This window comes from Pezoporus wallicus, unplaced genomic scaffold (assembly GCF_028554395.1).
Source record: "Pezoporus wallicus isolate ANWC-B61680 ecotype Strahan unplaced genomic scaffold, APGP_CSIRO_Pwel_v1 scaffold_6885, whole genome shotgun sequence".
NCBI classification, from domain to species: domain Eukaryota; kingdom Metazoa; phylum Chordata; class Aves; order Psittaciformes; family Psittacidae; genus Pezoporus; species Pezoporus wallicus.
Window position 1 is genome coordinate 2,884,598 of NW_026638858.1, and position 108,986 is coordinate 2,993,583.

General features: G+C 39.7%; 1 protein-coding gene across 1 annotated transcript; it reads left to right on the top strand.

Annotated features, from left to right (window-relative positions):
* The first annotated feature begins 36,126 nt into the window (after window positions 1-36,126).
* On the top strand, window positions 36,127-106,357 carry LOC130601029 (mucin-6-like). Its single transcript, XM_057412821.1, is given in 43 exon segments — window positions 36,127-36,169; window positions 39,605-39,753; window positions 41,340-41,424; window positions 60,337-60,399; window positions 63,467-63,707; window positions 65,306-65,432; window positions 66,602-66,689; window positions 67,803-67,912; window positions 69,684-69,891; window positions 71,052-71,174; window positions 73,511-73,631; window positions 74,505-74,643; window positions 74,807-74,911; window positions 75,260-75,332; window positions 75,600-75,737; window positions 76,525-76,686; window positions 77,603-77,697; window positions 78,319-78,451; window positions 79,344-79,593; window positions 80,706-80,758; window positions 80,864-80,973; window positions 81,734-81,885; window positions 82,618-82,759; window positions 83,212-83,322; window positions 84,426-84,611; window positions 85,069-85,308; window positions 86,191-86,347; window positions 87,068-87,211; window positions 87,721-87,783; window positions 88,781-88,828; window positions 90,937-91,119; window positions 93,262-93,287; window positions 93,289-93,310; window positions 93,704-93,946; window positions 94,673-94,720; window positions 95,170-95,604; window positions 96,553-96,993; window positions 97,663-98,100; window positions 98,665-99,105; window positions 101,002-101,442; window positions 102,888-103,490; window positions 104,687-104,789; window positions 106,140-106,357. Coding segments are annotated over 43 exon segments (7,461 nt in total). The 3' UTR covers window positions 106,318-106,357.
* Window positions 106,358-108,986: the final 2,629 nt, after the last annotated feature.

Sequence of the window (108,986 nt, forward strand, 5' to 3'; positions counted from 1 at the left end):
AAGTTTCTTAGTGCAGTGTCCAGAAATCTCCAATACTCTTACCTGTTCAGAGTGTTCCTCACTTCAATTGCTCAAATTAAAAGTAGACCATTAATATTTTGTAAAACACCAGGAAAACTCTTCACTTGGCCCCTTTGGCTGCTGTAGTCAATTAGAAACACCCTTTTATCATAAAGGCATGGTCTTCAGCAGTGGTTTTCTTTTATTTGCTATTTTTTCTCCAGTACAGCCTTGTCTTAACCTGAACATCTTCCTCTTTTCCCTGAATACATCTCAAAAGGTTTTAGACCTTCTGCTTTTCCTGTTAGGGATACAGGAAAGAAGATGTGCACTTGTCTCACCCTTACATAGGGTATCATTCACTTAACACTCATGATAGAAATGAAGTAGTCACCCTTTATTCCTTTGGGATTTTATCACTAGAAGAATATACAATTTATATTCCTTCTTGGAAAATAAATTCAGTAATGACCACTAAGAACAAACCATTTAGAGGAAGAAAAAAGAAGAAACTGTCTACAGAGACCTTTCCCTGATGGTTACTTTAGCAGATCTACCTTCTTATGAAACCTCAGAGACATCTCCCATCTTTGAAATTTCTTTTAGGCCACAGAATTTTTAGTTCAGAAATGCTTACTAGAAATATTTAGAAGACTCCTGAATGACTTTATTTTGAGCTTTTCTTTTCCTCTATGTGTTTTCCAGGCAGTCTCCTGTTTGGAACTACTATTGCTCCAGAAAAAGAGCCCCCATGACTTAATTCATATACATTCTTTGCAAACTGCAACAGCAACTCCATGTACACAACAGATCTGATCCCTTTTTAGTTTAAATTGGATTTGTATGCTCACAGGTGTAAGTCGGAAACTTGCATGTTTTCCATTCACTTTTTTTTGACATGAAACTTCTAGATCTGGAACCAGCTTCATACATTTTCAGGGACTGAGAAAGGTAATCATCCTTCATATAAAGATGTATCATCCCTCAATTCAATACAGAATCATAGAATAGTTAGGTTTGGAAAGGACCTTAAGATCATCTAGTTCCAACTCCCCCACCATGGGTAGCAACGCCTCACACTAGACTATGTTTATCAAGGCTCTGTCCAACCCGGCCTTGAACACCGCCAGAGACGATGAAGCATTTACCCCTTCTTTGGGCAACCTGTTCCAGTGCCTCACCACCCTTACAGTAAAGAACTTCTTCCTTATATCTAACCTCAACTTCCCCTGTTTAAGTTTAAACCCATTACCTCTTGTCCTATCACTACAGTCTCTGATGAAGAGTCACTCTCTGGCATCTTTGTAGGCCCCCTTCAGATATTGGAAGGCTGCTATGAGGTCTACACGCAGCCTTCTCTTCTCGAGGCTGAACAGCCCAAATTTTCTCACCTGTTTTCATATGCTGGTGGTTTTCTCCTATGCAGGTGAGCAATGCACCTTTCTTTAGGCAATATGCATCAGTCTAACCCTTTGAAAAGGTACTTTGAAAAGTACCACTAAATTTTACTGACTGATTTTCTCTGCTCCAGCTCTGGCCTGCCTGTACATGAAGCACAATTCCTTTTCAGGCTATAAGGTTAAAACAGGACTATTTTCATCTCCAGTCTTCTCTTCCCAGAGTGATCAGAAACTTCTTATTGTCCCTTCATCTGAAACATAGGAAACTGTGACTAACTGTGACATCCTGTTGTGGTTTAAGCTCAGCTGGCAATTAAATATCATGCAGCTTTTGCTCACTCATCCTTCACCAGGTAGGATGGGGAGGAAAATGGGAGAAAAGGTAAAGAGCCATGAGATAAGAACAGTTTAATAACTGAAATAGAAGTAAAATATAACAGAGCAACAATCCACCCCACCCCCTGCCCAAGAACATAAACAGTCAAAACCAAAACCAAGTGATAGACAATAAAATTGCTCACCACCATCTGACCATCCCTGAGCAGTGATCAGCCCATTTCAGCCTGCTCCCCCCAGTTTATATTTATTTATGACGTTCTGTGGTATGGAACATCCCTTTGGCTACTTTGGGTCAGCTGTCCTGGCTGTGCTCCCCCCTGGCTTATGTCCCTCCTCAGTGGCAGAGCATGAGACTGAAAAGTCCTTGATTTAGAGTAAGTAGTGCCCTGCAACAACTAAAACATCAGTGTGTTATCAGCATTATTCTTACACTAAAGCCAAAATGCAGCACTGCATCAGCTACTAGAAAAAATCTTAAATCTAGCCCGGCTGAAACCAGGATGCATCCCAATAAGGAAAAGCAACTTGCCTTTGAACACTGAGACTGCTCTTACAGAATTTGCACTCAAGCTTACATGGCTGTGTTGATCTGAAGAGAAGTGAGTACAGATCCTTATCTTCATAATTCATAAGTATTTCTACTTTTGCTAGCATTAGAAACTGTCCTAAGCTATACCACCTCTGTTTCCTTATTGCCAGAAGGCTAACGATCCTGCCTACCAGCTGCTTTATATTCCTTTCTGAAATAATCAGTCTTTTAGGTAGACTTCATAGCCTGTTTTACTTCATGCTCAGCTACCTTACAGTTTATTGGATTACACATTTTAATCCAGAAGAATCTTAACTGCTAATGCACAGATAGCTCTGCATACATTTGTATGCATTAATTTATTTACCATAAATTGTTTGACAATCTGAAGCAATCAATCCATTTTGGATTCTTTATCATTAGCATCTTTGCTTTAAGCTTACATCGATTCTCAACACATTAGTTGACCTGTCTGTGGAACTTCATGCCATTCATTGCTTCTGGTCATCTTAATCGGAAGTCATCCTCCTCTTTCCAATACCAGGTGTTAACTTGCCATTAATACAAATGATACTTATAATTTTGCATGCACTTCAGTCCTTTCCCAGCAGGGACACTACAACTGAAAATGTGAATTCTAACTGGGTAAAATCTATCACTGTGCAAGTGGCATCACCAGAGCAAGTGGCAACACCAGAACAAGTGATGAGAAGGACTGTTTTCAAATTTAGGTCCCACTGCTGAGTCTAACAGTGGTAGTTTCTTAAAAGTTCCAGAAGTCCATGAGTAGAAATATAATTCCCATAATCTTTCACTGTATGTCTGACCTAGGAACCCAGACACTATTGCTATGACAGCCTATGCTAAAACTCAAAGTCTAAAAAAAAAGTTGATTGCATGGCAAGTCTGTTTGTTACAGCAGCAGATGTAGAAGGAGAGATAAAAAATGTGGTTTGAGTCATAGCTGTGTCAATGCCTTGAATGTTTCCCTACCCTTAAACTTTTATGAGACTATTAAATCTTTCCATCAGCATAGCTAACTTTTAATGTTCATATTAATTGCAGTGTAAGTTTATCTTACAGTATATTTTCTGCTAAAAAGATAACCTACACAGAAGGTTATATTCATTCTGACTCCTATTGCAGAAGAAAATTACCTATATAGAAAATTTGTATTACTTTAAGATAAAATGAAGCAGAGACCTGGCTAGGGTTATTCTTTTAGGAAAAATAAATAATTTTAAAAATAATTTGCATCTGTTTCTATCTGTAATGTATTCAGCAGTCAAGCTTTTATTTAAGGAAATGTTACAAAAACTCACATAGTTTTGATTGATCCTAGGACGCTTCTGAAAATGGGCTAATATATAATTAATTATACTATCATTTTAACCTAAGGTATTCAATTTCTGCTTGAACTACTAATTTCATTGATTGAGCAACTCTTTGGGTAATTGGCATTCTTTTTTATTCAAACAAATACAATGGTATAAGGTATCTGATGATGCTACCTCGCTATAACATTCTCACATGCCCTTCCTTAAATGTTTTGGCATAGAAATTTTACAATCAGCATCCATTTTCCACTCATAATACTTCCTTCTCTTTGTCAGTAGCTCATACTCTGAGACTAAGGTTGCAAAACGTTTCTTCCAGTTAAGTACAAATGCAGATAAACACGTGACACAATTACTGGAAATTAGGAATGGATGTAGTAAGCAATAACTTCAACTAGTAAGCTTTCCTACTAACACTTACCTTCCAGAAAAGGTATGTCTGTGAAAAGCCTCAGCATGACACCTTTTATATCAATACGTATGGAAAAACATTTGAGAATTTAAAAAAAGATTAGAACAGTTGTCCTTTGCTCAAGCATCTGTGGGATTTACTACAGGGAAATGGACAGAGCCAAGAAGAGAAGGCATAGAAAAGACATCAAGGGAGTTAACACTCCACATTCCTTTCTGGCAGTTTTACCTCAGTGGAGTGGTATTTTCCAAATCTTTTATTTTCTTTCTGGGAAACACTGAGAAAAAAAATATGGTAAACAAGGTGAGCATACTTGCTTTAATTGCAATTTTTCTCTACTACTTATATTCTCTACCATCTCCTTGTCTCAAAATTCCTATTGCCACTGACAGTGGAACAATTTTCAGGTTCCAGATGGGAAATCAGACTCACCGTCACAAACAAAACTAGAGAGCAAACCACCCTTTGCTCTTCCCTTCCTTTTTCTGCAGCAATGTATGGATATTTGCTATGAGTTATTTTTTAGCTTTCCAAATCGGGATTTTTAAACAACCCTCCAAATATTACACTGAAACCCTGCTTTACACAGCATATTCTCCTATCTTACAAAATATTTTAACAAAAAAACTGTCTAGTCATTTGGCTGATAGATTAAACTTTTTCCATTTTGCCAAACTCTTGATGGAATGGCTTAATTAATGACATGTAGTCAACACTTCTACTGACCTGACAATTTCATACATTTAAGATTTCATATCAAATAGCTGAGCTAAACAATTTTCTGAGCCATGGCATAACTATGGTGATAGTTCCACAGAACATTACAGAAATTTGAGCTCACTTATATGAACATTTAGCTAAGAGTCTTTAGTCTTCCTCCTCCTACCATCAAATATTACGGTCCTACTGGTACAATTGTCTACTTGCCATAGTTATGGTAAACTTCAGGTTTTCTTCTGTTATGTAAATAAGCAGTTACAGAATTAATAGTGCCTTATGTTGTGTGTGAGAGGGAAAAACTACGTCAAATGCTAGAATATAGCTGATTCATATCCATGTCTTCCAGCTGCCACGAACATTTTCAAACACTACTTTGTAATTAACTTCTGAATCACCAAAAAGACAACATTGTCAATACAAAGTGCTGTATCACAGCAACAGTATGAACTTGGAGAGCTGCTACCTCTGACACAGGAAAGAGAGAGAAGGATGAATTAGATAATCTGAGAAATATTTTCCTTCACACACTTTCATGTTTTGCACAGTTTGTGTTTATTTTCCATGCATTTTCAAAATTTGAATCTGATCAGTCATTAAGGGGCCTTTTGAAAGGAAAAAATATTGAACAAAACAAGGACACAAACTAGAAAATACTTTTGAGCACTCTTTAATGCATTTTCTTTTCAGTTACTGCTTTTTAAAATGACAATTCTCAGAAGCAGATCATCTGCACTATAAAACACCAGCAGTAAGATTTACAGTCCATGCCATGCGGTGATGTATTGCACCTACTAGGACTACCTATATTCAAATTTTGGAAGGGCTCATAAAAAAAATTTGGGAAAAAAAAATCTGACTGTAACTTCAAATTACAGGTACTTGATGTCCAGAAAAACTGTTTTCCAGACTATCAATCAGGATATCTCATAGTTTTGATGTATGTGCCTCCACAAAACTTCTGTCCCAGTATTTAAAACTACAGAATTAAACACACAGCCAGAGATACAGAACCACTAAAGTACTTAGGCAATATATGGACTCAAAAGGACTCCAAATGAGATATACATATCATGAACAAGGAGCGGCCTGGACCAGGAAAGAGAAAAATCTTAAAAAAAAAAAAAAAAAAAGTATTTCTGAATTTTAACTTTTCTGTGCATAATGAATATGGGTGCTTCACAGCTTTCAAAAATAGATCCTTTTCTCAAAATGATGCCAGAGGAGGCTTCATTCTACAGTTCACTGAACAGAGTGAGGGCTGACATACCTTAATCTGTCTTGGGGACTCACATCCATATCTCCTGCGAGAATGTGAGAACACAGCTGGATGACTGCTATAGGTCCCTTCCAACTGAACAATTCAGTTCTAATACCTGAATCCCTGGGCTCTAACGCACTCGCCTCCTTTTGAAACTCTGCAACTTTGCAGAGAATACTTAAGAGTTTTGTTGTTCCAAAGACAAGAAAAGCAGGACCGAGCAAGACTTTACCAAGCAAAAATTAGAGAGACTTGCTGATGAGAAGAGGGAGGAGGGGCGTGGTCTCAAAAGAACCTGCGGATGAAGCACTCTAGAGATAGGTAGGAAAAGCCTCACACTCACAGGCCCTTGCTCTCATGGGGGACTTCAACACCCTGACATCTGTTGTAGAGGCAGTATGGCCCGGCCCAAGCAATCCAGGAGGTTCCTTGATTCTGTGGGAGACAACTTCTTCTGCAAGCAATTGAAGAGCCAACAAGGAGAGGTGCTATGCTTGACCTCGTGCTCACCAACAGGGAAGGACTCGTTGGAAATGGGATGCTCCAGGGCAGCCTTGGTTGCAGCGATCACGATATGGTCAAATTCGAGACCCTCAGGACAGTGAGAAGAACGTGTAGCAAGCTCACTGCCCTGGACTTCAAAAGAGCAGACTTTGGCCTCTTCAGGAACCTGCTTAGTAAGGTTCCATGGGATATAGACCTAGAGGGCAGGGGGGCCCAAGACTGTTGGTTGTTATTCAAGGATCACTTGCTACAAGCACAGGAGTGTTGCATCCCAACTAGAAGGAAGTGCAGCAACAGGGCCAGGAGACTTCCTTGGATGGACAAGGAGATGCTGAGGAAAATTCAAATGAAAAAAGAGGCTTATAAAAGGTGGAAGCAAAGACACGTGGCCTCGGAAGAGTACAGGGATGATGTCTGGGAAGCTAGGGACCAGGTTAGGAAAGCTAAGGCCCAGTTAGAATTAAACTTGGCTAGGAATGTTAAGGATAACAGGAAGGGATTCTAAAGATACGTAGCAAATAAAAAACAGACTAGGGACAATGCAGGCCCCCTCTGGAAGCTCTCGGGAGAACTAACTACACAGGATTTGGAGAAGGCTGAGGTTCTGAATGACTTCTTTGGCTTGGTCTTCACTGGCAAAGGCTCTGACTGCACCACCCAAGTCTTGGAAGGCAGATGCTAGGACTGTGAGAATGAAGACCTAGGGCCCACTGTAGGAAAGGATCTGGTTCAAGACCATCTTAAGAACCTGAACATGACCAGTCCATGGGACCTGATGAGATCCATCCACGGGTCCTGAAGGAGCTGGCAAATGAAGTTGCTAAGCCACTGTCCATCATATTTGGAAAATCATGGCACTCAGGTGAAATTCATGATGACTGGAAAAAGGGAAATATAACCCCCATTTTCAAGAAGGGGAAAATGGATGACACGGAGAACTACAGACCAGTCAGTCTCACCTCTGTGCCTGGCAAAATCTTGGAGCAGATTCTCCTGGAAGGCATGCCAAGGCACATGAAAAACAACAAGGTGCTTGGTGACAGCCAGCATGGCTTCACTGAGGGGAAATCCTGCCTGACCAATCTGGTGGCCTTCTATGATGGGGCTACAGAACTGATGGATGGGGGTAGAGCAGTTGATGTCATCCACCTGGACTTGTGCAAAGCATTCAACACTATCCCACATGACATCCTTGTCTTTAAATTGGAGAGACATCAGTTTGCTAGATGCACCACTCGGTGGACAAAGACCTGGCTGGATGGCCGCACGCAAAGAGCTCTGGACAATGGCTCGATGTCCAGCTGGAGACCAGTAACGAGTGGTGTCACTCAGGGATCTGTGTTGGGACCAGTCGTGTTCAACATCTTTGTTGCTGACATGGACAGTGGGACTGAGTGCACCCTCAACAAGTTTGCCGATGACACCAAGATGTGTGGAGGGAAGGAATGCCATCAAGAGGGACCTCGACATGCTTGTGACGTGGGCCAATGCCAACCTTATGAATTTTAACCATGCCAAGTGCAAGGTCCTACACCTGGATCGGAGCAATCGCAGTCACAGCTACAGGCTGGGCAAAGAAGAGATTTGGAGCAGCCCTGCGGAGGAGAACCTGGGGGTGCTGGTTGATGAGAAAATGAACATGAGCTGGCTGCAGTGTGCGCTTGCAGCCAGGAAAGCCAACCGTATCCTGGGCTGCATCAAAAGGATCATGACCAGCAGGTCAAAGGAGGTGATCCTGCCCCTCTGTTCTGCTCTTGCAACACCTCACTTGGAGTATTGTGTTCAGTTCCGGTGTCCTCAACATAAAATGAACATGGAACTGTTGGAACAATTCCAGAGGAGGGCCACGAGGATGATCAGGGGACTGGAGCACCTCCCATATGAAGATAGGCTGAGAAAATTGGGGCTGTTCAGCCCCAGAAGAGAAGGCTGTGTGGAGACCTCATAGCAGCCTTTCAGTATCTGAAGGGGGCCTATAAGGATGCTGGGGAGGGACTCTTCATTAGGGACCGTAGTGATAGGACAAGGGGTAACAGGTTCAGACTTAAACAGGGGAAGTTTAGATTGGATATAAGGAGGAAGTTCTTTCCTGTGAGGGCGGTGAGGTACTGGAATGGATTGCCCAGGGAGGCTGTGAATGCTGCATCCCTGGCAGTGTTCAAGGCCAGGCTGGTTGAAGCCTTAGGTTGTATGGTTTAGTGTGAGGTGTCCCTGTCCCTGACAGGGGGGTTAGAACTAGATGATCTTAAGGTCCTTTCCAACCCTAACTATTCTATGATCCTATGATTCTAATTCATACATTCATAAAATATAGGTCACTTCTTGGGAATAGAAACGTTGGTATGGATACAAGCCCAATTTTTTTAAGGTAATTTAGAAAGATGTTTCTCACTTTCTGCAAAGAGACCTCCACAGAAAATCTTAGTTGAACATACTACAGCAGAATGTTGCTGATGTGTAAAAGCATGAAATACAGATAACAGTATAATAATCCTCTGCCCGGTCTGAAGAATAGTTACTTTTCCAGCAATATTTCCATATGTTATAAACATTATAGAGAAAAAGTATTTCATAGCAACTCTGTAAGATATGTTTGCTGTAAACAAATAGCTTAAAAAACAGGTCCAAGAGATAAGTGATAGTATCTTTTCTAGTGTCCCAAGACAGACCAGAGTAAAGTCTCCAGCTTAGAATTGTGCTCAAGGTAACTTAGGTTATATGTAAATGGAAAGACCGAGATAGGTATGTAAGCTCTTGAAGAATTACAATATGCCAAAATGTAAATCTTACTTTTGGCCATCACCTGAAAAATTGTTTTCTTTTAATGTTAAATGCATTTGGGAGTAAAGTTTTGCCTTTCTTTGGAAGAAATTTATGGGAAAACAGATATGTCAAAGAACAAAATATTTGCAACTCTTTCATCTCTTGTCCTACTGTCCTACAAAAACTGTGCTTTCACTTTGTCATCACAGGAATCTTTTCATATTGGCTCATTCAAACCCAAGCAAAACCTCCGTCTGAACTGACTGAGGATACAGGAGATTTTTATTTGCTACCAACTATGTAAAGGATGGTATTTCAAAAATAGGAAATGCCCATGAAGAAGTGAAACAGTCAAAATAAGGAATGACCTGGTCATTGAAGACAGCATCCGAGAAGTCCAGAACAAATGAATACCATCAGTTAAAACAGACCTAAAAGGAATAGAAATGAGAACAAAAGTCACTTTTGCACTTGCAAGTCAAGGTCAGTAAGAGAAGCACAATTGTGCACATCCTTCATATTTTTTATTCATTCCCTGAAACTAAACTACACCTTCAGTTTTGAGTTTCTCGTGCTTACTGTGTTTTTCTCATGTTTGGAATATGTTTCCTAAAACACACATTTTAACTCCTGACTTGTGGTGCTAAGGAAGAAGACAAATAAGACACCACTGAGGATGATATGACTGCAGTTCCCTTGGGCCCGATGTAAAATCTGAAAAAAAAAATCAATCACTACTTTCACTTCAGATTAAGAGATTAAAAATAATGCTGCAATTTACCTTACTTGCTGGCAGCTCTGATTTACTGGAGAAACAAACATACTGTTAATGATAACTATCACAAGGAGGAGGAAATCAAGCAGTTTCTTGCCTGGCAAATCTAAGTGACCATATGCTACTGATCATCCACTGAAAGTGCAGCCAGCAATTTATCCATGGTAAAATTATTTTCAATTACAAAGGATTTATACATTCTTGTAATCACGGTTCTGTAATCCCTACCGTGTGCCCTGGCCATGGTCCTGACAATAAAACACAGCTCAGGCAAACGGTTTTATTACTTGCTTTTACTGCAAGAGGGGAGTATAACTTTCTCACCTGTGGAGGTGTAGGGCCAAAATACCCACTTAAGTGAAATGGTAAAGTTTATTTGACTTAAACAATTCCACAACATGCTACAATCAAAGGTTTTAAGAACCTACATTAAGCACATGCTGCTAGTGTTTTGTCAGTACTCTCCTGAAAGAAGACTCCAGAATGAGGTATAGTCACTGGCACATAAAGAATAATACATTGCAAGAATGGAGGTAATTCATCACACTCTAAGTACCCTATCCTGTCCATTTCTATTTATGCAACCTCCACAGCCTCTCAATAAAGGTAGTGATGAATACAGACACCTAACAGGGTAACAAAATACTCAGGACAGTCCTATCTCATGTAGCAATGGGATGTTTGATCATTATTCCTTTCACCAAGTCTTTTCCTCAGCAAGACAGAATACAGCATTGCAGTGTTTGTACTACACTCCCACAGTCTGACTGGCTTGAGAAATAACAGAGTAGATGAACACCCTCCAGAAAGCATTTTCAGTCAGTAATTAATTTTATTTCACACTAATTTAAAAGGGCTTTGATTTTCTTTGGGCACTGGTGAGGTTTTTTCCCCAGGTGTATATTTTAAGAGTCCATTTCACCATCTTATTAAAAAAAAAAAAAAAGTGCAAGAAAAACAGTGCCAGTTCTTTTAAATATAAAACTGCAGTGCATTACTAAGCAGAAAACACTCTGCTCTGTCAGTCTTACTTGCTTTATTTCCCTATTCTGATTCCTTCCTACACTTCTGCCTCTTCCTATGTTGCATATATAATCAATAGTGCATTAACATAGTCCTAACATGTAACATGCCTAACATTAACATGCCTAACAAGCATCTTCCCTGAAGTAGGATAGGATTCTGTGTCTGGATCTAGTATTGTGATTTCTGCTCAGTTTTAGATGCCATTTAGTGCAGGAAAGTTCTGAATTCTTCTTTGGGATTATCAAAAAATAAATGTAATATGTAGGAAGGGAAAAATACAGCAATATTCAGCACTTTCTGCCAAAATTGGACTTGTGAAATAAAAGCCCCATTTGGCCTACAATTAGAACCACTAACTAACCCTCTCACTCTGAGGGCTTTACTGCTTATTACTGTCTGTTCCTATTAGTTTTGCAGAAAGAAGTTATGTAATATGTGGGTACTTGGCAGTCTTCTTTTACAGGGCTCATTTCTTAGACAAGACTTTCCTTTTCACCTCTATTTACCTATTTTATTTAAATATATCCTTTTTACAACCCTAACCGCTTATGTACACAATAGTTTTATAGATGCTAGTGCTAGTTCCTTCTTGCGTCATAAAAGTTACTTCAAGCTATTGCAAAAAAAGGCTGACAAACAAATGCCACATTAAGAAAAAGTGAATATAAAACTATATTTGATCAACCATGCACGCATTGTTTTTTCCTGGCAAAGAATACAGGCAAATGCAATTGAAAAATATTGCCTAATTTATTTGAATGCAGAGACACAGACTTCTTTTTATTACCTCTGCTCTTTGCAGGCATGCTTGCTTTCTGGCATGTACTTCTTATTTTTTTAAATCCATCTTAAATTACTCAAATGATGACATTTCCAGGACCTTCCACAGTATAGTTTCCTTCTCTTATTTTTGAATTCCAGAAATAACTTATATGCCACTTCTTGGCATCTTTGGGCTTTGAGTAAGTCTGAGCAAGTGTTAAGCTTCCCTTGATAGCTATCTACACTGCTAATTTTTCTTTATTTGTGAGTTAATCATGGTAACTGGTAACTGGTGGTACACTGAAGTTATGCCCTTCTTAAATGTATGGCCACCTTTAGTGTGTAATAAACATACATACTTTGACAGCAGCAAAACTAATGTATGTTATTAATACCTGCATTGTAATAGATTGTCTGGGACCATCTAATATTCTTCATCAAAAAGAAAAGGAAAGTCTTTGAGGACTGAATTACAACAGGAAAAAAGCCCTGCAATGACTGCATATGCATTTATATGCATATATGACATGCAGATTGACCAGTCTCTTCATATTTGATACCATTAGTACCACACGCCTTCTAGCGCATTGTACTGACCTCAGTTTTTTAAGTGGTAAGCAGAGTTTAAGGCGTAATAAATAAGATCATGTCATTACAGCTCAGCCTTTTTATATGCCACCTTAAAATCACAGTAAAGTCACTGCATATCTAATCTGAAAAGAAATCTCCACAAGTCTGGCAACTTTTCTAGTGATCACATATACAAGAAAGCAGGTTGGAGATTGGAAAGAAGGTTAAAAGATAAATACTGTGAAAAATTGCATATAAAAAACAAAAGCATGAAGCCTGAAACAGGTATCATCATTGCATAGTACTGTACACTGTAGATTATTAATCTTTAGAGCTTTCTTATGTTTTGGCAAGAAATTGAAAACCAACTTAGATAATGGTAGTGAGGTTAAGTCACTATAGCTCTAGTAGTACACAAAGTGGTACCAACTGTGTTATATCAAGTCTGCAGTTATATTAAATGCTTTATGCCCTCTGGTATAGACATCTATTCTATTCCTTAAGTACTGAAGTATTTTTTCATTTAAAAATACACACCTCATAATATGTTTTAGTGCACACATTCATCTTCAGAACAGTGAAAATTAGAAAATAATTACCAGCTCTGTGCACTGCTTGTCCTTCCAACATACAAATACAGCCCACTGCTTGTACAAGTATCTTACTAAATGCCGTAACTTTATCCTCAACAGAGAATTTTTGCCTTCCAGCATTGTATTGTAAGAAGCTGCACTAATATGCAGCTCAACAGGTGAATGATATTTCATTTATCAGAATACAGACATGTACTTTTAATTTATTCGACATAACACACAGATTCTCAATAAAAAGATTAGGCCATTAGTAATCAGTGATTGCCTTTTGTGGAGGAAAGCATCTCTGAAACTGGATCACTTTGGTACAGAGAAAACTCAGACTGGCTCTGGGGAATAACTGAGGAGAAGCTGATGGTTATGAAGAAGTAGTTTTAAATTCTTGAAATACTGCAGTAATACTGAGATACTGAAAATGAAAACTCTTCTTACAACAGAGAAAGAACAGTACTCTCGTTAAAGCTGCCTGGCCAAGATAAACACTCAGTAAGGATAGTCATTATTTAATCTCTGTGCAGTTTCTGAAGAGAACAAATAATAAACGCTCTGGGAGGAGCTGAAGAATTAACAACAGCTGCTTGCCACAGCTGATAAAAAAGAATGATTATGAGATTGCATATATGTGGAATTTGCACCCATCTTCACGTTTGTGTCTTGGCTTGTGGCAAGTTCCTGGTGCAAGGAAAAGGAGTTCCTGTTTTGTAGACAAATGCCCTTCTTACAACGATATGAATATAGGACTCTACTAACCATTTCCTAAGAAAATTATCCTCTTCATGTAACATAAAAAGAGACCGTTCTCATACATGATAATATAGTGATATCATGTCACATGTTAGTTTTGACTGTGATCGTAGGCTAGAATGCCACATACTCTGTTGCACAGTGTATTTTGTTATGATTACCATTCTAAAATCCAGTGTCTGTTAAAGCACCTGGATTGAAAACAGGGTTATAAACAGAACTTCAAAATGTGAAAAAAAAACAACAAAACCAAACAATATTGTTTATGTTTCTACATTTAGGCTCAATAGTACAATATATTGTCCACTTAAATACAATTTACTTAATATACTTAAGTGCACAAGTATACTTTGTTTTCCAGCATTTTAATCTATGTGGCTTTTTTGCTATAAATTTAAAATAATTTATATTCTTAACTTTATGGGTGATTTGCACAACTTTTTGATGAATGTTTTGTTATTACATCTGTTGGAGGCAAACTTAGACCAAGACAAAGAGCTTTTAAAGATCTAGCTCTCCTATTTTGTAGCAGTAGCATAGATCTATATACCCAGACATGAACCTGTTGTGCTAAACACTACATAACCTCTCATTCATATAACATTCCTCAACTCAAAGATCTTTTAATGCAGTTAATGGCATTCACACAGAGGTAACATTTTAGATGTGAATTCATTAATCTTAGATCAACTGTCACCACTGAGTAAAAAGTGGCTTTTGTACACTCCAAATAATCCAGCAAAAATCTTATCTTTTCAGAACAAACTGTTTTTCTAAGTAGGAATGAGTGCTGTGTTTTGATTAGATCTATCTTAGGCAGTTTAGCTGTGGTCACCAAGACTGACAGCTAAGAAACTTCATAACAGATACAGGATGCATACAGCAAAAGAAAACTAGAAATCTAAGGCCATGTAAGGAGCTGCGGTAGAAATCTCCCTAACAAAAATACAGCATAGAATCACAGAATGGTTTGGGTTGGATAGACCTTAAAATCATCTCCTTCTAACCCCTTTGTCATGGACTGGGATACCTCACACTAGACCTTGTCACCCCAGGCTCTGTTCAACCTGGCATATTTTGGACCTTTTCACATCTTACATAAAAAGAGCATTTGTCATTGAAGGAGTAACAATTTTGGCAGCAAAAAGTTCTCTTGACAAGCCATACAGTGATTCTACCTCTTTGTTTCACCACTTTATAAACAAAGCTGTTAGCACCAATTTCAAACCACTCTCCTATAGAATTTGGCTTGAGATATCATAATAGAGAATTAAAATTCTGAAGTTTTGCATGCAATATAATTAAATGCTCATGAAAAAGGGCCAGAGTAAAGTAAATCTTATTGTTTCAGCTATACTTCCACCGAAGTTCCACTCAGGTGGAAAACAACAGTTTTTAACCATCTAAGAACTGTAATGGTAAACACAGAGTTTTAATATGATCAAGAAATGCATTCCAGTTGATACAGAAACTAAGAAAGCTGTTTCAGATTATTTTTCATAAATCACAATGTTGACATGTTCACAGAATAACCTAGACACTTGCAGTTATTACACATTACATTACAATCACCAGAAGGCATTAGATCCACTGTGTTTGTGTTCAGTGTCTCTGCACTTCCCAGCTAACTGGGCTTCCTCTTTCCTGCCAGGGCTCCCTCTGATTTACTAGCTGATATTCTCACAGTTATCTTGCCTCAACAAGAGTGGAGGGATATCCACCAGTACATTCCCACAGTTTTGGTGAAGACACTCTCAAAATTCATGTTTAAATCTTCTCATGTTGCAGCAACATTTTTGGAGTCAGTGTTGGACTAAGTCTGACTCAGCACTATCAGATGGAATTAAGTATGCTTAGAAAATATCAAACATACCAGTTTCTTCAGGGAGTTTAAATGCAAGGTCACTTCATTCCTGAATTTCTAGTGCCAAGGAAGGAGACAGGACATGTAGACAGCTTAAAGCAAATTCGTTGATTATAAAGCATGTACATCAACATATCTTTAGGCACCTCAGGAATTTTCTGCTGGAAACCTCAGGCACACACAACACAGTATTTCAGTAGCACTTTTTGGACCGATCTCATTTAGAGGCCTTGGTGCTATTTTAGAGTTTGTCTTTCACTTTCTAATACCACTTTTTTATATCACAACAAGCCTCAATAGAGTGTAACTGGGTGCTGCTGCTCACAATGCAAGCTCTGAAGGCACTATACTCCAACTAGTACAGTAATTCCTGTGAAGAAAATAAGCCTATTTGCTAGCCTGCCAAGAAAGAAACATTTAAAATGTTTTACTTGAGTGATAACCAGTTTCCACACTGTTTTAGCAAAGTGGATAACATCTGCTGTTGTCAGTTATGAATTTTCTCTGAGTCAGTCTCTTCTCCCAAGTAACAAGTGATAGGATAAGACAAAATGGCCTCAAGTTGCACAAGGGGAAAAATTGGATATAAAGAAACATTTCTCCATTCAGTGAAGGGTTGTCAAGCACTGGAACAGGCTGCCCAGGGAAGTGGTTGAGTCACCATGTCTGGAAGTATTTAAAAGACATGCAGATGTGCTTAGGGATTTCGTTTAATGGTATATTTGGCAGTATTATGTTAACGTTAATAAACATCTTAATATAAGCATAGAATCATAGAATAGTTAGGGTTGCAAAGGACCTTAAAATCATCTAGTTTCAACCCCCCCTGGCATGGGCAGGGACACCTCACACTACACCACGTCACCCAAGGCTCTGTACAAGCTGGCTTTGAACACCACCAGGGACGGAGCATTCACAACTTTCTTGGGCAACGCATTCCAGTGCCTCACCGCCCTCACAGGAAAGAACTTCTTCCTTATATCTAACCTGAACTTCCCCTGAACCTGTTACCCCTTGTCCTATCACTACAGTCCCTAATGAAGAGTCCCTCCCCACCATCCTTATAGGCCCCCTTCAGATACTGAAAGGCTGCTATGAGGTCTCCACACAGCCTTCTCTACTCCAGGCTGAACAGCCCCAACTTTCCCAGCCTGTCTTCATACGGGAGGTGCTCCAGTCTCCTGATCATCCTCGTGGCCCTCCTCTGGAATTATTCCAACAGTTCCATGTCCTTTTATGTTGAGGACACCAGAACTGTCCACAATACTTCAAGTGGGGTCTCACAAGAGCAGAGTAGAGGGGCAGGATCAACTCCTTCGACCTGCTGGTCATGATCCTTTTGATGCAGCCCAGGATACAGTTGGCTTTCCTGGCTGCAAGCGCACACTGCAGCCAGCTCATGTTCATTTTCTCATCAACCAGCACCCCCAGGTTCTCCTCTGCAGGGCTGCTCCAAATCTCTTCTTTGCCCAGCCTGTAGTTGTGCCTGGGATTGCTCCGACCCAGCTGTAGGACCTTGCACTTGGCATGGTTAAAATTCGTAAGGTTGGCATTGGCCCACGTCACAAGCATGTCGAGGTCCCTCTTGATGGCATTCCTTCCCTCCAGCATGTCAACCGAACCACACATCTTGGTGTCATCGGCAAACTTGTTGAGGGTGCACTCAGTCCCACTGTCCAAGTCAGCGACAAAGATATTGAACAAGACTGGTCCCAACACAGATCCCTGAGGGACACCACTCGTTACTGGTCTCCAGCTGGACATCGAGCTATTGTCCAGAGCTCTTTGCGTGAGGCCATCCAGCCAGGTCTTTGTCCACCGAGTGGTGCATCGAGCAAACTGATGTCTCTCCAATTTAAAGACAAGGATGTCATGTGGGACAGTGTCGAACACTTTGCAAAAGTCCAGGTGGATGACATCAACTGCTCTACCCCTGTCCATCAGTTCCATAGCCCCATCATAGAAGGCCATCAGATTGGTCAGGCAGGATTTCCCCTGAGTGAAGCCATGCTGGCTGTCACCAAGCACCTTGTTGTTTTTCATGTGCCTTAGCATGCCTTCCAGGAGAATCTGCTCCAAGATTTTGATAGGCAGAGTTGAGACTGACTGGTCTGTAGTTCTTCGTGTCATCCATTTTCCCCTTCTTGAAAATGGGGGTTATATTTCCCTTTTTCCAGTCATCGGGAACTTCACCTGACTGCTATGATTTTTCAAATATGATGGACAGTGGCTTCGCAACTTCATTTGCCAGCTCCTTCAGGACCCGCGGATGGATTTCATCAGGTCCCATGGACTGGTCAGGGGCAACCAACCAGAGCTTAGGGACATGCTGGGCATTGGTCAGCAGGTAGTGAGCAATTGTATTGTGCATCACCTGCTTTTCCTGAATTTTATTCCACCTTCTTGTTTTTTGTTTGTTTGTTTGTTTGTTTTTCCCTATTAATATTATTGGTGGTGGTGGTTTTGTTGGGTTTGTTAATTTCAGTTATTAAACTGTTTTTATATCAACCCATGGGTTTTACCTTCTGCCTATCCTCCTGCTCATACCACTTGGTATTTAGTTGCTGTCTGGGGTTAAACCATGGCAGATAGATTCTATTCTCTGCAGCAACCTTAACCAGCTGGAGGAAAGCTTTCAATTCAAACAATGCTTCGAAGTCACATAAAGGCAGAGAACTCAAGATTATAGGCCAGACTAAAGAGGGTTCTTTGCAAATTCTTACCATGTTTCCTTCCTCCTCCTTCCTTGAACTTAAGTGGAGTTTACCACAACTTGACCTTTAATTGCCAAAATCCCAGGAAGTCAGAATTTTTTCTCGCTAGATACCTGTGCTAGTCTCATTCAGCATCCTGTAAGACAATCTTATCATACAAAAGAGATTATTTCTATTTTATGGAAAGCAACTTCTTCCTCTAGTCCACAGTATTTGATATCCAGCAACAAATGAAGCACTTCATAATAGGCTCAGTGTGAGACATAGCATTTGTTTACACAGAGAAGAAATTAATAACATTCTATTTCCAATCTAAATGCATCTTGATTCATCCTGCAGTTGGTGAATATTACAAACAACACAAATACTGTTCTTTTGCAGAGAGAATGGTATCACATTCAGAGCCCTTTGTGGTTACTCAAGAAAAAGCATTCCCACAGTCTTCAAAAGGCCTGGGCTTTCAACCACCAGCATCCTGTGACCGACATAAAATCTGTAAAATTAAGCACTGTCAAAACAAGAAACTTCCTCCATCTGTCTCCTCAGGATCAGCAGTTTTCTGAAAAGAGGAAGAACACTGTCATTTACTTTGTGTTTAGCAAGGAGAAAGCAAAGAAGCCAAATGGGAGTGTAGTAAAGCAAAATATATTTCAGAGAAGGAGAAATCTAGACAATTGCCACTGACAGTTATTTTGTTCTGGCATCCCCATCCTTGCAAAGCAGCAACATAGTCACACCTTCCTAGAGAGTATGTTATTACATCCAATTCATGAATTAGGCATCAAAAAAAAGAACACCCGGGTTGGAGGCACCTGTTGTCTTTTCCTGTTGACTCTACTGGTGAGACATCTGATTGAGTAACCTCTGTCTTCTAATGAAGTCTGGAAATTGAGTTTGCTGTCTAAACAGTAACAAAAAAAAGATATCCTAGTTTTACAGCAAATTTCTTCAGTTTTTCATAGGTAAAATTAAGACAAGGCCAACGAGTACTTGCTGAAAAAGTTTCTGTGTATATATAGTTTACTGATTCAACTCTTCACAACTCACGGACCTCACACAGAAATAATTGTCTCGGTGTGGTATATATGTAGTATATATAACTGATAAACATGAATTAAACATGGGGGGGGGGGGGGGGGGGGAGGGGAGGATTAGCATCTCATTGGAAGAAGACACAGTCTCGATTAAGAACTAGTTCCCAAAAGCAGACTGTCCTCTGCCAGTAGATGGCATCGTTTCTCTTTATGAAAAGGGATCAACGGAAAAAGTGCTAAAAGCGAAAGCTGTGGCCACTATGTAGATATTTTTGCTCTTCAATTTTAACATAAAACAATTCTTCGCCTTAGGTGCTGGTTTTGTATTCCAGTGGCCAGTTAACAGACAAAAGAAAGACCATACACAATCTGACCACACGAGGGGGCTGAGAAACAGAGACACAGAAAATACCGAATCTCACAGTAATGGTGCAGTAAAGATCTGGTTTCTGGTGCCTGTGAAAAAGAGGAGTGGAGAGAATTTACAGAAAGTCCTGCACCAATTCAAAACAAGTGAAAATTTCTGATACTGAATAATTAGGCATGACGTTTTCATATAAAAAAAAATTTTGTTCACTTTTTTCTTTTAATCATTCTGTGCAGATGGGTGCAGGCCCTGAATCACAATTATTTTTAAACCACTCTTCTATTATCTACAAATAGGTGGTGTGTGATGCAGTAATTCATGAATAATCTTATTAAACTGAACTACAGCCCCTACATAATACATAACAGCATGAAGCTGTGCCAGGGGAAGTTCAGATTGGACATTAGGAAAAGGTTCTTCACTGAGTGGGTAGTCAGTCACTGGAACAGGCATCTCCAGGGAAGTGGTCATGGCATCAAGCCTGTTTGAGTTCAAGGATCATCTGGATTACACCATAAAGCCATTTGGCTCTGTTTTAGGTAGTCCTGCAAGGAACACGGAATTGCTCTCAGTGATTCTTACTGGTCCTTTGCAACTCAAGGTATTCTATGATTCTATGATATGTATTAATAGCTATTTAATATGTAATACTACATATTAAATAATCACTGCTCTTTATAGCTAAAGAACATTGCAATGATCTTCTAGTATAGGTTTTTTAATTGGAAATGTCTAGGTTTGGCTCTGTATGAAAGAATATTTTTTAAAGAAATGCACACTAGAAAACTATTTTTGGAAACAGAAATAACATTTCAATAGGAATAGTTTATACATACATATCAATGAAATAAAATAGGACCTTAGAAGCAGCTGTATAAAAATAAGCTGTAGTGTATAAAGTACTTCATTGGCTCATTGGTTTGTAATTTTTGGCTTAAAATGTTTTTTCTGCTACTTTGCAGAAGATACAGTATCTTAGGATAAAGGCATTTTCCACTCTATCTGAAACTCTAAGGTTCCGTATACCTGATACTGATTCTTCAATATGTTGTAGGTCTTGTCCTGTACATTACAATATTATAATAGACTGTACATAAAACCATATTTTTTGCACTACTGCCAATTCAATGTGATGTTGGGTGGAGCTAACAAATTAAGCTAATACAAGAGGAATCATAGTCTTTTTTAGATTCTCTCCTTGATTACTTTTTTGCTTTACAAGCGTGGATGTACATGTGTATACATACACATGTTCCTGCGATATTCAACGAAATCCATTTATACACTTTTATCCAGAACCCTGGAAATCTTCCAGGAGTATTACGGCCACTACTTTTGCTTAGAAATCTTAGGATAACTATCAAGAAGGAAGACAGAAAACATTTTTAAAGTATTCTTCTTGCTAAGAGTAATTCCAATTCTAAAATGATTATTGGTATGATTGGTATGATGTGTACAAGCTATTTAAGCCTAAGGAGCAATAATACAAAACAGTTCTGGCAGTAATATGAAAACATAGTATCACCTAGTTAAACAGAAGAATATAATTTCCAGAAAACAGAACCCTATCAGGCCTATTTTTCACTACACTGGGACACTAATTCACTAGTCTGAGAGAAAACATGTTATTTGGGATGCTTAAGATCATTCCAGGCCAAAGGTGCTTGAGCAATCAGTTCCATCTGTCTCCGCATACCAGAAAGGGAGTATCTGCAGCTCCTTCACAGACTTCCTGGCTCCAGCACTGATCCACTTAAAGGAACTGTTCTCAAAACCCACACGGACTCCTGACTCGTAAATGGAACTCTCCTGCAACCACCCTGGTTTCTCTCTGCAGAGAGGACTCACTGCACAGGTGGAGGCAAGATCTGCAGCTTCCAGTTCTGCTAAGTAAGAATTAGAAGTCCCTCAACAATGGTGGCAGAGTTTAAGGGATCTTCATGTGTAGTTCATAAACACAGTCACACACTGTAATTAGCTGTGCTCACTGCACTGATGCACTGCAGCACTGTTTGCTGCAGCAGCTGCTTCCAGCTTCTCACTGAGACAGTATTCATAGGCAGTTTTTCAGTCACCACTTCTCCACTATGCTCTTTCATCTCTCCTCCACACAGCACCAGCAGAGTACAGACAGATGCTAGGTGACATGATAAATTAAATTAGTTAACCCACAGTAACTGGCTGATGGAAAGGGCAGGTAAACCACAGTAATTTATACAGTATTATAATTTATACAGTAAATTCTAGAATTTATGCAGTAGTTTAAGCTAATCTGGTTTACTTTGTATTGCCTCAAACTAGCAACATAATTTTCAAAGATCAGCTGATCTTTGAAATACACTGAAATGCTGAAATTATAACCTCATTTTTAAACTCTAAATTTAAGAAAGAAGTTCTTCCGAACTTGGCACCCTATCTCCAAGAACCCAGGTGAAGCAGCAGTGTCACATTATACACTCCAGCACTTACATCTAGCAACTACCTACTCTGCAGCGCACATGTCTCATCTTAATATATATGAAGAAAGTGAGCATGTGGAGCAAGTGAAGATGAATAAAAAGGTTGCCAGAAGAAGAAGAATACCAAAAGCATCACTGTAGCTAGAAGCTTCAGTTTCAGCAGAGGACTAGCTGTGTCAGCTCTTTGGGGGTGGAGCTGATCAGTGGGGAAAGAAGGAGCTTGAAAGGGTTATACGAAGTGACTCTGATCATAACACTGTTACTTTCCTAATAAAAAGGTAAATTTCTTTCATATGGGTACCATTTTCAGAGACAGTTTTGTACAGAGCTCTCTCTCTAGCAGTAACGCCGAAAAGCTTTGCACTCTTCGTATGAGTCACTTCATCATTGCTTACAGTAAAAATAACACTATGTGTCTCCCAGCCCTGTGAGAAAGTACAAGCAGCAGACAGCCTTTACACTCTGTTCCAAAGATGAAACTATTTGAATAAACATTAAGAAGTATTACCTTGTCAGAATTCACTGGCATCATATGGTGGGGCTGAAAAAACAGACACATTGCACAGGAAATGGAAAATAATAGGAAAGACCTACCCCTGGTGGGAATTCATGGACCAAAGAAAGGCGGAAAGGGCAGGAAGTCTGTAAACAGTAATACCAGTCTTTATTGTCATGTTTGCTCCCTTTATTCCCAGGCAAGCCCAAAGAATACAGACCCAAGCTTGTTCCCATAAGAGGGTGACAGTTGCCAGTCTCATGCCCTCTAACTTGACCTCTGATTAGCTCCTCTGTCAGCCAATTGTGCTGTCCAAATTCTAGAATACTGAAAAAAAAACAATAAAACAGTCTGTGACCTCTGAAAGTTTGCTATTTACTTTTCTGCAGTAATGTACACGAGCCGCTGGCTTCCTATTGACTTTTCACTGCATATATTCCAACATACTTCAAAGTGGGCCCTCAAAACAAGACACTGCAAACTACTGCATTGTAAAGCATGCACCATGATCCAGGTCATTCACAATAAACTAACCAGAGAACACTGTAACTTATTAACCAACTTTCTCTCCTAGCATTGTTCACAGTTCTACAGACACAGAACTGCTGGGAGCCTGTTGCAATCACTGACAACCAGTCTGTCTCAGGAAGTTACTCTAGGGCACTACCAGTAGGAAAAGCTGGTTTACACAGGTTTCATTAAAATAATAGTAACAGGATGGCTTAAATATTGCCTATTAAGGATCCAGAATTAAGCTTTGCAGACACTTTCCCTTTACATTCCATGCCATGAGACACCTAATGAATGTTCATTGAGAATCTGTGATCTAGTTTGGAGTGTTTTCTTTAAATAATAATATTTAGGTTAATCCAGATACATGGAAGAAGAATGATGACTGGAAGGCTTTAAATTTCTCTTTCTACCTGACATAGCAGGCAGAAATAAAGGGTAGCTGTTTCCCAGGAGAGGTGTCTCAGGGGAATAAAAGGAGCCATCAGACTGCAAAAGCAAATAATCCTAGTTGTGAAAATCACACAATGCTACTGTATGTGATGCTACTGTACTGGTTAAAGGGGAGATTGACTTTGTTCCAACAGGAAAGAACTGGTACTCCCAGAGGGAAGAGAGCATGGTGTTTACTTGCTAGAATTATGACATGCCTCTAGAAGCAACACAGTGACACTACCAAAAGGGCAGGAACTCTACTGCTATCCAATGAAGTTATAACTAAAATCCATGAGAAAATTAGAAGCAATGTGGACATGCAGAACTAGCTCAGAGAATGAACTATACAACGCAGCAACAGAGCTGACCTTGAATGAATACGGAACGAAAATTACACGAAGACAATTTTCTACCACACTTTTGCACGTACTGCTTGCCCTGGCATGTTACAGGTGGAAGTCACAGACATTACGGTGGGACTATTAAAGTAACACAGAACAAGATGATGCATTACACAAAACTATCAGGATAAGTTTCCCTTTCTTTTTGTTAGTCAATAAAATCTGCCATGACAGAAAAAAAACACCAAGATAATCACTCTGATTTAATGACACAAGTTGTCTCTTACAGCGTAGCCCTCAGAAATCTAAAGTTTCAATTTCCTGACATAAGGACTGGTAGAAAAGAGATATGCACATAGAAGTAAACACTGACTCCATTCAGAGTTTTCCACAATGAAAAAAATGTCTGTAAACACATCTTTCAAGTTACTGGTTTCAGGTTTTATGCATTGTGATCTGTAAGCATTTAGTACTTCTGATTTTGCAGAGGACTGCAAGAAACATGGGAGCATGGCCATGAACCTCCCATGAACCCTGATGATGAATCTCCCTAGTCTGCCGTTATGTGAAGTCCACTAGAACATACAACTTAATCAGTTTTAAAATGCATCCAAGCACGAAATTATAATGATGGTGGTGACAATGTAATACAGGTATAAATTCCAGAATTACTCGTGGGTTTAAATGACAGCTTATTACAAAGTTACTGAACTAGAATTTTGCAGGCTGAATATGTAGGTCTTTCCACCTCTCAGATGAGTGCCCTATCCCAGGAAGCTACAGGACTGTGCTGCTTTTTATTTGCTTTATTCCTGTTCCCTTGTATCTTGCTGCACAGTTGCACAGTATCAATAAGATAGGAAAAAGCAGTATTGCTGCACCCTGGTAAAATGTAAGATACGTGGATTTGTGTTCCCACAGACTGAGTGGAAAACAGAAATCTTCTTCTGAGCAAATTCTTAGAGAAGACATTAGTTACTCAGATTTGCTTTTGGCCACAAATCGTTCCGTAGGAAGAAAATATTCAAGATGCATACTGAGAATTTATCTAATGGCAACACACGTACAGCCTGGCAATTGCAAATGACAAATGTTCTCATCAGTAAAAAACAACAAAGAGTTATTCCAAGTCCCAGAACAGATTGCCTGGCATTGCTTGACACTACGAGCAGTCATTCTGCTCCTCTATTAGAGGCAATTATATAAATTCTATAAAATCATCTTTTCTGTCTTTTACTTCTTTCATTTCATTATTCCCAAATTGCCATCACATAGAAAATCAGATACTAGTGTACAATAGTAGTCCCCAAATGGGAATAGCAGAATATTGTTACTTTTTATTATCTAGAAATACTATGTACAATTGAGCTGAAGTGTCCTGGTTTGGGCTTGGCTAGAGTTAATTTTCTCCCTAGCAGCTGGTGCAGTGCTGCTTTAGTCTGAGAACAATGCTGATAAACACACTGATGTTTTAGTTGTTGCTGAGTACTGCATACTTTAAATCAAGGACTTTTCAGTCGCTCATGCTCTGCCAGTGAGATAGTGCACAAGCCAGGAAGCAGTAGAGACAAGACAGCTGGCCCAAACCAGCCAAAGAGATACTCCATACCACAGCACGTCATGCTCAGTACATAAACTGGCAGGAGTTAGCCAGAAGGGGCTGATCACTGCCCAGGGACCAGCTGGGCATCAGTCAGCAGGTGGTGAGCAATGGTACTGTGCATCACTTGTGTTGTTTTTTTTTCTTGAGGGTGGGGTTTATTCCTTTCCTAGTAGTAGGAGTAGTAGTGTTGTATTTTACTTTAATTTCTATTATTAAACTATTCTTACCTCAACCCATGGGTTTTTACATATGTCATATTTTCTGATTCTCCTCCCCATCCCGCTGCAGACTGTTGTGAGGGTGAGCAAGCAACTGCATGGTGCTTAGTTGCCTGCTGGGGTTAAGCCACAACATGAAGTTAACATGAAAATGGTTTCTAGTCAATAGGCAGTAGCACAGTTCTTACTAGTTAACAGAAATCTTCAGTCTACATTTTTCAGGTGTAAACTGCTAAGTAACAACACAGAGCATCTTCCTTGATTCAAACTAAGCTTTCCCCATTTATTCTGCGCACATGGTACTGAGAAAAGTGTTAGCACACATCTGTGACTATCTGTTCTAGGTGCTCATCGGCCTGTGTTTGGGAGTTTCTTGCTGTAAATTCCTTCACATGCATTTCCAGCTCTAATAAATGAGCATGGTATTTGTTGATCTGCTCTATTGCTTGGCATGGGACAGCCCATTCCCTTTTTCTGCAAAATTGGGCCACTTAAAGTGCGCTCACTCAAAATCTAGACACAGCAAGAGTTTATCCATAAAACTTTATCAGTACAAAACCAAGAACAGTTCTTATATTTTCCTTTTTCATTTTTTTCCATACATTAAACCAGACTTTTCAGGGAAGATGGCCAGGCTGGTAGGGGAAAATCATCATATTGGAGTCCAAGATTACAGAACGGTTGCTATCTGTTAAAGCAAAAGAAATAAACACATGGGGAAGAGCTTAAAACTCTCACCCAGTATCAGCTCCAGATACCTCGTGTTGTTTATAAACTCTTGAGATGACACAAAGAAATGAGTCACCCATGAAACTGTCAGCGTTTTTTTAAAAGCCAAGCCTTATTTCTAGATTACAGTCACAATGCTGTCTACATCTTGTAACAAAAGCCTTAATTTATGAAAAATTACAAAGATACCTAAGATCAGATATTAAAAAAAATCAAGAGCAGCTGTTTGGAATCTAGCTAGGTATCATGAAAGATGTGTTCAAACTGTGAAAAATCCCAACACAGAAACTTCTTATCTCCTGCACGATGGTAGGTGAGTCATATTATAAACATACAGGTCATCATTACACAGTACTATCCAACTGTCCAACATACTTCATTCTGTCTAGACAATATTACACTAATGTTCCCTTTGATTTTTTTAGCCAAGAAACTAACAAATTAATTGTGATAGCTCTATAGTCCAGTTTGTGAGAAGTAAGAAAGAAAGGTAAAAGTCCTTTGGGATTTCTTTTTAAAGTATGTGTGGGCTTCAACAACTACTATGGTGGTTCAAAAGCAGGTTTTAGTTGAGTTCAGTAAAAATCATTTTGGTGCCCCCTAACAGAAACTTTTCCGGCACTGAAAAAAAAGACATTAAACTCAGTTCGTCAATATGATTTTCTTACATAGCATCATTGCATCTGCAATTCAAGTAGTACTTTTTCTATCTAACAAAGAGAGTCTAGAAGTATGTATCAGCTTCTCAGCACACTTCCTGACCCCATACTAAATAGGGGGGTATATACATATGTGTTCTACAACTAGTCATACACACATCCTTCCTGAAATAGGGATGCTTCCTCTGAAACACAAATTGCAAAGGAATTTCCAGAATATAGCTGCCATTCTATTTGGATGACTGTGATTTCCCATCTCATCCCAAACAGGATTAACTGTCATCCTATAAACCCCATGCTATTTTAATTCACTAGTAGACGAAGTCAATAAATTGTATCTTGCCTCCCTTTCCTTTGGGCTGACTGACCATTATAGAGAAAAAAAGAATACCAAGATACTCTGCCAGTAAACAAGTAATTCCTTAAATATTTTTTTCACATTTTCACTGACCATGAAAAAAAGGATTTATATTCCTTCTGTTACTAGTTTCGCAAAAGCAAATTGTGAACTCAAATGTGCATTCAGGTATTTAAGCATACCATATTTCTAAGACTTGTTTTAGGTCTCATGGTTATAAATATGGGGGTTCTTTTTGAAGCAATACTTTAAATTAAATATTAATTTTATTTTTCATATGTATTTAGCTCAGGAAGGCAATGGAGAAGGTGCAATTTTTTAAGAAAGAAAAGCTAACACCTTGCCATCAATGCACATCAAAGAAAAAAACAAATCAGCAATTCATGATGATCCATTTAGAGCACCCAGTGACAAGGCAGTTCCATAATTAATACTACACTATTAAAGCACTACTATTGTTTATGATTGTTCACACCCTCAGCAAGTTTGCCAATGACACCAAGCTGTGTGGTTCAGTTGATACGCTGGAGGGAAGGAATGCCATCCAGAGGGACCTTGACATGCTTGTGAAGATGCAAGGAAGAAGTTCTTTACTGTGAGGCTGGTGAGGCACCAGAATGGGTTGCCCAAGAAAGTTGTGAATGCTCCACCCCTGACGGTGTTCAAGGCCAGGTTGGACAGAGCCTTGGGTGACGTAGTTTAGTGTGAGGTGTCCCTGCCCATGGCAGGGGGGCTGGAACTAGATGATTTTAAGGTCCTTTGCAACCCTAACTATTCTATGATTCTATACTTATATTTAGATGTTTCTTTAAATTCAATCAGATGCCAGTAAAGAAGTAAGCATCCCTCTCCTGTTTTTGTTAAGTAAGGTCATTCGCTTAATACTACCTTTGGCAAATTCTCATCCTTTATTTCTTAAATTTACCACTTACTCCTTTTTCATCACCATTTGTCTCATCTTTGCTATAACCTTATGTCGTGCTTTTACAGCAGTGGGAAATAACACTGGATGATATTCATTTTGATAAGGTATATATGAGAGCAAATTATGTGCATCAACAGCTGGATTTTGCCTTGATGGATTACTCCACCAATGCTTCCCAGCCATGTGAGCTACCTTAACCTGTCTTCATTATCCCAGTGATACGACAGCCCTGTAACTGCACTCAGATAAGGGCTGAGTTCAGAAGCTGCAACCTCCTTTGGAAGCTCTGTCTGGGTCTAAGAATCCAATAGTGAAGGGAAAATGACCCTAAAACTCGAATATGGATGTTAAACAGGACTTTATTAATTGCTCTTAAGTTTTTGTTTAAAAATGCCAAATAAAGAAGCATGTTTCTTTATTTGGAATATTAATATGGAATATTGAGAAACACTTCGGTAAAATAATTACAGATCATAATAAAATGCAAAATCTTAAGAAACAGGAAAAGATAACTCTCACTGAAATTGTGTATTTGTTTTTCTTAAAAATTATTAAAGCAATATGCATAAATATTCATCTACAAGTAGATAATGTTGTAGTGCTGCACCTGTGTAAATCCAGGGAATGACTCCTATGAAGCAGTAGATCTTGTCTATTTATGCCAGGTCCAATTTTTTCCTGTTAAATGTAAAGTCAAAAGTGAAAACTCATGAACCTTCTTTTTCTAAATAATTAATTTTAATGTAGATTGAAGAAGAAATTTTTGGCTTTCAAGTTCAGAAATGCTCAAATCACTTTGCACAATTGCATATAAAATATGGGTAGTGCTGTTACTGTGCTGTTAAATGTGACAGCCATTCTGTACTCTGCAATATTTCAAACACCATCGAAATGCAACCATACAAATGTCACTTCTGCCTGCAGAACTTTATAAATGAAGCAATATTAATCAATTAAGGGACATTGGAGTGCATGTAGAAGCAGCCAAGTCTACCTGACGTTTACAATTGGGATTTCTGGGTGAGCAGTCAAGTTTAAACTGCAGAACTGCCAAGGCACACGGATTCTCTGTCAGATAAAACGGATTTCCTGATCCACACTGAGGGAAAGCAAGAAACTGTTGCCTATAGCCAGACAACAGAAAATTTTGCTATTATACCACTTATCCATTATATGCTATCGTAACATTTACCAAACCTATTTACTTCTGCTCACGGAAATATGTGGTGAAAATTGGCTATGTGGGAGTCATCTACCTATTTCCACTCCAAATTTCTGAAGATGTGATTTTCATGTTAATTACCATGACACAGAGTGACACTCCTAGGCTACTCGGTAAGGGAAAGTCCTGTCCAATTATTTTGAGTAGAAATTAAGATCCCCAAACACATGAGCTAATGCGAATGTGAAGGGTCCCTAAGTACCATATTAATTACCTATTTATCCTGTACCAAATAGACCAGAAGAGTAAAAACATATCTTGCCCCTTTACATTGTATGCACTTGCTATGCTTAATGAAAGGATTTATTTTCCAAATTACCTACTTGTCTGGCTTATCAGACCTCCTACTCCTGCAGTATTAAGGGTTTCCTTTCACAGAGACAAAGCGGCTCTGCAGTATTATATACTCTTCAGAAGAGATACTTTTCAGAGGGGAAAGTGCCCATCAAATTAGTTTCTTTCCATCCTAGTCTTCACATACTGGGCAGGTTTATAAACTGTGCAGTGCTCTAATGCTGTTAACTAACCTAAAGAAACAGGGTAACAGGCCGCCATTTACGAATGTTGCTATTCAGAATGGCTGCCATCCTCCTACTCTTTAAAGGGGCCAAACCTGAAAATGATCAACATCTCAAAGTTGCTACCACAACAACATCAAGTTGTTCTTGGGAGAAATGGCTGCAGCTGTATGGTGCCTACTTGGTCTACACAAAGGCCTACACAGCAGAGAAAGTGCAAAGCTACATGGAGTAGGTGACAGAAGCAGAGCACTGACGAAGATGGGTGCTTGACCAGAGTTTGCTTTTGGCATTGATAAGGCAACCAGTCACTCAGAGTATCAGATCTTAAAGGGTGATGAAAACAACCATAGATCCATATCTAGTTTTCTACAGTACAGGCTGGTGCAGACGAAATAGTAACTTTGTGCTGGTCCATGGTTGTTGGGGTACCTTAAGAGACACAGGTCCTGCCATAAACTCTTGTCAGTTGAACAACTGGCAAAACCAGATCCAGTTCCAGAGTGCTATCTCTTCCTCTCCTTGTATCCTCATCTTTGGATAGACACAAATCAGTTTCTTCCTGCCTAGCAGAAGAGTGTTAAACCATGTGCTGCTTAGGACATACAAGGGAACGCTGTCAGTGGTAGTGGGAGTTAATAAAGAAAGTGGTAAATAGAAGAGATTGCGCTAGAGCTCCCTACATTAAATAGCTGCCTTGCTGTGTAACTTAGGGGAAGGCAGAGAAACAAGATCTTACAAATGAGTCATGGTATTTTAGGCCTTGCAGGAAAAGCTCACCTTAAACCAGAAACAGCATCTGCATGCCATGATTTCAGGGAATAGGGGCTAGGAATCCAATTTAAGCTCTGTAAGAGCCCTCTAAGTCAGAACCTTCTAAAGAATGCTGTTTACCAGCTCTGACTGCCCTGAAAGTTTCTCTGCCTTGGACTAGAGACATAAACTTTTCTGCTACTCAGTGATCCACTCCTGCCTAGCATTTTGAGTAAAGCACTTGCACAGTAGGTGGTAGCACTGAGCAGAGCGTGTAATATTTTTGCATGGTCCAGAACCAAGGGAGGCCCTGGCACATGAAAGGGATGAGAAAAGGAGAGTAGAGAGCTGAGGGAGGATTGCTGGGATCTTGGCCAGAAGTCATGGCCTCAAACAGGAGGAAGGAAAGATCACTATAATAAAATCAATTGGTTTTAGCTATTTGAATAACTAATGGTTACTAACAAATAGCAACGATTCTTTTTTAGGAAAGACTTTTGTTATACTTACTGAAGAATAGAGAGATCATTGATGTGAGGCATGCAAAGGAATCAGAGCAACTTCATATAATTGCTGAAGTTTTTTGAATGTTTGAGATGTCATTTATTTTAATGTTTGAGATACCAGTATTTTAAGCAATACTTAAGGAATCAAAATACTCTACACAGCCATTGTCGTGGTTTAAACCCAGTCAGGCAACTTGTTCACTCACTCCCAGTGAGTGGTGCCCGAGATGACAACAATCAAGGTCCGTGTATGTCTCCCCCCCCCCCCCCCCGCACCGGGGCTCTCCCCTTCCCCGCTCCCGGAGGAACGGGGAGGAGGATCGAGAGAGTGCAACTCCTACGGGTTGAGACAAGAACAGTCCAGCAACAAATCACCACCGCTACTATCAGCTAAAACAATGATAAGGGAAAATAACAAGGGAAGAGAATACGATACCACCGGCCAAGAAAGCGAGTTCCACCCGGAAGCCCATGTCCTTCCGGGTAACTCCCAGTTACCCCCCACCCCGGGCATGACGTGCTGTGGTATGGAATACCTCCCTGGCTAGCCTGGGTCAGGTGCCCCGTCTCTGCTTCCTCACAGCTTCCCCTCCTCCCTGGCAGAGCATGAGCCTCACAGAGTCCTTGGTCAGGGTAAACATCACTTAGCAACAACCGAAAACATCGGCTTCACCAACACTGTTCTCAAGCTAGAAGTCAAAACACAGCACTGCACCAGTTAACAGAAAGGAAAAACATGACTGCTACTGCTGAACCCAGGACAGCCATAGAAAGAGATTTTTAGCACTTAGGCTTTTCCAGTAGGAAACTGAAGGTTAGCAATATTTGTTTGAAAGTAACTGTTTCAAACTAATGGAAACACTTCATATACAACGTGAGATCTCAGTACTTCCTCTAAGGGAAGCTCCCAGGAAACTAGAGGTTGGCTAGCCTCACCTCAGTACCTGGGAAGGTGATGGAGTAACTAACCCTGGAACCCATTTCCAGGCACATGAAGGACAAGGAAGTCATTGGGAGTACTCAGCACAGATTCACCACCACTTGACCAACTCGATAGCTATCTATGTCCTGAGGTGAGAGCAGTGGATACTGCCTACCTAGACTTCACTATGGCTTTTGGTGCCATTGTTATAAATGTGGCTCAAATAAATTGATGAGAACCAGACCAATGAATCGAATTGTTTTATTAAGCAAGCAACAGAAAGCAAAACAGCGCTGGGCGGCCGGGGAGTCTCTGCTCCGCCAACGGCACGCAACCCACTTCCCCAAAGTCACTGGTTTTATACTCTTCTTCATCTGATATACGTGTCACTTCTTGGCGTACTCTGCGTCTGTGTGGCCTGTTGATAAGGGGTCTCATTCTGCCTTCCTGTGGGTGTGGGGAGGAAGGCTCCTTACCTCCTTCCCCATACATCGCGTACTTTAATAGATGCCTGGGGTCTATAAGCAAAATGTCAAAGTACCATAATTTTCTAGTAACTCTTAAGCAAGCAATTTACTCATCACAGTCATAATTTTCCAGTAACTCTTAAGCAAGCAAGATTTGATTAACAAACAGGAATTTACTCATCACAATCCCCCCTTTTTCTGTTTACCATTTTGTTCATCAAATCTTTGGAGTTCTGCGCGGCTTAAAATTAAGGCATCTTCTACTGCAAGTTCCTTATCTAGTGGCTCACTGTCGTGGTTTAAACCCAGTCAGGTAATTCGTTCGCTCACTTCCCCCCCTTTCTTGCCCTCCCCCTGCTCTCGGAGGGACGGAGAGGAGAATCGAAAAGAATGCAACTCCCACGGGTTGAGATAAGAACAGTTTAGTAACTAAGGTATAACACAAATCACTACTGCTACCACCAATGATAATAATGATAAAGGAAATAACAAGGGAACAGAATACAACACCTCACCACCCGCTGACCGATAACTCGCCCCCCAAGCCCGACCAAGCCCCGACCGATACCTCCTCCAACCCTGCAGTCTCCCAGCCCTTCCGGCTAACTCCCAGTTACATCCTGGGCATGACGTGCTGTGGTATGGAATAGCTCTTTGGTCAGTTTGGGTCAGGTGTCCTGTCTCTGCTTCCTCCTGGCTTCCCCTCCCCCCTGGCAGAGCATGAGCCTCACAAAGTCCTTGGCCAAACCAAAACATCGCTATCAGCTCTGTTCCCGAGCTGAAAGTCAAAACACTGCACTGCACCAGCTACCAAGGAGGAGAAAAATGACTGCTACTGCTGAACCCAGGACACTCACATTGAGCCCTAATGAGCATCAAGTGGGCGGCCTCTATCCTGTTTTTCACAATTGCAATCACTTTATTAAACACACAGGGGCCAAAAGTTAGTCCCAGAATTAACAATATTAAGGGCCCTGCAATGGTAGACAGTAATGTAGTCAACCATGGAGAGTAATTAAACCATGACTCATACCAACTTCGTTGGGCTTCTCGCTCCCTTTTTCTTTTTTCTAGTCCTTCTCGTAACTTGGTCATGGTATCCCTTACAACCCCAGTACGATCAGCATACACACAACATTCTTCCTTAAGTGCGGCGCAAAGCCCTCCTTGTTGTAGGAACATTAGGTCTAATCCTCTTCGATTTTGTAACGCTACTTCAGATAACGACTGTACAGATTTTTCTAGGGCACTTATGGATTGTTCAATTCTGACTAAGTCCTCATCTACAGCCATTCTTAAGGAGTGAAATTCTTTACTTTCTTTTACTAATGAGGCTACTCCTGTACCTACTCCTGCACCTCCCAAGATCATCAAAGTGGCTATCATTAATGCAGTGAAAGGTTCTCGTTTAAACAGGTGATGGTCTTGGGCAGTCTGGTGGTCATACATAAAATTTTCAGGATGGTAAAGAATTCTTGGTATTATCATTACTTGGATTCAAAAATCTGAGGAATCATTAAACAATTCTAGCAACAGGCAAGGTGTTACACCTATTTTTGAGCAAACCCACTTGGCGTTTTTGGCTGGTAATAACCACTTAGTTGTTTTTTTCTGTTTAGCAGCATTTGCATTAACATCACATAGATGTTTTTGACGTCTCGGAATTTTTACTACACATCTGCCCTTTCCAATGACCTGAGTCAATGTTATCCCTTGATTTTCCTTTCCCCATGTACATTCTGCTGGGTTAGAACCATTTACACGCCTAGCCTTTGTAGTAACTCCCACTGCTTCATAAAAAGGAGGCTTTATGCCATAACACAGCCAGCAATGTTCGGTTAGGTTGGGACTGGTGGCATTTAACAACTGGTAACTAGCTTCCATTAATTTCCAAAGAAAGTTGTCTCCATTACTGTCCTTAGGATTTTGAGTGTCATTTAATACTAGAATCATTGAGTTGTTGGAAATTATTGTGTCATTTTTACCCCCACTTCATCTATTTCAGGAATTTCCTCTGATGGTTTTTCTGCTAATACTTTGTTAGGTCCTACGGGTTTAGGATCTTGTGGGATTGGTTCCTTCTTTATTAAAATGAGGCCCCCACTATCGGCTCCTGGTTCCTTTTATCGAACCCCCCAAGTTTTCCCGGTTATCCACCCTTGGTTGAAAGGGTTCGTTACATTAATCATAAGATGCTGACAGTTTCCCAGTTTGATTCTCCCACGGGGAGCCAATACTATTCCTCCATTCCAATTTCGTTCCGGAGGGGTACATCCATAAGGCCCCCATTGTACCCTTAAAAACCTGTCTGGAGTTCCAGGGACCCAATCTGAGGCTATTGTTTCGCATCCCCAGTAGGCACAGTAATACTCCCTGGGGTAATTGCAATATCCTTTTCCTGGATTCGAGCTTGGGCAGAAGTAAAATCCCACACGATCTAAACACGGGCTTCTAGGCACTAGTTGACAGAGGCTAGCAGTAAAAGTGGGCCTTCCTGATGTGATTACACTTTGGACTATTCATTGATCTTCCCATCTGAACAAGGTCCACCTGAAAGATTGATGGACATATCCTTTTACCAGGATTAATGTCCATCCCCATATCCAATAGATGATCCAGAAAATTGGTGAGTTACCTCCTCTCATAAATCTGGATATCCAATCCTTCCCTTGAAATTTGGTAGGGGTCTTACTACCCACCTGGCCCATCCACTTAATTTGCACTTCCTTCCACCCTAAACTTTTGGTGGCTATGGTCCCTCTATATCCCCACCTTAGTACGCCTCTGCCTCCATCGTCTACTCCGTTGCCTGGAGCAGCGAGGTCATTTTTCTTCTCGGCAGCAGTTGCAGTCTTCAGGGGCTTGGCCATAGTTGAATCCTAATATTCTTGAGGGCAGAGTTTAGGGCTCTCGGGTATATATTCCCCTTGTTCCAGTCATCTCCCTTTTTGGATATAGGTAGCTGCCCTTAAAGGCACCTATGAGCCCACCAATTTTCTGATCCTCAATAATCAGTTTCTATTCCTGGTTTTCCTTTGTTTCCACCCAAATCAAATTTTGCAAATTTCAATTGTTCAATCCCAATCCAAAGTTACAACCCTTCCTGCAGAAGTTCTATGTATTCCTTCTAAGAGGACCCGTCTGTCAAATCTAAGTATATAATGTTTCTGGACTTTCCCGCAGCCACGTTTTAATTATACTTTATGTCCCTTTCTTCAATGTGATCTTAAGGTCCCCAGGTTGGCTGGTCACTTTCCACTGTATATCTTGAATCGGACCCTTGACGCGTGTCGCATGGGTCCATCCACGTTCGGCTGTACGAATCGCTGTTTCTGTGGTAAGTAAAACAAGAAATGGTCCCTCCCATCGAGGAGTTAAAGATGCCTCTTTCTATGTTTTAACTAATACTTTATCTCCTGATTTAATGGAGTGTATGAACATATTTAGAGGTGGTCTCTGGGCTATCATACCCCGTTTGCACAATTCTTCCCTTCTCTGCATTAAATGTACGATGTAAGTTTTAAGATATTCATCCTCTACCTTCGGGTGTTCGGCTGGGAATTCCATATCATATGACATTCCATACAACATTTCAAAGGGGGATATCCCTACATCAGTTCTTGGCTGAGTTCTCACGTTCAACAATGCTAGAGGTAAACACTTTACCCAGGAAGTTTTAGTTTCTAACATAATTTTTGTTAACTGTTTCTTAATTTCCCCATTCATTCTTTCCACTCATCCACAGCTTTGCAGATGCCACGGGGTATGATACTCCCACTTTGTCCAAATAGGAGCTAACGCTTCCCTAACTATTTTGGAAATGAAATGAGGACCCCTATCAGAGTCAATGACTTCTATAATCCCATACCTTGGGACTATATTCTCCAGTAATATTTTCACTACACTGTTGGCTGTGGCTCTAGCAGTAGGGAATGCTTCTACATAGTGTGTCAAATGGTCTACTATTACTAATAAATACCTATATCTCCCTACCTTAGGCAGTTCAGTAAAATCTACCTGTATTCTAGCGAAAGGACGGGTCGCCAATTCCCGCCCTCCAGGTATCTGCCTTCGGAGGTGTTGTTTATTCACACGTTGGCAAATCAAGCAATCTCCTATCACCTGTTTTGCAACGTTATGAACTCCAATACACATATATTTTAGGGCGAACTGATCTATTAAGGCTTGGGCTCCCCAGTGTGTGGACCTATGGAATTCTTTCATAACTTTCCAAGACAAAGTTTTCGGTAGTACTACTCTGCCATCCGGTAGTTTCCACTCTCCCTGACTTTCTTTTACGCCCATCTGTTTTAAGTTTTTCGCATCCTTGTGTGGTGAACGCTACCGCTTGAGGTTCCCTATTCTTGGGCTGCTGATCTTGTAGACCTTTTCTCTGATGGATTATAGATACTGTTAAGAGCGCTGCCCGTTTTGCTTCCGTGTCTGCTAAATTGTTTCCTCTTATTGTGGGAGATAAGCAATTTACTCATCACAGTCATAATTTTCCAGTAACTCTTAAGCAAGCAAGATTTGATTAACAAACAGGAATTTACTCATCACAATATCTCCACACAAGATCCTCATAGACAAGCTGTGAAGCTGGCACAAATGTAGTTGGAGACCAGAAACTAGCAGTGTACCCCATGGGTCAGTACTGGGGGCAGTCCTGTTTAGCATCTTCGTTAATAATCTGGATAGGGTAGATGACACAAAACTGCAAGGAATGGCTGGTGTGCCAGAGGGCTGTGTTGCCGTCCAGAGGGACCTGGACAGGCTGTAGAAGCAGGCTGACAGGCACATCATGCAGTTCAACAATGTAAAGTGCAAAGTCCTGCATCTAGGGAGGAACAACCCCAGGCATCAGTATGTGTTGGGGGCCACCCACCTGGAAAGAAGTTTTGTAAAAGATGTGGAAATCATCGTGGACACCAAGCTGAACATGAGCCAGCAATGCACTGTTACAGCAAAGAAGGCTAATTATATCCTGGGATGCATTAGGAGTATTGTTAACAGCTCAAGGAAGGTGACTGTTGTCCTCTATTCAGCACTGGTGAGGGCACACCTGGAATTTTGTGTTCAGTTTTGGGCTCCACAGTACAAAAGAGGCACTGACATGTCTCACAATGAGCCACAAAGATAATGAAGAGGCTGGAACATCTCACATTTGAAGAAAGGCTGAGAAAGCTGGGACTGTTCAGCCTAGAGAAAAGAAGGCTGAAGGAAGATCCTATCAACGTATATAAATAGCTGACTGCAGGGTGTTAAGATTTGAGACAGGCTTTCAGTGGTGCCCAGTGACAGGACAAGAGGCAATATGCACAAACTGAAGTACAGGAGGATCCATTTAAACATAAGGAAACACTTTTCTTGCTATGACAGTGAGGAAGCACTGGAACAGGTTGCCTAGAAAAGTGAAAGACTCCATCTTTAGACATATTCAGAAGTCATCTGGACATGGTCCTGGGCAACCAGCTCTAAAAGGCCTTGCCTGAGCATGGGATTTGGACCCCTTATAAACATAAGGATTAATAGGAAGGAAATAAAAGTGAAAAATATGAAAATGGGAAAGAATAAGAGACATGCTGAATTGAAATTCAGAAAAAAATCTGACACACTGGTTAAGACTATTCAGTTTAGGTAGCACTTTATAAAGAAAATAAAAGATCATTCTCACTGCAAAAATAAAGTGTTTGTTTGTTTTTTTTTTGGGGGGGGGTGTTCTTGTTTGTTTTCTTTTTTTTTAGCCCTACTCATAGAGAATGGGCTCAGAATATAAACTTTCTGTTGTGCTGCAGAAGTAAACAAAGTTTCCATCCTTACAAATCTCGTATCAATTACTACATAATGCCTGATAATTAATGAGATATAGTAATGCAATACCATTCTTTTTTTCCCCACTTATTCTTAAATGGAAGTAGAGGACTTGGTTAGATCCAAAGAGCTATATTAACTAGCAAGACCTGTTAAAAGTACCAAAACCACATTTCCTTTTAACTAATTCTGTATTGTATTTGCGTGGCAAGGTTTTGGTAGTAGTGGGGCTACAGAGGTGGTTTCTGTGAGAAGCTGCTAGAAGCTTCCCCTGTGTCAAATAGAGCCAATGCCAGCCAGCTCCAAGGCGGACCCGCTGATGGCCAAGGACGGGATAGAGAAAATCAGGAGTGAAGTTGTGCCTGGGAAGAAGGGAGGGGTGGGGGGGGGGGAAGGTGTTTTAAGGTTTGGGTTTATTTTTCATTGTCCTGCTTGGATTCGATTTTGCCCATGACAGTAACTGCTGAGTGATCTCCCTGTCCTTATCTCAGCCCATGAGCCTTGCACTGTATTTTTTCTCCCCTGTCCAGTTGAGGAGGAGGAGTGACAGACTGGCTTTGGTGGGCACCCAGCATCCAGCCAGGGTCAACCTATCACAAGTTCTTATTTCAGGCAGGCAACACTTTACTCTGAAAGCTATCCTGTAAGTTCAGCAATTGCCCCAAAGAAATACTGCCAAAAGATGTCAAGCAGCCATTTCTCCGCATTTGCTCTGCTTCAGAGGATTCCATTTGGTTCTTTGAACAAAATCTATACAAATATCCTGAAAATTTCTTTAGATATCATAGGTACAAGATGCGATAAACTTGGCTGTTTGATCAAGAGTGTAAAAAAACCTGTATGGAACTTGCAGAGATATCACAATCTGTTATTAACAACACCATCACTGAATGCAAATAGTAAATACCAACTCACTGATTGCCAGAAATATGTAAACATACTCTATCTATTGATTGCATAGTTAAAGCCCTGGAAACTCAGCTAAGAGTAAACACTTCAAATTTTATTGGATTCTTTGATATAAAAGTGATGCTGGAGATTATTAGACTACGCAGAATCCTGGATTCCAGAGATAGCAAAGTGCATATTGACCCTTTAAGATTTAAAACAGTAATACCTACAGCCAACAAAAATTGAAAACCAAACAACATCCACCCTCCGAGCACCACAAATTACTGATCTACAAAATGAAAAACATAAAAAAAAACTTCTTTATTTCCTGCTCTTGGCTTAGAATATATCTTCTTAGCATGCCAGATCTAAATTACATCCAAAAGATTATGCTCTTTGACACCTCACTGGTAACTGGACTTTAAAGCGGAGCATATATACTTTTGAATATATTACAGAAAAGAATTTAAGGAAAATGAAGGCTAAATGTTGAGTAATCAAAACAGACTACATCAATCCCACAGTTGAATTTAGTTCAATACACTGTATATACATAAATTACCTTTGTGTTTTATTATTTTTTTCAATTATTGTGAAGCACTTCAACAGAGCATCTCAAAAGTGTATGCTACAAATAAAGAAAATTTAGGTTCAAACTAAACTAGGGAAACAGGGCTGGGGGAGGTCTTCACTCACATGCAAGGATGCTACTTCCTTCGAAAAATGGGCAGTTGTAAAGATGATATAATCTTTGACAGCAGTATAATTTGTTTTCTACCAGCAGGTATGCAATGTTTACCTTTTTTTTTTTTTTTTGAGACATCTCAATATTCTCATTATTCACAATAGATTTTAAAACCACAGTAAAATTTGGTGTTAAAAAAAATCAGGTTCATAGAGGAGAACAAATGGAATTGCTGCAGGCTGTGGCAACATACATAACCCTGAGACAGAAAAGAAACTCAGGCTAGAAACAAACTCCATCGGGTTCACACAGGCCAGCATCAGTGACAGACATTATACCTTAGGATAAAAACATTCAGAAATACATCTTTCCCACTTTGCTACACATGAAACCCAGCCAGCCAGGGTACACCCAGTCCTACCACAAACTCCTTGAACCACTTACAGCAAGTTTCCCCTCCAAGTGATGGCTTCAGAGGGCTCTGACAGACTGACCACAGACATTTCAGACCACAAAGTGACCCCTGAACTCCAAAAGGCATCTGAGGAATACACCAGAAGGCTGTGGTTGCAGAAAGTTTCGAAGCATGGTTTCCTTAGCCCTGTTGATAGGGGAGAGCTCCATTTGCCCTTCGGCAGTCAGGAACTTCCTTCAGTGACTGGTAAAGGAAAATCGTATCAGGCAGTTCCCTATCTTCTAATAAAACATAAATACTCCTCATGTATAGGAACATGAGATAGATTTTAACACCAACAAAAATTCTGCTCATTCCCCCACTAAGCTCGCCATCCAAGCTCTGGCATTTGCACAAGTGACATAAACATACAGTTCAATACCTAACAAGCCATGTCAGGCTGCTCCCCACTAATTTCTTCAAATAGGATACAAAGGACAGTACACATTCTGCCCACTTGCCTCGAATTTAATGCGTACTGTATAGCATTTTGCTTTCAAAGAAGACAAGTGAGCCGCACAGGGGAACACTACCTCTCTTCTCGTGGCGACCTCCTCCTCGGTGAAGTACAGCTCCAAGGAGGGGGCGGGCTTTTCCGGAGGGCGCCTGTGCATGCGCGGGAAGGAAAGGGTCGAGAATGGGGGACGGAGGGAAGAAGGGCTGTAGCCGGCGAGAGAGGAAAGTGATGTGAGGAGGGGTCTGCAGCATGGTACTGTGGAGAAGGGTCAGGAGCAGGTGTGCCTTCTCAGAGGTGAGTCCTGAGAACGCGCAGGGGAGCGTGCACAGAGTGCCTGAGGCTCTGCAGGTTTGCTGAGGGGAAAACGTGCTACGTTAGAAGGCTGAGCTGTGAGGATGCTATAGGTGGGGAGTTGTGTTTACAGTCTTCTCCCGTTTTTTTCTTCCCCCCCCCCTTGAAGCCTCATCATTTAAATCGTTAACTGTTCTAGTCTGTTTTTAAGGAAAACTCAGTTTTATTGAGAAGACCACTGAAACGCTTCCACATAGTTTGACTACAGTTTACGATGGTGTACTGTTTGAGGCTCACATGCAGCTGGTTTTGGTCAAATTCTGAGTCCAAGAGGTGAAAGCACTGTAGTTACCAAATACACCACCCTGTGAGTCACAATTACTGAAGGATGCGGAATGTTACAGCAGATGTTTGCAGTGGCAATAAATTCATAAGTCATTTCAGGTAAGACAACACTAGCAGGTAGTTGGGGGTGTGTCTCCTCCCCCCCCCCCCACGCTCTGGAGCATATAAGTAGTATGCAATCTATGGAGATCTTGAATCACAGGGCTTGGATAATCTTCCAGAGAAACACTGAAAAATACAGCAACTCTATTTGTAGGAGTAATTTGGTTGGTTGTAATTTTCTCTGTGTTTGCAGTACTGAGTAGCTAGATGTAACTTTTGGCTAGTGGTTTCAATTTGCATGATAGTTTGATGTGCTGTTTTTAATGTAGCTGAAGTAATCAGTTAACCTCTTTAAGGATAACCTGCCATAAAGGCATTTCATTATGAGTTCGTGGGATAAAATGGTTTAAGCTCACCAGATGATTTTCTTGATCAGGCATCCTGTACACCTGTATGACCCTATATTGCTGTTAGAACGTCAAGAGTCCTTTTCAAGACTTGAGTCTGTCAGAATATGCCCTAGCAGCCAGCACAGCACATTCATGATTGATTTTCTTGGCTTGGAAATCAGTATTTGGTGTAATATTTGATAGCATGGGGGTTAGTACAAATGGAAGAGTTAACTAGTCTTTGGAGAGTGAGAGATACTCCTTAGCACTGCATTTCACTCCACAGAAACCACAAGCAAGCTACTATAGCTGTAATTACAGGGTTGGGTTTGTTGTTTTTTTTTTTTAAAGTTACTTTTTTTTATTCCATTGATTAATGTTTCCATGTCTGCTTCTGTATATTTTTGTTCAGTTAGCATCAGTGTTACTGGATAGTAGACTTTCAGTGCTTCAGGCCCATCTAAGTTCATCCAGACTAACAACAGCTGCAAAGTCACAAGTCAGAATGTCACAGATAATCACCAAAAGTCTTGGTTGTCATATTAGAAAGGATAGAATCATGTCTTAGCAACTTCTTCCTGTTTCTGAATGCTTATGCCTGTTTTTGCATTGATGTCCATGGAATTTCAGTGTCAGAGAACTGGGGAGAACTTAAGCATTTTTTTTTTATTTTGAAGTAGAAACCTGATAAATGAGGAGTCAAAAAATGTATAAGGTGAATGTTTGGATTTTGATTCCAGGACATTTGAGTTAAGCTTATCTGATCTACTCTCAGGTGAACGCTCCAAACTTTTTAAAGCTAGTCAGAAGTTTCCTTGGTCCCAAAGTAAGGATATCAACAAAGCATGGTACCATATGGAATTTTGGAAAACAAAATCCCAGCTAAAATGAGAATTTTGATTTGGAAGTGTCTGTCACAGATACATGTTTGCATGAGTATCTTCAGTGTCTTTACTGATGGCAAGTTGAAGGCACGTTTGTACAATTTATCCTGGCAAAAGCAACAGGCAGTTGATTTATTAGATCACAAGTCACAGATGCGTTGTAACAGCCTTGTTAATAGAGCATTTCCACAAATTCTTATGCTGTTCTGCTTTTGTATTGCTACATTGGGTACAGCAAGCACAGTACCATTTTGGATGGGCAATCAAACAAAAGTTCCCTGGTTCAAAGAGGTATTCCACTCAGTAGCAGTCTTTAGCCACCAGTCTCAAGATACGTTACTGGTCTTTTTGTGAATCGCATGTGATTGTATCATTATTGTCAGATCCAGCAAGGGTTACCTTGATGATCTTAATTCATAAAGTCTGGCAAGTCTGCAGAAGGCAGCTGGGGAAACCAGTATGTCTTTTTTTTAATCCTACTTCTTTAATAATGTGACATTTTAGATGTTAATACTTAACAGTACATACTTCAGTAAAGATGGACATTTCTCCTACTTTCCTCCTTGCCAGCTGTGAGTGAACATTTCCTTTGGCAGAACCAGTAGTGTGACTGCATTAAATCCAGATGCTCCAAAATGTGCTGAATATTTGGAAAGGCCATGTGAAAAGAACAGATAGGCTGCATCTTCAGTGACAATAAGAAATCAAAAACCCAGAGTCAACTTTTATCTGTATATTCTTGTACTTGTATCCATTAGAGAACACTGCAGTAAATATTTCAAAGCCTCAAATGCTTGAGAGTATCCTTACATGGTGAATCATGTTTATGTTACTGTTGAGATACCTGTTGAGTTTGATGCTTGATTATAAGATTTTTAAACGTGGTCATTTAACTACCTTCTGCTGGTCTCTTCAAGATTTGGTTCAGCAAACAGAGAGCATTAAAGTGCTGAATCTTGGACATGACACACAATATGATTTTTCCCACATTGCTAAGTAAATAATCTTCAGAATTACAATATCGGTGATGCAGTTCAGTGTAGCAGTACAGACAGCAGTGTCCTAAGCATTGTGCAGTTTTTATCTGTGAAATTGGGAAGAATTTTCATGCAGGGACAGGCTTTATAGGCAGTAAATGTGCCTTCAGCAATCCAGTGGTTTCTCTATCTGACTTAGCGTTACAAAAGCAATTGTGTATGAATGATCAGATAAATGGTGTATGTCCTCAGCACAGATTGTCAAAAGAATTGCCAAGACTGTTTATTTTGTTTGCTCCAAGAAAAAGTGCTTTCCAAGTAAGAATCCCATGATACAGGCTGCCTTACTGTATTCTGGCGTTGCCACATTAGGTTGTGGAAAACAGTAGAGTCTCCATCTCCTAGCAGCAGGTACTTCACTGTTCTTATTGCTTACTCTTGGTAAGTAGGATGCGAGGAGAAGGGTCTTTAGGGGGAAAACTGTAAAAACTGCTGGAAAATACCTTTTCCTCTCTCACCATCATCATCATCATTGCAAGCATAACAAAATACCAGAAGATGCAGTTAATACTAGCAAAACCAGCAGAAGTGTTTCAACAATTACTAATGTACTTTAGCTTACTGCCATTTTAATATAACAGTTTGTAGGTTGCAGCCCTTGTGATGTTTTCCTTTCTGCAGAAAAACTATCTTCATTTGTCAGTATTGGCTATAATATGTAAGTATTAGATAGCAACTACTGGCTACAGAGAACTCTTCCTATTGTTTCCTATTGGATATAAAGATAAAAGGTTACTAAACAGCTTTCCAAACAATGACATGGCCTTTTCATTGCTTGACTGGAAGAAACAGGGTATATCTGGACACAAAGGTTTCACTGTATGGGAAATGGCAGTCAGTGAAAAATTCTGCAGAGCACATTCTTAGCAGTCCATTGCAAGTGTATCATACATGTCCTTTGTTATCTATGCTGCCTTCCCATACAATTTCAAATCCAGCCACAGTGCTTATCTTCAGCAGGCTCCTTTGAATTCAGGATTCTTGAAAGTTTGATGAAAGGTCTGGAAAAAGGCTGTAGTCATCAGCAATGCTGTTCTAGCAAACTGCTGATTTTTTTCTAGCAAACAATAAGCTGACCTGTAAGAACAAGCTTACCTGAGAGCCAGGGAGGACTTCCATAATGCTCACTACTTGCCATGCATCATGTGCACAGCATTGACCTCAACATTTCTATTACATTTAATGATATTTAGTCTTGTTTCTCAATGCATTACTGGAAGAAACTCAAGCAAGATCATAACTGTGATAGATGTAGTCAACGTTGAAGATAGATACAGCAGTACTAATGAGTAGGAATGCAGTATGCTGCTTGAAAATGAATTTCACTGTGTTCTCAAAATCAAGCTTCATGAGATACCCACCTTTCTACGTGAAGCCTTGCAGAACAAATTAAGGATCCCTCACACTTGTACTTGCTGTTCTTGCAGGAGAAGAAAGGATAATACAAAGGTCCTCCTAAATACAAAGAAGGTCCTCCTATTTTTTTCTGACTCAGTATGAAACATCAGACATTACAGTGTCTGCTTCTTTCCTGTTAGGGTGGTGAGTCACTGGAATAGGTTGCCCAGGGAGGTTGTGAATGCTCCATCCCTGGCAGTGTTCAAGACCAGGTTGGATGAGGCCTTGGGTGATATGATTTAGTGTAAGGTGTCCCTGCCCACGGCAGGGGAGTCGGAACTAGATGATCTTAAGGTCCTTTCCAACCCTAACGATTCTATGATTCTATGATTCTTGTTGAAAATCCAGAGGCTGCCAAACCCGAGAGTAACAAGAAACATACACTTCCTCAGTGGCGGCAAGGGATACATGGCATTTCCTTGAATCTGTACATTTACATAGGCACCACTCCACCAAGTAAGAGGTTGTAACAATTGCTGAGAGTATGTGTAAACATCATAAGCTCTAGCTTTTTGGGTAAGATCAGTGAAAAAAATAAATTGAGTTCTGCCTGGTAATGTGTGGAAGATAGATAAAGATGATGAATCATAGAATCACAGAACAGTTAGGTTTGGAAAGGACCTTAAGGTCTTCCAGATCTTAAGATCATTAAGTTCCAGCCCCTGCCATGGGCAGGGACACCAAACCCTAGACCATGTCACCCAAGACTGTCCAAAAAGAAAAAGCTAAAGTTCCAATTTTTGTTGGTTTGTTTTTTTGTTTGTGGTTTTGTGTGGTTTTGGTTTTGTTTGGGTGTTGTTTGTTTGTTGTTTTTTTTTTTTAATTGTTTTACAGTCTGGTACTTATACCAATTTTTCTCTGGTTTTGAGACTTGTACTTTTAAGTACATGAGACTTCAGCAACTGCCAGCATTCATGGGTGTATTAGTTTAAAATACATAAACACAGGAGCAGTTCAGTTTGCCAGATTTCCCACAGGCAATTTCAAGATCTCATATACCTCATATTTTCAACAAGCAAGTACTTTGCTCATACTTTGCAGAGAAACTAAGTATACTGTAGAGAGCTTGGCACTCACAGGCCTTGGAACAACTGTGATGTTAACTCAAACAGAATTACCTACCTCATGCCAGAATTACATCAGTGAAACAAAAACCTGGCCTTGCATTTTTTTCACTGCTTTGGGACACATTAAGCACCTTGATTGGTCAGAGTATTTAGTTCTGTATAGAGCTGTCACCCTGACAGCAGCACAGTTCTCTCAACTCACAAGAACAGTATGAATATGCACACAGTATATATATTCGTACACATATATATACAAATGTGTATGTATATACATATTTATGTATACATATATATACAAATATGTATGTATGTGTATTTGTGTGCACATATTTATGTATATCGATACAGTATGTATATATATTTATATATACAGTAAGTGTTAGAAGATAGAACATATGTTGAGTCCTGTTATAATAGTTAAATCATCTAGCTTATTTGGATAAGATATTTTCTTAGGAAAATACATTTGGTGATTATCTTACATTTATATTGTATTATAGATACCTAACATAGATGCATATTTTTGTTACTCCTCCCACTGCTTGTTCTTAAATTGAGCACTGAGAATCTAGATATTTCAAGTCAATAATTAAACTAGTAGAATATGTACCTGAAAGGAAAGAAGGTCTAGAATAAAAAAGATTAACAGCTCATTGACAGTACCTGCTACTAATTTAGCAATTACTTTAGCGAAGAGGACAAGGAAGTAGTCATGCTCGCAAGTGTTAAGGACTAAAAAAGTCTGGATCCTACCTAAGCTCTGTGAAATAGTCTTTATATGTGTCCTGTACATTTGCATGTGAGATACTCACCGCCTGACCCAAGGGGAGAAAATCCGAGCTTGAGATGTTAAACTACATAGTACAGTGCAGCAATTCAGTGCTATATTGTACTCAGTTTAGAAACTGAAAAGTGAAGCTGCAAATAGAAATTGCCAAATAGAGGCAATTTAATGTTTGGTTCTCATTTTCAAACTTATTCTTCATACTTTGTTACATTTAATCTTTCTTAGGAATCTCAGAGTATTAAAAGTGCATGTGCACTTAATTAAACAGTATTTTCCTGTGAAAAAAAACTATTCTTACTGTGGCAGCATGACTGATAATAGCATATAGATTCAGTTATAGTCACACACAAAAGCAAAAAGCCTTCAGGTCTGAATCTGTAGCATGTATTGGAGTGAAAAATGAGGACAAAAATGTCAAATCTTTGTGAGAAAACAGCACTGACATCTTTATTCTACATGAAAAACAGAAAGTGGTCTGCAAACAGTGAAGTCTTAATATGTTAAATGGTGAGCTGACAGACACATGACAGAAATGTAGCTGTCTGGGCTAAGAAGTCAAGCAGCTGTAAATAAGAGTTGCAAGTTGCAGCTGCAGTTCCATCGTGTTATCTGTACTAGTCAAAAGAAGAGATACACAAAAGTGATGCGAGTTGTTCATTCTTGCTGCAGGAGGATGAATGACTTCTCTGACTGTATTCTTCTTTACGATTCTCCGTGCATAGTGCTCTCTGACGATGGGAAAAATAGCTATGCTTTCCTTTGTTCTTGAAACTTTATGCATGGAAACCACACTCATTAATCCCTTAATGTTTTTTACACCATTAACTTTGTTTAATTCTCCCAATAACTTCATTTCTTTAGAACTGGAAAGAGGATTCCAAATTCCAGAATAAGGTACAAGTCGTGTTTTACGAATCTGTTCTATCATGATTCAGAACTTGGAAATATCGGTTACCTTTTTTTTGGTGTGGTTTTTTTTGTTTGGTTTTTTTGTTTGTTTGTTTTTTTGTTTGTTTGTTTTTCTGTTTTTTTTAATCCAAGTCAACCAAAATTCATAAAGAAGAAAAAGAATCAGAATGTATCACGTAAAGGGGTAAACACAAGTATATGCTTGACCGTATTATCTTAGCCGATACATTGTATTAGCATCAATTGCAGACTATTTGTTCTAAAATGCACACACATTAAGTGGCAAGTTTTAAACATGTGATTGCCACTGACTTCCTGTTCCCAGCTCTTAATATTTGTGCAAATACAGGTTTTATTTTACTTCCTAACCAGCAGAGGTCAAAGCTTGTATTTAATGGATTCCTAGTTCACACAACATATTTGCTTTTCTTTCCATATCTGTTAATAAAATTATTTTTGCTAAGTCTGGTTTGAACATTAATTGCAAACTATAGGTTTAGGTCAGCTGCATGGCAGTTACGAGTATAGCAATTAGGAGAACTTAGGCTGTTTCCTGTTCAAGTGATTTAGCAAACTGGGTTCCAACTAAGCTAGAAACGTTTGAACCAAGTTGCTTTCATGTGTAATGCTTTCCATTCCTTTGCTCTATTATATGGAGTCAAAATGCATGCTGCACAGGAGAATTACTAACATATAATTCAGGTTAACTCCTGAATTTCCTTTTGAAAAGGAGTACCGCTGAATTGGTAAAGCCTAAAAGCTGTGAAAAAAAAAAAAAAGAAAAAATGGACCTGTGCTATCCCAGATTTTTGCTGGTAGGATAAAAGTTCTCCATGTTAATACAACTTGGAGAAAATAAAAAAAAAGTTAGAAAATTAAAAAGAAAAAAAAATAAAATTGTTATCAACATTTTCTGTTTGGGCAAAAAAGGAGGACACCAAGTTTGGAGTTAATTCATCATAAAGTCTAATCTGTCTCTGGACTTTGCTATGAGGTCATTCTGAATAGACGTGAAGTAGCAAAGAGGCATACCTTTAATCTCACTTCTAGAAGCAAGTGACAGTGTATCAATGTCTTCTACTTAAACACTAGAAGATAAATTTGGCCTTAAGAGATACTGCACAGATTTTGTTCACAATTACAGTGTTGGAGGGATATTTAAATTAAAAAGCCATACACAAGTATCAAGAGATAGAGGACAAACGGCCCTCTGTGGTTTCTCTCTCTGTATTGTTCTGTTCTCTCCTCTCAGCACTGTACCTAAAATGACCAGAATGTAGGAATAAGTGTTAGAGAACAAACCAGTGCAGCCCAGACTGCTCAAGAGGTCAGAATGCAAACCAGTTGAGTCCAGCATCAACAACACAGAATTCAGGAGCAGGAGAAGAGAGTGTGGGGGATGAGATCAAACAGCTTGCCTTCCCTGTGTCCCTATGCACAGGAAGGATTACGCGGTATCATGTAAGAGCACACTCTCACAGTAACACACACCACACACGCACACTCTCTCTGCTTTACTCCAGAAACCCTTCCGATATTTTGTCTAAGTTTGTCTTCAGGGCAGTGGATATGCTTCAGAGAATTGTGGGAGTGGCAGGCTTTCTCAGCCTCTAGTGCTGGCAGGGTACAAAGACTGAATGACATCAGCCGAGTTCCCCACGGCTTTAGTATCGGACATATTCATCAAAGCGAATGCCAGAGGCATAAAGCCAACACGGGGAGGTCTCAGGCCATTGTCCCAAACAAATTATAATTGAAAGATAAGTACCAGTTGATGAAGTCTTTGCCACTTTGAGAAGCCTGTGTTTTACATTATTTTCTAGAGTTTTTTCCTAACAAGTATATGGGAAAGACTTGACTTTACAGTCATGCAAGTACAAAAGTAATTTTGAAAAATGTAGAAGTGCTACTTTTGGAACAGTGAAAGAGTGCTGTTAGTTGTTTCTTAGTTTGTATCTACTTTTCGTCTTAAAATCCTCCATAACATCTGTACCTACTGTGTCTCTGTACATTGCAGCAAAAACATAATCTACAATGTTTAATGAAATTTTACATTTAAATATCTATAGTCAGATACCCAAGGACAGCAGAACTGACTCCAAGTGAGTGGCAGCCCTAACAGTCTATTAATAGCATTCTTTTTCCTGTTTGTGTGTGACCGTGTCTGATAAACTCCAGAATTATGGGCCATTTTCTAGGTGTCATGAAGGAGATTTGATGGTGAGCAAAAAGAAAACAAGAAGTATGGATTTCTACTAAAAGCGTAAGGTGGATTATTTAGTATGTGATAGCATGATCAAACTGGGCTTCTAGCCACCATTTGAGGAAGGAGTTTTAAGTGTACAAAAAAAATGAAGAGAGGCATGTAGAAAGGCACACACAAATGAATCTAAGTATAAGGGGGTCCTAAAAGTGAGACATAGGCTGCAGGTAAGTGCATAGCTGGTTATGATTTTTTTGTTTTGTTTTGTTTTTGTGAATAGTTCTCAGCCTAAAATCTCTTATTTATGACAATTGGAACATTCTCAGAATATGTATCTATTTTACTGCCAGGTTTTTTTTTGAAAGCATCTCGGCAGCAGAGGCAACCAGCTGGCTATGAGGTTCCTGCCTGCCTGACTGCCTGCCAGCTATTCAAACAACTAGACAGGAACCCCTGGTCTGTGCAGTAAGCTTATCCTAGAGAAACAGCCATGTATGCAATCCTTTTGCTTCCAAGCTAAATTACCTGAAAGAGAACAAAGAGAAACAGGCAGACAAAATGGGAGTTTGTTTTGTTATCTCTGGAATAGTAATATCAGTTATGCTGATCTTTTGATTTATTTTGAAATAGAGGAATACTCATGAAATTACCTTGTGTAAGGTGAAGCACTAATACTTCTACCTTTCATTCTGACTTGACTAGTCATTGCACCCCTCTTTTTCTTCCTTCCATATGTTCACAATACTGAATTTTCTCATGTTTTTTAAGAGTTTTATGTGAAATACCTAATATTGATACTTACCTTTCTTTCCTCAATTTTTCACTTAAGCTATTTTTTTTTTTATGAGAACAGAAGACCAAGACATAAAATATCCAGTATGTGTTACAGCATAGGACTGTTTACATTCCTAGGACAAATCTGCAGTGCTCTTTTGGACAGGATAAAATTGGCATGAAATCTCCTTCATGTAGCAATTTTATTTTCCAGTTTCATGTTCTTAGGATTTCAAACTTCTTTCCAAGTCTGTATTCATACCAGATATGTTCAAATATGCTAAAAAATGTACACTAATAGAAAATAAGTAATGTTACCTTGAGACAGTCTATAAAAAAAAAAAAACAAACCCAAACCATGTTTCCCTGAAATGGCAGACTTCCCTACTGAAAGTACTGCAGACATAGTAATTTATACTCCTGCAGCAAATGCTTTTTTCTTGGTCTGGAATCCTGACATAAAAGTAGTTGTAGATGGGTGCTTTTGATAAATTGTATTTATGGCATCATTGGATGTCCTCATAAAATAACAAGTTACTTGCCGAATCAAGTATTTAGGCTCATTCAGTGAAATTCCTTCCAGGAAAGCTGAAGGTAAATCTTTAGCCTGACTGCTCAGAACGAGTGTCAGCTATGAACATTGCTACAAGTATGGGGGGCTGAAAACAACATTTTGGATAAGTATTTGTAATAACTCTTGCCAGCATTTGCATTTCATGATTTCTTAAGGTTCATATAATAAAGGCATAGAAGGTTTTGGTAAACATAAATACTACAGAGAAAAGCTTGACTGCATGGTAATGGAAGAAGAAAATTAGCTGTTAGGTGGTATATAAAGGCTTTGGTACCTTCTCAGATGTTACCAGTGATCTCAGTTCTAAGTGGTGTTAATCTCATACCTTTAATAGAAAAAATTTGCCCAGCTCTGGAAGTGAGCAAATCACAGAATGCTCATTAAAATCAGCTGTTTTAATTTATTACTGCTTGACAGAACGATTATATAAATATGTAACAAATTGAAAGAAATATCTATTTGACAACAGTGATGAGGGTTTTTTTCATTTTTTTCTGTCAAAGGTAAATTTCTGTATGATACTCTCAGTGATGAAGTTTGAGTTGGTAGCAACACTACAGGTCCTGATAATCACAGAGTAGTTACTTCTTAAATGTATGAAAAATTAAATTCTGATTTGCATTTCATTAATAAAAACTTAGAGCAGATTTGCCAGAAATGAATGTGATAAGTACACTTGTGATATCATAATAATTATATATTGTAGTATCTGTCTAATTATTCAGACTGTTTTGAGGACTTAATATTTTTGAATTTTGATCAAGATTTTCAGAAGTGACAAGTGGTACAGGGTATTTATGCAATGCCTTTTGAAAACAGTCCTGTTCAGTCAGAAAGTCATGAGCAGTTATGCACTTCTAAAGTATATGAACTCCTGCATCCCAAAAGGCAGCTATGTAGAAGTCACATATGAGATGTAAATATTGGAGTCAAAAGACAGTTCTCACATTATTACATTTAATTTTAGAAGTTCAGTTATTTTAACTACATTGAGATTAATTCTGTGAAAAGGATCTGTAAACAAAACAAAGATGCATCAAGTGCTACAGAGTCAAAGGTAATGAGATTGTTCTTGTCTTATCTTGTGGAGGACTTTTAATAGTAAATGTTCACAATTCCACTGAAAGCATGGGGTGTGATAATGATCAGTTTGTAGATGTGGTCAAATACCTGGTGTAGAATTCTTTTTTAAGGGTCTATGGTTTAACTAAACAGATAAGGTTTTTTTTCTTGCTTTTGTTCATTTACTTTCTTTTGTTATTAAGAAGATGCAGAAAATTTTCAACAGAAATTTTGGAATTTAGGGTCACAATTCTGTTACCAATAACCATATACTTTGTCCTTCAATTGCTGGAGGGGAAAATAAAAATAAAAATTAAAAAATAAAAAAATAAAAAAGGCAGACCTTCATTTCAATTAAAATTTAATGTTTTTGTTTCAATTACAGCCAGGTTGAGCCTTGGCTTTAATTACATTAAAGAGTGGTCAGTCTGCTTTTTTCCACCACTCAGAAGCAATAACTCTGAAAACATGGTGAGGAGCCAGTTTTTAAGCAAAGAAATGATACCAGAAAGGCAAAACAATCAGAATCCAGGAAAGTAAAATAAGTAAAAAATTTTTTGCATAAAATAAGAATTACATAGGTGAAACAGGAAATGCTGAAGAGATTCATATGGAGATGTAATCCATACCTTGTATATTTTAAGGGAAAAGTTGTCTTCCACTTAGACTGTTTTTTCTGAAGCAAGTTCTTATATTATGTCTGTTGAGTGATGGCAGTGACACAGTGAACGTATCCAGTATATTCAGTGTTTCACTTGTGATGTGGAGAGACCTGAGTGTTGTAAAAGAATTGGAAATGGTCTTTTGAGATGTTGGTAGGAAGGTGGAAATTAACTTCTCAGAACTGCCAAAGTACCACAGTGCAATAGCCATTTCCATTTTGTAACACAGATTGCCTTCTGCCCTTGGTAGTGGTAAGTGGGCAAGAGCTACCTTTGCAAACTCAGGAAAGAATCTGTACCGTGGAAAGCCCTTTTTACTAAGACAAAATTTATCATTTTGCCAAAAATGTTACACAAGGGAGAGATGAACATGCTCAGGAGAGCAAATTAAAGTTATTGAGAGTTAACAAAAAAATCTGAGATCTGTATTTCTATTCTTAAGTGCCTTACCATCTTCTGTACACACATTCTTTACAGCAGTTCCAGAACTCCTGCACTTCTTGTGAACTGGTCCAATTTTATTCCTCTCCTTATCAGATAATGATCATAATTGGTGTATTGTCTCTTCGTATCTTGCTTTTGGGTATAATACTAAATTTGTTCAGTAAATGAAGTTTATAAGTGTTTGAGCTGGTACGAATAGAAACCAGTCTAAAAACCTTGTAAGAATGATAATGTGCTGGAGGAGGTTTGTGTTTTCTTTTTTCTTTTCTTTCTAAATGGCATTTAGGTGTGTTGAACTTGATAAAGAGGAGATCCTGTTTGGCGGGTACTCTGCTGTTGCAATTTCTGCAAGCCATGGGAATAAGGGAGGGCATTGCAATTCTATATATAAAGCATCCAAGCTTGAAGAGGTAAGCCTAGCAAGTGGTAGCAGTGGTACTGCTCATTTGGAACGCAAGGTAGTGCTGAGAAAACCTCTGCAGTTAGGGCATGCATCATGTTTCCGACAGTAGTACTGCTCATCTTCTGCAGTTTTCTGCAATCTGCTGGTAAGTTTAAGATGCTTGGCTTTGTCTTGGTATACAATTTGAAAGAAAATACCCATGTATTGATACAAAGTGGGTGACTCCATTGTAATATTATAAAACGTGAGGTTCAGGTCTTGCTCTCCTTTCCCACAATCATCAGAATTAAGTTTACACATTTTCCTCTCTCTTACTGCATCTTAGAACACAGCTGCACATTTAGTAGTACATGACTGAAATGGAACTATTTGTTCTTAACTTTTTTTATAAGTGTGGTTACTGATTTGTTGGATCATTCCCTAAAACTGGTTTCCTAGATACAAAAAATGTATTTTTAATGTATTTACATTGTGTTTCTTAGCTGCCAAGTGCCTTCATTTTTCAGATTTTCAAAGTGCTCTAGTAATGTCACTGTGGAAGCTGTGTATCTTCTATGTATAGTGATGGTCAAAACCTTTTTCCTTTGTTATGCAAACTGCAAGAAGTAGTAAGCATGAGCTATGTGATTGCACTACATTTTTGAAAAATGATGTGATAGAAAGAATCCTATGCTGGAAAACAGGCAAATTATTCCAGTCTAAAAATTTTACATGACTCTTAAGGTATTCCTGCATATATATTATTCAATTAATATATATTCAATTCATATATTTTATGCAATGAAATTCTTGAGTATTTTAAAGAGGTCTGTCTTTTTTTGGTCCAACCAAAATATCAGATGACTGAGTAATTTTTTGAAGAGACTTGACAGGTAAATTAACTGACTCTGTAGCTACTCTGCCTTCTTACTCATTCCTTTTGCAATAGTGTTTTCAGTGAATTCTTTGAGAGTGAACCTGATTTGCCATGGTTTGGCAATGATTTCATTTCATCTCTTCTATATAGTCTCCGTAACTATAAATCGTTACAGTTCTGATTTCAAGAACAGGTTGTGAGCTGCTAAATAGCATAATTCACTTGCTTTAGTTTGAACAAAGTTAAAATTATTTCTTATTCATTGCGTTTACTACGCTTAATGAACCATATAGTTCAAATTGCGTGAGGACATGTATTACTCTTAAATCATTGACTTACTTAAACTGTACCACTGAAAAAATTAAAACATAAATAACTCGGCCCTTTAGTAGACTCACAGAACAGGTGTAACTGCACTCACTGTATTAGCACCATTGCAACCAAGATCAAGTAAAGTACCTGACCGTGGGTCCTAATCCCAAATGCCGATGCCTGTAAATTCTTAATCTGCATGACTTCATATGATAGATAAGTAGATGCAATCAAACAGAAAATTACTGTCAACTCCTACTCGGCCATAGGCTTTCTCGGCAACTACAAATAGAGCCTCATCTATAAGGGACTCTGTTGTCTAGGATAGAGATTCAGCTGATTTTAAACACAAAAGCCTAAAAGATCTAGAAAATTCAGTGCAGTCTTCTTGCTTTGGTATGTATCAGCATTCTGGAGCCTTGAAATGCTGTTTGAGGTTGCAGACTATGAAAACGAATAGAAGTTTCATTCTGTCAAGATTTTGCAATCAGACAATTTTTGGAGGCATAACTGTAAGAGGTTGATGTGGATGCCAACATGCAAGATGCTAGTTGTTTCAAACTCTAGATCCAAATCTTGTCTCTTTAGAATGAATTAAATCAATGCAAGTACTCCAGTTCTCCTCTTCATGGATTTCAATCCAAATTCCATACATTGAGTCTGTCTCTAACTAGAAATGTATATGTTCTTTGTAAGGACATCTACCAGATTTCACATCGGATGTAAACTAGAAGACACACTCCCTATTTTCCTTAACTAAAGAAAAGCAGTAAACATGAATTAGCCTGATTTAAAAACCTGCAGAAATTTAAAACCATTTAAAAACTGTTAATTGTAGATTTTACTTAATAAGAGATGATGGTACATTGATTAGAGGCTTCAGCACTTTAGCTATTTCAATAATATTCAAAACTGCATGAATCCTTATGAAATATTTATGTAGTCATGATAGTTCTTCTTACTAAGTATGTAACTAGGAAGTTACCTTGATTTATGCTGTTCAGACATCTTTTTTTTTTTTTTTGCTAAAGACAAAGGAATTTAATAATTTCATACAGTAGAGAAATCATCATGAATATGTGCAATTGATTGAGTATTATGGTCATGACTCTAGCACTACCCTTGCTGTTAAATTTCCTTTTAGGCTTATGTAGTTTATTTTAAAGCTCTTGTCTTTTCCAGAACTTCTTATTTCAACGTTTCTTTTTGTCCCACATGAGAAGAAAAACTGAACCCTTTACAGAAAAGAAATCCTTAATTGTTTCTGTTTGGAAGTATAAAAGGTTTTAATTTCAATGTTTTACATCAAATGAAAATATTTTGTTTTCATTCATTTAGCTGATGTGAAATACATTGATTGAAGTCATTACAACATAAAATTGTATTTTCCCATTGGGATATCTCATAGTAAACGTGGCATAGAAAGGAAATTATTTCTTCACAGTAAATCAAGTTCCCTGTCTGGATTGTATTGCTGTCAGACTGACCATACAGAATCTGCACCTTGACAGGTATAATTCTCAAGGAAATGAGGCCAGCTGGAGCAGAGTAGGAATTGAAAGTTAAACTTCCTTTACCTAAGAAAAGTGAAAGTCTGTTTAAAATTCTATTGAGCAATTCAAAGTCAAATATTTCATGTCAGTTCAAAATCATCCCATTTCCCAAAGGAATACAGAATACTTGCAGTAATAGAAAAATGTCAGTCAGAAAGAATTCAGTAGTTTAAAAATCATTTACCACTAGGACAGCATTTTCAGTAGAGAATTCCTAAATGGTTGCTAGATACAATTTCTGCATGGGGCAATAGCACTTGCTGCATCTATGCAATCTGTCATTTCATGTGGTTGTGAATGGTTAATAACATTGCCATGAAAATTTAATCATCTCTGCAGAATTGTCAGAAAAAGAATGTAAATGCTGAGAATAATTACCATACTGTAATTAGTTTAATAGTTTGATCTGACAGGATACAGACTGATTGACAGATATTCAGCGAATGGCCCTGTATTTGTTTTACCAGCTATTGTTTGAGCAAAACTTTATAATGGATTTCATATCCTCAATTATTTTCAGTATAATTGTTGCCTGCCTCCAGTATAATTCAGGATGATTATTACATTCAATGTTTGAATCAGAGTAGCAAACCTGGAGTATTTGTAACATTTTGTAACTGTTTGGCAAGCTTAGACTTACAAATTTTGAATTTGAAAAGCTTTGTAAACCAAACTGTTCTGGTCTAAAATATTTGTTCATGAAGTATTAGACTTCTGTTTTACATGAAGTTCTCTGGATAGATCTCACTTGAAATAATGTTTTAGACATACCTTCAATTTCTGCAAGTCAGATACCCTCTGGAGGCAGCTGTTACATGCTCTCAAATTGCATTAATATTGTGTTTGTAGTTTGGGATTAAACTGTAGCAATTGCAAAACTGTTAAACCAACAGTAATAGATTATCGAAGAAATGGACGTACCAAAATAAAGGGGTTCAAACAAGGCAGCAGCAACTCTAGGTGTGAAGACTGTTAGCTCGATACCCACGCAAACTGTCACTTTTTGTGGTGTACTTCTTGTGATGCATGGTTCACTGGGAACTTGGAAGGACAGAGGAAGAAGCATTCTGTGTTCTGGAGATGCTTGCCGAGTGCAGGCTGATCGAAGAGGCTGTACTGAAACACTGGCAAAATTTCAAACGGTTATTTGCCATTGCTAACTCATTATAGAGGACAAGTCAGAGTGAGTAGGATCTACTATGATTTTGAGGAGCGTGACAGGCAATTGTGGAAGTAGAAGTGCTGGCCATGCAGTGAGTCTATATCGCAACTCAACAGCTAATGAGATTGTTTTGTGCTACATCTTTCTTGTAGAAATGTTCTTGTTTAATTTATCAAGAAGTTATTATGCTGGTACCTTATTCCAACTTAGAAAAAATATGTTATGTTGTACTCTTGAGTTTCACTTTTTGTTTATAGAGCACTGTCCCACTGAAATGGACACAGTATCTAGGAAGAAGGATCGAAGGAATACATCTCGCTGGACTTCTGCCTTGGCATTTACACTGCAGTTACCTAAGGTTTCCTTTACACCAATGGAGGGAAATAAAATTTTTGTGTCTAATCCATTTGTTCTCTGTTAAGATACATATTTTGCAAGTCGGATTGTACTCAGCAAATCTGTATTTACTTTCACAGCCTGTGAAGAGAATATAGAAAACTGGCTGAGATATATGTCATTTAAAGCTATTGGAACAATTGGGGTGGGAATACTTCTGAACTTACATCCTTGATTTATTTCCCTTCTGTCTAGATATTCATTGTATACAATTCCACCAGTGTAGTATTTTATTTCTTAAAAGCTTAGAGTAGTTTATGCAGATAACATCCTTTAAAATGTGTTCTTTCAGAGAAGAACAGAGGCAGAGACTGACAGAGAAGTTGGAGATGTCTGGATCTCAGATCCATAGCAAAGGCATGTGCTGGAACTCCAAATTGCCCTCTTGTTCCTTAACGTAGCATGCAAGACAGAACTTCATCTGTTTTCCTACAGTCCTTGAAATATTACATGATAAATACTACATCACATCAGCAGCACAGTGTAAAACTGGCTTGAGAGTCCCTTACAGTTAGTGAGCTCCCTAGAGGCTTTTAGTGTCTTCAGTATATAAGGAACCAACAGAAGCCCGCAGAGCTTGGCCTGCATATGTATGCAGACTTGGCCTGATTTATGTAATTAAAGAAACCTTCTGCCGTAACATTTTCTCTGTTGAAAAAGATCCTAAACATATAGCAGAGAATTAAATGGTTTCTACAGGATATTTGCTCCTGTTAAGTAAGAAATACTGGACCTGACAAACTTTAAAAAAGAGTAGCCCATTTCTGAAGCCTACTGGATACTTTTTCTTACAGCTTGCTTTGGTTGTTGCTATCCAGTTACTTACTCTATGGGAGCTCATTCCATGCATGCACTACCTCTGTTCCTGCACAGGGCTCACTGCTTGTAGACTGGCTGTGGCAGCCTGTTTTGCCACCTGTTTTACTCTCTTTGCACTTTGGACAGGAAGCAAGCTGCTAGGTGAAAGAATCTTCGGGTATGTATGAGGACACGGTGCAGTTACATGCATGCAGTAGGTCTGGGTTTGTGGTGGAAGAGGGATCATACTGTACTCCATATTTGCTAAACAGTCCTTGGCTTCTCATAACCAGAACAGGCTTTGTGAATAAGAGGTGTGTGGAAGGAAGCAGATAACAGTTTTCATCATACTGCCTTACCATGAGCAGCAAAAGTGAAAACTAAGGCCTGGGGATTTCCCACTGTTCAGCTACAGACCCCGCCATTCTTGTGAAGAACACATGGGATATTGCTTCTCCCACGTTTTCCCCGTTTTGGCTGTTCCCTCCACTACTTCTACCCATATGGTGGAATAAGAATTCCAAAACAGGAGGAAAGTTTTATTCCACAGATTTCTAATAAGGAACAGAGGATTCAAGGACAAAGTGCAGGAAACCCCATATTGTACGGGATTTCTGGCAGCTTTTGGTTGTAAAAGCTTTTGTTTGGTAGTTTTATCAGTTGTAGAGTCATTTTTTTATTGCAAGATGAATTCTGTGGTTTTCCACTATAATTTCTGCTCAGTTTTGTGTGGCAGGACACCATTTATATCTGCTGACACTGCTTTGACTTGTGCCATGTTTGAATATTTGTTTATTTATTTTTAACTTCCTTGTGCTCAGAGGATATATTCTTCCTGTTTTGTTTTCCCTTTCACAGCTTTTGAAGGAAATTATTGGCCTCACTTCTTTCTCCAAAACCAGAAAGAATCTCTGCAAAGAAGTAAGTGCCTGACCTGGTGTTTAACATTCATATTGCAATTCAGTTCAGCATCAGTTCTGTATTGCAGAAGATGCTGTAGAAAGCGCATAATAAAAATAAGTCCTTGCCTCAAGTAGCATATGTTTTAAAGCATTAGTTTTAGAAATCCCAAATGAAGAGTTTGCTTATAAAGCACAGTAAAATAAGTTGTCTCGCTCTGGTAAGTTTTAGGCTGAATGGAAAGTGCTTTAGTGTGCCATGCTGAGGTTTTGATGCCTCAGGATAGAAACTGTGAAGCAGTTTAGTAGCCTTCCACATTTAGAAATTTGCTACTGAGGTAATTGGTGTGATCTGCTTGGTTTTCATTCCTGCACTTAGGTTAACATTCTCTAAGAATTCAGGAAATGGATTCTTTTGATGCTGCAAAATCCAGGAAGAGAAATAAAGCTGATTAGAGGCTATGAGATTATTTTAAAGATTGCAGGTTAAAACAAATTTATGTGTAAGTGAAAGATCAAAATACAGGATAGTTCTTCCTCACCTTTATAGCCAGCAGCCAGTGTGGAGTCAGGGTTTGGACAGATCTTCAACATCCAGCTGTGCCAGCTGAAGCTAATTTGCTGCAGTTCTGGTAGTTTCCCAGTTTTCCTTTAGCTCATAAGAATGGCCTGTGTGCATGAACCCATATCTGTAAGGAAAATTAACTCCAGCCACCTACTTACTGCAGATTTGTGCTAGTCCTTCTGAATCTAAGAAATACAAAATATAGTAAGATACCACTATCAAATAAAAATGTGTACCATGCCAAGGCATAATTAATGTATTAGCTTTAAAGTAGTAAAAATTATAGCTATCAGAAATACTGTTAGGAAAGTAGGTATCACTAAAATGTCAACTCACAATTAAAGTGGTAACATTTGACAGTAGTGATTGTGGTATTTTCTGTTACAAAGAAATTTTGCTTTGATTCAAAAGGAGGCTGGACAAGTACTTGGAAGTCAGAGCACAAGGAGGTTAAGCAGACAAATCCCAGCCTCACAAAATACCCTGAACTGAAAATAATTGTAGATTGAAGAGTATCTGCAGAAGCATGCATGCCTGACCTGATAGTACTCTTCTCTTCGGCAGTCTCCTGATGATCACTGCTGGAAATAAAATAAGCAAGCTACATCAACACTTGGTCAGAACTAATACAACTTTTCACATGTTCTTTTCTGAAGAAACGTGAGGCACTGACTTTTCAATTTAAATTTAGTTCATTAAACATTTAGTTTCCCACATCCATGACAAGAATGAACAAATGTCATCATGATAACATACATACAGGGTGTGCTGTTCCCCTACTAGATCTTTTCTAAAATAAATGTGTATATCAGTCCTAGTATTCTGCGCATTATCATATTCTATTTACAGACATTCTTCCTAGGATTCCATAATCTTAATATTTTATATTAAAATACTGTGCTTTACTGTTGCCTACTGGTAAAAAGCAACTCTGTACTGCAAAAGTTGCTGCATTTCAGTGGTTGATAGTGAAACTGTTAATCTAGTTTAGGGAAAATGCAGAGATCTAGAACAAAAGAATTCTATAAAATGCAAATTTATTATAATGAGAAGCAGAGTGTGGCTTGAATTAAGTGAATTCTCATTCAGCATATGCATAGAAAAGCTACATGAAGTTCATCCTATAGGTAAAAATAGTTGAATTTGTGACCAGACAAAAAAATAATAAAATTCAGCAAGTCATCTCTGTCTTCTTTCTGTTTTTACAACAAGAGGAACAGTAGGGCATGGATATACACAAAGTAAAGGAAAATCTAGGTATCACTTAATAAAACTGAACTCAAAAGACAAGTATAGAATCTAGTGTTAAATATCTTGAGTTATTGACATTCCTGCCATATTTTTCTGTAATAATATTTAAATAAAAACAAATACACCTACATTTATCGGAAGGGGCTCCTATTGCACTCTGACCATTGTGCAGCCCCAGCTAATCATTTCTTGACACACTCTGAAAAAGCTGGGATTTGCTGGTTAGTACAGCACAGTATATTACACTAGCTAGAGTTGGGCATGAAGAATCAGTAACAATTAGCCAATTCCTATTTTCCAGTCAGACGTTCTGGACAGCACAGAAGTATGGAAGAGGAGTACTTTTTGCCAACAGGTAACAGCTCACTGGGAAACAGTATTTTCTACTTGATCTGAATAAAACCAATACCACTCTTTAAGAGAGCAGAGAATAAAAATTGCAGGTAAACTTTGCAAAATTTTCCTGATACTTTATGCTTCTAAGATATATTCGAAGATACCTGAGCTTCATATAACTCTAAAAGCAAAAATAATTAAAAAATGAAAAGTAACTGAGTCTGGGCATGATTTTACTGACTTCAGTAATTCTGTCATTTTCAGAGGGACAGTTCAAATGCTTTAAGTAGGTATAGAAATATCTAACATTAAGTGCTAGAGTTATTTTTTTTCCAATGATTTATTTCAACCTCCTAAAATCTGTCCATTTAGATGAAAAGTGATTACTTTTTAAAAATGAAAACTGATCGAAACATTCCATGTATTTACAAAGCTGGCTGGAACTTTTTCACAGAAACAGACCCAAAATAGTGGAGACTTACAAGCTGGGCTTTGAAGACTGTTTTCTGACATCTAGTGATCTGACTGTACAATGAATCATGATACAGTAATGCCATATATAGCTTTGCAACTGTGCCTGAAATGTTAAAGTTTTTTCCAGTAGCAAGCTTTCACCTCTGCAAACAGATTGTGCAGACTGAAGTAAGAAGATAAACATTTATATATTCCATGAAGGAGATGGAAGTGTGTTTCCCAAGCTAGAAGGTCTTCTCCAATTACAGTAAATAAGAATATTGCTCTGATTCCCACTTCCTGATTTAAAATTTTGAGGTTGTAAAAAAAAAAAAAATAGTCTAGGATTTTGCTTAGATAATTAATCTGAGTATAATCTTAGATAATTAATCTGAGTATAAATAGCTTTTCTTGCTATTTATAACTGAAACAGCAATCAAAATGTTAGGAGACCTAAATCCACTTTTCTCTTTCACTTTTATAGTTCTGAGCAAGGATTCCTGTTCTACCTGGGGCGGAGGGCATTTTTCCACCTTTGATAAATACCAGTATGACTTCACTGGCACTTGCAACTATATCTTTGCAACTGTGTGTGATGAAGCCAGCCCTGACTTCAATATACAGTTCCGCCGTGGGCTGGACAAAAAAATTGCAAGGATCATTATTGAGCTGGGACCTTCTGTTGTCATTGTTGAGAAAGGCAGCATTTCTGTCAGGAATGTTGGGTAAGATTCTGCAATTAATGAGAAAAAACATGTTTAAAGACAGCAGAGGGTCATATATATAGCAGTCACACTAAAGAAGACTACTTTGTATCAAAAATGAATCAACAAATTACAGAAGTTAGTACACCTGATGACTCTACTCCCATTTCTTCCTTTCAAGCATTCACACTCTATAGATGAGTATTTCATTTGCAGCTATTTGAATCAGGCTTATTTTCTGTAAAGGGATAAACTAATAACCTTCCCAAACCAAAACAGTTCTCACATTGAAACTAGTCTCCTATGTACTGCCAGTTTTCATATGCATATGCCTCTACTACAAGAACAGCTTATACCTTTTAGTAGATACTAGTTGAAATTCCTGTGTTTTGCTTAGAGCTCATTTTTTTTTTGAGACTTAGATAACTCTGAACCCTCTATGCTAAAGATGATATATAGGTTATAAGAGAAACTTTGAACTGTACAACCAATAGAGAAATATCAGAAGGGCTCACAAAAAGGCCCTTGTGGATGAGACCGCTGTCTGTATACATTATTCCAAGGATTACTATGTCCAGAAAACAGCTGTTTTACTGAGGAATTACACTGATGGGAAACTTTGGGTTCTGCATCATTCATTCTTCTAAACAAAATGCTCCCATAGAAGGAAATGTTTCATTGGAAGTTTTCAGCATTTTTATCAGATAGACAGGCTTGAATTTTTGTCTGTGAGTATATGTGGGTACAGGAAATAAACTTGAGTGTGGATTGTCTGTATCTTCTTACACTTACCTGGGTATAATAACCATCATGACAAAAAGAGATCTTGAAGCTATACCTTATTTTAGCAAATTGTATTTATTAAGAAAAACTTTCTTTACCAGTTAATGTCTCAGGAAAACTATATAAAACTGTGGACCTAACCAAATGATCTGCATTTTAAATTTTTATCCTACATTCACAAGAACCAAAGGCTTTGGCTGACCTGGTCTAGTGCTGCACATAGCCCTTCTTCAGGTAGAAGTCTGGCCTGGGCAACTTCAGAAGGTCCTTTCCAACCAGCTTTTCTCTGATTATATCACATGCTTACTGACTATTTAGCAAAATATATTTTGTCTTTAATGTTGTTAGTTTGTAGCACTAGAATTCAGCTGCAAGGATGAAAACCTAATTTTGCTACAACATTCCCATAACGGGTTTCTCTAACCTTGTCAGGTTTCAGTTATAGCAATAATTGCTATATTAACAGACTGTAAGCTTTTCAGGGTAATCAAAATAATACTACCACACAAACTGTATTGTTACAAGTTCTTGAAACATATACCTTACCTATACCCTAATAAACCCAAACCAAGTGAAGATGCCAAGTGCTGTGCAAACATTTTCACTAGTATACTGACTATGCAACTGTCTCCTTGAGATTCTTCTATGAAACTGTTGACACTGATTTTTCAGTCAAGAGAAATTTTAATGTATCTTGAAATGCTACAGTTACAAAGGAAAAAAATCTATGTTGCTGCAAGTACTCAGATTATATATGTGTTAGATCCAGAAAAGATAACTAGTACCTGCTTAATAATGGTATGAGATGGTCAGTTTCTCTTCTTGCCTTATTACAGTGTCATTAAGTTGCCTTACACCAGCAATGGAATTCAAATAGCACCTTATGGACGCAACATTCGTCTGGTGGCCAAACTGATGGAGATGGAGCTAATTGTCATGTGGAACAATGATGACTATCTCATGGTTAGTAAAATCTTCTCATAAAGCAGAAGAGAAAATGCTCACTGATTTACTGTAATGAGAAGATGTCTTTAAGCTTAATGGGTGCTTTTTGCATGTGTTTACTATTTGGATATTTATTCTTTTCCTGCTTCATCCATTTACCTTGAAAAAAACATCTTGGCTTTTTATATCTGCGTGTTCCTTTAACTTCCAGCTTTGGTATGTAACTAAAGCCACCAATGTTGAGATTTGTGGGTGCTTTCACAAATTTTAAACTTTCCTCAAGCTATTCCAGCAGCTAAAAAGTTTTGCTAAAGAGCTGTTGAAGTTATTTAAAGTTGTTCAGAATTTCTTTATGCATAGTATATGCCTTAGTCTTGTCATTTCTACTATGCTTCCCCCCACATCTTTTTTTTTCTTTTTCAAACATGTGGTGCTTTTACCAGCTCTTTTTTTTTCTTTTTCTGAATCTTGTCATGTTTTCCCTCCAAAATGACTGATATATTTTAGAGAAGAGGATACATTTCCTCAGTGTGAGAAATCACATAGTCTCCTTGCCACAAAAGACACTGAATTCTATGCTAAAACAGAGAGATTGTTATGTGAGAGGTTGTATTGGAGATTTATCAACATTGCTATCACACATATAACAGGAAATGCTACTGCAATTGGTATGCTCTGTATCCTACCTACAATCAAATTATTTCCTCTGATCTAAGGTTTTTATAAAAATGCATTGATTGTAGCCAGTAGTAGTAGTATAACCACTTTATTCTCCAGAGCAGTAAATAATTGAATAACCTTCTGAAACCAGTTATTCTTTCTGTAACTTTCAACTTCTTAAGACAATGAACCTGAAATTCATGCTCTATCAACAAAGATATGAGCAAGGCAACAGCATCATTTCCTTTTCTATTTTTCTGGTTCCTTAGAATATCATTCCCTTCAAATCTCTGCAAATGCCTTTTATTTTTTTCCTAAATTAAAAAAATCACAACAATCACTACTTGCCTATTTGGTAAAAGAAGTTACTGCTTCCAAAATGTTTCTTCTAGCCAAGTCACTGAAAGTAATGAGGAGGATCACCTTTAATTGGATCCTTGAACTGAATGTGTTTGAGAAAAGTAATGCTTTATAGATAATTTTACTTAGGGTGATCCTTTTAAATATATTGCTTTGCTTTGTTTTAGGTTTTGACTGAAAAAAAATATATGGGGAAAACCTGTGGAATGTGTGGAAATTATGATGGTTATGAATTGAATGAATTTGTGAGTGAAGGTAAGCTCTAAGGACATATTGCGTGGAAGGACAGCTAGTTAAACTGAGTCAAGGTGGAAACTGAATACTGTACTAACTTTGCTCTAACTGCTCACTCAAGTTTTTCAGAATTGAGTAAAGCACACCTATATGTCACCAACATACTTGTCATTTGATTATGCTACACAGTATAATTTGGTATGGGGTCCTCAGACAAGTGGTAAGGAATCTTATATTTCAGAAAACTGTGATAAGGTCTACTCTCTCACCTAACTTTCAGAGCAGTCTAGTTGTATAGCAAGGCACAGTAAGTGAAATAATTACATTAGGCAGAAGTAAGAATGAGGCTACAATAAAAAGAACATAGTGAACAAGAACATTAACAAGTAATGTTTCCAGTAAGGATGGATCTTTAGAACAAAATAGTTGGTGCAAGTACTTGACATCAGCACTCTATGTAGTTTGGGGGGTTCACTTCAGAGTCACTCTAATCTGTTGAACTAATGCCCATTATCACTGGGAGATCGTTACACATGCTCTTGGAGCACATCTTCTGCTTTATTTTTCACCTTAAAGGAGCTCCACAATGGAAATAAAATTACACGGAGTGGGGATGTTCAGAAGATTAGCTTTAAAAGCACACTGCTACTCTGAACTCCAGTGCCAGTGTGGGGGCATTAAATTTCACAGTAGACTAATCTCGGATCAACACTGCCAGATGCAGTTATCTAGACACATCACAGAAGAGAATTCTAAAAAGTATACAGTATTTTTGGGGTTGTGATGAGTTTAGCCCTACATGTAAGGGAAAATATTAGAATGGGGATGAGGAGAAGACACGTTACTAGCTGGTGAAAGATAACACAGCTGGCAGGAAAACAGTAGCATCTGGCATCATGTAAGATAGTAGGTATGATATATTAGGAAATGGCTCAGAGAAACCATCAAGGTGATAAAAGTATGCTTTACTGAATAGACTCCAGGTAAAGGGTGAAACAGGTAGTTATTTATCAGGTAGACTAATTAGTAGGATATTGCACAATCAAAGAGTAGAATCTGAGTTTTCTCCCTCACAGCAATAAACAATGTCCATGTGGGCTTTTGCCTGACAAAATACAAATGTTCAATTTACAGGTAAATTGCTGGATACATATAAATTTGCTGCATTACAAAAAATGGATGATCCATCGGAGATCTGCCTGTCTGAGGAGATATCAATTTCCCCCGTTCCTCACAAAAAATATGTAAGAAAGATCTTCTTTGCTTTTCTGCAGCATGATTCTTAACAGAGGTACAAAGATAGAAACCAATAATGGAGAGGCATAAAACTGACTTCCGTGAAAATGGGTAATGTCAAAATTTGTATGGAATGACATAAGAAAGAAAAGGAGTTCTTTGCATTAAAATACATTTTGAAAAAAAAGCCCTTGGGCATTTTTGAGGCTGCATTCATATCAGTCATCTAAACCTAAGAGCGCTTAGCCCACAGCTTTCTGAAATTTCATGCAAGTCATCCCAGGAAATTTTTGGAACCAGTCAAAGAACTTTTAATTAAATAAATAACAAGAGACCTGACATTATAAGCTGTACAGACTTGAGACGTTCAAGAATACCTATAACATATTGATAATCCTAATTAGGACGATCCTGTTGTTTTACCAGACATTCCCACACAGATTTTGCATTCCCACACAGATTTTACAGAATCATAGAGTGGTTTAGCATAGAAGGGATCTCTTCAGATCACCTAGTCAAACCCCTCTGCTCAAAGTAGGGTCAGCTAGAGCAGGTTGTCCAGGCCAGTGTCCTAGTTGGTTTGGAGTATCTCCTGCATAGATCTACCAGGCTGAGGAAATGGAAACTGCACAATTTCTCTCACTATTTTTTCTACCTAGGAGGTCATAAAGTCACCATATATCTAATGGCAAGTACTCATTGCTATCCTCTGTAATTTTACATAGAGTGATCATGTTCTTTGGTTCTGTTTGTGTTTCTTCACAAGAATATGATCTTACTTTGCAATTCTCATATACTTGTATATAGTATACAGGTTACTAGTAATTACAGAATTCTTAAAAATTTCTCTCTTAAAATAGGAGACTTTCTTCTTTTTGCCTTAACAGTTTCATCTTATTTTTCTAGCAACCCAAGAATCTCTTAGTTAGAACATAGAAACCATTCCTCTTGCTAAAAAGTTACGGTTTCTACTACAGAGGAAGAGCCAGCTGGAATTCAGAGATTCACAGAATGGTTTGTGTTGAAAGGGACCTTAAAGATCATTTAGTTTCAACCCCCTCCTGTGGGCAGGGACACCCTCCACTAGATGAGGTTGCTCAAAGCCCTATCCAGTCTGAGATTCTCCTTTTCCCAGAACAGGAAAACAGAAACATTAGTTTTGTGACATCCCTTCCGCATGAAGAGCAAGAAAAAAGGACAGGAATTTCTGTGGGTCGTGTGAGGAAGATTCTTTATTGAAGAAGCGGGTTGTAAATATTACTTGTGTTCACATTGAAAAATTACTTTGATCGGGTGAAGAGCTTCTATTGCCTGGGAGGTTTAATCTTTTTACATTTTTTCTCTTTGAGGCCTTATACTGCAGTGGGCAATGTGATAGGCAACACAAACATATCAAAAGTTTGCTCACAGAGGAATGAACGTTGTTGTTGTCACATCGGGGATCTTTGTCCTGAAGCTGAATCTCTATGAGATGACACCCTCCCTGCCTGTAGCGTTCTCAGCCACTTTTAGGGGGACTGATAGTACAGAAGGAATTAATTCCTTTTCAGCTTAATGAGATGTGGAACTAATTCAGCACATCAAGTCCTTCAATTATACAACGGATTTATATTCCCTTCTATTAATGAATTTCTCATGCATTTTAAGTCAGATACATATTACTAAACTGTAAGGGAAAACAGAAAAGAAACCAACAAGAAAATCATAACTAGCAATGATGTTATACTGTGGTTTTCACATGGTGAAAACACTACTAAGAACAATTTTCTTTTTATTTAGGCCATGATCTGCTCTCAGCTACTTAACTTGGTATCGCCAACATGCAGTGTGCCAAAGGATGGGTTTGTCGTTCGTTGCCAGCTTGATATGCAGGACTGCAGTGAACCAGGACAAAAGAATTGCACTTGCCCTACACTGTCAGAGTATTCAAGGCAGTGTGCTATGTCCCATCAAATGGTATTCAACTGGAGAACTGAAAACTTCTGCTGTAAGTTCAATCATTTTATTCATAGGAGAGTTTACTTAACCTTGCTATATCTTACACACTCTGTGTACGAATGAGGATTAAGTGATAATGAAATAAACTGTCTCTAATGTCTTGAATCATATTATTTTCTTAAGAGTAACACTGTCTTTTGGTAAAGTCTTAAGAAGAAGAGCATGGAAATTTCAAAGGAAAAAACTTTTAAAGGGCCTCTGAAGTCTTTGAACCTATTTTGCTAACAATTGCCATAGCCCCTTTTATTCACAGGAGATTTTCAGTAGTCCATTTTCAGATGCTTGGCCTTTTTACTTACAGCTAATGACTGGAAAAAAATAAGAAGCAAATCTTCTATTACTCTCCAAGCTGTACATGATTAGACACACTTTTCTTTCAAGTGCCTATTTACTATCAAAGTTCTGATTAATTTTCTTGCAGTCCTTCTAAATCAACATGAAACTTCAATCTATAGTCAGTGCTATGTAGCAGGATTCATTGTTTTATAAGAGAATATGCTTATCACAAAAAGAAAGTCAAAAGTGACTTAAGTTTAGGTTACTTCTAAACCAACTCACACATTAAATTACCAGAGATGCAGCTCATATCAAAATTTAAGAATTTAAGAGTTTGTAAATCAATGCAAAATAAGCAAAGGTAATTAATTTTTTAGTCCTTATTACTTCTTTGTCAGTCTCATCTCTAACTGGCTCTGTTTCCCTACCTCACTTATTTTTACTCTTTCAGATAAGATTGAATTTATCACATTTATATATGTTCTATGTTCCATATATTAAGATTTCTAGGTAGCTGCATTCTGAAAAGCAGATAATGTCTGAGAAGCAGGAGCTATACAGAAGACAAAGAGCTGTATTCTTTAAATTCTTCAAGCACTACGGAAAATCTGGTTTGTGGTAGTTTACTAGACTGCAATACAGCCTGTTTGCTGTTCTTGAAGCTTCTGAAAGGAGTTTCTAATAAATAGGGATGAAGAATGAATAAAAGCTAGAGTAAATATGGTGGTAATGATGAATATTCAAATATTGAACTGAGTATTAAAGCAGGATAAGAGAACATTAGTGCCAGAAATCACAAGATCTCCATCCTAGGTGGTAGATGAGATATGTGTTTACACTTTAAAATCTTAACACTTTCACTGTTTGTTGCAGCTGTGGGAAAATGTTCTGCCAACCAAATCTATGAGGAATGTGGCTCACCATGTATTAAAACCTGTTCCAACCCAGAGTACAGCTGTTCCAGTCACTGTACCTATGGTTGCTTTTGTCCAGAAGGTATTCTGTATTTATCGTATCTTAAATGGCACATACAAATGTTTCTGGCATATATCCAGTCAAGTGTACTAGACTTCTTAATAATGAACTAGCAGTGCATTTCAGGGCACTGTGTTGCTAGAACTGCCATTTTTCATGTAACATAATATAACTGAAGTCTTGAGTAGTCATGGTCCTTAAAGGTCCTTGATCACTATTTACAAGAACAGACTGGGAAAGCGTTTTCCTTACAAAACCTCAATATGTGATGGAATTATTATATGCTGCCTTTTTGAAATTCTGTGCTGTAATATACATTGAGTAAGCTTTAATTAATTTCTTCCCCTAAAGAGGTATCCAGCATTTCAGGGCACAAGCAAGAGGTAGCATACTTCAGAGAATTTTTGCAATAGTTTGGGCATTTAGTAAAATCCCTTTAAAGTAGTTTAAAATTAATTTCCTGCAAAAAAAAAGTACTGACTATTGTTTGCAATGTTTCTTGAAATTTCACAACTATCTTATAGGCCGGTCAGCCTCACCTCCATCCCTGGGAAAGTGATGGAACGCCTTATCCTTGGTGCCATCTTAAGGCATATCAAGGATAAGAGGGTTATGAGGGGCAGTCAACATGGCTTCACCAAGGGGAAATCATGTTTGACCAATCTCTTAGCCTTTTATGAGGAAATAACACAGTGGATGGATGATGGCAAAGCGGTGGATGTGGTCTACCTTGACTTCAGCAAAGCATTTGACACAGTCTCCCACAGCATCCTCACAGCTAAATTGAGGAAGTGTGGTCTGGATGATCAGGTAGTGAGGTGGACTGTGAACTGGCTGAAGGAGAGAAGCCAGAGTTGTAGTCTATGGGGCTGAGTCTAGTTGGAGGCCTGTAACTAGTGGAGTGCCTCAAGGGTCAGTACTGGGACCAGTATTATTTAATATATTCATCAATGATTTAGATGAGGGAATTGAGTGTACTATCAGCAAGTTTGCTGACGACACTAAACTGGGAGGAGTGGCTGACACAGCAGAAGGCTGTGCTGCCATCCAGCGAGACCTGGACAGGCTGGAGAGATGGGCAGGGAATAACTTGATGAAATATAACAAGGGAAAGTGTAGAGTCCTGCATCTGGGCAGGAACAACCCCAGGTTCCAGTATAGGTTGGGAAACGACCTGTTAGAGAGCAGTGTAGGGGAGAAGGACCTGGGGGTCCTAGTGGACGACAGGATGACTATGAGCCAACACTGTGCCCTTGTGGCCAAGAAGGCCAATGGCATCCTGGGGTGTATTAGAAGGGGGGCGGTTAGTAGGTCGAGAGAGGTTCTCCTTCCCCTCTACTCTGCCCTGGTGAGACCCCATCTGGAATATTGTGTCCAGTTCTGGGCCCCTCAGTTCAAGAAGGACAGGGAGCTGCTGGAGAGAGTCCAGTGCAGGGCAGCTAAGATGATTAAGGGAGTGGAGCATCTCCCTTATGAGGAAAGACTGAGGGAGCTGGGTCTCTATAGTTTAGAGAAGAGGAGACTGAGGGGTGACCTTATTAGTGTATATAAATATATAAAGGGGGAGTGTCACGAGGATGGAGCCAGGCTCTACTCAGTGGCAAGCAATGACAGGACAAGGGGTAATGGGTACAAACTGGAACACAAGAGGTTCCATTTAAACTTGAGAAGAAACCTCTTCTCAGTGAGGGTGACAGAACACTGGAACAGGCTGCCCAGGAAGGTTGTGGAGTCTCCTTCCCTGGAGACATTCAAAACCCGCCTGGACACATTCCTGTGTAACATTATCTAGGTGTTCCTGCTCCGGCAGGGGGATTGGACTAGATGATCTTTCGAGGTCCCTTCCAATCTCTAGCATACTCTGTGTTTGTGTGTGTGTGTGTGATCTTCCAAGGTTATTGTGCTGTGGGTATTTACATCAATATCATAACCATTTTAGAGTAGTCAAAAGTAATTTGTTCTGAGCTACATATTTAAAACTAGACTTAGTACTCTAGGAAAAAGAAGGTGTCCATTCTTCAAAATTTCCAATTTAATTAGTCTTATAGCAAAGTATAAAATTTGAAAAAATTACATTCAAGCTCACTCTTATTTCAAGTTAAATTAAAATTTCAAATAAAGACAATTGCCTGCACTTTCATATAACAAAGTAGCCAAATGCTGTTATCACTTGTAAAGAGTCAGTTTTATTTTAATTAAGAGAAAATGCCCTGTACATTACATCTCTAAGTATGGGCACTGACTGTGCAAGAATAGCATTCTCAAGCTGAGTTAGGAAGGCATTCAAGCTATATTATCTTTAGTGCTAAGTGAGGATATGGAAAAGTATTTATTATTTTGTTTACTGTCTTTGGCAGGAACAGTTCTTGATGACATCTCAAAGAATCGAACATGTGTTCACATTAAGCAGTGTCCATGTACACTGAATGGGAAAACATATGCTCCCGGTGAGACAATGATAGCAGCATGTAGGACCTGGTGAGTAGCAACAGGTACTTTCATGAGAGGATAAAGAGCATCCTCACGAAGCAATTGAAAGTTTTAGCTTAACTTTTCAGAGCTGCAAAGATTTCATACCATCTCCAAGGCCACCTTCTTGGAATGCCACAAATCGTATTATCTGTAATTGAAGATGTACATGTCTCATTCCAGATTAATCTGTACAAATATAAATGCTCCTTTAGGCCACACAAAACAGTAGCATTTTTATCTCCCTTATGAAAGTGGAAGTAAAATTAGTACAAAATGAATACCCAGTGTTTTCAGTTTCTTCCTTGCAATCTCAGCGTTTCTGATACCAAATCAAAAAACAAAATTTCTGTTTTGCAGTGGTAAATAATTATGACAATTTTTTTTTTATTTTGAATTATTTTTTAAATTGGAATAATTTTTTGTTTTACATCTCTTGCTACCATAATTCTAATAAGTAGAAGAATAAATAATGCAATTTGATCATCAGAATTGTAACAATGAACACTTCTCATGATTAGTCTATTCAGGAAAGTTTACTGACAATACATATGAGAGTTCAGCAACTTTCAATTAAGATGAATGACTTCAGCTGATAATCGTACAGAAAAAAAAGCACTGAAAGCATAAGGGGAAAAGTGAAACAAATGACATCTCCTATTACTAGGAAGTAGCTTGAGTTTTTGGAGGGTAAAAAAAAGAAATTTCAAAAAGGTGGAAATAAAATTTCAGAATGTACATGTATGTTACACTGTGTTCACTAACGCATTTTGCATATTGATCAGCTACAGCAAAAATTCCAGACATAAGGATCAAATCCTCTGATGGTAATAGTGCCTTAGTATGAGAATAAGCTCACACAGAATTTCTTGTTTTCCTTAGTAAATGTACAATGGGTCAATGGAACTGCAAAGACTTGCCCTGCCCTGGAAGGTGTTCACTGGAAGGAGGCTCCTTCGTTACCACATTTGATTCTAGATCATACAGGTTCCATGGGGTTTGCACTTATGTTCTTATGAAGGTAATTTCCTGCAGTCTAGAAATACACAATGTCAAATGGACATATTTGAATCTGTCTTTGGTTTCCTATTGGAACACAATCTGAGGTCATCCTATGACAGAGATTTATTCTACAAATCATTGTTATGCTGACACAGACTTCCCTTTTCACTATTTTCCTCCAGAGTCCCAGCCTGCCACACAATGGAACTCTAATGGCTGTATATGAAAAGTCCGGTTATTCTCATTCTGAGACATCACTTACTGCTGTAATTTACCTGTCTACAAAGGTTAGTATTCCCTCCACAGGTTCTATCCAGCATTTCAGTAACCAGATTAGCAAAATAATACTTAAAATCATTGCTGGTAGCCAGAACTGAAAAAATGTAGGGGACAGGTACTAAAGATACGTTCCAGTTCATACGTATGCAATAAAGATCTCAGCTGACACATCAGCTCAGGAAGTTAGAGTATTTTCAAAGTGAAAACTGAAAGCAATGTGGGATAGCATGAGAAAAAGCTTGAGTCAGTGTTTTCCTATTATATAAGTTACTGACAATACAGTTGCTTAAGTTAAAGAACATATGAATACCATCAGCACAGATAATTACTTCTTATTCCATGTCCTTTTCTTACAGGATAAAATTGTGATTTCTCAGAATGAACTCCTTACTGACGATGATGAACTTAAGCGGCTACCTTACAGATCAGGTAAAGAAATGGGAATATATGTAAAATCCAAATAATATTAAATGTCTGGTTTACACAGCCCAGCATCTCTTCTCTCACAATTGCCAGTAGCAGAGTTTTTAGAGGAAGCTTAAAATCTTTCCCATTGCATCTGTCCCTCTATGGAGAGTTGTGTGTGGAAGAAGGTGACTCATAGAATTCTAGAATACTTACATATGCATTGAAATAATTACTTTGCAATATTCTATGCATCAAAATTTCTGTTTCTAAATTTCCTTGTTCTTTTAGGAGACATCACTATTTTCAGACAGTCCTCAATGTACATTCAAATGTATACAACCTTCGGGCTCGAACTTGTAGTTCAGACATCACCTGTGTTCCAGGCCTATGTTAAAGTTGGACCACAATTCAAAGACAGAACCCTAGGTAAGAAATCTGGTCCCCATGTGAAGGAGAAAAATGTAGGGAGTGCGAATTTGAAAGTAATTTTAAGAAATTAATATATTTCTTTTGCTAGTAACTTTGAAATCAAAAAATTAGATAGTTGACATTTTTCATATAGTATAATACTTCACATGTTTTATGTGTGCCTTTTTCAATATGTGCTTTACTTCACAAGAACAGGTAACAAACTGGTCTGTGTGGTCTCTACGTCTTGGAGCATGCGGTTCTTTGAACAGAGTACATGATCACTGTAAAGATAATGAGCCTAAGAATTTAAAAGCTTCTCAGCACCTGATGGAGGTGTTTATTTTTATTCCATAGCAATATTAGCCACAAAGGCATATCCCGCATTATAATTGTCTGTAGGAAATTACAGAGAGGCTTTGGCATTAAAAAGAGTCTAAATGTATATTCTTTGTCTTTACAGATATTATATACATAAGAAAACGTATAACTGCAAAAGTATTTCATGGCCTTTCTCTTTCATATGATTTAAAAACACCAAAAAAGCCTTTTCTTCTAAAAACAAGACAAAAACTTCTCTATGAATTTGTCATTGAAGTGGGCAGTCTTAACTTGAAGAAGCAGAGGCTCAGTGACTGAATGTGTACATAATCAAGATTCTCTTTCTGGCTGCTTGACCGATAGTATTCATTGACAGTCCATATAGAACTTTTGAATCCATTTTCTCACTATTATAGAATGAAACATAGACCATTGTGTACATTATTTAATTTCCCCCCATCCCTTGCATTTCTAATGTTATTAGGTTTGTGTGGCAATTACAATGGAGACACTACAGATGATTTCATGACTAGCATGGATATCACTGAAGGGACAGCCTCCTTGTTTGTAGATTCCTGGAGGGCAGGAAATTGCCATCCTGCTTTAGAGAGAGATACTGACCCTTGTGCTTTGAGTCAACTGAACAGTAAGTAGATGACCCTGTTGTAACTGATCTCTCCAGCCATCCTTGTCTGACTCTTTCATAAGCCCATACCAAGTGAATGAGAGTTTGAGAGGAGCAAAGACTGAGACAATTGAACATCACAAATTCTGTCACTAACAAGATATTTCTGATGTCTAGGATACATAGAATCATAGAATAGTTAGGGTTGGAAAGGACTTTAAGATCATCTAGTTCCAACCCCCCTGCCATGGGCAGGAACACCTTACACTAAACCATGTCACCCAAGGCTCTGTCCAGCCTGGCCTTGAATACTGCTTTCTTGGGCAACCTATTGCAGTGCCTCACCACCCTCACAGTAAAGAACTTCTTCCCTATATCTAATCTGAACTTCCCCTGTTTAAGTTTTAACCCGTTACCCCTTGTCCTGTCACTACAGTCCCTATTGAAGAGTCCCTCTCCATCATCCTTATAGGCCCCCTTCAGATACTAGAAGGCTGCTATGAGGTCTCCACGCAGCCTTCTCTTCTCCAGGCTGAACAGCCCGAACTTTCTCAGCCTGTCTAGTATATATGCTTATATAGCATAGATCTAGAGATCTGGGATTGAGATTATAAATGAGAGGCATTTGGTGATATTCCAGTGAAATTGCAGTGTCCATGGATATCTTGCTCAGAAGTGCTGTGAATTAAATTTTTGCCTTCTCAAGTCTCTGTTGCTATTGGTTTAACAAAACAAAAAGCTCTACTGAGCTGTTTGAGCAAAAGTATAGTCTAAAGTATAGTCTGCAAGCTAACAAGCTAAGAAGCTGCCCTTTTGTTCATCATTGCCAAAAGCTCAACTACAGTGGTGTGTCCAGACTTTTTTTTTCCAAATTATTTTTATTTTTTTCCTTTTTTTTATTTTTTTCTGTTTAATGTCCACATTTTACTTTCATTAGAAATATCTGCTGAGACTCATTGCTCCATTCTTACCAAGAAGGGTACAGTGTTCGAGAAATGCCATGCTGTGGTGAACCCTATTCCTTTCTACAAGGTAGGAAATTATGATAGATGTTGTACAGAGGGAGTCCAAATATGGACCAAAACATCCTAATATAAAGTATGCCACTCATTTGGATCAGCAGTGCATAGAAGCTAAGGAACTGTGTTTTTGAAAGTCATGCCTCCACCACACTAAAATTCGGCAATAGGCACCAGTAACATCCATATGAATCAGAAGGTATTTTTGCTCATGCTTCACTTCTCCTTGTCGACAAGTTTAAATATGCAAAGTATTGATTTTCCCATGTGCGTAATTGAGCTCATTCTACTTGCGAATCTCCACACAACATTTTGAAAATTAAAAATGAAAAGCAGTGCATAAACAAAGGCATTTTTTAGGTGCTAAGTATGTTTTATTCATGTCAATATTTTTCATCAGTTATTATGCAATAATATGTATTTTGCCTGACTTTCCTTTGCAAGTCAGCGTAGAATCACTTACGTTGGAAAAGACCTTTAAGATCATAGAGTCCAACTGTAAACCTGACACTGCCTACTGCTAAACCATGTCGCTAAACAAGAGATCTACACAGCTTTTAAATACCTCCAGGGTTTAGCACTTCTAAATGTCTGCTCCCTAGTAACTGAGTTTTCTCCATGTATTTGGTTTCAGAGATGTGTCTACCAAGCCTGTAATTATGAAGAGACCTTTCCTTACATTTGTTCTGCTCTGGGATCATATGCACGAACATGCAGTTCAATGGGTTTAATCCTTGAGAACTGGAGAAACAGTATGGACAACTGTAGTAAGCCACTGAACCAATTCTTTATAGTCTGCCATCAGATGAATGCATGCATACAGGTCTATCTGTTTCCACTTAGAATATTCCCATGTTTGATTCACCTAAACGAAACTGAGTAAGAGCAAGAATGTATTTTGAAACTACTTGCCAGTCATTAGAAAATAACTACTTATTGCTCAAGTCGGCCAACCAGCAGGTATAAAAGCCATATTCCCAGGAGCTGCTGGTTTCACCAATGTGTTGTAACACAGCAAAAACCATAAATGGTAAAGCAGTATTCTAAACAGTGTCCAAATCATCTTAATAGTAATGGGGAAAGTAGTGAACAGAAAAAACAGAGAGAAAAAGCAGAAATGGGATAACAGATGTCCAATTACTGAATACCCTATAGTCTCTTTCAAAAAAGGATTACATGAGGTAACTCGTGCTCTAAGGTGAGCATGTGGATGCTCCCACCACTTAAAAATTAAGTGATGGAATAGAGAGATTAACAAAGCTATACTGTACCTTAAGATAAGAAAGAACTAGGAAAAATTCTGCAGATGAGATTTGCTATTATGCAACTTAGACATAGGCAAAGGTTTCACAGTTACTCAAAAATACATTGGTATTTCTGCAAAGCTTCTCTTTGCATTATTTTATTCTAAGATACACAAAGGAGCAATAAAGTATTTAACCTTCATAAAACTTCAAAATAGCTACATGGTTGGGGTTAAGACCTGGTCTGAAATATTTTTTGCTAGAGCTCCACATCCACGGGAAGAGAATCAATAGGAAGCATTAAGCATTGAAGCTGTTGACACAATATAAGCAACATATTATGAGCATAGTTATCTTTCACAAGGAAGAGGATAAGTAAATGAAGTTTAACATACACCCTTGTCTTGTTTAACAGCTATTACTTGTACTGCCAATCAAACATTCAGCTACCACACTCAGGCATGTGACAGGACATGCTTGTCACTCTCAAACCGAGCCCTGGAGTGTCATCCAACTGACATCCCTATTGAAGGCTGCCAGTGTCCTCAAGGACTGTACTTGAACCACAAGAATGAGTGTGTTCGTAAATCTTACTGTCCTTGCTATTTAGAAGATAGAAAGTACATCTTGCCTGACCAGTCAGTAATAACTGGTGGGATTACCTGGTAAGTGTGTCAAATTTGAAGATTAACACACTGAAAATTGAGACAAGGGGTCTTCATGTGTCTCTGTTGAGGGTTTATGTCAGTAAGTAGCTAAGTACCACATAGCTGCTTGCTCACTCCACTTCAGCCAGATGCAGGAGAGAATTAAAAGGGCAAAAGCAAGAAAATTTGTGGGTTGAGATAGACAGTTCAGCAACTTTCTTTATTATTAAAGAGCAAAAATAAGCTTATTTAATAAGCAAGGCAGCATGCACAATTAAAGCTAAGTAAGGAATTAAGTCATTACTTTCCCTCAGCAGCCAGATGTTTAGACATTTCCAGGAAACTTGAATTTGTCATGCATAATGGTTACTTGGGAAGACAAGCACCATAACTCTGAACATCCCTTCTTTCTCCTTTACCTGTGCTTTAATTGCTGAGCATGATGTTGTATAGTATGGAATCTCTCTTTGGCCAGCTTGGGTCAGCTGTCCTATGTCCTCTCTCAGCTTACTCACTCTTGGGGCAGTGTGAGAAGCAGAGAAGGCCTTGACCCTGTTCAGCAATAACTAAAACAACATCATGTTATCAACAGTGTTTTGGTCACAAATCCAAAACATAGCACCATCAAGCTTCTACAGAGAAAATTAACTCATTTCCAGTGCATTCTCCCTTACTTTTAATACTAAAGGTCCATTTTTTAAGAAATCATATTTGCCCTTTCCTAAAATACAAAGATTCTTAAATGAACAAAAAGCATTTAACTTACCTTAACCTTGGAAATGTTAAGGAAAAAAGTAGAAGATAAAGAGCAAGATCTGATTATTCCTGGTAGGAGATGTTGTCAACAGCAAACAGCAGCATATGGACAGCTATATACAAGCCTCAAGAATTATTTGATAGGCCATCATAATAGTGAATGGCTTACTATTCACTTTCAAAACTGATGTTACTGTATACTACAAAATGTAAAAAGACAAGTTGACTCATTCCATTTTGAGGGATGCAGAGGAGCTAGTAACATAAATGAAACACTTCCAATGGTAAGAAACATGAAGCCACTTCACAAAAAACTAAAATGTCTTTCTTAGGAGCGAATTGCATTGAAATGCCTTTTTTTCCGCCCTCCCCAGCTACTGCGTTAATGGAAGGTTAAGTTGCACAGGCAGACCTCAAAATCCTGCAGGTATGGGTCTGATATGGTTTACTTAGAAACATATTCTTTTTCCCCATGTTGTAAAATTGCTACTTCACAATCTCTGCCATGTTTGTTTTTCTTCCTTTTCCCTAGAAAGCTGCAAAGCTCCTAAGAAATATATATCGTGTTCTGACAGTTCAGAAAACAAGTATGGAGCTGCATGTGCCCCTACCTGTCAGATGCTTGCTACTGGAATTGAATGTGTGAGTTTCACAGCTCTGCGATATTTATCCTCTTGAGAGAGAAAGAATGTTCTAGTTGTTATTTAGGACTTTACTATGTTCCTTCTAATGTTCCTTCAAACGAAATGAAAGGAGATATTTCTTCTAACGTGATACAGTTAAACACCAGACTTTTTTTCACAGACTAGACACTAAAAATTTACATATAGTCAAGAAGTGGTTAAAGGAATTAAATTACATAAATTAACAAATTAAATTTGATTAATTGAATAGAATAAAAATCCATTAAGGGTTCTTAGCTACATGGCTGTCATCTCTGGCTCAGGTACTACATAAGCTGCATGTCACTGGAAACTGATAGAACATGAAGTTTATGCTTCCTGTTCTATTCTTTCTCAACTATGTGTTGCTGATGGTCACAGGATGCAGGAGATTTAGGCTAGGTGGACTTCTGATAGGGTTTTCATTAAGGAAACAGAGTAATTGGAAGAACTATAATAAGCTTCCTTGGTATAAAAGAACTTCTGTTGTACTCTATCTGAAAGATTGGTAAAAATGAAGGAGTCTCTTCAAGTATGTTTAATACCTTACACAACAGGTATAATAGAACTTCAGTGAAACTAGTTCAATTGACTAGTATATTAGTATGAAGAAAATCACAAAACTGAAATCAAGTCAAAATTAGAACTTAGCACAGGTTCACTCTTGACACCATTCACATAGATATCACAAGATAAAATGCATCTCACATTTCATGTTGCAATCTGTTGATCTTCACCAGATACCCACTAAATGTGAATCCGGCTGTGTCTGTGCTGATGGGCTATATGAAAATCTTGATGGCAGGTGTGTTCCGGCTGAGGAGTGCCCATGTGAATATGGTGGTCTTGCTTATGGAAAAGGTGAACAGATCCAAACTGAATGCGACATCTGGTAAGAAACAGAGTTTTCCATTGTGGAATCTCTGCTTCGTTAAACTGTACAACTACAGTGTCTCCTGTACAACTACAGGAGAGCAGGAAATGGCAACAGCTGAATGGAAGGAATACAGTAATGAAGCACAAAGGTGATGAAGAGAATCTTAGTGTCTTACAGTCTATATGCATAGATAAAATGTGGTATGTGCTTCAGGGATAATTTCTGCCATATGCATATCCAGGAATAAGGGTATCCATTAGGGCCTGTAACTGTAAACTATGTAAGGTCAAAGATTAACAGCTCCACCTAAATAAAGATGAGAGCACAATCATCCTTCTTTTCTATAGATGAAAAGAAATCCCCCCAAAAGTTTGTTTCCATCTCTTTAGCAGCATTCTCAATGTATTTTATTCTCCTTTCCAGTTACTAATCTAGTATTAAAAAAAACACTGCTATACAAACTACACAGGACAGGGACATCTGTTCTCAGTAAGAGCAAAAATAAATGAGTTTTATATTCTTTCTTTTGTGAAAAAAGAAAGCAAAAATGACTTAAGATTTCTTCATCATGAATTTATTTTCTAGAAAATCCATAACGTATGGTTCTTATATTAATTGTAACTTGGTCACAGTGTACACAAGTTAATTAAATGATCATCTTATCTGTAAAGTACATGTATATAAAAAGAAGCAGGTTAAGGTGGCATTTCTTTGAAATCTGAGCATGGTTTCTCTTCTTACTCCCAGCACTTGCAAAAAAGGCAAATGGAAATGTGTTCAGAAATCAGTGTGTTCCTCAACATGTAATCTGTATGGAGAAGGCCACATCACCACTTTTGATGGACAGCGTTTTGTGTTTGATGGCAACTGTGAATACATATTAGCTATGGTAATCTGCCTCTTACTGCTTATTTTGGCAGTATCTCAGCATCAAGAAATAGCTTGATCTAAATGGCTAATGAAAATATCTGAGGATGCACCTATATTCAATAGAGAACCTTGAATCTTTATAAACACTGTTTTTATATTTTCTGCTTATTTGAATACTTTAGATGAAGAGACTTTACTTCTCAAAACACAGTTTTTTCTCATGCAATTACAACAGATTTTAGATGTAATAACATGTTTAAAAAGTCATTGATATATACCTATTATGTACCAGCTAATTATATCTTTTAGGGAAGTGATACCAGTTTGAATAAAAAATCAGAGGTCATCCCCTCCCAAAACAGGCAGAATCCTTCAGGATACTTTAAGCTTTCTTTACTTTTATTTCTGTTTTAAGTTGGAAGACTTTTGGGGTTTTCTGCTTTTTGTTATTTGTTTTGTTGGGTTTTTTAGGATGGCTGCAGTGTTAATAGACCCATTTCCTCTTTCAAAATTGTTACTGAGAATGTCATCTGTGGGAAATCAGGGGTTACATGCTCCAGATCCATCAGCATTTACCTTGGGGTAAGAACTTAATTCTGCTGTTTATCCACCTGAATAGTTATTTTAAGCCCATGTTTGCTGCCCCTTTGGAAGCTTTAGCTGTATCTTTGAAGTGATGTCTTGGAAGTAAAACAATGTGCTATGCCTAAAACTTCAGGTTTAGTAGGAATTGCCATCACTTTTTTTTTTCTTCAATTCTCATGTCAATGTTTCAGTCCCCAAACTTCCTGTGTATGTGGAGCCATTCAAAAAGCTAGTACAAAGATACTGATTCCCCCTGCCAAGCCTGTACTGATACTGGGGGTTGCCCTGACCCAGGTGTAGGATCTTACACTTGGCCTTGCTGAATCTCATGGGGTTCATATGGGCCCCCTTCTTGAGCTTGTCAAGGTGCCTTTGAATGGCATCCTATCCCTCAGGTGTGTCAACTGCACCATTAAGCTTGGTGTCATCAGCAAACTTGCTGAGGGTGCACTCAATTCCACTGTGTATGTCACTGATGAAGATATTACACTCTACTGGTCCCAGTACAGATGTCTGAGGGATGTCACTCATCACTGATCTCCATCTGGACTTTGAGCTGTTGACCACTACTCTCTGGATGTGACCAGCCAGCCAATTCCTATCCACCAAATCCATATCTCCCCAATTTAGAGAGATGAATGTAGTGGGGGACCATATCAAAGACCGTACAGAAGTCCAGATCAATGACATCCATAGTACTTCCCTTGTCCTCTTGGTGTAGTGTCTCCATCATAGAAGGCAGGACTTGCCCCTGGTGAAGCCGTGCTGGCTGTCTCAAATCACCTCCCTGTCCCCCATGTGCCTTAACATAGACTTCTAGGAGGATCTGTTCCATGATCCTTTCAGGCACAGAGGTGAGGTTGACAGGCTGGTTGTTCCCAGGGTCCTGCTTTCTACCCTTTTTAAAAATGGGTGCAATGTTTTCCTTTTCCCAGTTATTCGGGGACTTCACCTGGCTTCCATGACTTTTTGACAGTGGGACTGTCAAGACAGTTTGTAGTGCCATAGCATCTGATCTTTGGCAGTATGACACAGAATGAGGGTAATACTGAAACTGAATAAGTTATAACGTCCAGATAAATAGGTAAATTTTATTTCAGAATTTGACATTCGTACTGCGAGATGAAACCTTCACTGTATCTGGAGAAAATCCTGGAGTACAATATAATGTCAAAAAGAATGCTCTTCATCTGATGTTTGATGTCATTATCCCAGGAAAATACAACATGACTCTTATCTGGAATAAGCACATGAACTTCTTCATCAAAATCTCCAGAGAAACACAGGTATTGCAGAATAACATGGCCAGTAGACCGTCCTTCAATTCAGATTGAACTGCACATTTGATGAAGGTTGCCTTGACTCTATGATGGCAAAAGTTTTTCAGAGATGCTACTAGAAGTTCATTTTCATCCTTATTTCCAAAACAGCAGAGATTTCTCACTAAAGATTGTTTTTAAAGTGATTACCCTAGTACATTCAGGAAATTCTTGAGCTAAATGCTTGTGTTTTATACAGCTGCATGGTTGAATCTCATCTCTAAATGAGGACAGTTTACAGTTTAATGGAGAAACACATTCATCCAATGATGAACAAAACCTCATGCACAAGATGCTAAGAATGTATGAGAGAGTATGTATAGATCACATTCACTACTAAAGCTTAGGAAATTATTAGTAATCAAAAGGGAAAGCAAGTAATTATAACTTGCTGAACTGATGTTGCTGCTTTCATTTAATCTAGGAAACTATATGCGGTTTGTGTGGGAACTACAATGGCAATATGAAGGATGATTTTGAAACTCGAAGCAAGTATGTAGCATCAAATGAATTGGAATTTGTCAATTCTTGGAAAGAGAATCCTCTCTGTGGGGATGTATACTTTGTAGTGGACCCCTGTAGCAAGAACCCTTATCGTAAAGCATGGGCAGAAAAGACATGCTCCATCATCAACAGCCAAGTCTTTTCTGCCTGTCACAATAAGGTAAGAATTGATTTGGCCTTCTTTTTATTTATAGGCATAATCTGTATTCTTCCAGAAAGCTCACACTCCAACACTTTGTTTTCTCTTCCCCAAAATATTTTAATACAATATATATATATAAAGTGTATTATGGCCCTCATTTACATTAATCCTTTCATCCTTTTGTTTGCACTTCGCCAGCCCTTTTGTAAGCACAAAATCTAAGTATGGCATTAACTCTGAAGTCAAAAATATCAGAGTGAAAAAAGAAGGAAGACTCAAGTATGAGAAATTAGTCAGTCTGTTGATGATGCCTGATACTGATTAATGCAGTTTACTCTTTTGAGACAATTTAACCTCTGTTAGAAAATAGAATTTAAGAAAGGTCTGAAAACCTTTGTTATCACTAAATCAACAGCATCACTTAAAAGATGCAGATCAACCTAAGAGCAAGATACCATCATCCCTCCTATTTGTTTAAAGTTACTCACTTTGTGGAAATAAAAGTATGGCATAGTTCATTATAAACAGGCCTTCTGAAGGAAAAGCTTCATTTTCAGAAGGTGAAAACAAGTGAGAAATGCCGATAATGCTGCAATGCTCGTGCATATCCACAAAGGGTGAACAGCTGACAGATACTTGTGTCTGAGTGGATGTGAGGATTCTGGGTGTTTTTTAAGCTGATTATGCATAATATGTTCAGGACTAGAATTTAGAAATACATATCTAGCAAAGCATGATCAGTTTTCATTAATGTGGAGACACCTATGTTCTTGCTAAAATGATTTGTATGAAGTGGGATTGTAATGGAACATGTATTGTTTAGCTCAGGGAAAAACACTTTCTTAGCAAATGGGCACAGAAGAATCCTAAGAAATTAGTTACTTTGTTGTTCCAATGCAGGTGAATCGTATGCCTTATTATGAGGCCTGTGTTCGAGATTCCTGTGGTTGTGACATTGGAGGGGACTGTGAATGCATGTGTGATGCTATTGCAGTATATGCCATGGCATGCTTAGATAAAGGTATCTGCATTGACTGGAGGACCCCTGAGTTCTGTCGTAAGTTCTTCAAGCTCTCTTTAAAAAAGTTGAAGAGATTATTATTCTAACTGTGAGTATATTAATATGGCAATATAGTTAATTGCTTAATAAGCACCTCCAAATTTGCATTTTCTCTATGGGCAAATAGCTGACTTCAGTCAACTAGGTTTTGAAACCTGTAGTTTTCAGGTATGCTAAATTAACCAAAGTATTGTATTTCTTTTTACCATGGATGAAAGAGAAAATAATGTGGTTCTAGAAGGCAGACTGTTTCCTTTGCTACCACTGCATAGTGAACTGTCTGTTTCTCAGCAGAAGGAGTATGAAATTGAGAAAGGTTATGTTGCATTTTAGCCATGATAAAATCACCTGTGTGGACAGAAAGGAAATAAAGACAGCTGTGTTGGCTGGAACACTGTAAAACAGGTAAAAGGTATCAAGGCATTCCAGAACACCATATATGGAGGGAAAAAGAGGACGAGTGTTATAAATCAATGCTGGAGTTATCTTTGATGATTTCTTTTCAACATTCCACTATATTATGCATTAAAAATAGTGGAAATATTTTCATAGTGCATTTAAAAAAAACAAAACTTACTTTACTTCAGCATAAATTTTGATTTACATCTGAAGCTAATCATTTAAATGACAGAATTTTATCCTCCCTTTAGTTCTTTGAAAATAACATGTTGTTAATTAGAAAAATTCTCATTTCTCTGTTGCTTTTACCTTTTTCAGCTGTTTATTGTGAGTATTACAACTCTCATAAAAAAAAAAGAAATGGCGATGCTTATTCCTATGGCTACAACAATGACAACTGCACCTGGCATTACAGACCTTGTAATTGTCCAAATCAAAACTACAAATATGTCAACATTGAAGGTAATAAGCTATACTAGTGAAAACAAGGGAGCAATAAAATAATAATTGTTTTCAATGCTGTTTTTTAGAACAAACATACCACAGTTAAGTAGTGATACTATAATTGATGCTACCTTTAAAGCAGTTTTGCTGACCTTTACCTTACAACTTCTGCTTTAAAAACATAATCAATTCAGTACCTGTACTACATCTAGCTTTACATTGAGCTCAGCCTATTATGAAGGGAAATTCTCTGGCTTGCATCAGATCAAAAGAATATGTGTACTTTCGTAAGAAAACATGGAGAGAGCAGTTAATATTTTTATTAGACAAATGGATATAGTTGGAGAAAGCAAAAGAATTACTATGTGAACAGATCCTTCTTCTGAGGATGACAGTGGAAATGCTTATCTCATTCAATCAATACCGTTTTTTAGTAACAGAAATCTAAGATACTAGATAATAAGTGATATAAATTAAATGGTGCTCCCTGAGAAATGTAAACCAAACTTCTCTTCCCCTTTCTTCAGGCTGTTACAACTGCTCTCATGATGAATACTTTGACTATGAGAAGAAAAGATGTATGCCATGTGGTAAGCAGCAACCCATATATCCTTATTCTCTTCCTGTACAGTAACTGGAAAAAAATACTAACACATTCTGTATTCTCAAAGAAGGTAGTTTTCCTAGTACCTCTCAATTAATCCATGCTCATCCAAACATAAGTTTCCTTCAAAATAACCCCATTACTGTATTGCTAGTATATAAAACTTCATGTTGTAAGTAAAGAAAAGAAAAGAACTAATTAGAAGAAGATTTAGGGTGAGGAATGCTATAATACAGAGTTGGATAATCCTGGCTGATTTTAGTTAACAAGATGAAGAGTTACATTCACTGTAAATGTGAGTACTTTTAAAAATAGAGGTCTTCCTGAAAGTGAATTAGTGTTCTGATCTGCATGAGGGCCTGCCCCAGTACAGCTGTTACTCTCAGATATATTCAAACACTTTCATAAAAAAAGGGAACATACAGAAGAGGATCAGACCTAGCTAATGGGATTTACATAGCAAATGTCTTTTTAATCTTTTTAAAGATTTTTTTTTAATATATATATTAACTTATGGTTTATTCCCATGAGGTTTACTTCTATGAAAACCTATCATATTAAATAATGTTTTGGATAGTTTCTAGCTGCACAGTTTGTTTTTTTCATACGGATATAAAACACACCCAAGGACAATTTTTCTCACATTACAGAATTCTAACTTGTGTAATCAGAATCTTAGCCAGTGATTGATCTAAACAAAAAGCGTATCTCCATTATCCCCGAAAAGTGAGACTCCCTTAAGCATAAAAATCATAAGAAAGCTAGCAAGAACTTAATCATTTTTATTATAAGATATATTGACTTCTTTGTCATTTTAGTCCTTCAATGTGAAGTTTACCACTGAAACATGTAATATTAAGCATTTTCAGAAATATCTCACTAATTAACACAATCCTTTGAATCCAATCTAAAATTTGCCTTATTTGGAATTTTTTAATATGCTTTCATTCACATACTTAACCTGTTTTACCTTTACACAACAGGACATGCAATCACTAGTACCACACCTGAAACATCTCCACCTTCAACAGGTTAGTTTACGTAGTTGACCAAACTAGTACATATACATTGATATATGTCTTCATATGTGTATATAAGGTAAGCAATGTCCTTTTTTTGCATGACATAGTAGCATCGCCAGTTTCACATTCAGGAGATGCAATAATGAAAAATAACTTGGTTTCATAATTATCATAAATATTTACCCAGAAATACTTGCTAGATGTCTGAAGAAAAAAATTATGAGACAATGATGTTTCCTGAGTATACTTAGGCACTTCCAGATACCCAGTAATAAAATATCTCTGTTAGTGAATAAGGACTTCTGTCTTGTCTCTGATAGACAGAGGCATTGAGCTCAGTCTCACCAAGTTTGTAGATTATAGCAAGCTGAGTGGTGTGGATGACAGGGGGTAGGATGCATTCAGAGGGACCTGAACAAGCTCAAGAAGTAGGCCCTTGTGAACCTCATGAGGTTCAACAAGGCCAAGTTTAAGGTCCTGCACCTGGGTCAGGGCAACTCCCCGTATCAGTACAGGCTGGGGGGTGAAGGGATTGAGAGCAGCCCTGAAGAGGACTTGGGGTTACTGGTGGATGAAAAACTGTATGTGAGCCAACAGTGTACACTCACAGCCCAGAAAATGAACCATATCCTGGGATGCATCAAAATAAGCATAGGCCAGTGAGTCAAGGGAGGTGATTCTGCCCCTCTCCTCTTCTCTGTTGAGACACCACCTAAAGACTGCATCCAGCTGTAGAGCCCTTATTAGTATGGGAAGAACATGGACCTGGTGGAGCAGGTGCAGAGGAGGGTCACAAAAATGATCAGGGGGAGGGAACACCTCTGCTATGAGGAATGGTTGAGAGAGTTGGAGTTGTGTTCAGCCTGGAGAAGAGAAGGCTCCACGGAGATCTTATTGTGGCCTTTCAGTACTTGAAAGGAGCTTATAAGAAAGATGAAGCAGGTATTTTAGCAGGGCCTGTAGCAATAATACAAGAGGTAGTGGTTTTACCCTTAAAAGAGGGTAGTTTCAGACTAGGTAGATATTTTCTATGATGAAACACTGGAAGAGGATGTCAGAGAGCTTGTGGATGGCACATTCCATGTTGGGCTGTATGGGACTTTGAGCAACCTGATCTAGTTGAAGATGTCCCTGCTGGTTGCAAGGGTGGTTGCACTAAATGACGTCTGAAGGTCCATTCCAACCCAAACCATTCTATGATTCTACAAAAAATTCATCACCATTCCTAGTGTCTGTATAACACTTCAATAATTTTAGGAAGGTCTTAGTGGAAATGCATGACCGACCATACCAAATCCCTATAGCCTCATCCAGGAAAGGAATCTATATATACTGATCTTAAGTTTGCTAGAAATTAGAATCATAGAATAGTTAGGGTTGGAAAGGACCTTAAGATCATCTAGTTCCAACCCCCCTGCCATGGGCAGGAATACCTCACACTAAACCATGTCACCCAAGGCTCTGTCCAACCTGGCCTTGAACATCGCCAGGGATGGAGCATTCACAGTTTTTCTGGGCAACCCATTCCAGTGCCTCACCACCCTAACAGGAAAGAACTTCTTCCCTGTATCTAATCTGAACTTCCCCTGTTCAAGTTTAAACCCGTTGCCCCTTGTCCTGTCACTACAGTCCCTATTGAAGAGTCCCTCTCCATCATCCTTATAGGTCCCCTTCAGATACTGGAAGGCTGCTATGAGGTCTCCACGCAGCCTTCTCTTCTCCAGGCTGAACAGCCCCAACTTGCTTAGCCTGTCTTCATAAATTCCGTTAATTTCTCCAAAGTCGGATGGTATTAGGAAAATGTATGCTATCAGCTGAGTGAATAATAAAATACAATTCCATCTCTGCTGCTATGCACAAATATTTATGGCAAATTCACTTGAATTCCTGCAGAAGCTTTATGCATTTTTCTTTATTTTACTGTTTAATGTATTCACAGCACATAGTAGCAAAGGAATAGATGGATAACTTCTCTAAAATGTTTCATGTAAAAGGTAATGGTTTTTAATAGTAGTTACTACTAATAGTTACTAAGAGTGTTTTTACTTCAGAAAACAATTTTCAATTTGTATAGTTGTGTTATAAACAGATTATCACATTTTTTTTTTGTCTCTTAGTAACAACAGCGCAGCCTAAAGTATCAAGAAGCTCTATTGCAGGTACCCTACCAGTAGTACCTAGTATTTCTTCTTCTGCAGCTACTGTATCAATTGAGACTACAAATCCCACAGTAACCTCAAAAATCATGGTTCCAATAACTTCACCAACATCACCTCTTGGCACAATAATGTCAACAACTGGTAGGTTTTTAGTGCTACTGTCTAAAATAAATAATGTCAACAACTAGTAAGGTTTTAGTGTTACTGTCTAAACTAAATTACAGTAAGCTCACTGTATACATAGCTGAGATACCACCCTACTAAGAAACCATTGCAAGCTGTCTCAATATCCAAATGTAAGACTACAAATAATGAAGCAGGCAAAGCCTACTAGGGCTCCATCAAGGAGTCTGTAAACCAGTAATGTTCAGAAGTGTAGATCAAAAGTGCATGGAAATAGGAAGGATATAGACATTAGGTTAAAAACAACCAAAAATCACTTGTGTGACTCATCCCAGAAGCACATTAGAAGCTCTACAAGCAAAGCACCAGCTCAACTCCAGCTGGATTTATTAGCTCAACTTCAGCCTCTTTTCCACAACTGGTTCAGTTATGCAGTCATATTCAAGGAGTACTCTACCTATTAACTCTGAATAATGTAATCACGCTCCAAAGCAGAATCACACAGGTATCAAGTGCAGCAGCTTTGTTTAGGACTCTAGAGTCTTACTCCCAGGAGGATGATTCCTCCACCATAAATTACTTTTTGATTCTATGACTGTGGAGACTCGTAATAATGTGTGGCTTCGCACTAACATGCTCTTCAACTAATAAGCCACCCTGGACCCAAGCTAACAAAGAAAGCAGAGTTTAAAAAAAGGTCCCGTAGCAGTCAAAACACAATTTCAAACGCTGCCATTGTGACAGATGGTTTGTACACTGGGTCAAGGAAGATCCTATAGTATTATGGTATGTAGCTTTGTAATTTGTATGTACAAATTATGGAAAGCTAAATCTGTGGCTGATTTGGAACATAAGAATATCCAATAAATTGTCATTTGTGCAAAGCCCATACAGACTTTAGCAAAAAAAAATCTGACTTCTTAGAAAAAAATATATAAAACCCAGGAAAAATACAGCAAATTAGAACAAAGAAAGATATGAGACAACAGAAAACAAATACAAGTAGGGAAAGATTTGGCAAGCTTGTGAGAACATGAATAGAAAGAATTACGCAGAAAATATTCACAAGATTGAGGGTGAAGACTGGGTTTCTGGAATATAGGTAGCTTCATAAATTGTCTATTTATAAAAATTCAATTAACTGATTACTCATGTTACATTATTTACCTTTACTCCAAAAGAACATACTACATCAGTTTTTACCACACCAAACATGACTACATCCATCAGTACCCCTTCCATAACTACCTCAACAAAAAGAGCTATGATGCCTAAAACAAAGCCTACATCTGTTGCCTCATCAACCACTGCTTCAACAGAGACGGAACAAGTAAGGTTCACCTCACCACCCTTCAAGACCACTATCAAAAAGGAAACTACAACCACCTCAATACCTACTCAAACCACATCTTGGATCACAACTTTCAGCAAACCTGAACTAACAACAGAAGGTAAATATGACTTTTTAGTATCTGCCAAGTGAAGCCACCATTTACAAGATGCACATCAATGGATTTAAAAAAAACTAAACCAAAACCCAAGTATTCTTACTAGTTGTCTCAAAATGGCAAATAAATTGGAAAGTACATGGGAGAAGAAGACGTGTGATAAAAATGAAAATTTCTATGTCTTGCCAGTGGAGCAAACATCTGACATCCAAATATCATTTAAACCTAACATTTCTTTTTGAGGCCATACCCTACACTTCCTCCAAATTTAGGCAAAATCTCTCTATGCTTCAAATCAAGTTCTCAAAAACTTGGCAAAATATGTGTTTCCCTAGCTATTTTAACAAATTCTCCCCCCCAAAAAATATATAAAGAAAGAAATTTTACTTTGGGATGTCAGGTACTCCATATGCCAAAAAGGACAGTTTCTGTGGCTGTATGACAACATGAATTGCTAAACTCGTCATTTACTAATTTAGCAACTGACACAAGAGGCTGGGACAGTGTGCAGTAGAGGAGTCTACTCTAGTGAGAGGGCACATGTACACTCTCTCCCAGTCCCAGTGTTTCCCACAAAGTACTGTTGGGGTGCACACATCTGGATCTTCTTGTGCCAGCAATTACAGCATCCTCTGAGGAAATATCACAACCCACTTTAGGAGCCTTATGAGTTCCCAACCATTACTTATATCCATTCTTCCTTACTTTACAGAGAGTGAGGGAACCCAAGCAACCACTCATGCACTACCATGTCCCAGTGGGTAAGAGGGAGCTGAGGGATGCCCTTGACCTAAGACTCTGCTTCACTTACCCCAGCTTTTCCAGATGATGTTCTTGCTCAGTCTGAAACTCCTTGGAGGGGAGACATGCACGTCCAGAGAGACTTTTACTTCCTCAGGACCTCCAGAAAGAGGCAGGGGGTGTTGAATTGTGTAAAGGTACCCTTCAGGCCCAGTTCTTGCCATATATTTTTTGGAGTGGAAGCCAGCCATTGGTCCATTCATCCCTCTTGCCCAGTAAGACTCAGTGTGGTCTGGTCTTGCCTTTCTTACCTTCACTCATACTCTGGAGCTTCTACTTGAGGATTGCCCAACTTCTTTGCCTTCCCTTCTTGCCGTGCCACCCTCAATCAACCTGTGCTTTTCTCTCTGTAGCTGTCACCCACAGAAGACCAACAAAGGCACAACTTGTGCAGCATCACATCACGCAGAAGACCACCCCTGCCACATCCACCAGCAGCACCTCTGTCCCAAGAATGACTGTCCGTGCCAGCAGCCCAGAAGTCCCACTGACAAAGATGTCTCCAAGTCCCAGCTCTTTAACTGCCACCTCAGCCTCATCTGCTTCTTCCGCCTCCTCTACTGTGCCCTCAACACGATTGAGACCATCATATCCCGGTAAGGCTCCCTTCTGTCCTTTATGCTGCCTAGCTGCTCCTTCCAGCTCCCACCCATTCATGCTCTCCTAAGCAGCATATCCCACACAGGCTTCGCTTCTGGTATTCATTCTTAATTCCCACTGCTTTTGCCGTGGGACTCCTAGGTTCCAGGCAGGTGTTGGGACTGGCCCACACATGACCCTGACTGCATCTTCTTCCCTTACCACTTCAGGGGTTTGTTTCTGGGGCACAGAGGTGTCAGGGTACAATCATGCATGGGTTCCTACCCTACAACTAGCAAACAGAGACAAGCTAACATACACTCTCTCCAGTTACAGTGATGCCCTGATAATGCACAATGGGGGAAGTAGAAGGCAGTGAAACTGGAAACATATATCCAGTTTACACCTCAGGACAGTTTTGGGTGAGAGACAGAACACAAGGCAAGTTCTCCATCCAAAGGATGTCCAGGCCCTGACACAGCCATGAAAATGCGGGTCAACAATGCCAACCCCTTGGCAAGTGCTGTTCCTGTGTGCAAAAGATTCAACAGTGGAGGGTGGGCAAGAAGGTGTACACTCAATGCCAGACTAAAGTCATCCCACTTAGACTGATAGGGCTTCACATGCCTGGGTTGCCTTGGTGTTGACTAGAACAGTCTCCTTAGAAGAGATGCCACAAAATGCTTTGCCTAGACTCTTTCCCAAGACTCAACCATTCTTTTCTCTCGTCCCTTTCTTTGTAGCAAGGGAGCCAACAAGAGCTAGGACTCCAACTAGTAAAGTAGTAACAGGTGAGTGCTCTGGTCAGGAGAGAGCTAAGAGACATCCATGGCCAATGCCTGTACCTTCACTAGCCTTGGCTCTCCCATGCATCCTTTCCAACACAGTCTGAAGCAGGCACATTGTAAACTATCTATAAACCAGTGGATCACACGTGAAAGTAGAGATACCTCTTCCTGTATCAAGACCTCTGTGAAGAATCAGACAAATTGATATATGGCAAATATAAAAATCATCACCAGTCTGCAAATCTCAGAAGCAGCAGGATTGGATGAGACATATTGGGAGTCATGGCCATATTCATTCATCCAAGGAAGAAAAAAAAAAGAAAGTGCAAAACTTGCTTCTGACCTACTTGCCCATAATCTAGCATGAACATTCTACCACAAAAGTGGCTGTATTATTGTCCTTCCCCTCTTACCTTGTCACTTTAAATTGATCTGTGCTTTTCTCCCAGCAGCTGTCACACACACAGAGACAACCATGCCACACATCGTGCCACCTCTGACCACGCACAAGACCACTGCCACCACCTCCGCCAGCAGCACCTCCAGGACCTCTGTCTCCAGAGAAGCCCTCACCACAAGCAGCACAGAAGTCCCACACACAAGGATGTCTCCAAGGTTGTCTCCGGTCCCCAGCAGCTCCCTCAGCACCCAGTTGCCACCTACTGCTACTTCCACAGTCTCCTCCACATTGGCCCCACCCACCAGCCCCCAGCCAACACCTACAACTCTATGGCTCAAGCTGTCTTCCCAGACAACAAGTGCTCTGAGAGAGTCACCTGCAACAGAGTCCTCTGCACCCTCCACAGCTAAAACCAGCCCAATGTCTTCATCTGCATATTCTCCCTTATCAACTGTGTCTTCAACATGGCAGGTCTCCTCTCAGCCTGGTATGGCTCCTTCCTACTCTTCCAACTACCCTGACTTCTGTTCCCAACTTTCATGTTTACTTTCTTGCTTTCTTTTTTCCTTGCTTCCATGCATGCATGCATGCTTACATCCATCCATCTATCCCTCCATCCTTCCTTCCTTCCCCATATGAGTTGTAAGGCACTTGCACATTTGTTTTGGCTATTAGCCATCTATTCCCTCTGCCTTTGGTCAACTTGGGACCTGGTGGACTGACTTTGGGGTGGAACTAATGTTTTTTACAGCAGGTTGTCTGGTGCTGTGTTAAAGATGTGTGTCCACATCAGCATTGATAGCACACAAGTGATTTAGATGTGGCTGAGTGCTTGCACAGCATCCAGGTTTTCTCTGTTTCTTCTCCTGTCTGTTACAATGTGGTTAAAGGGTGGGCAAAATGTTGGTCGTTGACGCAGCCAGGATCCAGAGGCAAAGTGAAGGACCAAGTTGATTCTCCATACCAAGAATGCCATACCCATTTGCTGGGAGACTGACTGGGCTTTGGTCTCTTGGGGAATGTGGCGATTCCTTTTGCACCTTGTAGGGAGTTTAGTCTGTTTCTCTTTAGTATCTTCAGTCCTGAAATCTGAGTGTATCGGGATGCATGTGGGCTTTACGGCTTCTGCACTTCCGATTCTCTCCCCATTCCTGCTGATGGGGAAGTGAAAGAGCAGATGTTGAACACTTAGCATGTAGTTAGGACCAACCCACTACTGACTGGCACACACATTGGTCCTGTATGGGTCTAAGCAGGATGGGGAGGCTTAGGGAAGAAACAGAAGCCCAGCCTTCCTATTGCCCCGCAAGACACCATGTGTAATGAGGCTGACTTTCTTGTACATTCCTACCCCGGGATATTTGCCCACTGCGTTTGTCTTGCCTTCCACTTGTACCTGGTCACCCTCAGTTGACCTCTGCTTTCCTCCCAACAGCCTTCACTCACTCAGAGACAACCGTGCCACACATTGTGCCACGTCTAACCATTCACAAGACCACCGCCACCACCTCTGCCAGCAGCACCTCCAAGACCTCTGTCTCCAGAGAGGCCATCACCACAAGCAGCACAGAAGTCCAACACACGAGGGCGTCTCCAAGTCCCAGCTCCGCACCTATCCCCAGCAGCTCGCTCAGCACCTGGGTGCCACCTACTGCTACTTCCACAGTCTCCTCCACATCAGCCACAACCACCAGTCCCAAGCCAACACCTACAACCCTATGGCTCAAGCCATCTTCCCCAATGACAACTGCTCCAAGAGAGTCACCTGCAACAGAGTCCTCTGCACCCTCCACAGCTAAAACTAGCCCAATATTTTCACCTGTATCTTCCCCCTCCTCAACTTTGTCCTCAACATGGCGGATTTCCTCTCAGCCAGGTAAGGCTCAGTCCTGCCCTTAGCACTTGTCTGATTTATCTTCCAATCTGTTATGTTTCCATCCTTCCTACTATCTTTTATTCCATCTCTCTCTCAATTCTTCCCTCTGTTTTTCCTTTCTCCCACCCAACCTTCAATTCTACTAGGCCCCCTTTCTTCCTCCCACCCACACTTCCATTCTTCTTACCTGCCATCCATCAAAGCAGGACAGGCTACTGCATTTTTTTTTTTTTCTGTGATTGCCCTCCATTCCTGCTTTCATTGGCATCAGTACTTTGCTATGGCCAGCTTCGGTATCTGCCACTGGGCACAGGTTTCTCTCACACAGCCTGGCCTCTGGTCTGGAGGGGGCAGTAGTTACACTATGCCTGTTCCTTCAAGGGAAATACACACATTTAGAGGCACGTCTCTCTCTGGAGAGGCATGGGATGTTTGCTTAATGGAAGGCACCCTTCAGGTGCTTTGTCCCCCTGTTTTGGGGCACATGCTGGGTTGGAGGAGGAGAGCAGAAGGCAGAGACCCACTCCTCCCCTCTTGCCTGACAAGACGCCATACAGCAAGACTCTGCTTTTCTTGCACATGCCCAGAGCCCTGGACTTTTGCCCACTGTGTTTGCCTTCCCCCTCTTGTCCGGTCACCCTCAGTAGACCTGCACTTTCCTCCCTGCAGCCTTCACTTACACAGAGACAACCGTGCCACACATCGTGCCACGTCTAACCACGCACAAGACCACTGCCACCACCTCTGCCAGCAGCACCTCCAAGACCTCTGTCTCCAGAGAGGCCATCACCACAAGCAGCACAGAAGTCCAACACACGAGGACGTCTCCAAGTCCCAGCTCTATGCCTGTCCCCAGCAGCTCGCTCAGCACCTGGCTGCCACCTACTGCTACTTCCACAATCTCCTCCACATCAGCTGCAACCACCAGTCCCAAGCCAACACCTACAACTCTATGGCCCAAGCTGTCTTCCCAGACAAGTGCTCTGAGAGAGTCACCTGCAATAGAGTCCTCTGCACCTTCCACAGCCAAAACCAGACCAATGTCTTCACCTGCATCTTCTCCCTCCTCAACCATGTCCTCAACATGGCAGATCTCCTCTCAACCTGGTAAAGCTGCCTCCAGCCTTTCCCACTGTCCTACCTTTTCTTCACAGCTACCAAAATTCCTTCCTTCCACATTTCTTCTTTCTTCCTTCCTTCCTTCTTTCCTAGCAGCACAGGCTGCTAGGACATTTGTTTTGGTAGTTACTCTCTGTTCCTGCCTGCTTTGGCATCAGTACTATGGCATGGCCTGCCTTGGAAAAGGCCGTGTGGCACAGGTCTCTCCCACAGAGCCTTCCCTCTTTTCTGGGAAGGGACAGTTGTTTCACTGTGCCTGTTCCTTTGAGGGAGAAACACACATTTGGATAGGCTTCTCTCCCTTGAGAGGCAGAGGATGCTTGCATGTTGGAAGGAACCCTTCAAGTGCTGTCCTTTTTCCCCTATTTGGGGGGACATTCTTGGTTAGCAGTTTAGATGTAGGAGGCGGAGGCCCATGCCTCACTCTTTCCTGGGAGGACTCAAGACACTGCCTTTGTGTCATGTGGCCCCAGCTAAGGACTTCTGCCTACTGCCTTTGCCTTCCCCTCTTACTTGGTCACGCTCATTTGACCTGTGCTTTCCTCCCAACAGCCCTCACCCACACAGAGACAACCATGCCACACATCGTGCCACGTCTAACCACGCACAAGACCACCACCACCACCTCTGCCAGCAGCACCTCCAAGACCTCTGTCTCCAGAGAGGCCATCACCACAAGCAGCACAGAAGTCCAACACACAAGGATGTCTCCAAGTCCCAGCTCTATGCCTGTCCCCAGCAGCTCACTCAGCACCTGGCTGCCACCTACTGCTACTTCCACAGTCTCCTCCACATCAGTCACAACCACCAGTCCCAAGCCAACACCTACAACCCTATGGCTCAAGCCGCCTTCCCAGACAACAAGTGCTCTGAGAGAGTCACCTGCAACAGAGTCCTCTGCACCCTCCACAGCCAAAACCAGCCCAACTCCTTCACCTGCCTCTTCCCCTTCCTCAGCCACGTCCTCAACATGGCGGATCTCCTCTCAGCCTGGTAAGGGTCCCTCTTCCCTTCGCATAGTTCTGCCTTCTGTTCCCAGAGATCACACTTCTGTCATTCCTGCCTTGTTTCTTCCAAGTATCACAGACTGCTTGGGCATTTCTTTTGGTAGTTGCTCCCTATTCCCTCTTCCTGTGGCATCAACACCATGGCATGGCCTGCCTTGGAAAAAGACATGAGGCACAGGTCTCTCCCACAGAGCCTGGACTACTGTGTGGAAGGGGCAGTGGTTACAGTGTGCCTGTTCCTTTATGGAAAACACACATAGTTTGAGAGGCTTCTCTCCTTGGAGAGGCAGAGTGTGCTTGCATATTAGAAGGGACCTTCAGGTGCTTTGTTCCCCTCTTTTGGGGCACATGCTGGGATAGAGGCTGGGGGAGAAGGCAGCGACCCACTCCTCCCTTTTGCCTGGCAGGACTCTGTACAGCAAGACTCTGCTTTTCTTGTACATGCCCACAGCCTGGGACTTTTGCCTACTGCCTTTGCCTTCCCCTCTTTCCCAGTCATCCTCAACTGACCCATGTTTCCTCCCAACAGCCTTCACTCACACAGAGACAACCGTGCCACCCATCATGCCACCTCTGACCACGCCCAAGACCACCACCACCACCTCTGCCAGCAGCACCTCCAAGACCTCTGTCTCCAGAGAGGCCATCACCATAAGCAGCACAGAAGTCCCCCACAAAAGGACGTCTCCAAGTCCCAGCTCTGTGTCTGTTCCCAGCAGCCCGCTCAGCTCCTGGCTGCCCCCTACTGTTACTTCCACATCAGCCCCAACTACCAGTCCCAAGCCAACACCTACAACTCTATGGCTCAAGCTGTCTTCCCAGACAAGTGCTCCGAGAGAGTCACCTGCAACTGAGTCCTCTGCACCTTCCACAGCCAAAACCAGCCCAATGTCTTCAGCTGTACATTCCTCCTTACCAACTGTGTCCTCAACATGGCAGATCTCCTCTCAGCCTGGTAAGCCCCCTCCTGCCTTTTCCACTGCTCTGCCTTCTGTTCCCAGCTGTCATGCTTGCTTCCTTTTTTTCCTTTGTTCTATCCATCCATCCATCCATCTATCCATCTATCCATTCATGCCCTCCTGAGCCATATGGGAGTTGCTCATTTGTTTTGTCTGTTGGCCATCTGTTCCCTCTGCCTTTGGTTACCTTGGAACCTGCTAGACTGACTGTGGTTGGGATGGATGTGATTTTCATTTCCAGCAGGTTGTCTGTTCCTGTTGTAGGTGCATGTCCTCGTCAGTGTTGATGCCAGTTATGCTTTAGGTGTTGCTGTGGAGTGTATGCACAGCATCCAGGTTTTCTCCATTTCTTCTCCTTCCTATTACAATGTGGGTAAAGATGGGCAAAGTGTTGGTCATTGACATAACCAGGATCCTGAGGTAAAATGAAGGACAAAGTTGATTCTCCATACCAAGAATGCCATCCCCATTGCTGGGAGACTGACCGGGCTTTGGTCTTTTGGGGAATGTGGTGATTCCTTTTGCACCTTGTGGGGGTTTCAGTTGATTTTTCTTTGGTATATTCTGAAAACTGAGTGTACCTGGATGCATGTGGTTTTTTTTTTTCCTTCTGCACTTCTGATTCTCTTCCCATTCCTGCTGATGGGGAAGTGAGAGAGCAGATGTTGAGCAGTTAGCATACAGCTAGGACCAACCCACTGCTGACTGGCACACACATTGGTCCTGAGTGGGTCTAAGCAGGATGGGGAGGTTTAGGGAAGGAGACAGAAGCCCAGCCTTCCTATTTCCCCACAAGACACCATGTGTATGTAATGAGGCTGATTTTCCTGCACAGGAGCTCCACCCTGGGAAATTTGCCCACCACCTTTGCTTTCCCCTCTTAGTTGGTCACACTCATTTGACCTGTGCTTTCCTCCCAACAGCCCTCACCCACACAGAGACAACCATGCCACACATCGTGCCACATCTGAATACACACAAGACCACCGCCACCACCTCTGCCAACAGCACCTCCAAGACCTCTGTCTCCAGAGAGGCCATCACCACAAGCAGCACAGAAGTCCCACACTCAAGGATGCCTCCAAGTCCCAGCTCTATGCCTGTCCCCAGCAGCTCACTCAGCACCTGGCTGCCACCTACTGCTACTTCCACAGTCTCCTCCACATCAGTCACAACCACCAGTCCCAAGCCAACACCTACAACTCTATGGCCCAAGCTGTCTTCCCAGACAAGAAGTGCTCTGAGAGAGTCACCTGCAACAGAGTCCTCTGCACCCTCCACAGCCAAAACCAGCCCAACTCCTTCACCTGCCTCTTCCCCTTCCTCAGCCACGTCCTCAACATGGCGGATCTCCTCTCAGCCTGGTAAGGGTCCCTCTTCTCTTCGCACTGTTCTGTCTTCTGTTCAGAGAGATCACACTTCTGTCATTCTTGCCTTATTTCTTCCAAGTATCACAGACTGCTTGGGAATTTGTTTTGTCTTTTCTCCCTGTTCCCTCTTACCTTTGGCATCAGTACTATGGCATGACCTGCCTTGGAAAAGAACATGAGGCACAGGTCTCTCCCACAGAGCCTGGACTACTGTGTGGAAGGGGCAGTGGTTACAGTGTGCCTGCTCCTTCAAGGAAAACACACACGTTTGGAAAGGTTTCTATCTTTGGAGGGGCAGAGGGTGCTTACTTGTTGGAAGGAACTCTTCAGCTGGGGTATTTGTCCCCCAGTTTTGAGGGACAAGCTGGGTTGGAGGATGAAGGCAGAAGGCAGCGACCTACTCCCTTTTGCCTGGCAAGACTCTGTACAGCCAGTCTCTGCCTTTCTTGCACATGCCCACAGCCTGGGTCTTTTGCCTACTGCCTTTGCCTTCCCCTCTTACCTGGTCACCCTCAGTAGACCTGCACTTTCCTCCCAACAGCTTTCACTTACACAGAGACAACCGTGCCACACATCATGCCAGCTCTGACCACGCACAAGACCACTGCCACCACCTCTGCCAGCAGCACCTCCAAGACCTCTGTCTCCAGAGGGGCCATCACCACAAGCAGCACAGAAGTCTCCCACACAAGTATGTCTCCAAGTCCCAGCTCTGCACCTGTCCCCAGCAGCTCACTCAGCACCTGGCTGTCACCTACTCCTGCTTCCACAGTCTCCTCCACATCAGTCACAACCACCAGTCCCAAGCCAACACCTACAACTCTATGGCCCAAGCCTTCTTCCTGGACAACAAGTGCTCCGAGAGAGTCACGTGCAACAGAGTCCTCTGCACCCTTCACTGCCAAAACCAGCCCAATGTCTTCAGCTGTATATTCCTCCTTATCAACTGTGTCCTCAACCTGGCGGATCTCCTCTCAGCCTGGTAAGGCTTGCTCCTGGCCTTTCCCCTGTCCTGCTCATTTTCCCAGCCTTCACATTTGTATCTTCCCTCCTTCCAGCCTTCCTTTCTCCCACCTTTTCTTCATAGCAGCACAGACTGCTTGGGCACTTGTTTTCGTAGGTGCTCTCACTTTAGTTGCACTCCTGATTCTATCCCCATTCCTGCTGATCTGGAAGTGAGGGTGCAGCTGTTGAGCACTTGGCATGAAGCCAGGACCAGCCCACTGCTGAATGGAACACACATTGTGTGCTGAATGGGTCTAAGCAGGAGGCCCACCTCCTTAGGGAAGGAAACAGAAACTCAACTCTTCCTCTTTCCATACAAAACTCCACACTTTACAGGGTTGCTTTTCTTGCACATGCTCCCAGCGCAGTGCTTTTGCCTACTTCCTTTCCTGTCTTGGTCTACTAGTGTGTGTCACTGTGTGCTTTCTTCCCAGCAGCCTTCACCCACACAGAGACAACCATGCCACACATCGTGCCACCTCTGACCATGCACAAGACCACTGCCGCCACCACCTCCGCCAGCAGCACCTCCAAGATCTCTGCCTCCAGAGAGGCCATCACCACAAGCAGCACAAAGGTCCCCCCTACAAGGGCATCTCCAAGTTCCAGCCCCGTGCCTGTCCCCAGCAGCCCTATCAGTACCCAGCTGCCGTCTGCCACTCCTTCCACAGTCTCCTCCACATCAGCCCCAACCACCAGCCCTAAGCCTACACCCCTCACTACTTCCACCTTTAGGTCTGCTAAGAGCAGTACGTATTTTTCCTCCCCAAACACCACATTTATTCCACATGGCAAAACATCTTCATTAATAGTTCCTACTAGTGTCTTTCCCGCATCCACTCCAGTTTTGAGCCCAACTGTTTTGTCTACAACAATTTCTTTTGCACCCAGTGTTGTTACTACTGCTTCTACAGAGTCAGTAGAAAGGACTTCTCTGCGAACAACACCACTAACCACTACCCGCACTACATCAGTTCCTTTCACCACTAGACTGTCAACATCCTTGTCTTCTGCTGTACCATTAACAGTGCCACAAGGTAAAGCATAGCCATATCATCTCCTATGTCATATTTTTGGTTTAGCACATATTTTCATTCATGAAGGTATGAATTCTTACATTACTTATTCTTTGGTATGATACTGTATGTATGAATTGGTTCCATCTTTTTGTCATTTCTCCAGTTAATTTTGTATCAACAGGTTCCCTACTATATACTGATATAAACATGAAAAAGTCTGAGTTAAAGAGGCCAAAAGGATGCTCAGGAGAGTTACAGAATCATTTAGGTTTTAATCTTAAAATCCCAGTTAAGCACTGTAATAAAAAATACCTTTTATTAGGCCAGGTTATCTCCTGACTTACCTGTCAGTCTTCCCTTTAGCTGTCATAAACTCCTTCTGCCCACTTCAGCTTTTTTTGGTTTCTCTTTTGCAGGATACTCTTTTCTGTTTTCAAGGTACAGTGATGTACCTTGAGGGTGAAGCAAGGATAGGCAACTTGGGAGGAATACAGAGCACTCTATAGAAGCAGGGCAAGAGGTGCATAAGTTGCCTTCGTAGTACACAATATCCTTGTTTCTCTTAATCTAAACGTGAAATACTACCTTTAAACTCTTTGGAAAACCTTTGTTTTCATCAGCTCTTTGCTTCATCAAGGGCTTAGTGTTTTGCTTCAAGTCAGGAGAAAACGTCAGCTCAATACATCTAGTCATTACCCGCTATGTCGTATTACAGATTCTATCTAGTAACGAAAGACAGACTTCAGGCAGGCATCTAAGGTGTGTACTTCTGGCTGCCTATAAACAAATCAATCATTGAAATGTTTACATTCAGCATCTTTCAGGTAAGTAAGATCTATTATAAAGACTGAACCACAAATAATTCCACCACAATTGGCCAGCTGGTTGTTTTATTTGCATATTTGTTTTCTCATCAGTGAATTGTTTTTTCCTGCTGGTCTGAATTTGCACTCTACTCTTAATAGGGTGTTGTTTGTTTTTTTTTCTCATTTGCAATTCTAGTGACTTGCATTTTCTTGCTTGTTCTCCAGGGCAATCCTCTCATGCATCTTCAGTGCCTAGTTTAAAACCTTCTCTTGCTGTGTTACTCACTTGCAACTTGTTAATTGGCTCATGCAGTAGGAATGGTTTCCATGAAACTGAGTACGAAGGCAAATGTCATTCATGACCACTAAGATAAATTTCTGCTATAATTTTTCTCTTACATTTGACAGAGCACTGCAGAGAAATCAAGTATGAAGAAAAAGTAACTTACAAAGGCTGTTCTACAAATGTCACTTTAAGCCGCTGTGAAGGATCGTGTCCATCCTCAACAAAGTAAGTTGAGAGATTATGAGATACTGAAGTTGTTCCCTTGTGTTATTTGGCCATCTGTAAATAGTAGTATTTGTTAACTACCACTCCTTTATAATTCAGGGAGGAAAATATGGTTGGCATCTACCTAGTAATTAAATGTTGCAGTATGTCAGCTAACTACAAACAATGCTAATAAAGTCATTTAGTACATAGGGATTTACAATTTAGGCAAGGAATGTTGTCTCACTTCCTTAATAATTTTTATAAACCCCAGACATAAGTGCTGCAGGTTTTGAGGGCTGCTTTGTTGGTGGTGGTTTTGTTGTTTTGCTTTTAAGAAGATAGAAAGGGTCAGTTAGGCTGCAACTAGCTGTTTTCAAGCAGCCAAGGCAGCAAAATAAGGAATTTCTCACCTTAATATGTAGTGTCACTTCCACTGTCTCATAATGTGGTCCTAACAGTGTAATCCAGGCATATTTTATAGTTAAAATGTGTTGTCACAGTCTCTGCAGTTCTGCCTGCTTATTAGGAGACTCTTCAGGTAGAGAATTGAGGCTTCAATGCAACTAAAGCCACTGCAGCACTACTACAGAGTTCAGTTATGTGGGAGATAAACAGCTAATAGTCCTAACAATCCAAGCAAACACTATGTTCAAGAATAGGGAGGCAATGAAGGGTTTTGCTTTTGCAGTAACTACTTTAAATCTATGCTGAAGCTATGAGCTGTCCCCTTCAAAGTGAGTTCAGGTGTTCCCCAGCATTTTGAAAACCAAATGACTGATTTTGGATCCTGAGAGTTTAAGAGGGCTGGGGAGCCTGGAGGAAGTATTTTTAGCAGTAAAGGTTCATCATAATCACTAAGAAAGCTATGATTAAAAAACTGTTTTAATTGAAACCAAGGAGACTTCTCTCCTTTACAGAGATTTTAACAAAAATATTTTGCCATTTAGCATCTTTGTTAACAAATCATATTCCAGAGGCCTTTCACAAGCTCCAAGTGCACAGCTCTTAAAAGAATTCCAAAATACTTCATGATTTTCTGAAGTGCAAAAGAAGAGTGGGGAAATCAAACACTACGAGTTATCCAGTGAGGTCTGAGGACTAACAGCTCTAAAGCCTTTGAAAGTTCATTCTCAAAAAGGCAGGCAGGAAGGCAGAAGCTCAGCAGACCTGAACTCTTACAGCATTCATCATGAGAACCAAGACCAGTCAGTTGCTGCAGTGTTTTAGTTTTGTAGTTGATAGAACCTTACTCTTAAGGTTGTGCTCTTTCCTCTAAACATTCCACCATGAGAAAAATAACATTCAAATACTTGAAAAGCTGTAAGCCTACAATGCTGCATACAAATCCTGATGTTCTCTTCCAAACAGGTTGAATGTTGAGGAGATGGTGGTCAACATGGCATGTGGCTGCTGTAGGCCACTTCAGCTTCTTAAGAAGGAACTTCAACTGCCATGCCAAGACCCAGATAACCCTGGAAAAAGGCTCATGAGAGAAGTAATTGTATTTAGTGGCTGTGTTTGTGACTTTGACAGTTGCATACACTAGCCAGAGCTCCAGATGGCTTCAGACACCGTTTTTGGTTGGGTTTTTTTTCTTTTTTTTTTTAAACACTAATCACGATTTACTACTTCCATAGTGACTGCTCACTGCTGGAGTTCCCTTGTATTGATTATACAGGACAGCCTTGCAGTGAAGCATCCTGAGCAAGCACCTGGAGCATCAATGAACTTAACTGATAAACTATTCCTTATCAGGAAGGGATTCAGGGGGTGTGAAGGGGAGGGAAAAAAGCATGGGCAGGGTGGGTATTGGGAGAGAATACCATGGCAGGGACAGTTTGGCCTTGCTGAGGGCACTATTTAACCAGAGGCTAAAAACTGGCCTATGCATAGTGCAGTAACAGAAATTTGACTTTCAAATAAAGTAGAAGGAATTGAATTTGCAAACTTACCTCATTGTTTGACCAATTATTTTAATAGAAAATAGTCTACTAGGTTCACTACAGTTGAATGAGGGCCTGTGTAATGGCCCACTGCATCACTGGGAGACCACTGAGGTGGTATGTTCCCTGTCCTTTGAGTGGACACAGCACTTGCACTTGTAATCCCTACCCAGCCGCTATCAGAAAGCAAGGTGCTACTTTAATGAAAATGTAACTCTGAGGTTTCTAAATGTACCCTTAGTGTGGTGGGACATTTTTAGAAACATCATTAACAGACATAGTGGATTTTGGACAAAGCAGAGATCTGCAGGGCGTTTCCCTCCAAGGAATCAAAGACCATGTGCCTTAACAGGACACAGGTAGTTCACTCAGAAGCGGTTTCTACTTGCTGCTAGTACTCTACTACTTTGTTTGCAATTCAGTTAAGATGAAGTTATATGAATGCACAAAATCTCGTAGTACCCAGGTAGTTTTTCTTCTTTTAGCAAGTTTTGGAGAACTACTAGGAAATCTGCAGCATACATTTAAAGCTTGAGTGAGGTTATTTAACACCTCAGATTACGTTTTACAGCATCAACATTTTTTACAAGTCCTGCCTGTGTCCTGCCTAATACAGGTGTGCGCTTCTTAGCCTCAACCATACCCCACTGCTATACCAGTTTATTACAGCTTCTATTCTTAATATACTTACTGTTGTTAAACACTGTAAATCATTTCACATCAAGGTTACTTTGTTGTTTGGTTTTGCTCTGGGCTCTTCACACCCTACACACACAAAAAGCCATAAACAACCTCCCTGGGGGGGAGATATCTGTAGGCTGGGTAAGACTCAACTGAACACAACACACCAGTAGTTTGCAGAAAGTAATTTACCATTATGTATCAATCGCTGTTTCCCAACAACCATTCAATACAAGTATTCTTTACACTTCCATGCCCCCAGACAAAAAAAAAAAAAAAAGGCCAGTCTGATTACTGTTCTAATCATTTATTTAATCTTAATACGTTCTTCTGATGAATATAGTCTAATATATAGTATTCTATATGAAAATTCTCCACTTAATTTGACAGAACTTTGTTTTATACAAATAAGACAATCACCATTAATGTTACATACTGGAGTGTAGGTCAAGAATGAACATATGCTACCTGTTTTGCTATTCAGTTATTTTCATATGTCAATGCCTGAAAATACTGTACTTAAAAACAATAACACTGTTTACTGCAGAAATTACTTTGTCTGCTTGACAGGATACATCACTTTGGTAAGTTAACCATCATTCACAAAAAAAAAGAAATCAAGTATTTGTCTTTAATTTGTTCACTTTTCTGCTCATGGCTTCATTGAGCTGACATTTAATACAATGTGTGAACAACTGTAAGCTTAACACAGTCACCACTGAAAAATACACTTTCCCTTACCCCCCTCCTTCCCATGTTTTAAATGCACATTTTAGCACAGCTTGAACCAAAGCACAGTGAACTGAAGTAGCGCAGTGTCTCAAGATATCCTTTAATGAGGGCATACAGTTTTCAGGGGGACAGATACACAACAGGATGTGGTAAAAATGAAATAGAAGCTGCTCCCCTGTCTTTGACAAGACTCCCTTTAGTTCAGCAGATCAGATGTTTAATGCAGCAGTCAACAGCATGGTTAAGGTAACAAGACTAATGAAGAGACATATGGTAGCAACAAGACAGAACATAAGATAGTCCACTGATATTTTGCCAACTTCCTGACCTTACTGCAGGAACTGCTCATGAAGATTTTCAAGGAATGTTTGCGATCCAAGAGTCTTGATTAGCCACTGAAAGGCCACAAAAGTGCCTCAAGAGAACTTCTGCAGAGAGACCAGGTCTCTAGCCAGATTTCTAGTCACAACAGCCACAGCTACCAGTAACTTCTGGAAAAAAAAAACCAAAATATCTCCCAAAATCCACACCCCACATCCAAACCTTTGCTCCTCCTTTTTTCACTTGCACTCAAGTACCACCACTAGCCTTCAACCAAACCAAACTGTAATCACCCACTTCCATCATTCAGCTGAAACCACTGAAGAAAAAAGCAAGGCACACCCAAACAAGTAGAATCCTGTCACCTGCTGTGCACTGAGCAGCATGACAGGAGCCTCACTGCTACCACTCTAACTCTTAATTTCATGGACATACTTGGCTATATGAGCTAAGACATCAGTCCCAAACTTCTCTGAAATAACCACGAGGAAATCTTGATCTGAGGTTCAAGTCTCCTGTAGTCAGCAGCAGCTGACTT